Genomic DNA, 144179 nt, shown 5'->3' with positions numbered 1-144179 from the left:
TTGTTAATGTATTCATACATGTATTATAACGACAGGCACCCTGACAAAATTACCTGTCTTCTCCGTTTTGCAATTGCAAGTTGATGCTCAATAATTATGTTGGATACTCCCACTGATTATGCTGTAACCAATAAGATGTTTCCGCTGTTAATGCATGAGCACTTTAAATTCACGCAACTCTCTCAGTGCGTCATGTGACCAAGGCCTCTGTGTAGGCCGAAACGTTATGCTGGCGTGGTGTACTGAGAAATAAAAAAAAACTCACCTGCACTCTGGGTCTTCCGTGTTCTTTCTGGTCGATGGCTGAGGATTGAAGGTCTGTTGCAGCGAGGGTACAAGTGCGGAAATAGATATATATATATATAAATATAAATATATATATATATATATATATATATATATATATATATATATATATATATATATATATATATATATATATATATATATATATATATATATATATATATATATATATATATCAAACTGCACTCGCCCAGCACAAATCAGCAAACCCCAATGTCCCGGGGAACCGCCAATCCATACAAACGATAGCTGACCCAGGTCTTCAGGTGAAGAAAAGTTTTTTATTTAATTTAAGTGCATCGCCACCAGCATAACGTTTCGGCCTGCTCCGAGGCCTTGGTCACATGACGCTGGGGGTAGGACAGGCTGTATTTAAAGTGCAAGTGCAAGCTAGAGGGAAAACCTGATTGGTTGTGCACTATTGCGTTGTAATGAACATGGAAAACATATTTACAGTGACAACATGTTAAAAGCCAGAAAAATGTACAATAGTAAAAAAAAACATTTTGTTAATAAATTGATTTACATTTATACAACGGCCTAGCTGTAATTAATAAAACACATTTTTGTATATACAATAATGCCAACTGTAAAACTGCAAGGAACAGATGTTGGTAAAGTACATCCCCAATGGAGAAATAGCGACTAGTAAGAACGCAATAATATGCGCTTCCCCCATACATAATGTAATCGCCTATTTAGAACATCATTTCAACCTTGCAGCAATGTTCACAATATAACCCAAGTGGGTGATGGCCTCAACATATCATGTCAATAGCTGATTTAACCACGTAATATATTCTGTTGATGAACAGATATACCTAGTCACCATACCAACCAAGAAATATCTAATCTCAAAAGAAAAATATGTGAAAAAGAAGGTGTTGTAAAAGTGATTGGGAAAAATGAACAATTTTTTTTTTAAATGTTAAAAACACCTCCCTCGATTGAAAAAGGGAGTATGATCAAGAACTGGTCTTGAATCGAATATCAGTGCAGGGGTCTGTGGCAGCAATAACAGCAATTTGGACATACTGACCATACAAAATATGAACAACAATTTTACAGATATAATTTGTATGGATGCCCATTGTGAACCCGGTCTTAGATCTATAAATGGGTATAGAAGTCCACGCTGGTGTTTAACCCATGTGGTATCTTGGTATCAAGATCCAAGATATACTTGGTCTCCAGGGCCCTTAATTTAGCTTCACGATTGCCACCTCGACAAAGTGGAGGAACCGAATCAATAGCAAAGTATTTTAATAAGTGGCTCTGTTTACCATGGTGTTCCTTAAAGTGACGTGCCACTGGATAAGTGGGGTCCTCAGTGTTGATGGCCCTAATGTGCTGGAGTATCCTGTTGTGCACCTGTAACTTGGTGCTACCCACGTAGCGCAGGGCACACGGACACTCCAGCACATACACTGTGAACTCTGTTTTGCACTTTAACTGCTTGGTGATGAGCCGAGGAACATCAGAAAAAGGGGTTAAATACTCAGTCATGTTCATACCCTGCCTGCATGCCTTGCAGGACAAGCATTTCTTAAAACCTGTGATGGCCTTGAACCAGGGAGTTACTGTTACCACCTCGGGACTGGATTTGACCAATGCGTCGTTAAGGGAGAAAGCTTTCCTGTAGGAGATATCAGGTCTGACTAGCATTTTATGCCCAATCACTGGATCAGATTTAATGAGATTCCAGTTCCTTGAAAGGATTTTCCTTAATGCCTGAAATTGACGATTAAATGTTAGCACTAATCTAACAGGTTGATCACAATTAGTATATATATATATGTATATCAACAGGTTCAATTTCAGAGTAGGAACGAGGTGGCACACCAAGTAAGGTTTAGGGTAGATTTAATTTAAAAAAAGCAACAACGTGTTTCAGCCGTAAAACGGCCTTCATCAAGTTGATTACAATGCCTCACAGTTGCCATTTTGTACGCTTGATTCCGTAACAAACATAGAGAAAACACTCGCAATTGCGGATTTCTTCCAAACAAACCAAAACACATGTTGGTTCTATGTGTAAAATTATGTCTAACAGATCAAATCTATTCAAAATGAATAAGAGATAAATAATAGTGCTTACATTACACAATCGTAAATTCAAGAGTTCATTTTCATCACAATGTAAATCCAGAGTGAGAATAAGAAATAAAAACCACAAAATTAAAAAATTGTTTTAAAAAATTGTTTTGATATAATTGATATCTGCATCTACGATCTATTTTGCTCATAATTGGTACAAGCGAAGCTTCATGGAAAATACAGGTGAAAATAAGCCCTCCATTTCCACTTCTAGGTACCCTATGCCAAATCATAATTGTGCTGTGGCATTAGTGTGAGAAGAAAAGAAAAACATGTTGAATATTTCAATACTGTATCCCACATAAAATGAAATAAAAGATGCTAGAATAATTTTTGATTTCAGATCGCCAACAGTTGTTTCCAATAAATAAAATACATGAACGCAATCCATGCAAAGTGGCCCATAATGTTTTGTAAGCAATTACATAAATAAATGCATATTAAGGAATTATCGTGTCATGTTCACGGAAGAGGTTCCTCCAGTGGATATTATTGAATTATGTACTGAGGAGGCAAACTGTAAAAAGGAATGCGGATGTGTGATATAGATTCAATTTTCTAAATATAAGTGTGTATACATGATGCTTTCTAAGTGAAAATTGGTAAAGAAATGGTGAAAAATAGTGAAAAAATCGTTAAATAAATGGGGACATGTAAATGGACGAGAGACAGTAATAATATGTAATTAATAATGTAAGAAAAGATTATCCAGGTTAATTTCTCGAGATCATAACTATATTGTGTGATGCAGTATACATACACATAAACGGAAATGAATACATAAGGTCCGTTTGGAACAATTGGCATGTCGCATCATAATACTGTCCTCTAACAAAACAGAACCTCATTTTGTAATGTCCAATTGCAACTGTCCTGCATGAATAAGTGCCCCCTCAATTCATTGCTAAAAATCACAATAGAACAAGATGTACATGCTGCTAGTGGAGCAGTAAGAACACCTCGCACTAGTAAACCACCAGAAAGTGAAAACTCATTTAAACACTCTTATAAACCATAGAAATGTCCTTGTTATAGTTCGTTCAGCTAACTATAACTCGCACACCCGCAATGCTTCACTGAATATAGTGATGACGGCACTGAGCTCCTCCCCAAGCAGAATCAGCTCACCTGTTAGGGATCGTGGAAAATAAACGAACTCCAACTCCCAGCATGCATCATGATCATGCATCTGGGTCGGTGGTGTGGGGGGCAAAAACCTTGATGGTACCGGCTTCAGTGTCTGTATGCAGGCTGGGATGTCATGGCTCGTTATCACACACCACAAAAACAAAGCGCCTCCTCGGGTCCCTCGAATTGCTACAGCCGTGCAATGTGGTAGACTAATGTGCGGGGACAGCCATGCAGCACACAACGTCCAAACGGAGGTGGAATACCTCACTCCGCATGTGTCACCCAATCCTCGCAGCGGACACCGGAACTCCCGATTCCTCGAGCCTAACAAACACTGCAGAGCAGTGTGGTGCCAGTTAAATCCGGGTCACTTGTATAGCAGGGCCATCCGGACTGTGCTACTGGCTTGGCGCAACAAATATCCAAATAACTCCTTCCCTGAAGAGAAACAGCGGAGGCCAGAGGGGTTTCCTGAAAAGCACTTTATTTCAAGGATGTACAAGTAAGTGGCGGCGGATGCATTTTGGCTTTCTTTTTGCCTTCTTCAGCGCCCTGCTCTCACACAAGTCCAGCAATAAATCCCACAGTTGTGCTTCACTGAATATAGTGATGACGGCACTGAGCTCCTCCCCAAGCAGAGTCAGCTCAACTGTTAGGGATCGTGGAAAGTAAACAAACTCCAACTCCCAGCATGCATCATGATCATGCATCTGGGTCGGTGGTTTGGGGGGCAAAAACACTGATGGTACTGGCTTTAGTTCTGTATGCTGGCTGGGATTGCATGGCTCCTTATCACACACCATAAAAACAAAGCGCCTCCTCGGTTCCCCTCGAACTGCTACAGCCATGCAATGTGGTAGATTAATGTGCGGTCACCAGTAGGTAGTTATAGTTAGGACCTAGTTTCCATAGGAAATCCACAACATTCTATTTGGAATAACTTTGGCGCCGGTGGACGAATCTTCGCGGATTTCTCCAAGAAAATGGTCTGCTCCGCTCTACTCCTTCCCAGAAAGTTTGGGGGTGATTCGTCAAGTGGGGGCTGAGAAAAAAGGGGATCTCAAAACGTGTTTTCCCCATGCAATTTTCTATAGGGACCTTTAGCCAGGGCTACAGCCCGAATGGCTGAACGGAATTACACCAAATTTGGCAGAGTGGTAGAGTTCGGGTTGCAGATTGTGCTTTTTTGTGTAAATCTGTTCAGTAGTTCCTGAGAAAATCAAAAGTAAAATCATAGCGATATCTAGAGACGAAGTACAGCACATGTACCAAAATCCGGACAATTACGAGCACGAGCTGCTTGCTGATTGGATGTCAACTGTCTGTCAACACTCCAAACCAGGAAGTGATGACAGTCATCTTGTGGCTCGGTAGAACTGAGTCATGATCGCCACCCCCTCAGGGTTTTTTTAAAATAAAGTATGTTTTCAGCTCCCCCTCCCCCTGTACACGCCCCCGGGGACCGCTACCTTCCTGGGGCAGCAATATGTAAAATGACCTTTCAGTCCCAGGGACCTGTACCCCCAGGGCTTTTTAATGTTGGGAGGGGGTCGCGCGGCCCCTCCGGGAGCCCTTAATGGCCATGGGGATCAACGCCTCCCAGGGCCGGCTCCTGCAGTGTCTCGGGGTACCTACCCACTTGGACACTGCTGTTTGCTATGTTACGGCGTGAGTGTCACTGTTTCCACTTTACCACAGCAAACAGCTTTCCTATTTGAAATAGAGAGCATGTTAATCTGGTCTCTCTTTCAAATAGGAAAGCAGATTGATTTTCGATCGAGAGAGCAGCATGTAAGCTGCTCTCTCTGACAAAGCAGGCATTTGTCATGGGTACATGATGCTGTGTCTAAGAATTACATATGCACCCAATTATTAATAAGCTACATCACTGAATATTGTTTAATGGCCTTGTTGTTTAAACAAATGTATTTCATTATTTGGTTTTGGCTATGCTTGTTTCTTGACTTATGGGTTTGGAAGCGCTTGTTCAGTCACCTTGACTTTCCATCCACGTGAATAACGAATTTGGCCGTACACGTGAAGGGGGAAGAACACACACCCAGAGAGACTATAAAAGCCTCATCTCCATGTACAGAGAGGCTTCGCTTCAAGTTGTGGCGTCACAACGAGCCTTCCAGCCTTCCAGTGCCCAGCCTTCGTGATGAAGCTCCAGCCTTCCCTCCTTCCCATCTCCGGTAAAACCTCCCCAGCTTTCCTTAGCTTTCCCCTTCCCTCGTCCTCTCCCCAGTACCATACCTTCGATTTCCTCCGTCCGGCCCGGTTTGCTCACTCCGTGGCTTCTTGGTCTTCCTGTCTTCGCGACTTCCGCCGGAGACTTTCACTTGCCGGACTCATCAAGGGTGATTCCTGTGCTTCTCGTTCCAGGACTTCCGGTATCCTACAAACCGCAGAAAGCAAAGTAAGACTATTTAAGCTTTTAAAAAGACTTGCTCAGAAAATCAAAAAGCATTGTTAACTGTAAATGCAATTATAGAACTTCAGCGCTCAAGTTGAACAAATCGAACTTCAAAGGACATTGAATCTTCGTACCCGTACCCAGGATTATCGTGTAAAAGACTTTGTTTATTTTAAAACTACTTAGTATTGACTCAGTTTGTAATTTCAAGGAAAATTTGAATTATGTTAAGCAGTGAGTTTAACTGCAATCTTGATTCCTTGTTCAGTTACTACCTAGACTAAGTGATATAATATTGCTGCAGTGACTATAACTGTACATTTGGTTGATTCTGGTTAAAAGACATATAGCTAGAATGGTATGCTGTATTCATTCTTATATTTGTTTACTTTCAGAATCCATTAGCAGCATTTAAAGAATATTTGTAAGGTAAGACAAACTCTATGAATTGGTGATATGTTTTTGAGTTCTCTTTCACTAACACAATAACTAATCAGTTCTAGTTTCCTTCTACATCTTCCTTCATATTGAGATTTTGTATTTGTTTTTGTGAAGGCGCAACGACTGAATCTGCATTGCCTAACAAATATCGAAGTGTAGGAAGGGCTCTAAAAGTATATGGTATGTACAATTGAACTGAATAACGTATATGATAAGTAAATGGGAAAAGTTTAGTTATTTGAACATTATTGTCAAACTTCTAATTATACAGTGACAGTGTCAAAGTGTGTCACAACCTCGAGAAGCCCTGAACACTTCAAAGAGAAACCTTGACTGACATCTCAAGAAGAGATCCAGTGTTTTGTTTGTTTCTCTATCCACTTCCCCTTTCCCTTGGGACCTATTAAGATGCATCAAGTGCTTAAATCTTGGTTCACTGATTAGATTCCGGAGGAGTTGGGAGCAAGCATTGGGGCTAAAAAAACAGGGCCATATTATCAAGCCCGGGCCGTGTGTGTCAATCGCTGCTATACTTTTGTAATATATTATTAATCATATTGTCGAGGTGCCATACGTTCATTACATACTCCGTCTTCTGCCATTTTAGTAGTTTTCCTCCGTTTTTGTTTTTATACCTGTTACTTTCATTTTACCCTCCGCCTATCTTGTCTGTGATCGTTGAGATGTCCTGTGTTTGTCTTTGGCCTCCGATGTTATCAGACTTGGTGACACGTATACGTTAAAAGTAATTTGAAGCACGTAAGCCACAGCCATTACAACATGTGTCCATCACCAGAAAGCCATTATTATGCTTATGCCTTTTTCATGGGTGGTAAATGTATGTGGTTAACAACATACTCGTGCTCCCATCTTTATCATTGCAGGTTGTTCACCCGCTCAGTGCTTTGGGCACCACTAACTCAGTGACCAAAGAGGCCACGCATGTAGTAGTGGGCCCCCTTGTACAGTAGTTTGGGAACAACTCTAAAATGGTGTAGAACACGTGCGCCCTGTCTTTTTTATACATAGGGTCACGTGTGTAGTGACGGATGTGCTGGATAGGTGTGGTGTGGGTGTATACCAGCCATGAGAGTGTGTGTCGATCTGACAACTGGACCTGCAACTAAGAAATCACTACAATGGAAATCTGGGCTTTGTAGTGTTGTTGTGTTTTTCTGGTAGCGTAAGCACAGTAGGCTGTATTAACGTATTCAGTCTGGATTCATTTATCACCTCCCCGAGGGGCTTTTAAATGTTGGGAGAGGGGCAATAATTGTGTTGCCTTTGCTTCTTTAATATGCAGTGCTATATTGTCTTATAAAATGTATAAGTCTTCAAAATATCTTTACTCTTACGACGTACTTGCAAAATTTCCGTAATTGATTTTAAAAGTAATATACGCTTTTTTACAGTTTTAAAAAACAATTTTTATGAGTATCCCAGATAATGCCTTCTCTTAATATGTACATTAAATACATAAATATATGTTTTTGATTAATTAGAATCTTACGTGGAGTACGTGTACGGGGCGCCGTATATGACGGCACGCGGGATAAATTTTTTTATTATTCAAAAAACGCAGGGTACGCGTTTTGGGCAAAAAAGAAAAAAAACATGAAGCCCACTTTATTGTTACTTAGCCTCGGGGGGGGGGTCGAATCTCTGGGGCAATTTGTTCTTCATAATGGGGCGCCTAGAGGGTCACCCCTGAGCAGGGATTGCTACCCGCTGGGTCTTTAACTATATATATGTGGGGGGCTCATGGCCCCCCTGAGTTCCAGTGACCGCTTTCTCCTCCACTCGATCCCCCTCTCACCTCCGGAGCCTCTTTTTATTAAAAAAACTGTGCAAAGGGGTTGCAAATGTGGTATTTTGGTTTCGTTTCTGTCTTGTAGAGGATCCAAGGTAAATATACAGTTTTTTTGTACAGGCACTACTTTTCTGCCTGTTACCATAGTAACAGTTCATGGATCAGTTGCGTGAGGTTAGAAGTTCATTACAATATGTTGCTATTTGAAATACTTACTGTGCTGGAGATTTATATATTTTTTTATAGGAACCGTTAGTCGTAGAAGAAGTTTGTGGAAAAGTTTTATTAAGGATTCCTTCCTGTTCGAGGAGTATTAGGGTAACGTGTTCCAAGCGGGACTTTACGAAGTTTAATGTTCATTGGCTGTAAAGTATTAAAAGTAGAAGGCATTCCTTGCTTGTCTTTGGAACAAGATGGACATTTTATTGTCTAAAGTGTTCCGAACACAAGTTTGCTCCTTATTGGGTTGGAATGGTTAACTGTTGTCTGTGATATTGTGATGCATTTTCCAAAGGAGTATGGGGTATGAAAGTAGTAGAGGGTAGGTTAGGAAAACTATTAACTGTGTACAGTGCCCATAAGGTGGTGGAGAGGAATTATGAGGTAAACCAATTTTTATATATGTTTCAAGGGCCATTTATATAATTGCTGTGTGGTGTATAAATCACGGAGGAAAAATTACAGTGTTTTGCGCTGTTTTCTTTTATCAAGTTTGTAGGTGACATACTTCTTAGTACTACTATTTACTTATAATGTGGTGTGGTTGTGCAGCAACAAATTCAGTCTAGGTTTGAAACAGTTTTTATTAAGCAAATACAAATAAACTTTCTTCAGAAAATGTCGCAGTATATATGAAAGGGGTGACAATTAAAAATGGAATTTCATAAAATATCAGTTAAGCGTGGCTATATAGTTAATTTTTGTGCTACAGTTTGTAAAAGTGTTGCCCCACATTCTTGTTGATGTAAGAGGGCATCAGTTACTTTAAGATAAAGTAGAATAGAAGTGCTACAACAAACACTCCCGCACTACATTATCTCAGATCAAGAGAACAGAACAAGTAAAACAGTAAAATCTAAATTGTTTCATATTACATAGAAATGCATGCATTATTATTTTTAAAATTTGTATTCTGTGCAATTCAGAAAAGTGCTGTCATAGTGTTTACAAGTTGCAGACTGTTCCGCTAATTAATCACATACTCACCAAAGAATATATATAATGTTACTCTTATAATATACTAGCAGCCCGTCCCAACGTTGTCCGGGTATGAATTGCTGCTGGCCAGTAGTATATTGTTTTGTAGGATTTCGTTTTGATAGCATATCTTATCTGTGACAGGCCTGTGAAACGCTCCGATTCACAGTGCACTGCTGATGCACTTAAGAGTGCTCGTTCAGTAGTGTGTGAACTCGAGTTTCCCTATTTTTTTTTTCCTTGCAATATTATATAGCGCTAACTCGACAACATAGCATGAGCACAATTTACATTACAGAAGAACACATTCATTTGTGGTAGGCACTGGGAGACAAAGCGATTTGCCTGGAATCACAGGATGTTGAGCTGATGCCTAGATTCGAACGTAGCTCCCCAGCTCTAAAGTTCGCAATTCTAGAACTTGCGGTGGGAGGTGTGTCTAAAAGTGTATGTGGAGAAGTGTGGCTCACTTGTTAGAGCGGCAGACTCTGAAGCAGAGATCAGGCCCAGGACCAGGGTTCAACTCCCGACGCAGCAGGGTCTTAAGCTCAATGTCCGCGGACTCGATAATTCTCGCCTCGCCGCCTACTCTAATCATGGGTCCCATGCTGTAACTCTGGGCAATAGCTTGCTTAATCTCCACAACGGCCCCCACAACACTGGGATGCCTGGCTTCACCTTGGGGGTGCCCAGGAGGGGCTTCTCACAGGGAGAGCCAGGAAGGGTTCCACAGCGTTATACAGCGCCGGGACGCCCCGTTGGGGCAGCTGTGCGCTTTACAAAAAATACACTACATGTCGGTGCTGGCCATCAATGAGAGAGACCTGTGCATTTTTCAAATCGGTGGTGAAAAAATATGAGTATGTTGCTGGAGATGTGGGCCGCCGTGCCACCAATTCCGCAACTTTCTTTCTGCATACCATCACTCTGCATACTTTCATTACGAAAGTACTATGAATCCGCAATGCCATTATAACGCATGGCATTACATTTTATCTGCTTTTACCACGCATACATTCACAACGAAATTCGTTGTAAATGCATGAATGGTAAAAGCATTTTTTTTAAATGTTTGGATAAGGTAATTATGGGTATAGGGGTACATGTTTTGGGGTACTGAGGTATATGCTTTGGTGTGTTTGGGTATTTTAAGGGTTCAGATATAGTTTTGGGTTATGGGGTACAGGGGTAGTTTTAGGGTTTAGGGATAGGTATGGGTTTTGGGGTACAGGGGTATTTTTAGGGTTCAGGGCTTGGTTTGGGTATTGGGGTATAGGGGTATTTTTTGGGTTCAGGGGTAGGTTTGGGTTTTGGGGTACAGGGGTATTTTAAGGGTTCAGGTCTAGGTTTGGGCTTTGGGGTACAGGTGTATGTTTAGGGTTCAGGGCTAGGTTTGGGTTTTGGAGTGCAGGGGTATTTTAGGGTTCAGGGGTAGGTTTGGGTTTTGGGGTACCGGGTTATTTTTATGGTTCAGGGCCAGATTTGGGTTTTGGGGTACAGGGGTATTTTTAGGGTTCAGCGCTAGGTTTGGGTTTTGGGGTACAGGGGTACTTTAAGGGTTCAGGGCTAGGTTTGGGTTTTGGGGTACAGGGGTATTTTAGGGTTCAGGGGTAGGTTTGGGTTTTAGGGTACAGGGGTATTATTAGGGTTCAGGGCTAGGTTTGGGTTTTGGGGTACGGGGGTACTTTAAGGGTTCAGGGCTAGGTTTGGGTTTTGGGGTACAGGGGTATTTTAGGGTTCAGGGGTAGGTTTGGGTTTTAGGGTACAGGGGTATTTTTAGGGTTCAGGGCTAGGTTTGGGTTTTGGGGTACAGGGGTATTTTTAGGGTTCAGGGGTAGGTTTGGGTTTTGAGGTACAGGGGTATTTATAGGGTTGAGGGCTATGTTTGGGTTTTGGGGTACAGGGTTTTTTTTAGGGTTAAGGGATAGGTTTGGGTTTTGGGGTACAGGGTATATTTATAGGGTTAAGATGGGTTAGTGATTAAGGGTGTTGGGGTATTTTAAGGAGTAAGGGTGGGTTATGATTATGGGGTGCAGGGGTATTTAAAGGGAGCAGGGTGGACACATGGAGCTGGAATGTACAGAACCTGGGAAGAAAAACAATGAAATATTGGGCACAACGCTCACTTTTCTTTTCCGTAATCCCGCGCCCACACACGCCCACGCCCCAGCACACGCCCACAGCACAAGATATGAGACATGGCATGAAGAGCGGAACGTACCACACGCCCCCAGCGTTTGTCACGCCCCTCAGCACACGCCCACAGCACAACTCAGACACGCCCACAAGGGACTACTTTGCTGGCACGGTTCTTTTACCATTTAAATGTATATGGTGGGCGTCTGCATAGCCTATGTCCTTCTGCTGCAACTGCCCTTTCCAACGCTGTATTGGGTGTTGTGATTGGTGCTGTGGTTCCTGAGATTACCCGCCTCAAAGGTTTGGGCTCTCTCTTTATTATATTAGGATGGATAGTACAGGTCCTATATGTTCTTTAGGGAGAAGGTGAATAGGAATCGCAAATAAGAATAGAAATTAGAAAATAACATTCAGAAATGTAGGGTTTATTAAATATTTAAAGTAACAAAGTATGCACAATAGCTATATTTTAATACATATAAAAATATCTGATCAAGATTTTATAAATATTTGATAATTATATTACAGATGGAGCTGAAAAATCTCCCATTCCTGTTCTATTGCAATAGGACAATCTATTATAATATAACGATTGATACCATTATAACAGTAAAAAGAAAAGGAAAATAAAGTTATGTATTTAACAGAACATCCATAATGAAATAGTTTCGAGCGGTAATTATTTACTAAACTTCTTTTCTCCGGGAGGTGAAAAAATTAGATCTTCGTGGCGATGGGTCATAAACTCCTCTGAGATCATGACGTTGAGAATAATAATATGTATATATTCCCACAGCATATGATCACAAAGGGAAAATAGACTGAAAGCCGCAAGCCGGTAACGTTTCTTACTCATTGTTACTGTTTGTGACGACGGATTGTGAATTCCGCTAGGATCACTAAGACTGTTAATGTTGTAATATACATATTAACAGTATGTGATCTCTAGGGGAAAACATAATAACAAGTGTATCATTGTCATGTTGATTGCAAATGTTTAGGGTTTGCATCGACGGGTTAGCAACACCTCTCGAGCGAAGTACAGTATCAATATTATAATATAAAAAAGTCACTATATATAAGGTAAAAGGAGCAAGAAACTGAGTAATATTTGTTATAATAATATATCTGTTTCTAAGAACAAGCTGCTGACGTTACAGAGAAAAAGCGAAAAACATGCAATAACATTTTTTTCTACATATAAATGTTTAAATATTGATAAATAGTCACAATTTATAACTAAGTACTATGTCTATGCCATCTTGAAACAACTTACAACTCCGGAATATGTTTGTTGATGCAAAAAGAGAATCCGATGCTAGAGAACGCAACCTGCAACAGAGATTGGTGATGCAGAAATAACACGGGAAATGAAACTGATTGCACAGTAGGTTTGGTTTATATCGTTTTTTGTTGTTTAGTAGTCTATTGAAGGAAGATGTGGCTCCGCCTATGTAGATGACACGTTTTGCAGTTTACACGTGCTCACGTTTTAACTGTTTTTCGTCTGCACGTGTTCGGAAAAGTTTCAAACTGTGAAGCAGTAAAGGTTTCGATTTTGATCGTAACACGTATACGGTAATAAGAGTTTAAAACTGTGTTCTTTGCATTTTCATGATTAAAAGCATCTAAATGGAAGACTTATAAAAAAATATTGTTATCATAAGAAGAAAAAAAAGGTTTAATATTTGTTATTTTTATGGTTCTTAATTTAAAAAATGCTAGCATTTGTAAATCGTAATCCTACCCTCAAAAAGGTGTGCTGGCGCTTGGGGCTTAAATAATAAATGCCATTTTCTATGCACCTGTAGACTTGGCTTTTAAACTTTCAATTGCCTAGTCTGTATATTTACACTTCCTCCAAACATTTTGGTACTGCTATTTTAGTATTGCAGTGAGCCATTCAGCAGTATGTGCTTATGTATACACTGTTCTAAAAGTGAAGCTGCTGTACATTTTGCGAGACACTCTCCTTGCAGAATTGTAATAATTCAGCCAGTACCCAAGTAGTCATGGTGCAAAGTGGGCCTTAGGGCATGGACTGCTTCAAACTCCTATACACTATGCATGCAGGTTTCTATGCATGGGAAGCTTGTCTTTTATAGCTTTTATTATCCAGTCTGTATTCTTACACTTCGAGCAAACTGTTTGTGATTGCTGATTCAGTATTGTAGTGAAGTATTCAGCAGAATGCCCTTATGTATGCACTGTGCTAAAAATTAAGCTCTTCTAAATTCAGACAGATCCTCTCCTTGCAGAACTGTAATTATCCAGTCAGTACTCAAGTAATCATGGTGCAAAGTAGGCCTTAGGTCATGTACTGCTTTAAACCCTTATAGAGTATGCATGCACTCTATTATGTAGCTGTACATTTGTTTTTTATACATTCAATTGTCCAGTATGTATCATTAGACTTTCACAATCACTCTCACTCTACTGTTTCAATACTGTAGTGAGCCATTGAGCAGTATTTCCTTATATATATACTGTGGTAAAACTGAAGCTCTTATAAATTCAGTCATGCACTCTCTTTGCAGAACTGTAATCATGCAGTCAGTACCAAAGTAATTATGGAGCAAAGTAGGCCTGAGTATATGGACTGCTTCAAACTCCTATTTACTATGCATGTACTGTTCTATGCACCTGCAAATTTACCTTTTATATTTTGAATTCCCCAGTCTCTATCCTTACACTTCCAGCAAACACTCTGTCATTCCTGTTATAGTTTTGTAGTGACTCATTGATCAGTGTGTAGTAATCCATTCACTACATTGAAACAGTAATCAGCAGGTGTACAATAAGTGGTACATTCCCAGAGATATGGCAGTTATTGTGCACTGTGATATCAGCACAATGGATGCACCGTATTTACAATGTAGTGTATTATGGAGCAAAAACTGGACAGATGTGTGATGTATTTGTGTTGTGAAGGTGGTGCATTGCTTGACTTGTGTTCCAAGTGCGACGCAGCTCCAGCAATGCTCTTGGGTTTCTATGCACACAAAGCTGTGTCAATCCTTACACCTGTTTCAAGCAGGTGCCGGGTTTTGACGTAGCATAGGACTAAAAGTGACTGAATGAAATATTTTAGATTTTACTCAGTCACTTTTAGGAGGTGTTCCTATGCTAGAACACCTCCACTCCCTTCCCCCCCCCTCTCTGCGCAGGAAAGTCTCTTTCTGGCGCAGGGCTTTAGAATGTGATGCACCTAAATATTTTTTCCAGATTTTTTCCTTATAAAACAAGGAAAAGGGACTCTTGTTTTTGTTGAATACAAACCCATTTCCTTTTCCTAAAAAGGGTTCCTCCCAATACTTTTTGATCCCTTCCATATGCATCACATTGTAAATATCAGGTACTACGGTACATCTTTTGCAACACCGCTGCATCACAAAAGTGACGGAAAAAATGTGTAAAAGAGGTACAAGGGTGTTGTAAATTGCCTCCTAACACATACAAATTCACCCAAGCAGTTTCACTAGCAGTAGAAATTGAAGTATAGACTTCTAACATATTTATGTGGATGTGTTACATTGAAGTGCTTCAGAGGTACTACAGTATAGTGGGCAACGGTGCTCTACTTTGCTCTTCACAGTGAGGTGAATACACTGATCACCGTAACAAAGGAGTTCTCTGCAAAATTTACAATGAATTGTAAGATCTGCAAACTGAGGCACAATATTAGAACGTGGACTGCTCGGAGGAGGTGGTGGTGCAGTTAAGGTAGAAGGAACTGCAGGTCGAGGGTTTTCCTGGAACCTTTGATTTGCCATCCTTCCATAATTATTTGGATACAAATTTTTGACATGGAGAACTTTTTAGTGGGGTCAGGCCTGAAAAGTGTAACCTCAAAGATCTTGCTTGTTACTTGCTTGTACATTTACCTTTTTCTGTCTCTCCGGAAATGAAGAAAACTTCCAAATGAAAGCTTCTTTTCTCTTTTTTTGAGGTGGCTCATTCACAAAATCTTCCTTAGAGAAATGTACTGATGAAGTCTCTAAAAGAGCAACCATTGTAGAGTTTGGTTGTAAAAGACTACAGCTCCACAGAACAGATGTTTTTCCTGGGAAAGTCGAAGTAGGATGATCAAAATGAGAGGGGTCTTTCAACAGTTGGAATCGGAAGTATTATGAACCAATCAAAACTCTCCTTTGATGGACACACGACTTTGCGTACGCTTACAGTGCTCTTACGGTGCTCTTAAGATGCGAGTATGTACGAAGTACCTTTGCGATTCGCGTAATTGCTTTTAAAAGTAATAATTGCTTATTAAAAGTAAAAAAAAAACTATTTTCATGATAGTCCTAGATACTGTCTTCCCTTAATATGTATATTAAATACATAAATATATGTTTTTGAACAATTAGAAACTTTTGAGCCGTGCGCTTATGGGGCGCCAGATATGACGTCACGCATAAGCGTTGATGCGATGCACAAGGTCAAAGCGTATCCGTAACAAGTGCGCAGCTACGCGCAGAGGACCATTTGCCGTACAAAGTGTGGTGCGATCACAGTACGCGTACGGTGCGATTACCCAAAAAAATATGAAAAAGGAATTATACAGATTGTAATTGTAAAAAATTGTGAATTTTTCATTATAAAAATACATTTTGGATTTAGTTTTATTATTTTACATTAAGAATATGAAATATAATTTTAAAAATAAAATAAATATAAATATTTTTAATAAAAATTTAAGAAATTAGTATAAAAAGAAAGAAATGTAATAATTTATACGTTTAAAAATTATCATTTACTAAACCTTTGAAATTCACTTAAAAAACCATAGGTTTCAGCCACGTTATAGTTAGGAATTAGCATTTAAAAAACATTGCAAATTCACTGAAAAAACCATAGGTTTCACACATGTTATAGTTAGCTGGAGATTACACTCATACAAAACCATTGAAATTCCCCCGTTATAGTTAGTCAGCTAACTATAACTTGCGCGCCCGCAATGCACTGCTGATGACATCACATACTACATCTCTCATGACATGGTCAGTGACATCACTGATGACATCTCAAATGACATCACTGATTACATCATTCTTGTGAAAGAGTGGCAGACTTCCTCTTACCCTAGTATAACCTTTGATACACACATTCAAAAATAGAACGTAAATATTTTTAAAGAATGGAGATACCAATACCAGTTAGAACAACCTATTCAGTAATTCCTAAATATACATACACATCCACTCATTCACCAATAGTTCTATATAGTCTCTCATGCATGTACTCACTCATCATATGTACTCATGCACGTATACATCCTGTTACACACCAACACCTATACATAGAGTTATTCACACATATACTCACACATGGAAATAAACTATCAAACATCCATTTACTTCCATATACAGCTCTACACACACTACTACACTTCTTTCTACAGAAACGTACACAAACTTACTCTCTTAAACAATCAGTTATAGAAATACATACTTATTTATACAGGAACTCTTCCAATCTGTCACGGTCATATATCCTTACTTATATACATCAACACTCACATATACTAGTTTAAAACATACGTACTTAGTCATAAAGACACTATTGAGGCAGTCATTCACTCACTAACACACCCATACACACAATCATCCACCCATACAGTCCTGCACACATGTTGTCTTCAAAACACATACAAACAGTAAGTCAGTCATTCATGGATCTGTGCGGTAAGTAATACCCCCACCAAACCATACAGACACTCATTCTGATACTCAAAAATCCAACTAATAACCCATATAGACACTTATGTAGCAACTCACTAACCCATGCAGCCACTTATACACAAAGTGAGACACTGATACAGATATTTACATATTTAAACATTACTTGCTAATACATGTATTCACTAAGATATACTTAATAAATCAGTTATACAATCAATTTTACAAAAAAAAACATTTAGGCCATATGCATCAACACATTTTCCCATTGACACAGAATGGGAAAAAACCCTTTGATGCATCTGGCCCTTAGACACTTATTTCCCCATTTATTCTTCCATCAACCTTCAGACATACATATATAAAAAATATTTATTTTTCAGAAAGACAGATATTCACTGGATGAAGTCATCGGGCGCGCAAGTTATAGTTAGCTGAACTAACTATGAAGGGGAATTTCAATGGTTTTGTATGAGTGTAATCCCCAATAACATGTGTGAAACCTATGGTTTTTTTCAGTGAAGATATATATATATATATTCACAGAAAAAACCATAGGTTATAGACCATATATAGTTAGGAATTTGCATTTACAAAACCTTGAAAATTCACTGAAAAAACCATAGGTTATAGACCATATATAGTTAGGGATTAGCATTTACAAAACCTTATTTTATTTGCACAAAACCATTGAAATTCCATATATAGTTAGTTGCACTAACTATATATCGCGGACCCGCAATCCACTGCTAATGATGTCACATATTACATCATTCATGACATGGTCAGTGACATCACTGATGACATCACTGATGACATCTCAAATGACATCACTGATGACATCACTGATGACAACACCCAGTGACTGTATGTTTCTGTAAAGTTAAAATATGTCTTACATATTGAAGAATGAGTAGATGTATAAGTGTCTGGATGAAGGATTTAGTAGGTGCATGACTGACTGTATGAGTGAGTGATTAAATGTGTCTCACTGAGTGCATGGGTTAATGATTAAAGTGTCTTAATTTGGCAATCATTATATATGTTGTTCTGTAAAGTGCTGCATGTTTAAATCAGTAGCTATATCAGTAACTATATGGGTTATTGAATGGTTGCCCAAGTATTTGTATGGGAGACTGAGTATGTGTGTGGGTGGCTGGGAGGTGTATAACTCTGTGCATAGATGTGTGAGCAGTTGATTCCCTAGGTGTATGGGTTCAAAAGTGCATGTAGAAACAGCTGTATGGACAGTTGACTGTGTGCATGAGTGTATTGGTGAGTGAATGGATATCTCAGTGCTACATGTAAAAGTAAGTACATATGTAAAACACAGTCCATGTGAGAGTTGACATATATAAATAACTGAACATAAGAGCCAGTGAATGTGAGAGTGGCTGTATGAATCATTGTGAACTTGTATCACGGATTGTATAAGAGAGTAAATATGTGTTAGTATATGTTTGAATAAGTAAGGTGTGTATAACTGTATAGTTGAGGAAATGGAGATGTGATTAATTCTTTGCATGACTGACTAGGTGTGTGAGTAACTCCATGGATGTGTGACAGTCTGTGAGTGCCTGTTTACACTGAGTGTATCTAAGGTTATATTAGAGTCTGAAGATGTATTATCACATAAATTATATCATCAGTGATGTAATCAGTAATGTCAAATGAGATGTCAGTGATGTCATCAGTGATGTCATTTGAGATGTCATCAGTGATGTCATCAGTGATGTCATTTGAGATGTCATCAGTGATGTCATCAGTGATGTCACTGACCATGTCATGAATGATGTAATATGTGACATCATTAGCAGTGGATTGCGGGTCCGCGATATATAGTTAGTGCAACTAACTATATATGGAATTTCAATGGTTTTGTGCAAATAAAATAAGGTTTTGTAAATGCTAATCCCTAACTATATATGGTCTATAACCTATGGTTTTTTCAGTGAATTTTCAAGGTTTTGTAAATGCAAATTCCTAACTATATATGGTATATAACCTATGGTTTTTTCTGTGAATTTCATTGGTTTTTTAAAAGCTAATATCTATAGCTATAAAATATATTCTTTATTAAGTGACGTATCACGTAGCCCGTGAGACGCCTCATGATGCATCGCATAACCGTGACGTATCGTCTCTGCAGCGCAAACCAAACCCAAAACGTAAGCGCGCCAGAACACGCTTAAAGATATATATATATTTTTTTAACCTTAATTAGACAAAATCCACACGTGCACATATCACAAACGTTCAAAAAACACAATTTGTCGGACTCCCGTTACGCTGCCGGTTAGCTGCCCGGTTAACGTACCAGGAAGCCTCTTTACCGCGAAAAATCGCAATTTTTTTTTTCTTTTGCCCCGCAGGTAACTTTAATAGCCCCCTCATCAATCCTAGGGGTTCAGGAGGGGTCTGCCTTACCCCTTTCATTCATTTACACCTTTTTTTTTCCACCTCTTGTCTCTCGATCCCACAGAGAGACAAGATGGCGGCCGCTCCAGACTGTTTACAATGTTAACAGCCAATCAGCTTCTCCTCAGACTCCCGTTACACTGCCGGTTAGCTTCCCGGTTAGCTGCCCGGTTCGCGTACCAAGACGCGTCTCTACGGCGAAAAAATCGGATTTCTTTTTTTTATTTTTTTTTGGCCCCGTGTGGCTTTATAATATCCCCCTTATCAATCCTAGGGGGTCAGAAGGGGTCTACCTTGCCCTCTTTCCTTCATTTCCCCCTTTGTTTTGGCCTCCTCTTGTCTCTCGATCCTACCGAGAGACAAGATGGCGGCCGCTCCGGACTGTTTACAATGTTGACAGCCAATCAGCTACTCCTCAGACTCCCGTTACACTGCCGGTTAGCTTCCCGGTTAGCTGCCCGGTTAGCTGCCCGGTTCGCGTACCAAGACGCGTCTCTACGGCGAAAAAATAGGAATTTTTTTTTTTTTTTTTGGGCCCCGCGTGGCTCTATAATATCCCCCTCATCAATCCTAGGGGGTCAGAAGGGGTCTACCTTGCCCCCTTTCCTTCATTTCCCCCTTTGTTTTGGCCTCCTCTTGTCTCTCGATCCTACCGAGAGACAAGATGGCGGCCGTTCCGGACTGTTTAGAATGTTGACAGACACCGGAGAGCCAATCAGCTTCGCATCGCAAAGTTCCGTTACGCGAAAAGTACGCGAACCGGAGCGCTGCCCGGAGCGCTGTTACAGATATATATCTTGTTTTAAACGTTAATTTCTCAAAATCCACTGAAGCACATATATTGAGACCTAGCAAAGGCACATCGGGCTAACAGTCCCTACAATTTTGCCAAGTTTCGTGCAAATCCATTCAGCCGTTCGAGCTAAAAGTGAGGCCAACCGCCCTATGGAAAAATGAATGGGAAAAACGCGTTTTGGGACCCCCCTTTTTTCTCGGCCCCCCCTTGACGACCCCCCCCCCCAAATTTTCAGGGGCTGCTCAGAAACGAAATGTGCCATTTTCCTGAAAATTTCAGCCAATTCCGTCCACAAACGCCAAAGTTATTAGACATAGAATTTTCAAAAATCCCATAGAGAAAAAATCCTAACTATATATACCTACTGGCTATCGCCAGTAGGTAATATATATATATATATATATATATATATATATATATTCACTGAAAAAACCATAGGTTATAGACCATATATAGTTAGGAATTTGCATTTACAAAACCTTGAAAATTCACTAAAAAAACCATAGGTTATAGACCATATATAGTTAGGGATTAGCATTTACAAAACCTTATTTTATTCGCACAAAACCATTGAAATTCCATATATAGTTAGTTGCACTAACTATATATCGCGGACCCGCAATCCACTGCTAATGATGTCACATATTACATCATTCATGACATGGTCAGTGACATCACTGATGACATCACTGATGACATCTCAAATGACATCACTGATGACATCACTGATGACAACACCCAGTGACTGTATGTTTCTGTAAAGTTAAAATATGTCTTACATATTGAAGAATGAGTGGATGTATAAGTGTCTGGATGAAGGAATCAGTAGGTGCATGACTGACTGTATGAGAGAATGATTAAATGTGTCTCACTGAGTGCATGGTTTAGTGACTAAAGTGTCTTAATTTGGCAATCATTATATATGTTGTTCTGTAAACTGCTGCATGTTTAAATCAGTAGCTATATCAGTAACTATATTGGTTATTGAATGGTTGCCCAAGTATTTGTATGGGAGACTGAGTATGTGTGTGGGTGGCTCGGAGGTGTATGACTCTGTGCATAGATGTGTGAGCAGTTGATTCCCTAGGTGTATGGGTTCAAAAGTGCATGTAGAAACAGCTGTATGGACAGTTGACTGTGTGCATGAGTGTATTGGTGAGTGAATGGATATCTCAGTGCTACATGTCAAAGTAAGTACATATGTAAAACACAGTCCATGTGAGAGTTGACATATATAAATAACTGAACATAAGAGCCAGTGAATGTGAGAGTGGCTGTATGGATCATTGTGAACTTGTATCAGGGATTGTATACGAGAGTAAATATGTGTTAGTATATGTTTGAATAAGTAAGGTGTGTATAACTGTATAGTTGAGGAAATGGAGGTGTGATTGATTCTTTGCATGACTGACTAGGTGTGTGAGTAACTCCATGGATGTGTGATAGTCTGTGAGTGTCTGTTTACACTGAGTGTACCTAAGGTTATATTACAGTCTGAAGATGTTCATTGTATTATCACATAAATGATATCATCAGTGATGTGATCAATAATGTAAAATGAGATGTCAGTGATGTCATCAGTGATGTCATTTGAGATGTCATCAGTGATGTCATCAGTGATGTCATTTGAGATGTCATCAGTGATGTCATCAGTGATGTCACTGACCATGTCATGAATGATGTAATATGTGACATCATTAGCAGTGGATTGCGGGTCCTCGATATATAGTTAGTGCAACTAACTATATGTGGAATTTCAATGGTTTTGTGCGAATAAAATAAGGTTTTGTAAATGCTGATCCCTAACTATATATGGTCTATAACCTATGGTTTTTTTCAGTGAATTTTCATGGTTTTGTAAATGCAAATTCCTAACTATATATGGTCTATAACCTATGGTTTTTTCAGTGAATTTCATTGGTTTTTTAAAAGCTAATATCTATAGCTGTAAAATATATTCTTTATTACGTGACGTATCACGTAGCCCGTGAGACGCCTCATGATGCATCGCATAACCGTGACGTATCGTCTCTGCAGCGCAAACAAAACCGCAATCGCAATTTTTTTTCTTTTGCCCCGCGGGGAACTTTAATAGCCCCCTCATCAATCCTAGGGGTTCAGGAGGAGTCTACCTTACCCCTTTTCCTAACTATATATGGTCTATAACCTATGGTTTTTTCAGTGAATTTCATTGGTTTTTTAAAAGCTAATATCTATAGCTGTAAAATATATTCTTTATTACGTGACGTATCACGTAGCCCGTGAGACGCCTCATGATGCATCGCATAACCGTGACGTATCGTCTCTGCAGCGCAAACAAAACCGCAATCGCAATTTTTTTTTCTTTTGCCCCGCGGGGAACTTTAATAGCCCCCTCATCAATCCTAGGGGTTCAGGAGGAGTCTACCTTACCCCTTTCCTTCATTTACACTTTTTTTTTCCACCTCTTGTCTCTCGATCCCACAGAGAGACAAGATGGCGGCCGCTCCAGACTGTTTACAATGTTAACAGCCAATCAGCTTCACCTCAGACTCCCGTTACACTGCCGGTTAGCTTCCCGGTTAGCTGCCCGGTTAGCTGCCCGGTTCACGTACCAAGACGCGTCTCTACGGCGAAAAAATCGATTTTTTTTTTTTTTTTGGGCCCCGCATGGCTCTATAATATCCCCCTCATCAATCCTAGGGGGTCAGAAGGGGTCTACCTTGCCCCCTTTCCTTCATTTCCCCCTTTGTTTTGGCCTCCTCTTGTCTCTCGATCCTACCGAGAGACAAGATGGCGGCCGCTCCGGACTGTTTACAATGTTGACAGCCAATCAGCTACTCCTCAGACTCCCGTTACACTGCGGTTAGCTTCCCGGTTAGCTGCCCGGTTCGCGTACCAAGACGCGTCTCTACGGCGAAAAAATCGGATTTTTTTTTTTTTTTTGGGCCCCGCGTGGCTCTATAATATCCCCCTCATCAATCCTAGGGGGTCAGAAGGGGTCTACCTTGCCCCCTTTCATTCATTTCCCCATTTGTTTTGGCCTCCTCTTGTCTCTCGATCCTACCGAGAGACAAGATGGCGGCCGCTCCGGACTGTTTAGAATGTTGACAGACACCGGAGAGCCAATCAGCTTCGCATCGCAAAGTTCCGTTACGCGAAAAGTACGCAAACCGGAGCGCTGCCCGGAGCGCTGCTACAGATATATATCTTTTTTTGAACGTTAATTTCTCAAAATCCACTGAAGCACATATATTGAGACCTAGCAAAGGCACATCGGGCAAACAGTCCCTACAATTTTGCCAAGTTTCGTGCAAATCCATACAGCCGATCGAGCTAAAAGTAAGGCCAACCGCCCTATGGAAAAATGAATGGGAAAAACGCGTTTTGGGACCCCCCTTTTTTCTCGGCCCCCCCTTGACGACCCCCCCCCAAATTTTTAGGGGCTGCTCAGAAACAAAATGTGCCATTTCCCTGAAAATTTCAGCCAATTCCGTCCACAAACGCCAAAGTTATTAGACATAGAATTTTCAAAAGTTCCATAGAGAAAAAATCCTAACTATATATACCTACTGGCTATCGCCAATAGGTAATATATATATATATATATATATATATATATATATATATATATATATATATATATATATATATATATATATGTCTTTACAATTGCTCCCACGAAGACCCCGGAAAGCAGTAGGTGGCACACCCAAGCTGAAACTGTATCCTTTAATCAATGCAGCTACAGCACTCCCTTCATCTTCCCAACGTGTTTCGACAGTTCGTCTTGATCACGGGATTGACAAATACAGGAACTCCTCACTCCCACAGGTGATCTGAAAGAATGCAAAGAAAATGCGCTTCATCGCTGCAATGCATCCTGGGCAAGGTAGTTTGAATTGTCACAATCATAGGAGTCAATATGCTGCAATCAAATTTTCAAGTGTTCAGCTTGTTCCACCATGGGCCCACAATCATTATGGCCCAGTGCCAGTAGAAATGGGCGTCACCTCCAAAACTACGTCATATCGCCCGCAGATTCTCAGACGGGTGGTGTGAGTCACCGCGGAATGCCGCGTTTGAGGGTCTACCTGGGCCATCATGATTGTGGGCCCATGGTGGAACAAGCTGAACCCTAAAACACGCTTTCTGACATGGTTTTCATGTCAGCCAGGTCCATGCTGGAAACCGTGTATCATAACCCAAAGGGCGGAAAGGACCGCCCTTTGGGATTATGAGACGGTAAATGTAAATTGATACTTGTATAGCGCAATACTCACCCGCAAGGGTCTCAAGGCGCTTGTACGAATACCGCTGTGGAACCCATCCTGGCTTTCCCTGTGAGGCGTCCACTCCTGGGCACCCCCAAGGTGGAGGCCAGGCATCCTTAGCGTTGTGGGGTTTGTTGTGGAGATTAAGCAAGCTGTTGACCAGAGTTGCAGAGTGGGACTCCATGATTGGAATAGGCACCGAGGCGAGAATTATCAGGTCCGTGGAATTTTGAGCCCAAGACCCGCCAAGGCGGGAATTGAACCTTGGTCCCGGGCTAGACCTCTGCATCAGGGTCTGCCGCTCTAATCATTGAGCCACACTTCTCCACGGTTATGACTGTGCAACGGGCTCCTTGAGACAGTCGGAATCCAGCTGGAATGATCAGCCAGTTTCAATTCCAACTGGCTGAAACATGATCAGCCTGTCGGAATTGAAACCGATGATGGGAGTTTGAAAGCTTCCGACCATCGTAATCTGCCCCTTACTGTGAACCAGCACAGTGTGCACAAAGACACATCCAAATATTCTTCATACAACAATTTATTTGATATATGAAGCAATGTGAACGATATAAACCAATATGTGTCACAAATGTAATGGAACTTTGCTATGTTTATTTGCTCTGTAGAGATTGTACACTAAAATGATCAAAATTACCTCTCAGCAGAGCTTCTTTTTACTTGGAAAACAATTCACATTTTATCAATATTTCTGATCTCATAAAACCTACAGGATCAAAATATTTAAATATTTTTTTCTTATAGATGTTCAAAAGGCATGTTTTTTGTCCTCTTTTAGTGAATTGATGCAATTAGGAACTTACGTCTGCAGTCATGCTAAATTGTCATTGAGGTGTTGTAAATGAGACTGGAAAGCGCATGACTTGTATTTTACTGCAAGACATACTGCAATGTATCAGCCTCCTTTTCCCTTAATTGGAAAAGCGGGGCATGATAGATGTCTAGAAACAGACAGGAATATAATAAATGTGAACAAAAAGGCACATTCAATCAGGTATTTGTGTGACCAAAAAACTGGCATTTTAGTGGATAAATGAAAACAAGTGTGACAAGTGAAAATTAATGAATAATTCCCATGTGGGCAACGCACAGTCTTGATTAGCAGCAGACAGTTTTAGAACTTTTCCTTGTGCAGCTAGAATTAACTTATCATTTTCAAACCGTGCCTTGCAAGCTGTTAGTTTAAATTCAGAACACATCTGACTAGTAAGAAGTTTCAGAAGGCCTTTGGAAACATCTGGTATTGCTATATGTGAGTTTCTAGCTAATCTTCCATACATGATGAAGAGAAACTGCTTACGAAACTTTAGCGCACTATAAACATTGACTTTTAATGTTTTGTAAATGTTATTCATAAAGGCTTGAATTGTTGTTCTTCGATATAATAAGAGTTCTGGAGGCAGTGCAGTGGAGCTGAAGAACAAGTGGGAGCTATTCAGGATTCTGTGGGGGCTTGGTTAGCAAGCCAGCATGGCGGCCACGTGCTAAGTGAGCTCCATCCAACCCTATACATCATCATTCATTAATCCTGCTCCCCCGGCCGCAATACTCTTCGCTCAGCTGTCTTGGAGTTTTGGTGAATCAGTGCTGCTTACCTGGGCGATTGCGGACCCAAAGCATATCCTGTTGCTGGGAGGTGGCGATGATCGCCCCTGGGGCCTGGAGACAGTGCTGGGAATACGGCCTTGCGTACAGCCCTGTCGGTGGTCTCGGGTGGGAGTGGAGCTGCAGCGGCTGGTCTGCCCTTTCGAGTGGTGCTGTGTGGGACCTCCATTTCCCCACTGGAGCCTGTCATCTGCTGCGTGCCTGTCTCCCCACAGTGCAGATGCCCCCTGCTTGGCGGCCAGATCGGACAGCGGGGAGAGTGTGCGGGAGGCCTGGGAAAAGCTTGGTAAAGACACCGCCATTTTGAAACGCCCTGGCCACGGAGTTCTTGGCCTCACAGCGGCCCTGCCTGGGGGCGTTTGGAGCCCTAGAGGACTTGCACCATTGCTTACACAGGCGCATGCCCTGAGTGGAGTCTTGGAGCAGGCCTGCAGATGGTGAGAAGACCGCGACCCTGCGTGTGGCCCCCCTGGCGTGTCCCGGAGAGAGTGGAGCTGCAGCGATTGGTTTGCCTTTTGGTGAGTGCTGTGCGGTACCCTACATATCCATCGGAATTCATTCTTTGCCTCCTGCCTCTGGTGGCCTTGGTTCTGCTGGGCATTTGGGGCCTTTGGGGCCTGACACTTTGTGCAGACTGGCGCACGGTGTGGGTCTCCTTCTGTCACCCCCCTTTCCACAGGCCTGTGCGGGGGTTTGGCTGCATTTTCGGGCCACGTGGGAGGGTGCTGATTGGCGACAATAGTGCAACAAGTAGTCTGCTTCCCCTGGTGGCATTGGGGGCACTTCTGAGTGGGCCTGCAGTTATTGGGGAGAGCTCCCTGTGTCCCATTATCGATACCCACTGTGTGGAGCGGCCTGATAATATGGCCTCATATCCTGCTTCTTGACATTCCGGGGCCCCCATACCCTCCCACGTGGTTGGTCAAGGGGGTTCGCCTGCCTGGAGGACACTGCCTGAGGGTGTGACATTGAAATGTCTGGCACATTGGGGCCCAGACGGATGTGCGTGCCATCCTGCCCGTCTCTCCGCGGGGGCCGGTGGGTGTTCCCCTCCCCCATTGGAGGCCAGCCGGACCACAGGGGTTGCCTTTTAGGTGTGGACAGTGCCGCTTGCCTGTTTAATGGTAGCCCTGGTGTGTGCGTATTGAGCCCTGTCTTCACAGTGGTTGTTTCGGCAGCTGTATTGAGCCATGTGGGCCGCTGCCTGGCACGTCGCCACCTCTGCACCACCTGCATTGACCCACTGACGGGGGCGGGCACGCCAGTGTCTGACCACATGGTATTGGTGTTGTGAGAGGACACTTGGCCCACCATGCTGAGGGACCGGTGGGGGCTCATAAAAGCAGAGCACATTGGATACATTTGCTGGTTCTGGGGCCCCCGGGATGGCATTGGGAGGGGCCCAGGGCAATGTCCTGGATAATGCCGCCCTCCTGTCAGCCATTGCGCAGTCCAGGGATGCCCTTGATACCATGATTGGGACGCTTGGATCTGATGTTATGTTGCTGGGCCAGGACCTGCATAATTCTGTGGCACGTATCACTGAGACCAAAACAAGAATCTAGGGGTGGAAGACACTGTTGCCACCCTGCAACAATGAGTGACATCCTTGCAGGGCACCCAGCGGGGCCTTGCATCAAGGGTGGAGGATGCCAAAGGATGGGTGCGATGCAACAATCTGCTTCGTAGGTTTTCTGGAGGAGTGGAGATATGGAGCGGTTCCTTACCCAATCGCTGGAGAGTTAGCTAACCTCAGACTCCCTATCTAAATGCTTTGTTGTTGAGCATACCCACAGGGCCCTGATGCAGAAATCCGCCCGGGGGCTCGCCCAAGGTCAATGATTGCAAAACTGCTTAGCTATCATGACCGGCACACTATCCTGAAACAGGCCAGGGCCAAAGAACCCTTGCTGCACGACAATGCCCGCATCCTGATATTCCCTGACTATACTAAATTGTTCCAACAGCAGCGGCAATCATCCCTGGTGGCCAAGGTCTACCTTTACGAACTCAAGCTTCCTTATGCAGTGCTCTACCCTGCCCAGTTGCGGGTTGTTTATAGCTCTCATACTCACTTTTTGATTCCCCAGAGGAGGTGTTCCAGGGATGAATAAGACGGTGCGGTTGCGCCCTCCTTTGCCGCCCAGATGAGACTCTGACTCGTCCTCGAGTGGGGTGGCTCAGAATCGGCCAATTGTCAAAGGAAAGGGTTTTGACGATCCAGGTCCAGAAGGCGGTCCAAGTCCGGCGATGCCACGTCTCTTGTGGGTTCTGCCTCAAGACAAGCGGCACCAGCTGATTGATCAATATTTGTGTCCACACACTTAAAGTCCTCGGGAGCTTAGACTTGGCCGGAGGACAATGACGATGGCGAGTATCTCTGCTGGACATTCACAGACAGGGATAGGGGCCAGAGGACGATGAGTTGTAAGTCGGGGATCCATTGGTGGGTGAGGGTTGGTACCTCCTGTTGGGGTCAGCCTGCTCTGCCTGCTGTGACAGATACTTCACTGGTATTGAGGTATATGGTGGGGGGAGGGGGTTTGTTGGGATGTTCAGGAGAGATGTTATTCCTAATCGCACTGATCCATTACCTGCCAGAGCCTTGCTACGCTACCCTTCTTGGGCCTCCAGTGTTCTCCAATTTAATGAAGGCCTTCCATGGCTGCTCTGTTGGGTAGTCCACTAGACTGTTTGGAGTACCAGGGTATGGTGAGCTGGAATGTCAGAGGGCGTTGCATAAGATCAAGCAAGGAGCAATCTTTAAACAAGCAAAGCACGCCAGTGCTGATATTTTAATGTTGCAGGAGACACACCTCATGGGGACGAAGGCACTGTGTTTTCAAAGCTTTGGGTATATACAAGTGTTTTATTCAGGCTTTGCGTGGGGGTCCAGGGGAGTCGCAGTCCTGATACACCGACCGGTCCCTTACACTCATACTAAGACTTTGGGCGACATGCAGGGCAGGTGCCTTTTCCTCCAGGGAACGGTGGGAGGTGAGTCTGTGATATTGGGAAGTGTCTATGCCCCACCGCCACTATCCTGTGAGCTGGTAGAGAAACTTGTGACTGTATGGGCAGATATCCCAGGGGGTTTGGCGGGGACTGGATTGATGTGGTGGATGTAGTCTTGGACCGGTGGAGGCCGAGCGAGCCCCTGTGACTAGCCACCCCACCAAGCTGCACTCCCTGTTGCTGGCCCTGTATTGGGTTGACCCGTGGTGTAGGTTGCATGGTAAGACCTAGGGATACACTTATATCTCAGTGGTCCACAACTCCTTCTCCCGCATTGACTCCATTTTTGTTTCCTGGGGGGTTGACAACAGGGTGGTTGAGGTGGATATTCTCCTGTGGGCTCTGGGATCATTCGCCAGTGGCCATTACTTTGCGTGCAGGTTTGGCACATGGGCCCTTTCCAGTGGCGCCTCTCGACATGAAGTCTCCAGAATGAAGACTACAGGGAAAGTATGGAAGAGGCCATTGATCAATACCTATCATGTGATGTAGGGTCGGTGCCTGCGGCGGAATCTCTTTGGGAGGCAATGAAGCCCACTCTTTGCAGGGTGGACATCTCCTTCTGCGCTGTGGCCCGCAGGGTCGGTAGGGAGTCTCTCATTCCGGCTGAAGCTACTATTATTGATCTGGAGGGGCATATCAGGGACGAGGGGGGGTGGCTGGTCCACCGCAAACTACTGCTCGCGCAACAAGACTATTTATCTCGCTTGCTTGATGAAGCCCGCCAGCCTTGGTTGGCAACCCGGAGTAGGATATACCAGTGAAGAGACAAGTCAAGTAAGCTACTAGACAGATTGTGTCAAGGAGCGTCAGTCTCCTGGGCATTATCGAACTGGATGCGTTACCAATATTACACCTACGGCCATTTCAGAGAGCTTTGCAGCGTATTATGCAGACCTGTATACTCCTAGGGAATGTCTGACGGCAGAGGTGATAGGCCGTTTTTTGTATGATCTCCCGCCTAGGCCCTGTCAGATGAGGTCAGTGCGGAGCTGGACTGTCAACTCACAGAGGACGACCTGGGCACCACCCTCTGGGAACGCTGTTGCTTGTGGACATTGACCGTGCGTTTGATTCCTTGAGCTGGGAGTATCTATTTGCACTCCAGCGCAGGTTGAATTTGGGGCCTCGCTTCTTGTCTTATTTAACTCTACTCTATACAGACGTAACGGCGTCTGTACGCGAGGCAGGTTCTATCTCGTCGGTCTTTACTATTGGTAGAGGCATCAGGCAAGGATGCCCATTGTCTCCATATCAGCTCACCTTGGCCATGGAGACCCTGGCTTCCTGGTTGCGCAAGGAAGCACAACTCGCTGGTCTCGAATGGGCCAAAGGACTGCCAGATCGGATAGTCCATGCATGTTGTTTTTTCTTACCAAATGGAGAGGACTGTCCTGCAGCTGCTGCGCATCATGCAGCTGTTCGGTGAGACCTCCGGCCTCTATATGAATGAATGAAAGTCCACCCTTTGGGGCTTGGGTAGAGGGGATGATCTTGGTGAATGGGCCTCCACTGTACGAGTTGTGCACGGGGGTTGAAATATCTTGGTATGATCCTCTCCGATTCGCAGTCGACTGCATGGGACAGAAGCCTGGTGCCGGTGTGGAACATGGTGCACAAGGATATTAAGACTTGATCCCACATACCCTGTATATATATGGTCGCTCGGCCATCTTTATGATGGTCTCTCTTCCCCGCCTATTATATCAGCTACAAAATCATCCATATGCTATCCCTCCAAGATGGTTTTGCCAGGTCAATATGGTCTCGGGCTTTGGGAGTGGGGCAGCCAGGGTGGCTATCCGTACTTGTTTTCAGTCCACTTATTGTGGGGGCTTGTGCGACTTCCGACATTCTTTTGTATTATATTGTTGGTCCTTCTGTAATGGTGGTATGGGTATAGGTTGGATACGTCTTATGCCATCGAATGACGGTTTAAGGGAGATCATTTACTGCTCACGCTCCTATACTCTGCGCCTTTGCGGCATTCTTTGCCGGCTGCCGCACAGCTTGTTTTTTGGATCTGGAGGCAGGCATTGAGGGGGTTGGGTTCGTGGAACTTTTTGATCCGGGAGACCCAGCTGTGGCAAAATGGATGCCTGCCGCAGTTGCCGGCCTTGCCTGGGTTCCGTGACTGAGATGCGATTGGGGTTATGCGGGGACCCGTTTTGAGGTCATTTCAGGACTTGCAGAAAGAATTCCTTATGTCACGTACCCAATTTTTTTAACTATCTGCAATTTTGACATGCTATTTCCCCTAGTTTAGCCGGATTGGAGGCGCTGGACGACTTCAGTCCGGTGGAGGCAAACCTTTTCATGGGTGATTTGCAGGACCATAAGATCTCTAAAATCTATCAATCCCTGGTCACTCATAGTTCCCCTTCTCTACAGCGTCTCCATGAGGCCTGGGAGAGTGATATGGGCTCGCTAGAAGAAAAGGACTGGACGGGGGCCCTTGCCTCCCCTCGTGGGGCGGCCATTGTAATGAGCCTTCGGCTTATCTAGTTTAAATACCTTCATAGGGTGTATTTTATAAGCATGGGCGAATTTTGCGAATCTGGCATTCGCCAATTTGCGTATTTGCGAATTCGCAATCCGCAAAATCTGCGAACTCTTGCGAATTTGCGGAATTTTTTTTTGTGTTCGCAAGGGTTTCTGCCAGTTCGCGAGGGTTTTGTACCAGTTCGCAATTGCAAACTTACTTGTCGTCTCGCAACGGTCGCAACTTTGTTTGTTTCTACATCTGGTTCATCATCACAGGTTCACAGCACCCTCTGTTTCACCACTGCCATCCTCTGGTTCACCCATGCCACCCTCTGGTACATCACTGCCACCCTCTGATTCATCACTGTAGATTATGGGGGGAAAAGCAAGCACACCTGCCCTGCTTCAACTGACATGAATTAATTTCTGGTTCATCACTGTACATTATGGGGGGGGGGAAAGCAAGCACACCTGCCCTGCTTCAACTGACATAAATTCATTTGGGGTTGATTAATGTGTCACTGAATTTAAACTTCCTGTCTGGCACCTGCTTCCTTATCTGTAATTTGCTTTCTGTTGCAGTGCAATTTTTTTTCCCAGGACCTTTGTGGCCTACTTGTAGCTATTCTATGAGCCTGCTGTGAGGGTCAGAGCAGGGTCATATAATAGTTGCAAGTAGGCAACTGAACTCTGGAGGGGGCCCCTCAGGAAGCACTACAGGGAATGGTTACTAATGATGAGTTTGAACTTTTGCACCTGCTGAGTGCTTTCAGTTTTGCAAAACTTGTTTTTCTATGGGGCACTTTCTTCCCCCCCCAAAAAAAATGGACTCCTTGCAAAAAAAAGTGCAGGCAAATTTCAACCTGAGGAGTTATTCTGATAAAAATCATCATTTTCAGAAGGTTTATGCTGCTTGCTGGTGTATTTCTTGTGCAGAATTGCAAATTTTATAATTTCGTGAGTGCGAGATTGTTGCTGCCCGCCGCATCTAAAGGTTCGCAATTGCGAACTCTCGCGATGCGTCGCCAAACTCCCGCGGGAGTAAATTCGCAAGAGTTCGAAAATCCGCAATATCCGCGAGCGGAATGGATTTTCCGCCCATGCTTAGTATTTTACTAGAGTCAGGCTGTACAGGGCAGGCCGGCCCAGTTTTGGCAGGGAGTAATGACCTGCCTGTTGGAGGTTTTGGGTAGGGACCTCCTTCGTCTACCTAATCTGGTTCTCCTGCACGTCATGGATGATATCAGGGGCAACGTTTACAAACGTCACGTTATGCTCCTAGGTTTTGCCCTGGCCAAGCGCGACATCGCTAGAGCCTAAAAAGCGACAGTAGCGCTGACTGTATCTGTTTGGAAGACTGGTCTAGACTTCTGTATGTGCCTGGAGGATCTCATCTTTTTGGCGCGGAGGTGCCCTCGGAAACACTACAAAATCTGGAAGTGCTGGGCAGACTATTGGGGACTGGAATTGGAGCCTGTTCCAGTACAGGGCTCGGACCGCCTCTAATTTTCTCCCCTTCATTGGGGTGTGTTTATTTTTCTATTTTGTATACATCTGGTGGGATGGAGCCTCTTCACAAATGAACTGGAGTGAGCGTAGGATTGTTGCTCTGACTGTAAATACTGACCTTGCTTGGTTAACAGTGCGAGGGGGTGGGGGATGGGGGTATTTTATGTTCTCTGTGTTCTTTTGTTTTAAATTAACTGCAAGTCTTTATACTATTCTATCCCTAAATACGCAGAAGTGTCAAAGTCCTGATAATGTACTTTGATGCTATGGAAACCTCTGGGCTACAGAACTCCACTCTGTGTGATTTTGACAAATAAAATATGTTTAAAAAAAAAAGATTCTGCAACATGTATTGTTAGTCGGTGTAATTTCAAGGGAAATTAAATCCCTCAAACTGCTTTGGGGGTCTCACCTTGTCATTTGCCAATCTTTTCAGACTTCCTAAATTACCCACCTGGAAAGGAGAAGCATGTGGTGTTATGTCATGTAAAGTCCTGTCATGTTAGTCAGGACCTCGGATCCATAGAAACAGCATTATTTGGCTTGCCTATAACTTTGGCGCCGTTTGACAAATCTGCACAAAATGTCCCCAAAAAGTGGCCCAGTTACTCTAATTCTGCAAGGAAAGTTTTGGAGTTATCCGTCAAGTGGTGGGGGGGAGGAGGGGGAAGAAAAAGGGGAGGTCAAAAACTATGCATTTCCCAATCACTTTCCCATAGTGATTTTGAACACAACTACAGCCTGATCTGCTAGACATATTTGCGCCAAATTTGACAGAGAGATAGCTATTGGTCCAGAAAGATCCCTTTTTGTGATTTGGTGTAAATTTGTTCAATATTTACAGAGTTATTAAAGGAAAAACACATTTATATCTAGGGATGCAGACCCTCTACGGGGTCTTAAAATCTATCTGCAAAATTATTAACGTGGTCAGGGTCAAGCCACCCTGACACCATGGGTGTGTTAGAGGAGTGTTAGAGGGACCTATGTTGGGAGCAGAATCGATTTACATCATTTTTATTTCCACTTCAGGAACCTGCAGAGCCACCACAAGTCTCAGTGTGGCCCCCCTTGTAAATCCACAGCAGATTTCTGACTTCAAAAACAACACTTTCAGACCCACTTAGACACCCACACAGGTACTTTCACACCCATTTCAAGACTCACACAGGCAGTCACACACTCACTCACAGACCTACTCAGGCATTCACACTCCCACTCACAGATTCATGCAGGTACTCACAAACCCATTCACAGACCCACTGTAACGGCCGGATTCTCAAACCAGATAGAATCAGCTCCTCAGAGCACCACCAACCCAGCCGGAACGTAATCACCTCCCTCCTCAGGACTTATTTAAAACAGGTATCTATCTACAATATCACACTCTCACCAGTTAGTCTCGCGGCAGCTTAGGCCCAGACTAATCTACCCTAGGGCAGTTCTGATTAGCTACCATTACACACTGATCACAGTCAGTGCCCACCCAAGCCACGATCCTGTGGGTATTACAAGTCGCAATCCTGCGGGTATAGACACCAGTCTCCTCCCTGGTGTTCTCTTACTTACATCCCAAGCCGCAATCCTGCGGGTATAGACACCAGTCTCCTCCCTGGTGTTCTCTTACTTACATCCCAAGCCGCAATCTTGCGGGTATCGGCACCAGTTTCCCACCTGGTGTTCTCATTAACGCCGCTTACCAACGACGATCAATTTCCTATGAATACCATTGGAAGGAATCTTTCATTGGCTACTAGGGATATAATACTACAATATTATGGATCACACAACGGTTTACCGAATTAGATGATGTACAACCTATTCTCCACTTCAGGGGCCCCTCTCTCCCTCATTGCTCAGTCACTCCTTACCTGAACGGGAATCACATCCGTTCATGAAAACAATGTCTGACTAGAAGAACAGGTTACCCTGATTGAACAAGAATACAAGGCACATGCTTGTTGACTAAGAACTGGGGTACTTTATTACAATAATCATAATAACACAATACTATACTATAACATATATCCTGCAAAGGAAAGTGAAAGGTTAGAATGTGCACACTATGAGAAAAAAGACCGACGTAACCTGATTAATGTGCAGTCTGGATTCGGCAGTCATCTAGGTTCCCTTCTCGTCTGTGCCTTGGCTCGTCTTAAAGTCACACTTCTGCAGTCACGGGTACACGTCTGCACCGCTATGCTCTGTCTTCTCTGCTTCCCTCCAAGTCACTGGAACCTTCCTTTCATTAGCTGCTTTCTCTCTGGCTTTTCTGCGCTACTCCTCTCTCCTCTCAATCACGGACCATCTTCACTTCTCGGCTTCGATCTTATAACCCAGTTTCAGCCACGCTGGTATTCGTTCTCTTGACTAACTGCTTCACTCGGAATGCTCTGATCTTATAGGTCAAAGCTCGTCAGCTGCTCCAACTAAAATAACTTCAATCTGTCTAAGGGAGTATCAGCTTCTTGGTCTTTCTCGGACTTCAAAATGGTGACTGTCTGCCTGGAAATAATTAATTGAATAGAAACAGGACAACCCACTAGTCCCCAAGGAACTGGGTAACTTAAATTAAATAGAAGAAGGCTCCTTGAGGAATTATTGTTAATATCTCAATAATTTTCTATTAAGTCTTATATAAGTACTTTACTTAAGAAGAAAACATAAGAAGCATGGTATCTTTCAAATTTTTTTATACTGTTTAGAAAATGATCCCTTTATTTTTTACACAAGATTCTAGAAGTACAAGTAATAGGCAACATAAACAACACTACAATTTCCTATATATTTCCTGTAGTGTGGTACACCGTTGGTACAGTATGTAATATACAAATATATACATAGAGTGCTCCTGTACATGCAGTCAGCTAATCCATCAATAAACTATATACAAATCCTTGTTTGGACAGGTATGAACCAAACGGTGTATATGCATCGACGTTTCGGTCTCTATTGTATGTATTTCACCGAGACCATCCTCCGGACTAAACGTTGCACATGGAATCTACAAAAACATATACAATATATACACAGTCAGTATAACCGAACCAGCTACTTATGTCCAATATTTGATCGTCTGCTTACATTAAAATACCATCACCACACCCAAAGTGTCCAAAAACCTTACTAGATATATAAACATATATACAACCCTTCACTCCTTAGCACCTCATGTCAAGATTCTCTATACTCACTAGACAGGATGTCTTCCAGAGCCTCAATCCACTACTACTTCTTAGGGTAATTGAAACCACTCCTAGGTAAACATTGCACAGATTCAGTATATGGTCCTGACCCTAAAGCAATCGTATAGTGCAATAAACATGGTATAAAAACCGTTATGGAGCTTACCTCCACCGTGATTCCACTTGACACTCGATAGTAACTTTCTAATAATCACGTGCACCGGGACACACCTCGGCTTTACAACAGTCTGCCAACCATATAAACTGTGAGAGAAATAAACGTACAATCTCGAATCACTAAAACGATCCTCAACTGAGATGCCAACTATCTTGTCCGTGATTGTCTCTGGGCAGGGGACTTACTTGGAAAGCTCCACGGACGCGACCGTATCATTCCAGTCTCCGTCGGCGTCTGGAGGAATGGCTCATGAGCGTCAATACACACTCTCGCGTCTACGCGCATGCGCACAAGGTAGCGTTCAATACACTGAGCATGGCGGCCATCTTAACAGGGAGTGTAATGCATTAAAATACCCCGATTAGAAGGGATTTATTCATCCTATACTGTGCGATATGTTCAGTTACACACAAATAATGACCTCAGAAGCAGTAACAAAAATGAAAATAAAAATTAAAATTAATAACGGAAAAAAGTGACAAAAGTGAATATCAAGACCAGGACCAGTCTAAGAATACCCACAGCTCGCTAAAATCTCAATATTTCTGTAGTTTGCAAAGAATACGTTCAGATAATCAGACATCACATCCTTATAGGGTTGCCAAATTATGCCACTCTACACATTGGTTCAAACCATATTCCACTGTCTTTCCGGTCCAAATCCATCTGTTCTCTTTTAATGTAAGTAGACGATCCACATTGGTCCTCCTTTTAGAACCTTTGACCACCTCTATTACATACCATTGCATATCTTTCGGACCATGGGACTGTAGTGTGTAGTGTTCCACTAATGGGGCTGTTAATACTTTACACCTGATGCGAGACTGATGTTGGATTATTCTTTTCCTCACTTCTTGGGTAGTTTTGCCTATGTACAACAGTTTACATGGGCATTCTATGCAGTAGATGACATTCTTAGTGAGGCAATTGGAATGATGTTTAAATACAATTTGTTTTCCATTCAGTACACAGAGTTTTGTAGGTGTGGTAGTATCACATGCGGCACATTGTCCACATGGATAATGTCCTACAATAGGTGGAAGCCCCCATTGGTTATGTAGAGTGACAGGTTTAGGTTCCCTATAGGTCTTTACCAAATGGTCTCGAAGGTTTCTTGCTCGCTTGAACGCAAACCTGGGAGGATTTAGTTGGGGCTCAACTTTTTGTATCAGATGCCAATTTTTCGAAATAATTCTTTTGATCTGATTAGATTCCGTGCCAAAAGTAGTTATGCAGGTAATGGTGTTATCAGTTTCTTCCTTCCTCTTGTTTTCCTCTAGTAATGCAGTGCGGTCATAGTACCACGCACGTTTAAGTGCTCGTTTTACTAGCCTATATGGATATTGTCTCGCACTCAACTTCTGTTGGAGAATCTTAGCCTCCCTGAAATAATCCTCCCTCTTGGTGCAATTGCGCTTAATTCGCAAGAATTGTCCAAAAGGGAGGTTATCTCTTAGATTTCTCGGGTGATGGCTTGAGTATTTCAGCAAGGTGTTGCGTGCTGTGGGCTTCGTGTATAGATCCACTACCAAGGAACCATTGTCATGTTTGATATTTAGATCCAAAAAATTTATGGATTGATTACTGTACTCAATTGTGAAACGTAAGTTAGGATTTTGTTCATTGAGCCATGCATGGAAAGATAAAAGATGATCTTCTGGGCCTTCCCAAATTAAACAGACATCGTCTATATATCTCAGGTATTTTTTAACCTGTTTGTCAAAAGGGTTGTTATTAAAAATTACTTTCTCCTCAAAATCTGCTACGTATAGATTTGCTATATCAGGGGCGAAAATCGCCCCCATAGCCACCCCTTTACGTTGACCATAGAAGTCTTCATTGAATATAAAGTAGTTCCGTTCCAATGCTATCTTAGCACACTTGGTCACAAATTCCACCGGAACTTGCATGGGGCGAGCTTGATTCTGCAGTACTTTATCAATGATATGTAGGGCTTCGTTTTGTGGGATATTGGAGTATAAACTCTCAATATCCATTGTCACTAGGATGTTATTATTCGAGTCAAAAGCTTCTCCTTCCAACGCATTGATCACACTAATGCTATCCTTAGTATAAGATTTGGTCAGCGCCACAAAGGGTTTTATGAAATAGTCCACATACTCCGCAAGGGGTTGCAATATAGATCCACATCCCGCCACAATGGGTCTCCCCGGGGGTTGTTCTGCACTCTTATGGATCTTTGGGAGTGTATAAAATGCAGGGATAGTGAAGTCTTTTTTATTCAAATAGTCAAATTCTTTTTGGCTTAACCACATACCATCAAGACCCTCTTTAGTGATAGTCAATATTTCTGTTCTTATTCTTTCAGTGGGGTCACCCCTTAGTTTAGTATAGTATAGGGTATTATTCAATTGTGACAGGGCCTCTATGGCATAGTCAAGTTTATCCTGCACTATTATACTCCCTCCCTTATCGGCAGGTTTGATGTAAATATCGTCACGTTTGGCAAGGGCATCAAGTGTTAAATGTTGCTCTCTAGTGAAGTTATATTTCACATATTTTCTTTTCCCTTTGAATAACTGATCCAGTTCAATAAGAACTACATTTTCAAAGGTCAGTAGTTCTTTGGGCATAAGATTGTTGCTTGGATAAAATGTAGAGGGACATCGAAGACCTGTGACATTATAGGGCAGATTTTGTGTGGGGGTTTTGTTGAAATAGTGTCTAAGCCGAAGTGTCCTGAAAAATCTATGGATTTCCATTTGGGTGTTAAAATGATCATTACGGCTCGTAGGAACAAAGGACAATCCATAGCTTAGGAGTTCTAGTTCCTGTCTACTCAACTCATGTTTGGATAGATTGAAGATAGGGACTACTTCCAACGAGGGATTGTCGGCCATGGCACCAGGTAGAGTGTCTATTTCATCTACCATTCGTAATAATTGTTCCTCGTTTGTCGAAATCCTGGGGTGTATTGGTTTCTGTACCACCCCCTCCGGGCTGTGCGAGTTCGTCCCCGTGGTGGTGTTTGGCCTCTCGGTAAAAAATGACCACGTCCTTGACCTCTTCCAAACCCTTGGTTTTGATTGTGTCCTCGATTACTGCCCTCGTCAGAGCTAGACGATGCTGTATCAGAAAAAGTAATCTGCTTTGGTGCCCAGTGTGATTGTCCCTGGCCCTGCTGGAAAAAATCTTTTTTTAAATACGGATAAGTGCGTTCCTTAGAATAATACTTCAAATCCTTCTGTAGTTTGTCAGTTTTCTTTAATATGTTGGTTTTGAGGAAATCAGCTATTTGTGTTTCTAATTTTTTGAGATATTCTTCAGCATCAGTAGTAGTTTGATCTTCTCTGATCTGTTTCTCTAAATCTGATATCTCTTGTTTCAATTTCTCTATATGTTTTAAAGCCGTTTCTATCCCTAGAACCATCCAACTACGTGAACATTTATTGGATACGAAGCTAAATCCTATTTTAAAATCTTCGTCGTCTATGAATATAGCCGGAATGTTACGCACTTGTAGGCCAACGGGAATAATATTGTTGTTCAGACAATCTGTGAGGAATTTAGCATGTAGCTCTGTCCTAATTAGTTTTTTACGCAACCTCTCTAAATTGTTGCGAGCTGTTGTTTGCTGTACAGTGTGCGAGCTGTTATTGGCATTCTTTCCAAGTAAGTCCCCTGCCCAGAGACAATCACGGACAAGATAGTTGGCATCTCAGTTGAGGATCGTTTTAGTGATTCGAGATTGTACGTTTATTTCTCTCACAGTTTATATGGTTGGCAGACTGTTGTAAAGCCGAGGTGTGTCCCGGTGCACGTGATTATTAGAAAGTTACTATCGAGTGTCAAGTGGAATCACAGTGGAGGTAAGCTCCATAACGGTTTTTATACCATGTTTATTGCACTATACGATTGCTTTAGGGTCAGGACCATATACTGAATCTGTGCAATGTTTACCTAGGAGTGGTTTCAATTACCCTAAGAAGTAGTAGTGGATTGAGGCTCTGGAAGACATCCTGTCTAGTGAGTATAGAGAATCTTGACATGAGGTGCTAAGGAGTGAAGGGTTGTATATATGTTTATATATCTAGTAAGGTTTTTGGACACTTTGGGTGTGGTGATGGTATTTTAATGTAAGCAGACGATCAAATATTGGACATAAGTAGCTGGTTCGGTTATACTGACTGTGTATATATTGTATATGTTTTTGTAGATTCCATGTGCAACGTTTAGTCCTGAGGATGGTCTCGGTGAAATACATACAATAGAGACCGAAACGTCGACGCATATACACCGTTTGGTTCATACCTGTCCAAACAAGGATTTGTATATAGTTTATTGATGGATTAGCTGACTGCATGTACAGGAGCACTCTATGTATATATTTGTATATTACATACTGTACCAACGGTGTACCACACTACAGGAAATATATAGGAAATTGTAGTGTTGTTTATGTTGCCTATTACTTGTACTTCTAGAATCTTGTGTAAAAAATAAAGGGATCATTTTCTAAACAGTATAAAAAAATTTGAAAGATACCATGCTTCTTATGTTTTCTTCTTAAGTAAAGTACTTATATAAGACTTAATAGAAAATTATTGAGATATTAACAATAATTCCTCAAGGAGCCTTCTTCTATTTAATGGAAATAATTAACGGCACTGATGCTAACGGCTAGCTGCCGCCTACAGACTGACTCACTCACTGCCTCATGCTTTCACTAATATGGAAGCTTGTTCCTTCATGGAAAGTTACGGCCAGTAACCTGCCGCCCACCAAATTCTTGTACCTCCCCGTACCAAGGACACGTTCCAGCCGGCCGGCCTGATGTTGTGTCTTCGGAGTGGAGAAAAATACAGTCTTTCGATAAGGGCCAGCCTGGGCTGGTTCTCTCCAAGCGAACAAGACCTCGTAACTAAAACATTACATTTGACCTAAAAGCATCTCAAGCTGCCGGGGCAGAAAGAAAGATGGAGTCTCTCCCGTTTGAGGCCTACAAGGCCCAAAATAAGCATAACTCCATAGAAGGTATACTAACACTCTTGCAAAAGGACGGATTATCACTAGTACTAATGAATCTATCCCCTAACATAAGTTTATAAGCCCTGATCTAAGGAAAAGGGTACGGAAATATATTACTATGCCTTGTGAATAGGTCCTGTCGATGGTTCTAATCCTTGCACTAGAATGATAATAGACTGGAGTCACCTCCAATCATCTTCCCTTAAAGGAGGGCTGAAAAAGTCGGTCAGAACACCCACACAGGCACTCACAGACCCATTCACTGATCCACACATACATTTACACACCCACTCACAGACCCACTAAGACACTCACACACCCTCTCACAACCCATTAAAACACTCTCACACCCACTTAGATAACCACTAAGACACTCACACACCCACTGACAGACTAGGCCAGGGCAAAGTTTGCGTAGTTGCGCTAAATAATTTCGGTACACTACACGGAGTTCAACATTCGTGCAGAGTTCCCTTGTCACAACTGTCCATTTGATGTTTATAATATATGTCAATGGGAAGTGTGTTCTTGGTGGGAATCTTGAGCAAAGTGCACCAAGTGGTTCAAAGGGGTGTGGCCATTTTGTTTTTGACTCTATTTATTATGCCAAGGACTAATTTTCCATCCACTCATAATCTGTTTAATCCTTCCCCTATAAAACTTATGTTCCCCTATTTTTTTAAATTTTTGTGTGAGATTCGTACTTTTTTACATTACCTCTATATTTTTTACCTTCCTTCTTTTTCTGTATTTTTTTCTCTCTTTCCCCTAGTGCCAGGGCAGAAAAGGGCAGCAGCAGGCCACCCAAAAGCACCACCTGACGCCTTCCTTGTGGAAGGTAGCAATGTGAAGGTGTACAACCCCATGCCCTATTTTCAGAGGTGTAGGGGTAGGACTGTTATATTATGTCCAGCACTACCTCCCCTCAACCCTGGCAGCAGGCAGCAGTCCTGATAGAGGGTACAGACTCTAGAAGCATCAGCAGCATTGGGAGAGGGTGCGCCGGGCTGTGTGCTGCTGCTCTGGGGTCTGGTGCACCCAGCAATAGCTGATGCACTGATGGTCCGATGTCCTGGAACGAGTCTAGGACCTGCTGGACCTACTAGGTGTTGAGGTCACAGGGCTCAGTGGGTAATCATTATTGTTCTATGCTACTATTTCTTTCCCAAAAAGCAAGCGTGCATGCTGACATGCAGCTAAATTAATTTAACACATATTATGTGAGCGTTATTCTAGACAGGTGCTCGGTGCTACCTTATCAAACTTCTTGGCACTCGCTTGGGCAGATTGTTTTAGAAGTATTCTTGAGACTTCTGTGTCCTGTCACTAAGATAGTGGTAGTTAGTAATAGTGAGCTAGCATGTTCTCTCACTTCTTTGAGCCTTTATTTTGAGTAACTCGTATAGTTTTAAGCAACTGACCAAGTGCTGTGCAAGCCTGCATCCATCTATGCATTGAACAATGCAGACTTAGTAAATTGGCCAGTCAAAAGGTGTTTAGAGATTGCAAATGAGATAAGAAGAAAACCTCATTCATTGCAATTTATTATTAATTCTAAAATGTAGTTTAGGAAATGTGAAATATGGTTAGGTAGGTTTAGGAAATTTGGAATAGGACATTCTGCGTTACTACTAGTCGATCTGATTTCAAAAAGTTCAATATTATTGCAATCACACTTTCCTGCCTAAAAATATTTGGGGAGAGAATATTTACCACCAATCTCTTTTAATTTTATTTCTTTATGTCTTACATAAGCATCCAGGGGCATGAAGAGGGCTGATGTGATGAGTGAGGGGAATGGAGGTGCCTCCCAAAGTTACGCGTCCGATGGCTCTGCTGGCTTGTTGCTACCATCAATATTAATTTCTCTAACTTTTACCATTCCACATTTTTTCTGCCTGTCTCCTAATTCTTTTCTAAATACTCTTCAATCTTTCCTTTTCCTAAATTATTGTTTTATTTCCATTATCCAATTGACTTATTTGCTATATTTCGAGTTTCCGCACTTTACTTCAAACTGTCTTTGTAGTCTGTCTGTAGCTTCTTTACTTCTACTTTGTCAGTAAGCTTTCCCTCTCCCCTTATATATCTTGTGGACTGGTGGTGCTACTGTAAGACTCAGAGAACCCATTGGTCGTGTACTACTACTCTGCAGTGAAGATTGCATGCTCAGGTAAGGTAACCTATGTTTGTTTATTGAGATGAGAAGGCTTTCTTTTTCTTGCTCATGCTCAATCAGTAAAATGAGAGAGTGCCATGGTCATGCTTGCCCCCCCAATGTTGTGTATGTATTATCAAAGTATACCAGCAGTTGATAATGACCATGCACAATGGCTGGAAAGAAGTATGAGGAGGACGGCCCATTGCATTTGCCAACCAAGACTATACGTCCACTTCTTATTTATTTTCAAAAACTCAGATTCATCAATAGATCTGCCACTCCATCACAAAACATTATTGTTTGTCTTGACTACTGACTTTTCAAAAGTTTCCACCAACAAAATGCCCAACCCAATATTTTTGATAGAAGATACTGTAATCGAATTGTAGTGATGTATTGTGGTTGTATTTTCATTTACAAAAATTAATAGAAGAGGCGTAGCTGGGATCTAAAATCTGTGTAAAGTTTTTTCTAGCCACACCAACCAGTGGTGCCGGGGTCAGCTGTGATGATGCCAGCCAAGCAGGTGTGGTCCAAAGGGGTGAGGCAGTGGCAGTGGGGAGTGGTGGTAAATCATAGTGCTTGCTTATTTACAATTAATAATACACCCACTGCAAGGGTGAACTGTTGACTTATGAACACCCCACTTTTGCAGATATATCAGGAGGTGAGTATTTAATTACCGCTTCTATCTTTTTTTAGTTGAAGTTTTTATAGAGCCCGAACTAGACCTGTTAGGGTATCAGAGTGCTTTACAGGAATCAGCAATAATATACAACATACTTGAGGGGGGGGGCGGGGTACACAAGAGATAAAGGATAAACAATCAAGTTTATCTTTGCATTTTACGAGAAAATGTAGGTCCCTGGAATCATGGATGGATTCCCGGAAGTACGAGGTGGAGAGTGTCAGGGTTCTCCAGGGGGATGCATTAGAAGGAGTTGGGCAGGTTGTCTGGATGAGAAGGAGGCAAAGTTAGGTGAGGAATTTGTCCATTAGGAAGATTTTGGCACCTTTTTTGAAACAAACCAGAGAAGAGATTCTTCTAATGGCGGGCGGGAGTGAGTTACACATTCTCGGTGCAGCCCCAGAGAAGGCCTGATTGTAAGTTTTCTTTTTCCCAAAACGTGCAGGTTGAAGCAAAAGGTCTCTGGTGGATAGGATGTTTCTAGTTCCTCTGGATAACACATGTTTCTGGGCAATATATGTAGGGTAGTTTGAGTATAATGCCTGTGCATGATATATGTCAACTTGGGTTGGATTCTGGCCTGAAGAGGAAGCCAATTCAGAGCTTGCAGGTGAGGAGAAATATGGTTGCATTTCCTTGAGCCAGTTAGTAGTCTGGCGGCCCGTTTGAGGCTGGCTTTTAAAGTTGCCAGGCAGATCTTGGGTAGACCTGAGAGTGTAGAGCAGCCATATTCAAGTCTTGAGATGACTAGAGACTGTTCTGCCATTTTTAGGTCGGGATTATGAAGGAAGAGTTTCAGTTTCCTTAGGTAGCTCAGGTGGAACCTGGCTGATTTGACCATCGAATTGATGTGGTCCTGCATGCTCAAGTAGCAGTCCAGCGTTATTCCAAATGATTTGGCCGAGCCCACGATGGTTGGAGGGCAGTTTAAGGCTGTGATGACCTTAATCTAAACGTGAGTCTCGGGGTTTATATTAAGAGGGGAAATTAGAAGAAATTCTGTCTTCTTTGCGTTGAGTTTGAGTTGATTGGAGGAGAGCCATTGGACAGTCAGTTTCATGGCTTCATTCAGGGAAAGAATCTTCTTGAGGCAGGAGATTTTGATATAGATCTGGGTGTCGTCAGCGTTCATATGGTAGGAGACATTTGCGGTTGACAATACTTTGGCAAGAGGTTCGAGTTAAAGGTTGAAGAGGGTAGGCGACAGGGTTGATCCATGGGGGACTTCAACCATAACCAGAGAAGGAGCAGACGGGTTACCGTTAATTAGGAATCTTCGAGATCAGTAATGGAGGAAGGATCTATAACAGAGCCATCCATTCCCATCCTGAGTTTGAGATGTTCGAGTTGTTTTTCATGGTTGACCGTGTCGCAGGCTGAGGATAGATCTAGGAAGATTAGGAGACAGGTCTTGCCTTGGTCAATGGCTTGAAGGACATCATCCACAATGGGGAGAATGGTGGTTTCCTTGCTGTGCCCAGGCCTTAAACCGGATTGGAAGTCATCTAGAAGGTGGAAGTTGGTGATGTGTTGGCTCAGCTGCTGTTGCACACACTTCTCCAGAATTTTGGCTAAGAGTGAGATATTAGAAATAGGTCTAAAATTGTCAGGGGAGGCAGGGTCAAGCACCGTTTTTTTAAGACTGGTAGGACTTGGCTAGCTTTAAGAGAGTCAGGTATCGATCTTTGAAGCAGGGAGGCTTTAATTATTGCAGTCCAGCTAGGGATGATGGATTGAGTGGTGGCATCTAGGCAGTTGGAGGGGAGTGGGTCATTAAAGTGGTTGTTTGGGTTTAAGGCGGATAGGATTTTCGTGATGGCGTGTTTGTCATAGATTTTGAAGGCAGTCCAGTGCGTTTGGTGTTTAGGAAGAGGCCTGAGGTGGTGGCTCGGAGGGAGAAGGCAGATCTGGAAGGGGTTGAGAGTAGTTGGTGGATCTAAGCTCATTGCTGTGATTTTGTCAGAGAAAACGGAGGAGAATTCCTCAGATGATATTAGTGACTTGGGGGTTTCTTTTGATGTTTTGGCCAGTTTGTTAGATTGGTGTTTGACCAGTTCGAATTGTTTGCAGGGTCTGTTCTTGGCGTTCCCCAGCTCAGACCTGAAGATTTTTTTTTGAGTTGAGGATGTTCCTGTTGTAGGCATTTCTGGCCTGGGGGAGAAGTTTTAAATGCGCGGCTGAGGGGTGCTGTCTCCAGATTCTTTCTGACTGTTGGAGGGACTTCCTCTCGCTGTTGAGGGACCCATTGAACCAGGGGTTTCTGGCTTCGATTTGGGTTCTGTTTAGTTTTAGCGGGGCAAGGTCTTCAAGAATGTTAGTAATAGTTGCAGAGTAATGATCATTGAGGTCACTGACCGTTGTGATATGAGGGAGAGGGTAGATTTGCAATGGGCTGCCAGTTTCCTGGGATCAAGACTCTTGGTGTTTCCAACCCAGCGATTAGGGATCGCCTGTTGTGGTGCCCTAGTCTTGTGGGTACCAGGTAATAGGAACATGTTAGTGTGGTGGTCCGACCAGTCACAAGGGTCTGTAGCGATAAGCTTGACTGTTGATTCCTTAGCGATGATCCAGTCTAGAGTGGTGCCTTTTGAGTGCGTAGGAAGTGAGCAGGCTTGGGTTAGGGCTTGGTTGGCCAGCAAATCTTTGATGGCGTTGACATGAGGATCTTTGGGGTCATTCCAATGTAGGTTAAAGTCACCAAGGAAATTGTCTTTAGAGTTGGAGGAAACCTTTCCATGAGGTGGTCGGTGAAGGCATCATTCGTGCCTGGGGGGTGGTAAAAGATGTGCACAGTTGGGTGTTGTTGCTGCATATGGAAATTGCGAGGTATTCACAGGAGTGTGTAGAATCTGCCAGGAGTTCCGCGACGAGGAGGTTAGAGCGGTAAGTGCATGCGATGTGTCCCCCTTTTTTGCAAGATAGGCTGTCCATCCTTGCAATGCTGTAGTTGGGAGGGACTAGGAATTCTAGGCATGGAGATGAGGATTCATTGAGCCACGATTCAGTCAGGACTGCTAAGTCAATGTTTTGGCTCATTATGAGATCTGCGATATCGGCTGCGTGCTTAACTGCTGAGCGGTAGTTGATTAGGAGGCCAAACAGAGGATGGTTGGAGAGGGTGTCATGCGAAGGGGTGGGCAGGAGTACTGTCACTAGGTTGCTGTCAACCACACATATATTGCAGAGGGTGGCTGATCTTTTGGGGTTGATTGCGACCATGCGGATGGCATGTTTGACATTCCTGTCTAGTGGAAGGGAGGATGGCTAAAATGTCCTCTTCTGTAAGGTCTAGCGGATTAGGGGTGACAAGGGTAGAGCTGTAGGAGAGGAGGAGAGTTACAATTTCCTCCTACGAGAGGTGGCATGGTTGCTTGCGAGTGCGAAGGTATCTCAAAGATAGCGGTAATGGGTGATTGGGGGCTCTGTGATAGGGAGGGGTGGTAATCCACAGTGGCTTGAACTTAGATGTTCAGTGAGGTGAAGGAGATTTAATATCAATATAAGAGGGAGGCACTTGCGGACAGGGAGACAGTGGTTTGATAGCAGTTCTATTGGCATGCGATGGGGGTAGGGTACTGCAACTCAGCAGACAAAGTTTCATAATGAACTTTAAATATGATGGGGTGATGGAAATGGTAAGGAAGGAGAAAGGATGGGTGAAATGAAATGTGAATGAAAGAGGAGGATGCGTAGGCGAAAGGATGCATATATGTGCGAGATAGGATGCATGGGTGGGTGAATGATTGAATGATGGATTAAAGCATATATGGGGAAGTCTGCCTGGGTTGCTAAAAGGTTATTAGTGAAATTATGCCTGCCTCTGTGAGTGAATGGAATCCTTGGGTGGTTTGGATGGGTGAAAGGCTAAAAGGATGCTTCGGTGGGTAGATTTATGTTGGCAAAAGATGTGTTGAGACTGAGAGGCTTGTTTGGATGCATGGATATATGGATGGATGGTTTTCAATGGTGAAGACTGAGAGAAGGTAAAACTTAAACAGTGAGTAGCAAAGCCAAGGGTGAGGATTAAGAATACAAGAAGAATAATGCAATGATGACAGGATTAATGCTTGGCATGAAGAAGAAACAAGGGACTAGAGAGCTCCTCTGGAGGGGTGTTATTCTCACCTACTTTACTTGCTCATAATAGTTTAATCAAAGCTTCAATTCAACGGGTTGAGGTCGTATTTGTAACTACTCCCTTGACTCACTGTAGTTTTCAAGTTAGACATATATTATGTATCCTACCCACCGATCCTCAATCATCACCTCCCTCCATCCCTACCCATGGCATTTCGCCAGTGACACCCATGGTGACCAAATGGATGCATTATTTTTTGGTGGCACTGCGTCGTTGCCTGTGCAATGTGTGTCTGCTTCAGTTAATGTGCCATTTACAAAGTTCATGGCAATGCGAAAACAAGGTGTGCTTCCCTTCCCTCCCCAGTGCCCACTTAGTCACTTCCTAGTACATACCTCCATTATTCTTTCCGAAGTTCTGCTCCAGGCTTCCAAAATATTTGAAAAAGAACATTTGTTGCGTGCACCACATTTATTTTTCTGGCCTAGTGATTATTTTATTATGGCTGCGCTCTAACGGTTTACGGCCGTTCAAAATTGTAGCTTTTAACATTTACCACCCACAGTGACTCACTATTAGCCAAAGCTTAGGTACATGATGATGATCTGTAAAACATATACTTTCCCGGCCAAATCCCTCTAACCTTCCTTGTAGAAGAGTAAATTAAAAATACCTTTCCTTACTGCCAAGAAAATGCATTTTGTTACAATGGTATCCTCGGGGGAGAGAGCGCACAGCGATTCTCCCCCCGGGGATTTTCGCCCATTTGGTTCAGCCCAGAACCAAGGAGCGAGGGCAGGCAGGGAAGCTTCGTGACGCACATTGTGAAGTGCGCACCGAGGCAGACATTCTTCGAGAGGGGCTGCGCTTTGAGAGGCAGCCAGCAAGAAATTCTTTTGGGAGGGGCTGTGCTCCGAGAGGCAGCCAGCTAGAAATTCCTTTGGGAGGGGCTGTGTTCCGAGGCAGCCAGGCAAGTTTTTCTAACGGGAGGGGCTGCGCTTGGTGAGGGGTTTTTGAGAGGAGATTCAGAGCCCAGCTGTTTATCCCATTTTTCAACATGGTGACACAAAAGGAGCTTAGAGAAGCGCTCCGGGTGCTGGCAGCGGCCAGCAGTGAGGACATTGAGGCTGCTGGAGGTATTTTCCCGGTGGTGCCCTCTGCCTGGCCACCAAGACGAATTGCTGCACGGGGAGTCCAGAGGGCAGTTGAAGCCTGCAGAGCCCTATCGGCTGGGGCAAGAGGACCACGCAGAGCTCGCCAGTCAAGAGGCAAGAGGGTGACGCCGGTGAGAGGAACCCAGAGGGCAGCCTCAGGATGCCGCCTTTCGCGCTCCCTCTCCCCAGCAGTTCTGTGTGGGACTGGAGTTCATGCCAGCAGGCAGGGTGAGTCCAGGGCGCAGTTGGGTAGGATGCCAGGGTTAGGGAGGGGCAGTTTACAGGTGTCCTCAGTAACATCAGGGGCGCAGTCAGGTGGCAAACCAGGCATTGCACAAGAAAGGTTTGCCAGGCCCAGGCCAATAGCATTATTTAGCGTTCCTGGAGTCCAGGCTACGGGGCAGCTTGTAGAGCCTCTGCATAGCTTGGAGCACCTTGAGCGGGTTGAAAGGCCGCAAGTCAAAGGCAAAAAAGGTTATCCTTCGTGGGCCAGATAGCAGTCTACAGGGCAGCGGAAAGGCGGCCGCTGTACATAGTGGTTTAAACGTCGAATATTCAGCGGATTCTTCACAGGCGGACAGGTTGTTAGAGCGGGAACCTGTTTTAAATTGGAGAGAACATGACGGTGGTGTGGGAGACTGTGAATGTCCTGGAGGCAGTCATCAAATTCTTTACCCCCAGAGTACTTGGGCCAAGGATATGGATTGTGAAGGGGACGGTGGGGAAGGGTCTGGTAGTTTAAGGTCGGGGAGTAAGCGTAAGGTGGTGGGAGGGGGGAGGGGGAGTGGGTCAACAAAGTCTTTTAAATCTTTTCAGGTTGAGCCGCAGGGCGAAGTACCCACGGATCTGCGAGAGCATCACGAGCGGATACCTCAAGCGGATTTGAAGAAAAGGGCAGAGCAACTTCCAAAGGGTAAGCCGGAGTGGTGGGGGGCATGGGGGGTGGGGAGGTCAAGGGAAGGGGGGGTGGTGCAGTTGGTGGACAAAGAAATGGTGAGTCCGACACAGCAAGACGTGTCCTTAGGAGAAGTAGTAGCTAAGGATAATACAGGTAAGGCGCAGGAATTGGTGAAAGATATTTCTGCTGTGCACAAAAGATTGCCTTATATGGGTTTGGCTATGCCATTGGGCTCTCATTTGTCTTTAAAGACGAAACAGAAAATATGGCAACATGATTATGTAGATGTGTTTTGCTTGCTGCATAGGGAACTACAGGCTAAGGAGGGGTCCAAGGAGGAGGAGATAGAAATTGCAAGACGCCCCAGAGTCCCGCGTAGCATAGATAACTGGACATCTGCATTCCTCATATTTGCCAGTATTTACTGTGAAAGATATCCGGAGAGAGCAGTCTCCCTATTCAAGTATATGGACATTGTGCGTAAAGCGCATATGCATTTTGGTGGTTTCTCATGGTTGAATTACGATGAGGAATTTAGAGCCAGGATGGGTTTAGATGGGGATAGACCTTGGGGAGATATAGATGCGGAATTGTGGCTACAGTGGATGTCCTCATCACACCCGCCAGCGACGACTCATACAGCAAGTGGACTGCCGGTGGCATATCAGCCCTTTCAAGGGCGCGCCGCCCAGGGAGGGGCGGGATCCATGGTTGGAGGACAAGCCAGTGGTCTGGGAGCCTGTTGGAATTACAACAGGGGCTACTGTAGTTGGCCGTATTGCAGATTTACACACGAGTGCTCCCAGTGCGGTGGTAGGCACACACTGTCACAATGTTTATCCACAGCGCCACCTGCTATGGGACACAAATCGCCAGAGCAGATGGCAGCCCCAAGGGGGAGGGGACAGCCTTTTCCACCATTACCAAAAGCCTTTTATCCCAATTAAGTGGGAGTTGTTTATTCCATGGTTTGATTGCTATCACGATAGGCAAGCGGCTGCGAAGTTATATTGGGGTTTCAGAGAAGGTTTTCGTCTCAGCTCTCAAGGTCCTAGGGTTAAGAGGTGGGCGGAGAATTTAAAATCTGTATAGGATTTCCCTGAGGTAGTCAGAGCCAAACTGAATGAGGAAGTAAAGTTAGGTCGTGTGGCTGGCCCATTTACGCAGCTGCCTTTTGATAATTTGATAATTTCTCCCTTGGGAGTTATTCCAAAAAAAAAATAAAATGCAAGGCGAATACCGCATGATACAGCATCTTTCCTGGCCGGAAGGTATGTCAGTAAATGACTTTATAGCACATGACGATTCTTCAGTTTCGTACACTACGGTGGACGAAGCTTTGGGTATGGTGAAGGACTTGGGAAAAAATACTGAGCTGCCAAAGTGTGACATACAATCTGCATTTAGGCTCATCCCCATACACCCAGCTGATTTCGAAATAATGGGCATGCTCATTCATTCAGGATTGGTGCTGCATCAGAGGCCGCTAGATTGGGTCTGGGTTGGGGGGCAATTAAGCAGATAGGTAGATGGCGCTCAGCCTGCTTGATGCGTTATGTGCGGAAATAAAATAAAAAATAACAAATTTAACAAAAAGCTTACAACAGGCAAGGGCGAAGAACTGTTTTTGTTGTACCTTGGGTTCCTGTTTGTAATGCTGTTTTCTTTTGTATAGGTGAAGTACTGGTTTTGAGCACAAATAAGCAGCAGATATGGATTATAGGCCACTCTTTTGTGAAATGGGCTGCGATCTTTGCGGAGCATCAGATCTATGGAAGGAACCTCGGCATACCCAGCGCGGGACACAAACTTTACTGGTGCGGTAAAGGTGGGCTGAGGTGGGATGCTTTGTTCCCTCTGCTGACAAAGATCAGATACGATAGAGGTGGACCTCATCTGTTGCTCTTACACCTGGGAGAAAATGACTTAGTTGCACTATCTGGTCTATCACTAATAAAAAAGATGCAGCTGGATCTAACTGTGATAAAGAACAATTGGTTGGGTACAAAAATTGTATGGTCCGAATTTGTTTTCAGAAAGCACTGGAGAAATGCGAGATGCCAGGCGGCCATGGAAAAGGCTAGGAAGAATTAAACAGGGCCATGAAAATGTTCGGTGTGGCATCGGGTATTTTATATATATCACACGGCAACATCACGGGTAGGGAGAGCCATTTGATCAGGGAGGATGGTGTACATATTACACAATTGGGGATGGCTTATTGTATCTTGGAAATACGAGATATGCTGTCCAAAGAACTGCAGGTGGATTTATGGGTATCTGCAAGAAGGGACGAGGAATGAAGTAATTCTGGGTTTTGGGACAAGGTGGTAAGAGGGTGCAAGTAGGGGTGGGGTCAGGAAAAATCCTTGGTTTTTCCTGAGTGGCGGATTGGGGGGGGGGTCAATGCCTAGAGCGGGCTTGACCGTCCTTCATGGGAGAGGGTGGGGGGAAGGAGTAGGTTGGGGGAAAAAGGAAGGAAAACAAGGAAATTGAATATCTTAATTCATGGGGGTGATTTTCATGAAATGACTTTTATGGTTTTTGGAAAATAAATGTGACAAGAAATAAAGTTGCGAAAAGATATATATGGTTTTGGCCTGAAGTTCTAAATTGCACGGTTTGGATGACAATATTTTACAAACATAGAGTTAATTAATTAATTATTATAAAATTGCCTGATCTTATGAATAAAGTGGCCTTTTATGCTACAAGTGATGTTGTTGGTGATAATTTGAGTTGTGGACTGAGCTATATTGGGCGATGGTATCCTCGGGGGAGAGAGCGCACAGCGATTCTCCCCCCGGGGATTTTCGCCCATTTGGGAACCAAGGAGCGAGGGCAGGCAGGGAAGCTTCGTGACGCACATTGTGAAGTGCGCACCGAGGCAGACATTCTTCGAGAGGGGCTGCGCTTTGAGAGGCCCACCCACCCAACCCTTTAAAAAAAAAAAAAAAAAAAAAAAAATATAAGGTTTTACATAGTTACAAATAGCGTAATAATTAGCCTTTCTGCTGTTTTGAGCAGCTCATTAGCCACAAATAGGACAGGCAATTTGCTCTATGTGTCACTGCAAAGGCGGATTGGGGGGGGGTCAATGCCTAGAGCGGGCTTGACCGTCCTTCATGGGAGAGGGTGGGGGGAAGGAGTAGGTTGGGGGAAAAAGGAAGGAAAACAAGGAAATTGAATATCTTAATTCATGGGGGTGATTTTCATGAAATGACTTTTATGGTTTTTGGAAAATAAATGTGACAAGAAATAAAGTTGCGAAAAGATATATATGGTTTTGGCCTGAAGTTCTAAATTGCACGGTTTGGATGACAATATTTTACAAACATAGAGTTAATTAATTAATTATTATAAAATTGCCTGATCTTATGAATAAAGTGGCCTTTTATGCTACAAGTGATGTTGTTGGTGATAATTTGAGTTGTGAACTGAGCTATATTGGGCGAAAAACTAATTTCAAAGTGTGGAGACAGAGGGTGAATCCAGGGATTAAAGTGGGACTAAGAGTAAGTGCCTTGGCTTTTGTGCAATGGATATGCTGTGACAAACATGCCGAATACAATATCCTATTGCTTAATCCTTTCCCTGTACTGTGGCGCATCACTTTTCCCACCATCTACTTACGGCAGACAGAAGGATATCTGCTTGGTTATTTTTATAGTATATCATGTGACGTATATCATTCATAGTATTCATCTGCCTTTTAATCAGGGTAAAATTGAAATGCATTGTTGTCAGTGAATGGCCATAGGAATAAGAAAAGTGTCTATTACAGATGTTGTTGGAGGGATTCTGCTCATACACAGAACTGTGCACAGAGACCCAGGACCTCAGTGAATTGTGGTGGACCAATAAACTCACCTCAGTACCTAGAACGCCTAACCGACTAGCATCAGTGTCACATTAGCTTTTCGTCCCATAGCAAAGGAACCAATGATTAGACAATCCAGAACATGCAATTTAGGTTACTCTCAGGAATGGTAGGAATCAAGAACACTCTTTTGTTTGTTATTCTTATACCAGTCCACAACTTGAGTAGAAAGTTACACGGTAATGTTTAAAATGTTTATTTTAATGAAGTGCTCTAAGATGCAGTATTCTTGCTAACATAAGCAGGCATATGATTAAAAATAATACGAGCAGCATTGTTACAAGAATAGGGGACCCCATACCTCTAGGATCAGCAGAAGTGGATCACATTGGGATCTGCAAAAGCTCTCTCTCTCTCTCTGGAAACGGATTTTCTCCAAGTGCCTAGAATCATGCATGCAGTGTAATATTAAAGGCACCAGAATTTCAGTTAGCTGCAGCTGCATGTATGTTGTGTCTAAGCGTGAGCCGATCAACCCGGATAACAGCTAACATTGTTATGATAACCTTGGAGCCTTTAGCACTTACTGTGCAGACTAAGATCGCAGTGTAAGTCTAGGGATGTTCAAAACAAGCCATTCTCATGTGAAGATATTCATGCAGTTAGTCTTACATCAACAGCTACAAGCAGTGTCATTTGCAAAAGCAGAAAAAGAGCAAAATGGCCTCTAAATTTCTAAAACGTATATGCTAACTTAGCAATGTGTGCAAGCAGGGGCCTGCCTTTACTACACCCTACCTTGATCGGAAAACGCACAAGAAGGGGGGCAATTTTGGAACGCAGAGTTCAAGTTCGAGTGACACAGAACCAAGTTAAAAATGTTGCAAACTGGATAATTGGGAGTAAAATTCAGAATTAGTAACCAAAAAATTATTCAAAAACCCAGTAAGGGTGGAACAGCGTCCAATACATATAATGTGGAGAAAGAAAAAATGAGTCCAGTACGTTTCTATGAAGGAGAAAAAATGTCACCTCAATCCAACAGTGTATAGGCACAGTACGTTGCAACTGCCTCCAATAGGAAGTCATTGTTATCATCAGAGAACATTTCAGCCATCCAATCCAATAATGGAAAAGAACATACATGTTATTCGACAGCCGGAGCCTCTAGCACCATCAGAGGACAACTCGGGTGTTTACTTTGAGATAACTGCACGCCAGAAAGTCATGGGCTGCAGTCCATATGTTCCAATTACCTAGGACTCCATGTGCAGGCCATTATTCCAGCATCAGCACAGTCTAACTCATGAACAACTAAGGGACTCATTAGTAGATCATAATCCGGGTTACGAGACACCGTATTGCAGAGACACAAATCCAGAGCCCATTCAAAACTGCAATCCAGGCAATGGAAGACAGGTTGTATGCACGTAAAGTACCAACACCAAAATGATAATCCATACGCCACTCTCAATGTAGCCAGAGGTAACGATCCATAGTATTCAAGCATTCAGTTACGAAGTTGAAGCAGCCGGGGCTGGTTGTCATGTGACACAGAATGTGCAACCATTTTTGAGCAAGCAAATTAACAGCAATGCACCGGCAGCCAAGGCAAGGATTAATGGTAAACCGCCAAAGAGGCTGGAAAAAATAGAATGAAAAAATGCCGGTATCACACCAAATATAGTTTGGAAAGATGTCACAAGGCCAGAACATACTATCTTAAAAAATTGCGCCAAGCCTGTGGTTGACGAGGCATTAAATATAGTGTGAATCAAGCCCCGCAATGCAGGGGGAGAGCAGTATTCAAAATGGCATGCATCTCGGTACGAGTGTTTTCCACGTGAAGGACAAATGTTTCACACAAAGAAGTTAGGGCGACTTCTTTTTGGGACAATAGAGCCCTCTGATTTCAAGGTTCGAATGGAAGGACAGATGGTTATATCGAGCTTCCCATGAGGAGGAGGGAATAGCACATTTTTGCAACAGACTACACATTGTGAAACATTGACAATGTACGGAATCCCTGCCAGCATACCACAGCAATCTTCATTATTTAGAAGCAAATAACTACTGTTTGCTAGCAACATGAAAGTCGGAGTTATAGCCGGGACAGGATTCCCTTTCAAAATGCAGGCTAAATTTGGTGCATCAGATTGCTTTTCCTGGCTGCTGTTTTCCTGGATGTGGCACTCTGACGCCGTTGAAACCGGTCTGCGTCTCCTGAACCATCTTGCCGCTCTCAGCACTTTAAACCGCAGCTCCTTGCCGGACCCGCTTCACGGGTCCCGCTACGCGGTGCCGTGCTGTTTGTGGGTGTTGAAGCAGAACCGAGGGTTTCTTAAGGACAGGCCTGCGAGCGCACTGGTAGCAGGACTACATTTCTCAAGAGTCACTGCTATTCACCTTACTGCAAACACCTGGTGACGCTCTCCCTGTTGGACACGCCCCCTTCCTCTTAGGCATATAATAACGATTGTACCCCCGCAGCGCGGGAGCGCGTGGAAAGGGGCGACCATTCGGTCCCCCCGAACGTATGGCGGAGTACCACGAGCCCCCCGGGAAGCCATTTTGGGCGGGAGGCGAGCCTCGGCTGGGATGCCCGAAGCGGCGTAGTCGGGGCGCGCTTTTTCCCGCCCTGAAGTGGGCTGGCCTAGACACTGACGCGGCCAGCCACGCCCTAGGGGCAGGCAGGGGCGGGTTTACGCCCACCCTGAAGACGGATAAAAGGAGCAACAAGCCAAGAACGCATCCTCTTGTTCCTGTGCTCGGAAGCTGCACCTCTCGCTACACGTGGGCTCGAGACGGAACGAAGAGCCAATTTTGAGTGTGGTAATCTTTCTTGTTTGTCTTACAGATACTCTGTTGGAGAATGCCTAAGAAAGTTGGAAAGCGAATGACTACCGACCAGATGCTGCGTGTCCTTATGAAAGAGGTGACCGACCTAATAAAGCGAATGGCGGATAAAGACGGGGAAGATGGACCGAAACGTCCTTTGGCTGGAGCAGCTCCGGGAGGAAAAGATAAGAGGCCCAGAAGGGGGCCAGCTGGGGGAAGCATCCCGGCTCCATGTACCCCGCTCGAGGAGCCAACTCCGGTGCCGGCAGAGGGGAATCCGATTCCCGTAGTCGTCACCCCCGTGTCCGGGGAGGATATGCCGCCTGAGCTGGCAGCTCAATTAGCAGCGTGGTTGGGTAAAGATAGCGAGGGCACCACGGCTGACGACGCACGGGTGTTGATGAGGCAACTGCGTGAAACAAGGGAGGCGGCGAAGGCAACATCGCCCGTTATCACGCCGGCTGCGGCTGTAGAAAAACCACCTGGGACAGGCTCAGCGGCAGATACAGCTTCCGGTTCAGGTAAGCGGCCATTGCCGATTGCGAGGGATGAGTCTGCACCTTCACGAAGGGAAAAGTTGGGTCAACATGTCCCTCTGGCTATTAAGGAGAAGATATGGGCAGAGGAGTATGTAAACATCTTCTCGTTGCTTACCGATCATTATGAGATGGAGCATGCTAAGACCCAAAAGGACCTCATGCATCCGAGTGTTTGGCGCGCTAAGATGGCCGCCTTTAAGGTAAATGAAAACATTGGCAACTGGGGCAAGGCGTGGGGGATTTTTACGTCCATCCTGGGCGAACGTAGGCCCGAGTTGCTGTCCGAATTGCCGATTTATCAGTCACGGATCATGGGGTATTCTGTGTCATATGGGGGCAATCAGTGGTTCTGTTACGATAATATTTTTAGAAAAGCAAAAGAACATGATAAAAATTTAACTTGGGATTGTTACGATTCTGTGTCATGGTCAAAAATGGAGGATACTGGTATGTTGAATTTGCCATTGGTAGGGAGTAGTGTGGGGGAATCCTCCCGCCAATATGCTGGGACGCCCTTTCGATCAGGTACGAGTAACGACTACCACTCGAGGCCGAACGCCACCACAGGTAAAAGGGGGATTTGTTGGAACTTTAACAGGGGTAAGTGTACGAGACCCCATGGGTCCTGCAAATTTAGGCACGAATGTGGTGGGTGTGGGCAAACATCCCATCCTGAGTCCATGTGCAGAGCCAAAACGGGTGAAAACGGGGGTAGAGGAGGCGCCAAACAGGTCTGAAATGGTCCGAGGGGCGCCTTTACCTACTCCAATTGATACCATGGCAATGATCCCTTGGCTCAGCGAATACCCGGATCACGCTTCCGCTGGGGTGTTGCGGAACGGTTTTTCGTATGGTTTCCGCATCCCAGTGGGGGAGTTTCAGGGTGTAGCGAAATGTAAAAACCAGATATCAGTCTTGCAACATACGACCGTGGTACAGGAGAAGATTGGGAAAGAGGTGGCTCGTGGTCGAGTCGCCGGTCCGTTTAACGTGCCACCGGTTGCTAACTTTGTTTGTTCCCCTTTAGGGGTGGTCCCCAAGAAGGACCCGGGTGAGTTTCGGCTGATACATAATTTGTCAGCCCCACGTGGTCTTTCCGTAAACGAAGCGATAGACCCGGAAGTGTGTTCAGTGTGGTACGCATCCTTCGATGAGGCCGTAGCCATTTTGAATCGCCTAGGGCCCGGTGCGCTGATGGCGAAGTCTGATATCGAGTCAGCGTTCCGGTTGCTCCCGGTACATCCAGACGATCAGCGTCTTCTTGGTTTCATGTTTCAGGGTCACTATTACATGGATAGATGTATGCCAATGGGGTGCTCTATATCTTGTGCCTACTTTGAGCAGTTCAGTTGTTTCCTGCAATGGGCCTTCACGAGGAAGACGGGGTTTCAACATGTTATGCATTATCTCGATGACTTTTTATTTCTGGGGGCAGCCGGGGATCCGGAATGTGGTCAGGCTTTGAATGACTTTTGTGTTTTGATGAATCATTTTGGTGTGCCATTGGCACCAGGTAAGACTGTGGGTCCTTCGACTTGCCTCGAGTTTCTGGGGATTGAGCTCGACTCGGAGGAAGGTTGTTTTCGTTTACCAGGAGACAAAGTGCTAAGGTTCAGGGCATCCCTGAAAACGTGTATTAGTCAGTCTAAAGTTAAGTTACATCAGTTACAACAATTGGTGGGACAGTTGAATTTTGCACTAAGAGTAATACCGATGGCCCGCCCCTTTTCCCGCTCGATCGCTCAGGCCATGGTCGGCCTGAAGGAGGGTCATCACCGCACGAGGCTCTCGGCAGAGGTTCGCCAGGACCTGCGCATTTGGTTGGCATTTCTGGCGGATTTCAATGGTCGAATTGTCTGGAACAAATCGGCGGTGTCCTCCGAGGAGCTGGGACTGTGGACAGATTCGGCAGGGAGTATTGGTTTTGGTGCCATATTCGGCACACAATGGTCGGCTCAAAAATGGCCGTCATGGTGGCATGAGGGCGGGCTGACAAGTAACATTGCTTTTCTTGAACTTTTTCCCATTCTGGTGGCCCTGAAAACTTGGCCCGAGGGGTTTAGAGATCACTCTGTGGTGTTCTGGTCTGATAACATGACCGTGGTTGAGTGTATCAATAGCCAGTCAGCACGATGCAAATGGATTTTGAGACTGCTCAAAGAAATTGTGTTATTATGTATGCAATTGAATGTGCTATTTAGGGCGAGACATGTGCCGGGGGTAATGAACCAAGCGGCTGATGCCCTTTCTCGTTTTCGTATGCAGGCCTTCTGGGGTTTTCTGCCCACAGCGGACCCGGTGGCGGCACCCTTTCCCGCAGCTCTCTGGTCTCTCGGTGCCCCGAACTACGAAACCTCGTGGGAGAGAGTTTAGCACCCAGGACGAGGAAGGCATATGAAGGGGCGTTCCGTTCCTATTGGGCCTTTTTGGGGGCTGCTAGGGGGGAGCTTTGGGGCCAGGAGGAGTTGGTAGTAAAATTTCTGCTGTCTTTACGTCAGGCAGGCAAGTCAGTGGCCACGGCCCAGAGGCATTGGGCCGCCATTTCCTTTGTGGCAAGGGCTCATGGGATCCAGGACCCAACAGCGTCTTTCGTTGTGCAAAAAGCGTTACGTGGGTGGCAACGCCTTGAGGGTCGCAGAGTAGATGAAAGGCGCCCGATAGGTCTGGATAGGTTGGCCCTGTTATTATCTGTACTTCCTGTAACATGTTCATCCCGGTATGAAACTGTGTTATTCCGAGCCGCTTTTGCGCTGGCATTCCATGGGGCTATGCGGGTGAGCGAACTAGTGGCGAAGAACAAGCAGGATGCGATGGGGGGACTCTGCCGAGAGCACGTTCAGTTCAGAGGGGAGACAATGACTGTCTCGTTTGTCAGGTCCAAGACCGATCAGGGTGCGATGGGGGACTGCATAATCATACAAAGGATTCCCGGGTCCTCCATGTGCCCGGTGAGTTGCGTGGAGGAATATTTAGCGCAAAGGGTGGCATCATGGGGGGGGACCTTGTTGAGACACGCTGACGCCACCCCACTGACGAGGTTTCAGTTTCAGCGGGTGCTTGCGATGTCGATTTCCGCCGCGGGCTTGAACCCCGGCGAGTTTGGGACCCATTCCTTTCGGATAGGGGCTGCTACAGAGGCTACAGCCAGGGGTCTGAATGTCGAACAAGTTAAACGTGTGGGGCGTTGGTCCTCGAACTGTTAAAAGGTATGTGCGGTTGCACATGTTGTGAAGCTGTAATGATATACTCACGCTTCTTGTTTTTGTTTGGTTTTCAGTTGCGCAAGCCTGCGAGGCGGGGCGGACTGTGCAGTCGACCCAACAGCGGGCCAGCGGTCAGACATCACCGGCTGTGAAAAAGGAGGTGTGGGTCGTGGGCCACTCATACGTGAGGCGTGCCGCGGACGTATTCAAAGCAGGTGACATGATTCACGTGGCTGGGGAATACGGGTACGGTGTGTCCTTCTACGGAAAGGGCGGGCTCTGTATTGACCAGTTTCAATCATTTTTTGAGGATTTGTTAGGGCGGACGAGGTCACCGCCGTCTGTAGTCATAGTACATCTTGGGGGCAACGATTTGGTGACCACTGGTAGACGACTTCTTCTTGAGGCGATGCTTTCCACGGTAAGTTGGTTAGCGAGAAGAGTTCCAGGGTGCACAATCGCATGGTCCCATATGATCCCACGAGAAGTGTGGCGGGGGGCTCTTTCAGTTTCTGCTCTGAATCATTCAGTAAGGAAAATTAATAATAAAGTGAGTAGATTGTTCCGTTCAAGTACACTGCATTCTATTTCGCATGGTTGTATTAAAGGGGACAGTATGTATTTGGGTGATGGGGTTCATTTGTCCCGGGTGGGGAATGAGTTACTCATAGGAGACCTGATAGCTTGGCTGAGGACGTTGTGACATGTCCTTTAGGTAGGAGTGTGTGGGGGGTCCGGATAGCCGGTCAACTATCCGGCCTGTGGCGGTAAGGTCATGATCGGTGAGCACTAATTGGTAGTTGTGTGGGGTTTGGGAGGGGGTCTACGCTACCTTCTAGATACCTCACACGAGTCCTCGGACGACCTTTAAGTGGCGTCGAGTTTATTGGGGCCCCCGTCAAGTCAAGGGAAATTGGTAGTTGCACTTGAGGTACACCTCTGTGCGGTCGCCCCTCACAAGTGAGGGGGATATTTCTGGTTTAGGGATCTTGACACCGGTTACGACCTTGCCGTTGGCCCTTAAACGTTAGGTACAATTTCAAATTTTCAAGTTAATGTTTTGTAGGATGTTAGTTCGGCTAGGAGAACCTTTGTATTAGAGAATATGTTAAGGTTAGCCAAACATCGCAATGTGGTAATGAAATTGTACATAATATGAAACTGTTATTTTAATGTTTTAATTTTGTTTCATATTTTAATAAATACGGCCGGGAGGGTCACTCCCTCCCGTCTTCCAAAAGTTCAGAACTGTTTCCGGTTTCCCATCCTTGGGGAGTGTGTTGAGAGGGGGTGGCGGGTATCTCAGCCATATGGAAAGGGGCGACCATTCGGTCCCCCCGAACGTATGGCGGAGTACCACGAGCCCCCCGGGAAGCCATTTTGGGTGGGAGGCGAGCCTCGGCTGGTATGCCCGAAGCGGCGTAGTCGGGGCGCGCTTTTTCCCGCCCTGAAGTGGGCTGGCCTAGACACTGACGCGGCCAGCCACGCCCTAGGGGCAGGCAGGGGCGGGTTTACGCCCACCCTGAAGACAGATAAAAGGAGCAACAAGCCAAGAACGCATCCTCTTGTTCCTGTGCTCGGAAGCTGCACCTCTCGCTACACGTGGGCTCGAGACGGAACGAAGAGCCAATTTTGACCCGCCCACCAGCCCCTGAGGACAGCAAATGGTTTTGAATAAAGTTTGATGTACTAACGCTATTTCTTGCAGGTTGTGATGATAATCGTGGTAATTCTGAGTATGCAATAAAGAATGGTCATTTCGTAGTATTTTCTCAAATAAAGTAATCCTGCACTAGTGTTGATCCATGATCTTGCGTGTCGTTAAGCTGTAATTGTGTACTGTTTGTTAGGAATTTAGTCATGTTAGTAATTTAGCATTTTAGTAATTTAGATAATATCGTCGTATTTATTTTGGTCGGGCGGTAAGGTCATGATCGGTGAGCACTAATTGGTAGATCCCTATGAGTGGGCGTCACCCATTACGGATGGGAGCGCACGAGGGAGGTGGCCATCGGCCCCTCAACGGGTAGGCGGTCCCTTCTAAGGATGGGCCGCCGAAAGGAAAGGAAAGGCGGTCAAGGCCCCTTCCTGGGTAGGAGGGGCTACAGCCCCCTCCTGGGGAATTTCCCGGGGCCAGGATATCTGCGACGGCAGATGTGGTAAGTTGTGTGGGGTTTGGGAGGGGGTCTATGCTACCTTCTAGATACCTCACACGAGTCCTCGGACGACCTTTAAGTGGCGTCGAGTTTATTGGGGCCCCCGTCAAGTCAAGGGAAATTGGTAGTTGCACTTGAGGTACACCTCTGTGCGGTCGCCCCTCACAAGTGAGGGGGATATTTCTGGTTTAGGGATCTTGACACCGGTTACGACCTTGCCGTTGGCCCTTAAACGTTAGGTACAATTTCAAATTTCAAGTTAATGTTTTGTAGGATGTTAGTTCGGCTAGGAGAACCTTTGTATTAGAGAATATGTTAAGGTTAGCCAAACATCGCAATGTGGTAATGAAATTGTACATAATATGAAACTGTTATTTTAATGTTTTAATTTTGTTTCATATTTTAATAAATACGGCCGGGAGGGTCACTCCCTCCCGTCTTCCAAAAGTTCAGAACTGTTTCCGGTTTCCCATCCTTGGGGAGTGTGTTGAGAGGGGGTGGCGGGTATCTCAGCCATACGGGAGCGCGCCGGGAAAAGCCGGGACAAGGGCGGGACCGACTGCGACCGACAGAGACCGATTGAGGCCTGGCTGGGCCACCCCCCTTTAGTTTGCATGTTGCTTAGACTAATAGAGTGTTTTATTTGTATTGCTAAGTAGCGGTATATATTGTGTTATCTTTTATTATTAAATATTTCCTCTAATTTTAGGCTACATCGTATATTGTTTCCCTAATTAACATGACTACTAAGAAATTGAGATCAGGAAGAGTTTTAGTTGGTAGAGCTTGTTCCAAAACTAAATCTAATCCCCTGCGAAATAAAGCTGGCTCAGCTCTCCAACTAAAAAGTAAATATCAACTATACTCTTTATGGGATAAGGGTAAGGATAAAGTAGACAGAGAGGGGCCCCTCACTGAAACTATTAAAATCAATTGTAAAGAAAATGAGCGAGTCCCCCCTGCTACTAAAAATGAAGGTACCCATTCAGGCATTAGTGTTCTATCCCCTTTAGATGTTATATCCAATAAAACCCAAGAGAGAGACTCTGACAATCTTTTTGAAACCCAAGAAAAAGCTATAAATGTTGCAGATCGGGGTAGCATTTCTGTTATCCCTGTCGCGGCTCTAGTACATAACCCTCCTTCTTCTCCTACAGTAGATCAAAGAATTCATTCTGGTACTTCTCTATCCCTGCATATTCCCCCTGAAGATATTCTCCCAGAGGATTTCACGCTTCCTGATATAAACCTAGAGTCTCAGAAAGGATTAATTAAAGCGCAGAACTTTATTATCACACAGGATCTTATAACTACTCCTAGATTACATCTTTATAGTAGTACCCCTTCAAAAAACTCTGAGTTTTCCATCCCTGAAATGAACCTATTCTCTAATTCTACTAACATTCAAAACAAAGATCCCCTAAATTCCTACATATGTGAAGATAATGTAATATCTAATTCCCTAGCTTCTCTAGAACGTCTCATTTCATCTATTCTACAATTACTGGAAAGATTAGTTAATGGATCTGATAATGTATCTGATACAGTAACTCTGATTTTAAAGGCACTGCTGAATAATAAAACAGGATCAGAAGACGTTACTCATCAAAAAATTATCACTCCACCCATCCTAGATGTAGAAGGAACCAGGGAAGTAAAAATAAAAACATCTCCTGAGGTCCCTTTACCGTTAGATCCCCTGGTTAAAACTAATACTTATACTGCAGTTACTTCTGAATCTACCGCATATAGGAATGAGATTCCAATTAATGGTAACTGCGTAGCTTTCATTAACCAGGAAATTGAGACCCTACCACCAAAGGAGAATAATTTGACTAATACTCCACCCTCTATCTTCCCCATTTTCATTCCACAATTTACTAAACTAACTTCAACCCTCCCTGTTGTTTCGGATAAAATCTCTCCATTAAAGGAGAAAAAAACGGAAATAACACCATCTAAAAAACAACGATGTAAAAAAAGAAAACCAAATCGTAGATTTTATAAAAAAAGGCAAAGGAAAATAATTTTTAATTGTGAACAAGAACCTTCGTCGGATATTTCTAATCCTGTTGATTTCGACTCTAACCTGACCCATGAGCCAGTGGGAACTATAAAGATGATCTCTACAGACATACAACAAGATCCTATACCTCATATAATTCAACAGCATCTAGATGAGCAGATAAAATTGGTGAAGGACCAAAAATCTACATTAATTATAGATCCTAAACCAAAATCAACCCTTAACCCCCTGGTTAGTTCTTTTTCAGACGTAGTTGCAACTGATTACGCAGCTAAGACAGTGCCTAAGACTAGGAAAAATGTGGATACCCTCTTCCTTGATTTTATACCTATTTTTGACCCAGACCTCATGTTAAATAGATCTGCTTTAGTTAATTGCTTTCATGAAATAGAGAGCTTAAAATTGATTCAATCTGCAGATCTAGATATAATAACATTAATAAATTTAGAAAATGGGATGAAATCACGGGTAAAATTTCACTCAAAACTGGTAACAAATCACGTCCTACAATGGGCGGAAGAACTTCAAATAAGAGGAATCGATGTTGATCCTTTTATTCCGGTCAAAATAGAAAGTTATAAATTCAAAAAAAATTTACCTTATCAGGGTAAAAAATCTGGTCCTCTAGATGGTTCCTCTACAGTGACCGAAGAGTTAAAAATACGGATATCAAAAAATGAGCGACAGGTGATAGTAAATAATCTGCTACCCATTAAACAAACTAGGGTAAAGGATGCCGATCTGGAGTGGAGCTGGTTGCCCGCTGTTTTATCAGATAAATCTGGTTTTGTACCTAAAATGAATTCAGAATTTTAGCGATAACTTAAAAATAATATCGTGGAACACTGCTGGTCTAAACCAGAGCACAGAAAAGTTGTCATACTTGCACTCTCTAAATGCTGACATTATTTGTTTGCAAGAAACGTGGTTGGTAGGGAATTTCCCGGCTGTAAAAGATTATTATTTATTAGAGAGTAATGCTACTCCCTCTACGAGGGGTCGAGCAAAGGGAGGGTTAGCCTGTCTTTTGACAAACAAAGTTAAATGGAATTATGCCCACTATATTGATTCAAATAAATTATTTCAGGCAATAACCTTAATAAATTTTGCTAAAGATGTTCCTCAGAAATCACTGGTAATAATTAATGCTTACTTACCTCCAGATATAAACTATAATCCGGGTATTAAGATGATTTGTTCTTTTATTTCAAATCTTCAGGAATCTATTTCCCCCCCTCATATTTTATTATTAGGTGATCTAAATGGTAAAATATCTAATAGTGCCATGGAATTATTTAGGGATAAGGTAAAAGTGGAGACATTCACGATACCTAAAGCCATATTTCCGGAGAATATTAAAACAAATAAAAGGGGAAATTAATCTTGGAGAGTCTAGCAGAAGCAGACTGTATCATAATCAATGGAAGGCTTCCTTCGGATAGTCCCGCTCATTTTACTCATAAGTTAGGGAAGGATGGTTCAATCCTAGACTACATGATAGTTGATAGTTTCTTTTTTTGGCTTTTTAGAGGATTTTTCTGTACTTGTCACTGATCTTAGTGATCATAATGTTCTTCTCGCAAAATTAAATGCAATCTCACCACAAAGAGATCTATGGAATATTGGAGATGACTTATTGAACCTTAATAATAAAAAAAGGAAATGTTATTGGAATTCAGGGTCTATTAGAAGTCTGTCCAATATATTAGAACACACAGCAAAGAACTTAATCCATTGGGAAGGTAGAGAACTACTCTGTTTTGCATCCCTTTTACATACTTTAAAATCTAAAGTTCAAAAGCCTCCACTTGGAAAGATAATTCCTAAAATCCCTTTTGATCTACGTCGCTTAAATACAGAAAAAAATAAACTAGTTACGGCCCAGTATCTTTCCTTTATACCTGAACGTAGTCGAAGAATATCCCTTTTGAAAAGAAGGAGAAAAAGGATAAAGGCGAGATTAAAACAGGAGAAAGAAGATGCCCTCTGGATCAAACTTCGCGAGGCATCTAAATGTGGCAGGCCAAGACCTTTTGGTCATTAATTGGAGAAGGATGTGGGGTAAGATCTAGACCCTCTCCGATATCTATTAATGAGCAGACATGGGTTGATTTTATACAGCAACTATATAGCAGTAATGGTGAGAGGTTTGGCCCTGGTAAGCTGCAGGAGGATTCATTTCCATACGATCCTCCGTCTGAACTGGAAATAGTTGCTGCAATAAAAGCTTTACGCACTTCTGGTGCATTAGGCCCAGATGAAATTCCGATTTCAGTGTTAAAATCATATAGTATGCTGTGGGGGAAAATTTTATACCCAGTCTTCAAAACTTGCTTTATTAATGGCACTGTCCCGTATTCCTGGAAGGGGAGTTTATTAATCCCTCTCTATAAAAAGGGGGCTAGAGACTTACCCCAAAACTATAGACAAATAGCCCTCTTAGATGCCATAGGCAAAGTTTTTGCTAAATGTTTATTGAACTCTTTAAATGACTGGGTATCAGCGTCTGCAATACTTCCGCTAGAACAGACTGGCTTTAGGAAACAACATGGTACCCTGGACAATCTTACTGCCCTTCAAATCCTAGTGGAAAAATATGTTACAGTTCGTAGAGGGGGTGTATATGGGGCCTTTATTGACTTCTCTACGGCTTTTGTTAAGGTAGATAGATCCTTGCTGTGGAGTAAGTTAACTAAACTAGAGATGCCCCCTAGTCTATTGAAGTTAGTCATTGCACTACACACAGACAAATGGTGTAGAGTTTTAATGGGCGGTGAGAGAGGACTGTCCCGGGTTATACCCACAAATAATGGACTAAAACAGGGCTGCCTATTTGCTCCCCTGTTGTTCTCCCTATATATTGCTGACCTCCCTAAGGCTATATTATCATCTAGTAACGGAATTGCACCTATTTTGGGGAGAACTCCAATAGCGTGCTTAATGTACGCAGATGACATTTTAATGCTGGACCTCACCCCAAAAGGTTTGAATGACCGTTTACAAGCTCTGTCCTCCTATGCTGAGGCTCACTTCTTGAAAATAAATATTTCAAAGAGTAAAATTATGTGCTTCCATGGAAGGAGAAAACCCAAATATGAAAATTATTATTGGTCCATAGGGGGTGAAAGGTTAGAAGTAGTGAAATCATATCCCTTTCTTGGAAAGATTGTCATGAGCAATTTAAGCGAAAAAACCCACACTGAGAACAATAGCAGAAAAGCCCTTGTTCAAGGGAAGAGCCTTATTTCCTTGTACAAATCAACAGGTAGAAGGCATTTTTCCACACTGCTCGAGGTCTACCGAGCAAAAATCCCCGCATCCCTAATCTATGGACTAGAAATAGTGGATATGGTATGTTGGACATTTTTGGATTCTACCGAAGGAAAAATATTACGTAACTTAGCTTCTGTAAATACTGCAAATTCTACGTCTTCGTTAAGACGAGAATTTGGTCTGCACAGCTCTCGGGCCCAGGCAGCTGCTAGTGTGGTACGTTGGGTTTTCAATATTGCTGGAGGAACGCCTGGCACCTTGAGATATTTAATAAGAAGTGAGCTGTTGGGTTCCTTTAATGCTTATTCCTCTATTGTAAGGAATTTCCGACAGGCTGTTACCTTACTACAGCTAGATGAACAAAACCTATTTTTACAAACTGCTGCCCAACTAAGGTTATCCTTAAAATCTGCCTCTTGGGAGTTGAGCTTTAGAGTTGATAGTGTGTCAAGTAAAACTGCAAGCAGAATGTTCCCCATTGGTAAATTCTGTGAAATAAAAACCCCCCAACCATACATATGTTGGAACCTCCCCCATGGAGTTAGGCGATTTATCCTTTTGTTAAGGTATAACTTACTTCCTTTGAACTGTCTTCTGTCCAAATGGCATTGTGGTTCAGATATTTGTAATTTCTGTAATTGTAATTCCCAGGATTTGTACCATGTCGTCTTTGTTTGTCCGGCTCTTATGGCATTTAGACGCAAATGGTTGAGACCTATGTGCCTTTAATTGGGTATTTCTACTGCTTATGATTTTATTGAAGCAATGCTTAATCCTCCAAACGAAATGTTTTGTTTTAAATTGTTTAACTTTTTAAAATGTTTTTTAACATTATATTGATAACTGAATATTCTGTAAAACTTCTTTCTTGTATTCTCATGAAATTTGTTGTTTATTCTTTATTGAATTTTTATGTGGACCTCAATTGAGTTCCGTTATCATAAATAAACACATTTGATTGTAATTTGATTGGTGCATCAGAATTACAAGAGCTGTGAAATTGGATGTTCCTGCCAACTAATGAGTGATCAGGTGTTGAAGTGCAATCTTCATCCTTCAAATAAACTTCTTTACCCTCCCTCAGGCATCTATAGGTGAATGGCAGAGACCAAACTTCCCAAAGGTTCATATCTACATATGGCATAATACTTTATACATGAATCAAATTTAAATAAGGGAAAAGGCAACGTTATTAACCCATGAAGAGCCATACAGCTGAATTATATTTGGCCACAGAAAATGGTAAAGGTTCCAGTTTTTCAATAAGCAAAAGTGAATATGTAGCATCCTTCATAGTCATAAATTGTCATAAGAGGTATTCATGTAGTCCCATGGATCTTTACCAGACATTTGTAATGTCCAAGCAAATTGCATGATTGAATGTAATTGATTTTGACCATGGTACAAAACAGACACTTCATCCTGTATGATATCAACAACAGATAAAACAATATTATCCAATGTGTAAATTCGGGAAGAATGGGTGTTAATACTGTTATCAAAAATTGCAAGCACTGTTTCCAAATTAGCTTGGTCGATAGCCCAGAATCTAGATGCAGCTTCTATTTGAGACAGGTTCCAAACTTCATTATAAACAGCATATAACCCATAAATAAATCTTTTTGACCTGACACCTGCAGGGCTTTTAACAAAATCATTTAGATCGTCATCCTCAGTCAATTTGGACAAATGGAGTTTAACTGACGCTAAAGTGGAATGTTTGAGCCAACTTTGACATAATTTGCCTACCTAATAGGCAGTAACAGTGTGGTCACTTTCAAAACGATGATCCACCCTAACGTGTATTTGTCGATAAATGACTTTGAATACAATAATTTAGTGTGGGTAAGCCTAACTTTGGAAGAAGACATAGCAGTCATCTCAAAATAAAATGCCTCCGCAGTGGACTGATTAAAATCAGTAAAATAAGTAAACCTCCTTAAAAGAGTTTTCAAGCTGCCTTCCCATTGTGTGTGATTAACCACATTTCTAAACGTGTTAGTTTTATGTAGAAAATGATTGCCATAATTTTGGTAGCAAAATAAGTCTGCATAATTGTCTGAATCTAGATACAAATCTTCCGCTTCAAAAGCAGCATAATATTTCAAATCAGAAAACTAATGTTCTACGGCATGGACATCCCAATCACCTGAGCGTATGTTTTGTTTCACCACATCCCCCATTGAAATACGTAATACATTGGGAACATTTATAACCTCGGTGGGGGCCATGGATCTGAAATTTCACAGCATCCCACACAATCCCAGCCAAGACAGGCCAAGCAGTGATATTCACTAAAGTCTAGTCCCTTTTCATTGTACATGAAGAGGAGTGGGGTGCCAAAGTTCTATCAATAAGTCTAATTGTAGATCTTTCTTTAACATAATGACCTTTCACAAAGCAGAAAAAATACACCAAAAATTCAATGGACTTGAATAGAAATATTGAGAAAAGCACCAGCCAAATGTAAGTCCAAGGGGGTTTCAAAAATGTTTTTTAAACCAAACAGCAAAAATAGAAATCGTTGAGGGTGACTTAGACATGGTAGAGTCAGTGTCAAATGGAAAGCATGAAAGGTTAACTGCACTTGTTTGCAAATCAGGCATTGACAAATCTGTGGGGTAAATATACTCAGTATCATCAAGGGGATCACCAGCCAGTGCATTCAATAAAGGATTTGTAACTGCGGGCATCTCAATGGGAACACAAGGTCCGGAGTCATTTGACGGAGCAAAAACAGAATTTCTCAGCATCGTTGGTTAAGAGACCGTAGGTGTTATACTAAGAAGATTCGGCCACTTGCTGTAATTTTGACATTGCCAATGAAGATGTACCTATTTTCTTTGTGACCAGGAAGTGGAGGTAAAATGACTATTCTTGTGCCCTGCACGCCAAGTACAGGAACTGGTGCTCGATATGAGGGGCCAAACTCCTTCTTGTTCTCCACCTTCTCATGGACCGGGTCACCAACTCGGGGTAGCCAGACAACTACTGAATCTGAAGAGCAGCATATGATGTGGAGGGCAAATGTTCCTTTGCAAGACTGTCTTTGGTGTTTTGTAAGTTCTGTAAAACATCATAATGTTCATCTACGTCAAAGGATGCGGCAAACGCTGCCATTTCTAGACCTTGAAGGTACGGAACAAACATTTTAATGCCAAAGAGCATTTCATATGGGGTCCACCCACCATGAGACCTTCTTGGGAGATTATTAAGTGCACGTTGAACGCTTTAGAGATGGGCTACCCAGTACCGGCCTGTACCTAAAACCTTAGCTGTCAAGGATTGATTTAAGTCACGGTTCATCCACTCCACAACACCATTGCCCTCAAGCCTGTATGGAGACGAAAATTTGACATGGACCCCCAATGAAGCCATGGCATCCTTGTACGCCTTAGAGGCCAACGCTGGACCCTGATCGGAATGAAAGGTACCACATGCAAAAATTCCCACAAAGACACGCAAATCCCTCATGACAGTGCTGGAATCAGCATTCCTTTGTGGCCACACCCAAACAAAGCGTCTGCACGTATCTACTGCAACTAAGATGTACTTATATGCAGTATCTGAGGAGAAAGGACCGCAGGGATTCAAATAAACACACCTAAGTGGTTTATTAGATATGTACAACTGTATCTGGGGTGGGAATGCAGCAGTTGAAGGTTTAATCCGCTGGCATATATCACATTGAAGAACATAATCATGCCTCTGTTAGTAAAATCCACTCCACCAGTAATGCTGTTGTAGGGGAGATACAGAAGCTGACATGCCAGCAAGTCGGCCTGCGGTCTGCATTGGGAATCAACCTGTCACCAAAGTTGTTAATTCTCACATAGTGAACTTTATCAGGACCTAAATGATAAGAGTATTTAGAAGGGAAACCTCTAAGGTAATTACCTCCCTTCTCTGTTGTGGCAATAGCTGCCAGGATGTCATTATTAATCTTACTTTTGGAACGCGTAACTGCTGCTACTACATCTATTGCAACTGCTGTCTTCGCTGCTTCCTCAGCAAGACCATTACAAACAGCATGCACCCCCACGCTTTGGAGACCAAGAGTATGAATTACAAACAAGAGCGGCAGCCGATCTTTAAGCTCGGCCACTCAACCCATAGCAATTTGAGTTTAATCGTGCTACCTTTGGAATCACTATAGTCTTTCTGAATCCAAATGAACAAGTTGTCTTTGTAAGACTGTACACAGTAGTAAGAGTCACTTACAAAAAGAGTAGTCACACTAGGGTTAGCATACTCCAGTGCAAGCACCAGAGCAGGGAGCTCTGCCAATTGGGCGGTACAGTCCCCTAATGTCTGTGTATGCACGACATCGGACTTGAACTCTCCATTCACCATAGTACCAACCACTACTGTGCAGGCCACTGAATAGGCATGCTTAGCCCCTGTTGCAGGTTGCTCCGATCCTTCTGTGTATATGATACAATGGAAATCCTCCAGCGGGTGCATGGTCAGAGGAGCAGGATGAACAAATTCATACTGCAAGTACTCTTGAGTCTGCAAAGAGGAATCAAAAATAAAAGTGACATCAGGAGTTGTCAAAGATGTGGCCCATTGTATCCACTGAGGGTGCAAAGCTTTTTAATTAGGTACACTGGCTTTCGTTACTGCCTCTAAGGCAGGATACGGTGTAACAACTAACATGCGTTTCCCCTGCGACAGCGCTTGTTTCTTCAGAATCGCCATCTCCACTGCAGTGAGAACTTTTCCACAGAGGAAAATCGCATTTCAGCCGAAATGTACAAGTGTGACTTGTGAGCGATAGGGACCGTGTCACCCTCATTAAAAGTCAGGTACGTGAAACCCACAGCTCCAAGAACAATTCTTATTACCAGGTTGGTGTGAATGTCACAAGTTAGTAAGAATCTAGATTCAAGAGATCAGACTGCAAAGATTGCAAAATTGCAGAATGTTCAGGCAGCCAGCAAGATTTGGAGTAAGTAGGTTGTACCAAAGCATAAAGAGGCTTGATAAGCTGGGCATAATCGGGAATGTAAGTACACCAGGTTCAAAATCCCAGTGTAGTCTTTTTCAGAGTTGTAGGAGCGCGCAATTGTGCACATTTCTCCAGGAAGTGAGGTGCCAAACCGCGACCTTCATTGTTGAGCTCATAGCCCAAGAACAAAACTGTAAACTCTGCAATGTGTGATTTCACAAAGCTAAATTTGTAACCGAAGTCCGCAAACATACAGATGCGTCCATAATTCGTCGTCTGTGAGATAAAGGTCATCCACATACGAGCACGCATCAGGGTCGAACCTCTCCAAAAGAGAGACTTAGCGTGCGGCAAAGACGCCTGGACTGTTCTTATAGCCCATAGCTAATCTTCGGAACTGTTTTTGTTTGCCGCCACAGGTGAAAGCTGTCAATTGACTTCTAATAGAGGGCAGGTTATGGCTAAAAAGGCCATTGGACATGTCCACTGTGGTCTTAAACCTTTTACACATGAGACTATCCACAAGGGCAGAACTGTGAGTATTCTGTACCTCGCTGGTCCGACAATGAGAGTTTAAGTGCCGATAATTCAATACCAAGCGTTACGAGCCATCAGGCTTGGTCACAGTAAAAAGAGGATTATTGATCGGGGACACACATGTTTCAATCACACCTTGATATTCCAATTTATCAAGGATTTTTGCAATGGGAGCTTTGGCTTCAGTCGCATGGGGTATTGGGGTTGAGGCTGTGGCATAGACCGTAATGGAATCGCATGTTTGGGAGAAAATGTGTCCCATCCACATTGAGTACGGTGCACTGCACGTGCAAGCATCTTAGCCCACTCTTCTGCAAAACGCAGGGCCTGCTCCTTTGGCACAGTATGCGCAAAAGCAGGGAGTATCACCTCCTCCCCTTGCGGAGTGGCTAGAACGAAAGGAGGTGGCCAATCCACTTCCGCTAACAAAATGTCATAGGTAGTCGTTAGATTTTCCCAAAATACCCCTTTTAGAGTATGTTGTATGTTCCCTTCCATTACAATCACTATTTCAGTCAGTCAAGTTTGGCTTTATTTCGATATACAATATATCTTAAAAAGCAGTACATACATATTACAATAATGATAAAAGAGTAAAAAGCATAGCCATACAATACATTTAAGCAGAATACAAATAAGATACAATTAAGATGGTGGCAATAAAATATTTAAAAACGATAAAACAAGATGATCTGACTTAAACAATGTACAAAAGCCTTTTTGACCTAATTAACCATGCCGAGCCTAAAACCTTCGCTATACCAATGACAAACAGGGGCCGCATGTCAGACTTTAAAATTTGCATGGCCACACTGTATTATCTGGTACCCAACTCTTTACACAAAGTTTTTAACCATCTGTTTCGAGGCTTTTTATAAGTGGGGCATTCGAACAGGAAATGGGACAGTGACTCAATCCTGGAATGGCAGAAACGACAAAAAGGAACATTTTGAGCCGGAATCTTCCAGCGTGCTGTAAATTCTCCCACAGGAAGCACACCTACTCTGAATTTAAAATATAAAGCCTATCTCTAGATTTTAAAATAATGTCGAGATAGGGTCCCCGAAGGGCTACGTCCTTTACCAATAAAAAATCACTAGAGGATTTACATAGGTTAGGGTCAATATCACTCTTATTCATTACCCAGTCCCAGTACACTCTTTTCAAGACCACCTTAGGAGGTGCAGACCTAGAGTGTCAAGCCTCTGTGAGGCCCAGCTCTTCTAGCAAGTTTTTAACGTCCACTAACCACCTTATTTTTGGCCAACCGGACATGAATAATATTTCCTTCAGCCCCTCTGCATAACTACCAAGTTCGGGTACCCTCCATATGCGAGCCCAAAGGAGAAGGGGTCTTAGTCGGGCCAAGTCTTTGATGGGGCGACAACCCATGTCCAAGAGCAATTTAAGGGTGGGAGTGCTACTGGGGAGGGACATCGAGTCTTTCAGGAATTTATTTTCAGGGCAGGATAGGTGGTCTACATTCTGGGCTCCCCATAGCTCGGCCCGTATAGCGCCGCACTAACGCCTCTTGCCATATAAATATCTAGCACCGGGGCAATAGGTCTAAAGTTAAATAGCCTCTGTTCCTTGAGGAGAGCCCCCACCACCCTTTTATGGCTTAGTTGTATTTTATGGAGGTGACTATTCCATCTCATAGTATCGCAAAAGCGGATACCGAGGTAGTCGAACTCCTTGACTCTATCCACGGATACCATATTTAATGAAGGTGGCCGACCAAGTTTTTTGGGAGGATTCAAGACCAAATATTTAGTTTTTTCTGGGTTGATCTTTAGCCCCCTAGACTCACAGAAAGATTGGAAATTGTCAAGCAGGATCACTATTTCATAAAGTCTCTCAGGGGGAGCCTATCTAGTGTCAGCTGTCTCAACAGCAACAAACGTGTCAGTTGCTGTCACCATCAGAAATGGACGCAATGCTTCCCGCACAACTGTAATTTCCGCTGCGCTGTCTTACAGCGTCAGCGCCCATGTCAGGTTCCGAAGCTGTGTTCTCACTATCTGTGGTATATCTCGCTGTTAAAGCGGCAACCTTCTTCTTCCGAAAATGGGGTTTATGACGCTGAAAGTCATCTTGCTTGCCTATACCTTCAGTCTTGTGGGGCTGTTCACAGCTTTGTTGGGCACCCCGATCTTTGCCGCTGTCTACTCCACGGGTTGGTGAGACCGATGTATCCTGCAAAGAGCGAGGAGAACGTTGATGAGGAACCTGAAAACGATCAGGTGACTCAATAATAGCTCGGCTGCGCAAATCATAAGTGCGCTCAGAAGACACAGGTATTGGCGAAGAAGGATGAGACCCCTGTTTCTGTTGCTTTTTCCCCTGTTTCTTTTTCCTATTCCAGGTCTGCTTTGGAAAATAGGGGCGATCGTCTTTATTAGAATCCTGCTCCTTAGTTTGCTTCTGTGCTGCTTTAGCAAAAGGCTTAACACCCAAACTATTGTGGCAAATAGTCCTATAAGCCTCCGCAATGATTTTCAGAAACTGTCGGGACTTATCGGCATTGGGAACACCGTGCAGAGCATTAGATACCTGGAAGTTTACTGCATCACCCTTGACATTAGCAAGGACAAGATCGGAAACCACCTCAAACACCCCGCGAGTCTCATTCCTAACTCAACAACCGCCTCCACTCCATGTTCAAACTGTACACGCTTAATGACGGCGGGCAGTATGCCATAGACGGAGTGCCAAAGCACTTAGTGTAGACTGTCACAAAAATCTTACCCCAGGTTTCTCAATCAGGAACCTCTGGTATTAAGTCTTTCTGCAAACTTATTGTTAGAATCCTGTGTTTCTCAACAGGAGTCGAATGTCAAGAATTCCCGTCGGAAAAGGAATCCGGCATCTGGAAGATACGGACTACAAGTCCCAGGGGGCTTAGCAGGTAATGTTATGTAAACAAAAGTCCCGTTACATAACTTCCAGTGAACACGCCCTATAAAAGGAGGAACTCAACAGAAGAACACTGTCGGATATTGTGTTTACACCGACGTCCCTGCTTCGTGGAGAGCAGCGTCCCGAAGAGGTGATCCCGTCAGGCTTGATCGGAGGTAGGTTGAGTCGTTACTCCCTGGCCGAGTCTTGCCTGGTTTACCCTGTTCTTGTCCAGGAAGTTCTACCGGATACCATTGAGCATAGCCCTGACTCGGCTGAGTCTAGGTGTCTTGATCTGTGTGTTGGTTGGAGCCGTTGCTCCCAGCACGAACCGTAATCCAGGACTACTACCTGTAACGCACACCAGGAGGTGTTTTCCGCGTTACGGTAGAGATAGTCCAGAGGATCGATCGAGCGGCTGCTCTCGATCCCGGTGCATACGAGGAAGAGGTCGAGCGGCTGCTCCCTTCAGGTAGAGACCCCGGCTGGGTGTTTCCCTGTCTCCTCTGCACTACATCCCTCTGCTTACCCCTCACAGCATTCCGATTGGCATTTTCGGCCAATTCGTCTCTGCCCTCTGTTGGCTTACGCCAGGACCGGCGTAATTGCAGAGGACGGTTAGTAACAACTGAGCTGTGGGTTGGAAAAGCTGAGAAAGACTGGAGGATTCCAGTAAAACTAACTTTCGTTTCCTTATTTGTATTATTTTACCTTTATTAAATAACTAAAACGTACACAAGTGGCTGCGTCCTCATTTCGTGTCTGTTTACGATCCTGAGACGATCAGGACGTTACATAGAATTAGGAAATACTGCTTCCAGCTGGTCAAATTTCTCAGCAAGCCAAAAAGGCATATCATCCTAATCTTGGGGCCTCTTGCCCATAACCGAATTAACCATAACAGGATTAATTTTTATCCCGGCCGGTCCCGCTGGTTGCGCCGCAGCACCAGGTGGCCCCACCTGGACTTTGTTTGTTATGTATTTTACTAGACCCTGGTGCACCCCAACCAACGAGGCATAGAGCACCCGCAGCTCATCTATAGTGACAGTAAGATAACGTGGATGCGCTGTGTAACTGGCCAAAACCGGCCACGTGGACCCGGGAATAGACAAAGGGCCCAACTGAACCGCCGTTACCAATTGGGGAAGGGCGCTAGTAAACCAAACTCGATGCTGCCAAGCCGAAATAGGAATCTCCAGCGTCCTATACAGGGTGAAGTTCAGAGGCACGGCTGTGGGAATATAAATGTGAAAACAGAATCCGCATTAACCGCAGGAAAGGTAACCCATGCGTAGAAAAGCTCAAATGGATATGCTGCTTCCGCACTCACCACAAAAACTAGCGCCATGCCCTCCACAGTGACGCCATACATCTGCAAAGGATTGCGGACGGCCCCCCTTCCATGATTTGGGATCTCAACGTCAGCCATAAGGACAGAGTAGAGAAAAAGTATAAAGAAAATGTAGCGTAGCACTAATGGGTAGTTACTCAAAGTACAAGCCTTTTTAAATGATCAAGCTTGAAAAAACCTACGTCACTATAGGTAGGTTATTCCATCACCACTGTCAACCAGAAACAATAGTGAGGGTGTTATGGACTGATATAAGCATTACTCAAGAGTCTCAAAATACATTAGGGGCGCACTGTTGCAGGGATTCTACTCATACACAGAACTGTACACAGAGACCCATGACCTCGGTGAATTGTGGTGGAACAAAAAACTCACCTCAGTACCTAGAACGCCTAACCGACTAGCATCAGTGTTACATTAGCTCTTCGTCCTATAGCAAAGAACCCAATGATTAGACAACCCAGAACATGCGACTTAGGTTACTCTTAGGAATGGTGGGAATCAAGAACACTCTTTCGTTTGCTATTCTTATACCAGTCCACAACATGGGTAAAAAGAGACACAGTAAAGTTTAAAATGTTAATTTTAACAACATGCTCTGGGGTGCAGTATTTTTGCTAACATAAGCAGGCATATGATTAAAAATAATACGAACTGCATTTTTACAATTCCATAAATCACAAAAGGAAAATCATAATATAATGATAGTGGAAACAGGTCCTATAGTGCCTTGTATGCCACCCTCCCTAGCTAGGAACTATGTTTTATAAATCATGGAAGGTCTCTTAGGCTTGAATAGGGGACCCCATCCCTCTAAGATCAGCAGAAGTAGATCACATCTGGATCTGCAAAATCTCTCTATCTCTCTGGAAACGGATGTTCTCCAAGTGCCTAGAATCATGCATGCTGTGTAATATTAAAGTCGCCAGAATTTCAGTTAGCTGCAGCTGCGTGTTTGTTGTGTCTAAACGTGAGCCGATCAGCAATAATAATAGCTAACATTGTTATGATAACCTTGGATGCTTTAGCCCTTACTGTGCAGACTAAGGTCGCGTTGTAAGTCTTTAGATGTTGAAAACAAGCCATTCTCATGTGAAGATATTGACGCAGTTAAACTTACAACAACACCTACATGCATTGCCATGTGCAAAAGAAGCAAAAGGGCAAAATACTGGTTAAACTTCTAATAAGCTTATGCCTACTTAGCAATGTATCACCTGCTGGCTAGGCCTCGGTATAAAACTCTGCTCAGCTTATGGAGTTTGCAGATTTTGTCAACTCCTCATTCCACGTAGAAGGCAGAGTTACTCATAAACTCTGTACTCCACAGTTTGGAAGAGATTTTTTTTTGTTAGCACGCTCACAATGTCCTTTAGCGCATGGGGAAGTGATGTGATGGGCACTTGCGATGGCCAATGAGATGTCAGAGCCATTTGAGAGCACCACAAGATTTGCTTGCTGGCAGCAAGCTCCTGCGATATAGTGTGGTCTTAAACACATCTTTCTGGAACGCCAGAAACTTCTGTTTTGTGACACATGCAATCCAGAATGCGCAGGATCAACCATGGAGAAGTGTGGCTCAGGGGTTAGAGGCGGCAGACCTGGAGCTTGAGTTCGGCCCGGGACCAGGGTTCAATTCCCCGCCTCGGCGGGTCTTGGGCTCAAAAATTCCACGGACTCGTTAATTCTCGCTCCGGTGCCTTCTCGACTCACGGGTTCACACTCTGCGACTCTGGGCAATAGCTTGCTTAATCTCCACAACGGCCCCTCGCGGTGGGATGCCTGGCTTTCACCTTGTGGATACCCTGCCAGGGTTATCTCACAGGGGAATACCAGGACGGGTTCCCTAAGCAAGCGCTGAGATGCCCCAGGGTAAGTCGTGCGCTATATAAGTTTCATTCATTTCATTTCATTTCATCAGTGGGAGATTCTATCCTCAAGAAGAAATCTTCCTGAAAAGACAATTTAGAGTCAAAAACCTTTTCAAATAGATGGCTGGGAGTGGTTTGTTGTGCAAGGATTGTTTTAAAAAAAACTTTTTTCCAGCAAGAAGGAAGAGCCCCAGAGTCCCCAATGTCCTGTCCAGCAGGCTCCTCCCACTCCATTTTCCTACTCCTAGTCACTTTTTACTGGGATATGAAGCTGGAAGGATCACTCTCCTTGTCTTCAGCATATATACCATTGGATTTAAGGACTTTGTATTTGAGAATTAGCAAATAAGTTGAAAAAGTGGTGTATAATGGTGCTGTTTGTTTGATTTTATACTTGATTGTGGTGGGTGGTCTGCAGTTTAAGTAGGGGTCTAGTTTTTCTTTGCTTCTTTTATAAAAGAAAGATGTTGCACAGTTCACTACATTTTCTCCAATACTGCTTTAATTCCCTGTGTGGCCTAGTCTAGTCTGCCAATGGGCCTTCCGGCCAGTAGGCCCAGTTCTTGACATAGGTGAATGAAGCAACTGATCCTGTGGTGTCTGTTGAATTGAAACATCATTTAGGCCATGGATGGCATTGGATTGTAATACAAAATGCGTTTTTTGTGGTAGTTCACCTTTTATTTTTCTGAAAACACTGTATAGGTGGGGTAATGCCTTCGGGGGATGTGTGTTGTTGTAATTTTTTTAGCCCTGTTAATTTTCTTTTTTGGCATTGCTGAATTTATGCTGTGTTCTCTGTGTTACCATGCCTCCTTTTTCTCGCCAGTACGTGTGTGTGTTTGCCATAGGTCACCATTTGCCTTTGTTCCCCATGCCGTATGGCCATAGGCTTTTTTGTATAGTCTGTGTCCATAGATATGCATGTGTTCTTTTGTTTTCCAGGCCTCCTGATTCTTGTTGTGACCATGTAGTTTGTGACCATTTTGCACAGGCAGCCAGTTTGCTTTTGCCATAGGCCTGCATGTCTTTTTTGTTGTGGCCATGCCTTTTTGCTGGTTGTTGTGACCATGTGGTCAATTGCCATTTTGTGAAGGCAACCAATGTCTTTTGCCATAGGCCTGAATGTCTTCTCTTTGTTCCCAATGCGTTGTTGCTCAGTGTTGTTGTCAGAAGTTTAATACATTATATAGGCTTGAGAATAATTTTGTGTATTTAATATCTAAAACTGTTTTTATTGTATATTTTTCAATGTTAATTTTTAACCCAATGTATTTTCCATTTTTTTTTCTTTAAAACAAATTTAATATTCATGTTTTAAAATTATGATTTTTAAAATGTTTAAAACCACTTTCATAACATCTGGCATCAATTAATCAACCCTATGTATGCTATAGATGCACAGCTGCATTCGTTGTCTAGGGATTATTCAATTGTCAGTATTTGCCAGCTGCACATTCCTGAGCCCCACATTCCATATTTCACATGATGAACATAAAGCATAGAATTAAATCTGTATGATGTTTTTGTCGCTCGTTCTTACCCATCCTCAGTGTGAATACATTGAAACTTTATATAGGTGTGGTTTTATGAATTGATAGTGGATACACTGTTTCAATAATTATTTATAATAACTTAAGTAACCAGTGACCACACTAAATAACATTCTTGTATTGTACTACTAATTGAACTGCAACACTGCCGGGTTTCACTGATTTTCTTCTTGCTTATTTGCTTTTAGTTGCACAAGAGACAACATCATCCACAGTACTGCCAGACCGAAGGTCTTTGCACAATGTGATGTGTGACAAATCATCACTGATATCTCTTCAACTAGTGAAGCTAAGTGCCACTGTCAACGGACAGCTTCAAGATGCCCCCAAAGAAAGGTGTTACCAAGAAAGTGGCATGATAGGAAGAAGGAGCTTACCATCACTGGTATGTTGACTCAGACCTTTTTGGGGAAAAAAATGTGCCTACCACCTAGGTCTCTGGGAAGAAAGCTGGGAGCAGCATCCCCACATCAGTGGACCCATTCTAACGTAGGCCCAAGCCCATGTCTGTCTCAGAGGCAGCCAGTCTAATCACAGCAACACCGATGAGCAGTGACATTGACATTGACCTATCTCTATTGCAAAGTAGTAGCCAATCATTGCAAGAAAAATGGGCAACAACAGCCCCAGATAGCAATAGTAGTTCCCGCTGAAAGTGAGCAGTTCAGGAGATTGAGCTTCATGCTGAGGAGGTAGAGGAAGCCACTCTTTCAGAAGATCCATTGTCTTCCAGATCTCGACCAAGAAAAAGGAGGGGAACTCTATCATCTTTGTCTCCAAGCCCCCTTTCTGATGATCTAGACACCACTTAGATCACACCTCAGTCTGAGAGTTAGACATGCCATGGTAGGCTAGGGAAAAGGAAGGGTCCTGAAAGCCTTAGACTTATGGATGTAGAGAAGGAGGATGACGATGAGCCAGACATCAAGGATGTTAGCTCAGCCCCAGCGGAGACCGACGTTACCCCATCTCAACCTGCTGTGAGGGATGTGGCACCACATATACCACCTCCAGCTGCCATATTAGCAAAGTCCCATCAGCGTCCTACATCCACAACACCTCAGTAGAAGTAGGTAATGCAGAGAAGCAAATGTCAAAACACCCACCTACCGCCAGTTCATACGACATTGGCAATGTGACTAGCATCAGAAAGTGGACCTCTCCAGTATGGCATTTCTTTGTGGTTAGCAAGATGGAGGTGAACATTAACATAGGCTCCATTTTGCGGGACAAGTCTTAGTCAGGGTAAGCTTGGTACAAACTATGGTACTGCAGGCCAAAACAACCCATTTGAGAAAACACCACATGATCCAGTGGGAGGTGCACCTTAGCGGCCAAAAACTGCAAATGTTATTGGTGAAAGGGGGAACGGCTGAGCAGGAAATCCGATCTGATCATGGTGGAAGGTAAAGAAGAGGGAGACATTTTCATTACGCAAAGCAGCCCAGTCCCCAGCAGTGCAGTAGTATCGCCCACATCAGCAACATCTCAAAGGCACAAGACTCAGGTTGAGATACCAAGGCAAGAGAGTGTAGTGAGTGCCCCGCTGAAATACACATTGAGCCTACCACTGTATGTTCTCAAGGACTCACCTGCATCAGTGGCATCAGAAAAGAAAAAGACTGAGACTACTATTCCAGGCATGTTTAGGCAGGAGAGTCAGTATGAGTGCAACCACCCAATGGCATGTTTGTACAATGTGAAGCTAGCTAAAACGTTAGCACTGGACCTACTCTTTTGTGGAAGAGGTGAGTTTTCTATAAATTATGGCAGACAACTGCCCAAAATGGAAGGTTCCCTGCCGGTCCTATATGACGAGAGTTGCTGTTCTAACGCTACACCAGGTTGTGCTGGGATTGCTTGGACAAGCTGTGCAGCAGAGTACTCTTCACACTATCCACATGGCGACAGACATGTTGACCAGTTGCCAAGTACTGATTACACGTGCACCACTGCACACTGAATCTCTTTTGTGGGGTTAGATAAAAGATATCTGCAGGTGTTGACCCTGCTGAGAATTGTAAAGGTGCTCAAAAATATGTGACAGTAGCCATGTTTGCAATAGAGAAATTGCATACTGCTGCAAACATTTTGGAAGACTTTAACAGCAAGGTCTTTGAATGGCTGCGACCAAGAGGGCTTAACATTTGATTTGTTGCAATAAACAATGGCACGTATATAGTTAGAAACATCCCTTTGAAGAGGAAAGCGTTGTATGGAGGGAGCTGCGATAAAATTAAGATGTTGCGGTGCCGAATTGTTGGTGGCATGATGTCACTGTAGTCCACAAGCTCGGTTGTGAATTGCTAATTCACAAAACGACCTTTGTTTAAATGTGCAGCGGAGAGGACTTATATTCTGGATGTGAGCCGCCTTCTGAAATTACAAAACTACAAGGTTGAAGGATACCGTCTGGACAACATTTGAGTGTGTTGGGCGCTCAAAGAAACGTTTTAGCTCTTTTCCACTGGTCCTGAGTAGAACCCCTTTAATTATTTGTAGGGTTTGAAACACATCAACCTGTTTGCGTTTGACAAATGTAAGTATTACTAATAAAAAGGTGTCAGGTTAATTTAAAAGAATACATAATCAAAAGGATTTTAGTGTATAAACCTGAAGCTTATGCTATTTGGCCATCATTTGCTATATCTATCCCCCTCATATTTTTCTTTCTTGAAAAATCGTTTTCATTTTCGTCTTTTTGATTATTTTCTACTATAATCTGTTTTTGATTTTTTGTGGGAAAGTGGGCTTTCTGGGTTATATTTAATTTTGACTGCTTGGATAAATGTATATGGATGTAAATATGTGTATAATGTAAGTATTATTGTCTGGTCCTTTTTGAAAATTGTTCTATTGTGTATCTAAAAATACAAAGATTCCAAAGAGTAGATTTAAAATATAAAATAAAAAGAAATCTATTTAAAATAATTTGTAAAATTATTTCCAATCACTATGAGTGTTATGAGTGATTGGTAGATTTGGTTGTACTTGTGGTATCAGCATTGGCTCTTTTGTGTTTGGATTATTAGGTATATCGTTAAGGACATGGCAGATGGCGGCTATTTCAGGGTCCTGTATTTGGAGCACTGCATCAACATCATTGTACAGGACTTTCTCCAAATAGTAGACCGAGTAAGCAGCTTACCATCCACCTGCAAAATAATCTGCACTCATTTCAGCGATTAATTTCAAGCCTGGAAGCAACTGAGGTTTATTCAGCGTGATAATAGATTGGCAGTTAAAGCATTCATACAGTAGGTACTATCATGTTGGCACTCAACGGATTACATGTTGCAAAGTTTATTTGAGCAGTACAAACTGATCAATGAATATGTCATTCAAAGAAGAGATGAAAGGCATGATTATTGAGCTAGACCAATGGGGCCTAGTCAAATGCCTGCCAGAGATGCTGCTTCCTTTTTATGTGTTCACGGGAGAAGTCAGCAACAAGGGCAGTATCACTGGCCAAGTTATCCTGTTGTTGCACCTACTACAGGAACAGCTAAAGGAGTTCAAATGTAGGCAGGTGTAGAGAAAAGATGTGTAAGTGTTGGTGGAGAGCTTAATCCTTCGCTCCTCTGTTAATACAAGGGTGAAAAGAGATATTGTGTCATCCAGACATGACATCTGTGCAACAATTCATTCTCCACAGTACAAACAATTACTGGCCACTCCACCAGGGCACAAGTTCTGCAGTGCATCTTTCAACTTCAGAGCCGGAAGGCAGTGATGTGTGTTCCAACCAGCCATAACCAACGAGAACACCAGCAACAACAGGAACCGGAATATCAGCCCCAAAATCAGCATTTCCTTGGTTTCCAAAGGCAGGGTTTAAGTCCAGAGCAGAGGCAAAGGCAAAAGAGATCTAGCAATGTGGAGCATTAATGGCTATTGAGAGGATGGTCCAGGCCTATCTGTATGACCCAACAGAGGTCTAACTTGGTCAAAACCCATTGGTGTATTGGTATTGAAAGAGGCACCAATGGCCAGCTCTCAGAAGGCTGGCAATAAACTATATGGCTTGCCCACTAGCCAGTGCCTCTGCTGAGTGTGTTTTCAGTGCAGCTGCGGCCACAGTCACAGTGAGAAGGGCAGTCTCTTGACCCAAAACGTGGAAAGATTAACCATGATTAAAATGAATCAGCTCTTTATACCAACGAATTATTCCATACCTGAAGTACGACAGGAGGAAGATGAGATTGATTGGTCAGACTCAGGTCAAAGAAGCAGTGTGTTAGTTGACGTACTTCTGGGCGAAAAGCCTGAGTTTCAGGAGGAACTCTACTTCCTTGACTATTAGTCCTGGACCACCAACCATATAACTTTCTCTCTTTATTGCTGATCTACTTTGATGCCCAAAAAAAGATACAGCTAGGGGAACATTGTCTTATTTTATTTGTTTGTGTCTGGCTGACTAATGCAGCCGCAACATTAGACACATTTTATTGCCAGATTGGAATTGTACTAGTGTGCAGCAAAGAAGCCCCTCCAACCCATTTCCCTCAAGGACATTGTGTCATGGGGATTTACACTCTGTTAAGTTAGCATGAGCTTATTAGAAGTTTAAACACCATGTTTCCTTTCTGCTGCCTTTGCACACCACGGCACACATTATTACAAATGTTTAGAGTCTAGCACACTGTTTTGCTTCACACGAAAATGATATGTTTTCCAATAGTAGCAGCTTTGCTTGGTAAGCTTTGTCTGAACAGTGAGTGACGAGGCCTTCAAGGTTATTTCTACACATTGGTTGTTGTTCGGTCTGATCAGTGCACGTTCTAGACATAACATATATGCAGCTGTGGCCACCTCTGATTTTGGCACGTTTAATAATGCACTGCACAGGCATTCAAACACACTTTGAAGAACATTTGCATGCAGAGAACTGGGGTAGAAAATGAAGTGATCCATTTCTACTAGGATCAGAGGTATGGGGCCGCCCTTGTAAACCCAAGAGACCTTCTGTAGATATAAAATAACCTACTAGCAAGGGAGGGTGAAATCTAGGTGTAATCTAGCCTATTTCCATTGATCATTTTAACATGCTTTCTCCTTTTGTATTTTATACATATAGTAACTATGCAGATAATCTTGTTGCTTATAATATGTCTGCTTGTATTAGCTAAGATTCTGCGCCTGAGAACATGGCATTAGAAATAAATATTTCAAACTTGCACATGTCTTCATTTACTCCCCGTTTTGGACTGGTATGAGAGTATAACGAATGAGTGTTCATGTGTTCCACATTGCCTGAGGTATTCTAAGTTCCATGTTCTGGGTTGTCTAATCATCGGGGGTATGGAAAAACCAATGAGACCCTGATTGCTAGTCTGGTAGGGGATTTTGGCTACTAAGGTGAGTTTTGGTACACCCTAATTCACTGAGGTTCCAAGTCTCTATGCACAGTTCTGTGTATGAGCAGAATCCCTGCTACATGGCACCCAACGCTGGTGGTCTTATTACATGACACTTGAGTAGTACTTCATTCAGTCCTTAACCCCATCGCTATTGTTTCCGGATAATAGTAGCGTCGGACAAACCTATCTGTAGTTTCATAGGTCTTTTCAAGCTTGAATCTTTTCAAACAGTTTCCTTTCGAATATCTACCCAGTTGTGCTACTAAGTTTTACATTGGAGCTTTTTCTTCTCTCTGTGACTATGGCTGACATTGTTATACTGCAACATAGTCGCATTACGGTTCGCAATCATTTGCAAGCATACAATGTTGGTTTGGAGGGAATGGCAGTGATTTTGATCGTAAGTGCTGAGGTTGCTTACCCGTTTGAGATATTCTACTCTTGGGTGGCGTTTCCTGCTATAGAAGCGGCTATGAAGGTTTTTCACACTTACACTCACACAGCCGTGCCCAGGGAGTACGGCCCCTATAGGACACAGGGGATTCCGATTTCTGCATGGAAGCACCGTGTTTGGTTTGATGTCGCCCTTCCCCACAGTGTAACGGCGGCTAGATTGGGTCCTTTGTCCTATCCAGGTGCTTCCTGGCCGGTTTTGGCTAGATTCACCCCGCATCCTCGTGTGGGGCAAGTCCCTGTTGCTGAGTTACGGACCCTATATGACTCTTCTATTAGTGTTATTAGGGCCCTAGTTCAATATATTACCCGCAATTTCCAGGTGTTGCGGCCCTTCCAGCTTGACCGAGCGGAATGAAGCTTTGTCCTGTGATAGTCAATACAGTAATGGGCAAGCGTCCCCAAGATAAGGATGCCTTTTTGGCTTGCCAAGAAATTTGACCAGCTGGAGGCAGTTTTTCCTAATTCGAGTCCCGTAGAAAAACACAGGATTCTTACAATTAGTTTACCCAAGGATTTGGTACCAGAAGCTGGTGAATGTGAGTCATGGGGTAGGATTTTTGCGGCATTGTACACGAGGTGCTTCGGCACTCCTTCAATGGCTGTCCTTCTAACGGTCATTAAGCGTGTTCATGACGAACATGGACCTGAGACTGTGGTTGAATTGGGAATGAGACTCGTTGGCACGTTTGATATGGTAGCCGATCTCGTCCTTTCTAATGTAAAGGGAGATGCGGTGAACTTTCAAGTGGCTAATTATTACGGCTGCGTAGAAAACCATTAGCCGCATTAGTTTAGGTGTCAAGCCCTTTACTGCTAAAGATAAAAAGCAAACCCAGGGTGCGAAGTTTGAAATGGACGTTCAAACCACAGCTCCAAAGAAAAATTGGAACAGAAATAAAAAACAGGGGTAACAACAACAGAAACAGGAGTCCCGTCCCCCTTCACCAGTGCCTGCGTCTACTGAGAGCGATTATGATTTGCGCGACCACACTACGATTACGTCGCCTGATAGATTTCAGGTTCCTGATCAACGCTCCACTCGTTCTTTACAGGACACATCAGCCTCATCGTCCGGTGGTGGAGGCGGCGGCAGAGGTCGGGGTGGCCAGCAGCGTTGCGATCAGCTCCGCCCGAAAGACGGAAAAGGCAAGCAGAACGATTCTTCACAGAAAAGACACCAGTTTCAGAAAAAGAAAATTGCCGCTTTAACAGCAAGATATGCCACAGATGGTGAGAACGCAGCTTTGGAATAAGACATGGGCGCTGACGTTGTTGGACAGCGTAGCGGAGATTACCATAGTGTGAGAGGCCCTGCGTCCACTACTGAAGGTGACAGCGACAGACCGATACATTGTTGTAGAGACAGCTGATACCAGAGTAGCTCCCCCTGATAGACTTTATGAAATTGAAGGTACCATAAAGGGGATATTTTGGGAAAATCTTACAACTACCTATGACATTTTGTTAGCGGAGGCTGACTGGCCCCCACCTTTTGTTCTCGCAGCTCCGAGGGGGGAGGAGGTGATCCTCCCTAGTTTCGCGCACACGGTCTCGAAGGAGCATGCGCTGAATTTTGCAGACGAGTGGGATAAAGCCCTTGCGCCGGCTCTGTACCGTTCGCACTGTGGTTGGGATACATTTTCCCCACACCACAAGATTCCCTTGCGGTCTATGCCACAGCCTTCACATCAATATCCCATCCGACGTGAAGCTAAGGCTTCCGTTGCAGAAATCCTTGAACAATTGGAATATCAAGGTGTAATTGAAACTTGCATGTCACCGATGAATAACCCACTTTTTACTGTAACCAAGCCTGATGGTTCGTACTGTTTGGTATTGGATTACCACAAGCTGGTTACATGAACAATGTAGTGGTGACGAGTGCATTGTGTGAAGGCAGTGCACAGCCTATTCAGTTGCAAGGAAGGATGTGCCCAACTCCGCCCCCCATCCTGCTGGGATGGCCCATCTAGGCACACCTAATCCCTATATTGTTTGGCTGTCTGGGAGGAATAAACAAAGTCCAACTGCCAACTACACCTGGTCATGTGACCCAGAAACAGGCTACTAGATCCAGATAGCTAAAGCAAGAAAATGATAACTTTCTAAAAGTGGTATTTTCAAAACGGTACCATAAAATCCAACTTTATCATTAAAGAGGGTTTTAAATTACAATGTCTCCAACACCAAATATAATATTAAATGTAATAAGGCAACCCAATGTTATCTGATGGGAGAGGTAGGCCTCACAGTAATAAAAAAAGAATGTAGGTGTTTTTCATTGCCAGGGCAAGTAAAGCTTTAAATTACATGTCCAACCTTCTCATTACAATGCACCCTACCATGTGGTCGACCTAAGGGCTGCCATAGGGGTGACTTACATGTAAAAAAAGGCGAGTTTAGGCCTATGTTTTAACCAGTGAGCAGAAGCTAAAATGCATTTGCTCATTCCCTAAAACATAATCTTAAACTTTTTAGCAGTGGTAAAGTGCACCACGTCCTAATGTCAGCAAAACAATTTCACAAAAATAGGATGGTAAAACCAAAAGGTTTGGTGGACGAACACCCTAAGCCTGACAGGTCTAACAGATATTTAGGTAAGTTGAGAGCTAAGCAATGGGTTACCTTTAGGAAATTGTGGAGTTTGACAGTCTCTGTCTTATCATGAAAAGAAAGCTGAGAAAACATACTCCATAGGGAAAGTTTAATGTAAGGAAGCATAAATCTTACTATGTAGTAAAAGCAAAGCAAACTATATGAATTGAAAGGAATAAAGATCTAACTGGGAAGAAATGTTTGCCTCAAAGAATATGAGCAAGTTTCAACGATAATTGTATCAATTAATTTAACACGCACAGCTGCTCCTGATGATTTATCTGCTATAATAATTCAAAACAACAAAGAATGGAGGACAAAAGTATTTGAGATTGATTTTAAATGCTTCATAAAAATAGGAGTCTTTCTGGAAACCTGGAAATGAGCAATCATCAGGCCCATATTAAAGAACAATAATATGACTAACCCAAAATACTACGGAGTGATCAGCTTGATATATGTTGGGGGAAAACTTTATGCAAAAATATTGCTCCAATACATGAAGGACTGGATTGACTTAAAACATCAATGATTGATCACTGCTTTAGACTCTGGCAATGGCCCAAAAGGAATAGAATCAGGGTAAATTGTTACTTTTGTTTTGTTTATTTTTGCTCTGTGTTTGATTTAGTAAATTGACCAAACTTGTGACATAAGTATCAAGGCAAGTCGTTACAACGACTTGCGTTGGGGGGTGCTGGATAGTGAATAATTTAATTTACTATTCCAACTCCAGTCCCCTTGGATAGTAGGGAAGGTGTTGGATAGTAAATTAAACTATTACCTAGCCTACAGCGCCCCCCAGCGCAATTTGTTGTAATGACTTGTGTTGAAAAACCTGCGTTGTAAAGGCACTGCGTGGTAAAAGTTACATCATAAAGGATGTTTCCCATTAAATAGAGATAGTTCACTGACATCTATTTCTATTTCGATTTTCTGGAATTAAGATTACCCAACATTCTTCCCAGCACTGGTAGTGACCACCTCTCTGGTTAAAGAATGTCTATAAGACACTAAGCTAGATGAGTTTTCAATAGCTTTCTAAAAGTAATTTCTGATTTCTCCTGTCTAATGTGAAAAGGATACTCATCCCAGAGCTTGGGAGCAAGAAATGTAAAGGAACTTCTGCCACCTCTTACTTTCTCTATGCTGAGAACAAGAAGAAGATTCAAACCCTCGGAACACACAGTTCATTTAGGGACAGGGGGAGTTGTAAGACATTGAAAATCGACTGGGGACCTTTAATTAGTACAGCTCAATGAACTAGGCAGACACACTTAAACTATATTATCTTCTGGGTGGTCAGCCAATGAAGTGCTGTCCAATCAAGAGCAGCTTAGACTGAAGTGCGCTTAGGGATTTTAAGAAGCATACATGCTGCTGTGTTCTGTATAACTTACAGTCGGTTGGTAACATAATTGGGACTGCCTAGGTAGAAGGAGTTCCTGCAGTCTAAATGAGAGTAGATAAGACCCTGGACCACTATGCTGCACAGCTGGATTGGAAGCCAACTCAAGAACTTTCTTGAGGTGCGAAGAAGTCCGAAACAATATGCTGCCAACTTTTTTGCCTGGACTTCCAGAGATAGCCTTTAATAGATCCAGAATCACAATCTCTTGACTGATGGTGCATGTGCAGGAAGAACTCTTAACTCACCAGCCAATTGAGTTCATTCCAGAGAAAAGGGTTGTTTCCCTTCAACCAATACCTCTGTTTTATCTCCATTCAGTTTTAGATTACCGTCCGACATCCAGTTTGTTACATGCTTAAGGCATGAATTCAGCTGCTGTGAAGTGTTCTTGATGTCTGTAGAAAGTGAGAGAACACTCTGGGTATCGTCTGCATAAGTAACAAGAGCAAACCCATAAGTTTGTACAATTTCTAAAATCGAACATTAACAGTTCCAATTAGTAATGGCTTCTGGGAAGGAAGCATTTTAACCCCAACGCTCTTTACCCTTTACCTTGCAGATCTCCCCATGACACTACAGTAGGCTACAATTTTTCTCCATTGGCATGACATAAGTAGGCCTTCAAATGAAACTAAAAGCATTTAGTGAACAATGCCACAAACATCCAGAAAGAAACCTTCCAAATACTGAAAAAGTTAAGCAAGAAGGAGGAAAAGGCAGATACATTGATTGATTGTGACACTTTTCAAGGATACTTTCTTGAAAAAGTAGCAACTATACTGTCAGATATCAAGAAAGACAATTTAAATATACACACCACACCATTGCCCCCATTAAACCCCTCAACCCCTATCATCACTAGATTTACTGAAATTGACTCCACCACCCTTAGACAACTAGTAGCATCTATCAAGTCAGGTTCCCCCGCCGACCCCTGCCCGCCCGATATTTTTCGACTAGCAATTCCGATTCTAGAGGACCAGATTCTAGACCTCCTAAACAATTCTTTAGCTACTGGATCACTACCAACCACCTTCAAAGAGGCACGCGTCAGACCCCTGATAAAAAAACCTGGGGCAGATCCAACTAGCCTGAAGAACTACAGGCCAATTTCCCAGCTGCCATTTATATCAAAAGTACTAGAACAGCATGTGTTAAAATCATTGTCATCCCTTCTGGAATCTCACCATCTTCTCCAGGAGCGGCAAGCTGGGTTTTGTGCCCACCATAGCACGGAACTAGTAATGCTGTCAGTACTGGATGACCTCAGATGCATGGCTGACAGTAAAAAACCAAGCGCCCTGATAATATTAGACCTTTCAGCGGCGTTTGATACTGTCAGCCATGCACTTCTCCTGGACTGACTAGCCAGGTCCGGGATAAGAGAACAAGCTCTCCAATGGCTAACGGCCTTTCTATCAGGGAGGACGCAGAGGATCCCGCTAGCAGACCAAGTCTCCGAAGTGGGGGCCTTAGTTTGTGGAGTTCCGCAAGGGTCCGCGCTCTCTCCACTTTTATTTAATCTATACCTAATGCCACTGATAGAATCCTTGGTAAACATGGGCTGTAAAGTTTTTAACTATGCCGATGATACTCAGCTGCTGCTGAGTATCGACAACACAACATCGGCTCAGTCCATGGCCCAAAATATACTACGGTTCACAGTAAATTGGATGTCGTCCAACCTATTAAAAATCAATCCAGACAAAACGGAAGTCCTTGTAGTCTCAACCTCTACTTCCCCCTGGAACGATTTGTTCTGGCCACAAGAACTTGGACCTACCCCAAAACCGTGCCCTAGTGTAAAGAGCCTCGGTATGAAAATCGATCAGGAACTCTCGATGACCAACCAAGTGTCCGCTGTGGTTAGCTCCTGTACCAACCTGATCAGGCAGCTACGTAAGCTTGTCCCCCTACTCTCAATGAACATGCTTCGAACCATTGTTTCAGCCACAATAGTGTCCAGAATCGACTACGGTAACGCGTTATACCTAGGTCTCCCAAAAAATTCCATCAATCGTCTTCAGGTCATCTTGAATGACGCAGCCCGTCTGATATTCGGAGTACCCAGGCGGACCCACGCCTCCCCCTTGCTTTATAGACTACATTGGCTCCCTATGAAGCAAAGAGTCGAATTTAAGAGCATGTGCATCTGCCATAGAGCAATTCATGGACAGGCGCCAGCCTATATAAAAGACAGGCTTGAAATGTATGAACCTAAGCGCGCCCTGCGATCTTCCGACTCCTTCCTGCTATCCTGCCCACGATTTAAACTGGCAACTAAAGGAGGCAGATCTTTTTCAGTCCAAGCTCCCACCATCTGAAACAAGCTACCGGAGGTGCTTCGTAGAGAATCCAATCTTCTCCGCTTTAGGAAATCCCTGAAAACCTTACTTTTCAAGGACGCGTTCATATCCCCGTAAGATAGGTCGATATTTCCACTCTCTTCCATCTTGTTTCTTGTTGCTGTACTTGGTCAGAAGCGCTTTGAGAACTGTCGGTGAGTTGGCGCGATACAAAACCCAGATACAAATACAAAAAATACAAAAATACAAATCTGCCCCGAAGTCTTTTGAATCTTGTTTTTAAATGTTGATACTCATGCTTGTGAATCAATGTTATTTATTTTTAGCTGATGTATGTGTAAAGGAATATGGTCCAACTAAACTAATTTGTATCAGTCTGTCTTCTCCATATCAAATCTGTCCTTGAAGTCATACTTCCATAAATATATTCTTCCTTTTAATTTCAGGAGTGCAAACAGTGCAGTGGCGTGATCCACACTACAGAAAGGGCAGCATAATTTGTTTACAGGTGTATTTATACGTGGTTCCCCAAGGAGTACTAAAACAGGCGCAAATGCCTATTGTGCCCACAGGCACTGATATAATAAGGCCACAGAATGTGAAATGCAAAGCCCTACCACACACAGGAACAATGGGATGAATTCTAACATGTTGCTGTATTTTTTTCAATTTGATGAGCCCAGAAAGTATTTTCTTGGAGTCTCGGAATAAGACATCTCTGCTAGTAAAAGAAACAGACATTAACCTGAAATATGATCTACCAGTGGAGGACAGTGTGGACCACTGGTAATGGGTACAGTAAATTTAATGAGGCTAAGCAACCTAGTAGCCCAGTCTACACAATGTTCTCAGTAACATTTAAAATACATTTAACTTGAAGTTCTGCTATGTCTATTTGATTGAATGCACAACAGTTCCCAATTCAAACAAGGGCCCGGTAATCAACATACACACAGCCCTGTGCTGCATGGAAATTGGAACACAGCATTTCACCAATGGAATTACAATTATGCAGTGCCAAATTCAGAAAAGGTTATGTGGAGATTCTGTCATTGGCAGTGCTAAAAAAGCCATGTAAGTGCAAGGCTAGGTGTTGTGCTAAGGTGCCAAGGTGACACTGGGTTGCTTCCTGTGAGATATTAGGCCACATGTATGAAACTCACATTTAACGATTATCCTATTAGCAAATTTATCGACTAGCAAATAGGTAATCGCTAAATGTGATGTAAGACATAAGAAGCAAAATATTAGCGATTAGCAAAAAAAATCACAATTGCAATTAGCGATTACCTAGTTGCGAAAATTGCTATATAGACAATCACAATTAGGTAATTGCTAATTGCAGATATCACTCTTAGGAGCATCATGACGATCTCACAATCAGTAAACGAGCTTTGCCATGCTGCTGCAGAGGATCTGAGGCTGGGTAGGAGTCAGAGAGCAGGAACTGAACACCCACAATGAAAAGGCAGGTGCAGCTGACCAGCATGGCATCCCAGAAGAACACAGAGAAGGCTAGAGGACGGAAAAGAACATTACATTTTAGTCAAAAAGAATTGGAGGTCCTAATAGAGGAAGTGGTTAAGAGCCACAGTAAGTTGTTTGGAAAGAACTCCCTCCATGTTCCACATTCGGAGAAACGGAAAACCTGGCTACACATCCAAGAAAAAAATGAGCACAGTGGGGGTCACATTGCTCTCCATTGACATTGAAGAAATACGCAAACGCTGATATGACTTGCAGATAAGGGAAAAGGAGAAGTTGGCAAGCAGGCTTGCTGAGGCAAAGAAGACCGGTGGAGAACCATCAACCCAGCCTGTGTCAACACCCTTGAGGACTTAGTGGAGTCCACCCTTGAGTCTGAATCTATCATTGGTGTCATGGACATCAACACCTCAGCCGCCCCCAACACCAGCCATAGTAAGATGCATGCTAAAGTACACTTGCCCCCTATAAGTGACAACATTCACTCTTAGTAAGATTTGTTAAACTGCCAATACAGTCCACTTCTTAGCTGCCACCCAGCAATGCATGATGGGAGTTGTAGTCAGGAACACAAGAAGCAAAAATAGCAGACAAATTTCATCAGCATAGGAGCATTTTTATTTACTACATGGAAGTAACAAATAGATACACTGTGTTTTGCTAAATCAACTCAATTTCTATTTAAGTGCAAAATGTTACAAAGCTGTACACACATCATGGTGAAGTAGTTCTGTAACCTTCAGAGATACCTCAGTGCCACAAGCTGACGACACAGCAGCACATGAGTCAGCACAGACCTAGGCACAGACAGGGGAAGATGAGACAGTTACCACAATGACACCAATACCTGCACCAACAACACGCAGGTACACTGTGTCATGACTACTGGAGTTTGAGGTAGAAGTCAATGACACCCACGAAAAGCTGCATTCGACGCCACTTAAGCTGGCAAACACTGAAAGTCACCAGTCCCACTTGCAGCGCCGCAACACCTATAGCAGAAGATGCAGAGCAAGAACACACAGTGCATCTGAGGTAGGAGACGGCTCCTCTATCTTCTCCAGCCTGAAAGGCACCATGGTGAAGGTGCAGTGCCTGCAATTAAGACACATGCAGTCAATGCAATCGAGCTGATGTCTCTGAAGAACAACATGGTAGACATTAAGGACAGTATCAGAGAGTAGACCAACACTGTGGCGGAGGGCCATATGGCAAATACAGATAACCTCAGGAACATACAAATGCCATAAGAGACCTCTGTAACACCATGCAGTGGGAGCATACCTCACATGGCAAACAAAACCACCACCTGTTGGGTGGTTAAACCAGGGTAATCACCCATCTGAGCAATGTCACAGCTCTCCTGTCCAGATGCACTGTGGCCATGCAGGTGGACATGGCGCACTGCTGCTCTGACGTTGCCAGGAGATTGGTGCAGGTCTCCAATGCTATTGAACAATTACAGACAGCTAAAATAGCTGGGATGGATGTCTTGGGTGCAGGGGACAGTGAGGAACCCTCTGGCCTTAGAAGAATCACTTCCCCACTCACTGAGACAAGGCGACAGAGTGTGAGGCAAGGCAAGGTGTCTGTGGCCTCCTCAAGGGAGGACAGTGTACACACTGACCATTCCAGTGCTATGCGTGGCTATAAAAAGTAAATAGGAATTGGACCCCGGCATGTCAATTGGTGAGATAACCTATTTCATGTGGTACTCAGTGTTGATTGATGTGCATCTTGTATTTGAAAATCCAGTTATGTACTACATAATCTTATACGTGTATCATGTTAACGGTTGTGTTCATACAGTTTACCTGAGATTAAGGTAAACAAAACACTGTAGCATTTAAGTCATGAAGTGCATTGTCTCATCATTACTCACCCTCAAAATAAATTTGTGTTATTTACACATGACGTCTGCACTCTGCTGCCCTTGATCCATCTCCAGGTTGCAGTGCCTTACATGCCCATCCTCCTCTTCTGTGTCTGGATTAGATAGGTCCAGTGGTGTGCCTCTGGAAGTTGCAACGTTGTGCAATATGGCACAAGTGGCCACAATTTTACTGCATATCCCAGGCCTGTACCACAGTGCACCTCCACTTATACGTAGGAAGCGGAATCTACTCTTAAGTAATCCCAAGGTCCTCTTTATCATGTTGCATGTATTTGTGTCCTCAGAATTGTACCACTGCTCACTTGCAGTAGTTGTATTTAGATATGGGGTGAGAATGAAGGAGGCACAGCATATGCCGGTCACCTACAGGGGAAAAGCCAATAGATTACTCACTGTAGTGAGTCACCATATCCAGAGTTTCCAGGACTGTGTCACATGCATTAACCTAGCAGGTATCCTTCTCCAAATTCACCACTTGTGAGATATGTATAAATACCATTGTGTCTAAAGATGAACTAATTATGCCTACTCCCAGGATATCTTGCCACTAAGTCTGTGATTACGTGTGAGGCATTGCATATGACTTGGATGTTCAATGAATGATAGGATTTCCTATTCCTGTAAACGTACTCTTTGACTGAGGGGGGACATGTAGCTACATGCGTTCCATCAATGTGCCCAATTACATGGGGAAATTGGGCTAAATGGTAAAAATGCTTTAGTTGTCTGAAATTCCTGTGGTGTTGCGAGAAATCTGCTGCACTGCTATATCTTCTGCAACATAGTGTCCAGGAACACATTGGGAAAAGTGTGACAGAGCACTTTGGGAGACCCCTTCAGCAGCTGCTGTTACCCGCTTGTAGCTCCTGAAGCTAGAAGGTGCAGTCAACATATTATTATTATTATTATTATTGGGACATTTATTGAGCGCTGCGCTTACGCACACCGGCGTGTCCACGCGCTGAAAGTGGGAGTAGGCAGATGACAGGGAGCACAAAAACAGCACGGGCCATTATTTGCTATAAAGATAAGTTTTTAATTTTGCCCGGAATCTGGCCTCATCTAGTTCCAAACGCATAAAAATTATTCACAGGCAACACTTAGATAATCGCAAAAACAGTGATTCCTTAATTTGCGAGTCCAAATTGTGAATCGCAAATTGTGATTTGCAATTATGTAATCAAAATATACAAGTATGAACCATTCACAATTTGTGGATGAGCCTGAAAATGCAAATTTCTTCGTGCAAAATACCACCAATTCAAATCAGGTGTTAACCCGGTACAAACTATTTTAACAAGCCCAGAAGGCCTCAGTACCTGTATGAGAGTGACTGCACAGAGGATCTGCCATGCAGCAACAGTTACCAGGAGGCAGCGGACTGTGATGTGATGCACATATTTGTGGTGGAGGCTGGCAAAGCACTTTAGGCCCACTTCTAATAGTCCAGAACTGGGTTGGAATCACCTGGCAGGGTAGACTCACAGATGGCAGAGTCCAGGTGTTAGATTTGAGGGGTTTTGAGCCTTCTGTCCCTGAGAATCAAGTCAGGAGGTCAGCCTTGGAGTTTCTCTGGGATCCTGGATTCAACAGATGAAGGGTCAAGTCTTTCTCACGCAGGCAGGAGGTCAGCAGGCAGCAGGTCAGCAGTCCTTCAGAGAAGCAGTCCAGCAGAGTAGCAGTCCTTTAAGCCGTACAGCAGTCCTTCTTCTTGGCAAAGTATCCACAGGTCCAGAAGTGGACTGAGGAGTTGGCATTTGAGGTCCAATATTTATACCCAGTTCTGCCTTTAAAGAAGGAGACACTTCTAGCGGCATGCCTTTGAAGTGTCCTGTCTGCCTAGCCCATGCTCAAGACTAAACACAGAGGGTATACAGCCCTTTGTGTGGTGTAAGAACACAGTCTATTAAAGTGTAAGTGGGTTGAACCCAAATCCTCCCTTTCATCCACTCAGTGATGGTCCATCAAGTCACATCTAAACTCCCTGTTGTGCGTGGCTGTCTAAGAGTAATACACAAAGCCCAACTGTCAACTACAGACAGTCATGTGACCCAGAGACAGGCTGCAGGCACCAAATGGCTAAAGAAGAAAAATGACAACTTTCTCAAAGTGCCATTTTCAAAATTGTACTTTAAAATCTAACTTCACCATTGTTATTACAATTCCAAAGACGCCACCCATGAATGAGTTATCTCATCCCATTTGGAAGTTACAGCTTATTAAATATAATAAGGTAACTCCAATGTGCTCATATTGGAGAGGTAGGCCTTGCAGTAGTGAAACATTAATTGAAGAGTTTTTCACTACCAGGACATGGTAAACTTAATAATGCATGTCCAACTTTTCAAGCACACTGCACCCTGCCCTGTGGGCTGTCCAGGCCCCACCTGGGGTGACATTTGTATTAAACAGGAAGCTTTGGTCCTCGCAAAAGGTTTATTTAGCCACATCAAAATGGTAGTTCAAAACTACAGACACAGGTAGCAATTGTAGGCTAGAGACATAAAGTGTTACTTAAGTGGGGGTCACAATCTGTACTGACGTCCAACTTGTAGCATTTAATTTACTGGTCTTGGGCACAGGTATTTGCAGGTACATAAAGTATGTAAATTGGGCATAAGTCAATCTAAGCATGTTTTAAGGAGAGAGCAGAAGCACTTTTGCACTAGTTAGCCGTTGTAAAGTGATCAGAGTACTAAGGCCAGCAAAAACAAAGTCATCAAAACAGGAGGTCTGAATGAAAAAAGGTTGGGGTAAATCCACTGCAAGGATACTAGGTCTATCAGTCTCCTTGCTCCTTGTTTGTGCATTGATTCTTTAAGGAGTTAGGAACTGACATAAGTCCAGGTCATGCTATTTTCAGTTGACGTGGATTTGAGTAGCTGTGTGTGAAAACTTGTGGGTAATTACGATGGGGTCGCACTGAACCCCCTTGCATAGATTACAGGGAAGGTTGACTGTTCACGACAAGAGCCTACTTAAGCAAAGCACTTGAGACAATTTTCCATGCAAAATATACTGTGCATGCAAATGTGGAGCTGCGCTGCAGTTTGCACAGCTTTTCACAGAAAAGCACCACCATGTGTTGCACAAGTGCTGGTGCAAACATATAGTAAATCTGAGCCATTGTTCACTGTATACTATGTTTTGTTTGAGAGAGGAAATGTGCAAACATGGAATATATGAAACTATATCCATAGCAGACTCCAGGAGCTGGCAGTAAAGTCATGTAGCACACTATTTATTGATGACAATTGCTATTATAGGAAGCACAGTCTCCAGGGAGATCTGTAGGAAGACACTGTCAGTTTTAACACTGTTGAATGTGAAGAAGGTCTTTACGCAGAGGGCGCGTGGGACTGACCGGCTTCGTCATACCTCCCACACCAATTAGAGGCTGCCTTTTTACGGTGGTCAATAAGACTTGGCAATTAACAAACCACCGGATGTGATCCATGGGCGATAGAAACAAACAGCAACATTGACGCTCTGCAGTATATAATTGCATGCACAGCTCCTTAGGATCAGGGGCATCATTAGCACTTTTTCCCAAGGGTCAGTTGGGGTCACCCGCTCAGCCCCAATTAGCTTTCCACGTCTCCCAAACTCATTATCAGTTGTTGGTGGCCATCTTTGCATTGCGATGTCGCTAACTGACTGCCAAAGGTAAAGTAAACTTGTAAGCGCAATAAGGACTATCTAGGCCTTGAATATCTGCTCTGCAGGTCGCATATTCATTCATGACACAGAACCTCAGTCCATGAGATGACTGTCTGCTTATCCTAATGTCTGCAGCCTGTGCAAGCATAGACCAAGCTGTCACACTGTGGCAGTTACACCTAGTGAATGGCTACTACCTGCCCTTAACAAGAGCTACAGTTATATAAATGCTGTGCAGTTGCAGAAGTAGTCACAAAGCTGTTATGCATTCCCTTGCAAAATTAATCGGGGAGCAACTCAACTTTGATGCCTCCTTGTAGTCCGTAAGGGGTCCCATCGCTTGCACTGTGATTTCTAATATGTTTCATGAATCACACGGCACTTTTGAAAGCAGCCGTTCTGAGTGTGCAGTTGTACGCATTTATTGTATTTCTATTTCAGAGAACAAATGAATAATGTGTGGTTAATTAAACTCATGCTTGACTCTAGTCCTTTTCCACGGTGGTGATGCAGGCCACACAAGGGGCCTCATTTATGAAAAGTGACGCATCGCTGCGTGAGAACTGCGATGCGTCACTTTTCACTGCGCACTCCTTGCGACACCAATGATGCGTCATATTTAATGTATGACGCATCATGTCGCAAGGACTTACAGATACGTCAGTATTTCTGACGCATCTGTAAGCGCAAAAGTGACGCATTGCTGGAGTGTGTCTCAAAAGTGACGCAACTCCAGCAATGCGTCCTTTCACATGGGAAAAGCCCCATGTGAAAGGGCTTGCGTCAGTCTTGCACCTGCTGTGGGGCAGGCGCAAGATTTTAACGCAACCGCATCCTAAAAGTGACGCAGTGAAATCTCATAGATTTCACTGCGTCACTATTACGAGGCTTTTTGCGGGGGAACGCCCCCTTTGCATACATTATACCTGACGCAGGCATAATGTGGCGCAGGGGTTTAAAAAGTGACGCATCTACCTAGATGCGTCACTTTTTAAATATGGCGCAACAAGGCGCATGTTTTACGCTGCCGATGCGTCACAAAAAGTGACGCATCCGCAGCGCAAAACTGACGCAAGGCCTCATAAATGAGGCCCAAGGATCCATAAGGGCCTCTGTACAGGTGAGCAAATCGCTTTCAACCAATTGAATTTAACGAAAGTGAATTGTGGGTGTGCTTACAAACGATGGGTTTGCTTTGTTTATCAAAACGTGATGTCATTTTAAACATTCCAGCTCCAAAGAGTTAGTTAAAATTTCCATTTAATAATTGTAGTTCCTTTGAACGTTCTGTACACAGAACATAGTTAAAGCAAAACACAACATTTAGTAATAGATGTCTGTACAGGTGCTCTCGGTGCAGCTCAGTGACACACGTTAGGAATGCCAGTGTAACAATTTTCTGCTACAAATGTAGACGGATGAACTCCCTTTCTGCCCAATAAAATGGAAAAGATAGTTTCCTAGAAAGACTTGCAATAACCCCGCCGTCTTTAGCAGATCCTTAAATCAGGTGATGCATAAATTGGTTTCCTAATAGTGACAATTCAATTTCGTTGGGATAATTAATGTACTGTTCTGTTTTTGGCCAGCGACTACAGTGGGGTTGACGGCAACATTCACAAATATTTAATTTTGAGAAGTTGACCAACAAGGACATGTGTAAATATTTCAGCTAGAATTAATGTCGCCCGTTTGCAATTACCCTGAGCCACAATCCAGTCCAGTGCTTATTTATTGTGCGACATCAGAGAGGGTGCAACCACATTCAATTAATGTTTGTCATTTCCAATAGATACAGTCCATCCTGAATTGCCATCTCACGTCTCTTGAGCAGTACTGGTGCTGCCTCGGTTCCCTTTTAGAGGGGCCCGGCCGGCAGGCTAGGCTGGACTATTACAAATAGACCAGTATGAGGGTCATGTTCTTGTGGTTGCCACTGATCTGGAGTGGCAGTAGTCAAACGATAAAGGATTGGAATGGGTTCCAGATCACTTATCAATGGCAGAGAATAAATAAATAAAATATAATCATCACTTTTTTTGTTTTCTCAATCTGGAGCCTTAAGTTTAATTTATTAACCCAGATTTGACTTGTGCAGCATAACTGTTAGTCCTTAAATCCTCAGCATGGTCTCCCCTGACTTTTTGCCTTCTGACTTTCTGTTTTTGACTTCATTTTTGCTGGCTTTGGGAATCTGGGCACTTTACCACAGTGAACCACTGCGAAAGAGCATGTGCTTTTTGCCTAAAACATGTTAACATTGGTTTATCAACAATTGATATATTTGTTTTACTTATAAGTCCCTAGTAAAGTGCACTACATTTGCCCAGGGCCTGTAAATCAAATTCTACTAGTGGGTTTGCAGCACTAATAGTGCCATCCACTTAAGTAGCCCTTTAAACATGTCTGAGGCCTGCCTCTGCAGAGCTTTCGTGTGCAGTTTTAACCTACCATGTCGACCTGGCTAGCTAACCTACTAGCCATGCCTAAACCTTCCTTTTTATTACATATACGCTACCCCTAAGGTAGGCCCTGGACAGTCCATGGGCAGGGTGCAGAGTACTTAAATGTACTTTTAAGTTATACATGTCCTGGTAGTGAAATACTCTTACATTTGTTTTTTACTACTACAAGGCCTATTTCTCCCACAGGATTACATTGAGATTGCCTTATTGCATTTTATAAGTGTAATTTCCAATTGGGAAAAGATGGAATCTCCAGATTTGGGGTCTCTAGAATCACAATTAAAAAAAACACAACTCATAGTGAAAATGGTTTTTAAATTGCAATTCTGAAAATGCCACTTTTAGAGAGTTGGCATTTTCTTACTGTAATCGTTTGATGCCTTCTGCCTGTCTCTGGAATACATTTCTGGGGTGGGTGAGAGCTGGCTTCCTGCATTCCCGATAGACAGTCACACACAAACGAAGGGTAGCTGTGACTGAGTGGTCATCTGCATGCTGATGGGTCATCCTGAGCAGGATGACAAGAAGCAGCTGACACAATAGAAAGGGCTGTCCCATGTCACCACACAAAGGGTTGCATAGCCCCCGTAGTGAGCCTTAAACCAGGACAGGAAGGAAAGGGACTCTGTGCCCATCCAAACATCTCTTTGAAGTCCCCCCATCAAAGGACCCACTGAGTATAAGTACTGAACCTCTGACAATACCAACACCAACACAGGCTCTGCAATGGCAGACCTAAGACATATTTGTAGGGCTACTGAAGTGTGTGGCACAACACTACAGCAGGCCCACTAGTAGCATGTAAGTTACAGGCCGTTGGGCACATGTGGTGCATTTTGCTAGGGGCTTAGAAGTAAATTAAATATGCCAATTGTGGATAAGCCAATGTTACCCTGTTTAAAGTAGACAGCACATGCACTTTAGCACTGGTTAGCAATGGTAAACTGCCCAGAGTCTAAAAGCCAGCAAAAATACATTCAGCAAAAAGGGGAGGATGAAGGCAAAGCTTCTGGGAGTGGCCTTGCAGAAAGGACCAGGTTCAACACATTGTTTTCCAGTGAGCCTGTGTTGTTGCCTGGTTGTCTCCCTGCATCATTCATGATAAAATATTTGTCTGCTATGGAACTCAATGTGGCAAGTGAAGGCCCTTTCTCAGTGATCGCCCATGCTGTTCTGGCTTGTTTCTCTTCTGATGACAACCAATTGTTCTTGTATGGCTTTGTAAATGGGCTACGTAGCCAAGCACTCAAGATGTAGGACTTAGTAGTCTGCCCTTCCATCAGTCCCTCCCTTGGATCCTCCTTATTTTTGCTTCTGGCTAGAATAGAAGGGATATTAATTGACTGTGCTATTATATCCTCTTCTCCTGGATCCTAGTTAAAACCCTCCTAGGGAGTTGTTATCACTGAACAGCCAAGGGCTAGCCAGTGTATGTGTGTGTGTGTGTGTGTGTATTTTTTTGAGCTGTGGACAATTTGAGAAATACTTGATTTTCTTTCTTCCCAAAGCTTGCAAAGCATTTCTTTGCCTTTTCCTAAATAATCTTTAATTCCACACTACTTGATAATGTCACTGGATAGGAACATGATTTTCACTTTTATTATACAAAGCGAAAGTGGGAAATACATGCTACCTCTTTCTCAGTGAGTTTAACTAATACTAAACCTTTCTCTCAAAAGAGCATGGCCCGATTCACAGAACTAACTTAAGACAAAATCCTAAACTTACTACCATTCTGGTATTCACAGAAGGCACTTACTCATGCTGGTATTCACAGAAGGCACTTACTCATGCTGGTATTCACAGAAGGCACCTACTCATTTCAGTATTCACAGCAGTTAGGAGTCCTAACTGTAGTAATCCTAAATGCCTTCTGTGAATACCGAAAGTCTTAAAGTTAGGATTTTTCTCAGTAAGGAGTCCTAAAGTTAGGAGTCCTCTTAATGCTTACTGTCATTGGTAGCATGGCTGGGGCAATGTGTAGTGCAAGCTGTGGTGGCCTCCTAACCAGAGCTCTGGCACATATTTTTTTTCTCCAAATTGAGCACTGGTGCAACCGAGTATTTTCAATTAATGACATCATTCATAAAGAATGTCTTCAACAGGTTCTACATGAATATTCTGTAGGTGCGAGGAACCCTGATTACTTTTTTTCCGTTGTAGCACACCTAATTCATGCGAAAACTACATTTTTGTGGGCTATGCAAGGGAGGCTATTGGCATGAAAACAATGACTTTCAAAGTACTTTTCATTGCAGCGCCTGCATTTTCATCATTAGTTAACGAGAACAAAGTATACTGTATGCCTTCCTTTCGAGACTGTGCATTGTCATAAGTCTCATGTGTTCGAACCAAATGTGCACCTTGAGGGAAAGCTGTAGAGTTGGAGTAAGCTTAGAAACAAGAAACTACGTGGGCGGGTGGCAGCCCAAAAACAGGATCGGTGCAAGATTATGCTCGAATAATTAAAAAAATTACACTGGAGTCTACTACACAATCCCTCATATTCACAGGGGTTCAATAAAGCACATAATAGGAGGCCAGAAGTACCAGTGCTTCCTGCTGCACGGAACAGCAATGGGGGATACCACTTATTACCATACTGTACTTGTCCAATTCAAGAAGTCAAACACTCTTTCACTGTAATGCTCACTTCATAAATAAAACATCTGAAAGCCTCTTTGACTTTCCTCTCACTTCCAAATCTCAGCCTCGTGCTGCCAGCGCGCTGCCAATTAATTTCTTCTGTTATACACCACATCTTGACCCGAGAGTCATTTATTAGTGGTCTTGTTAATGCTCAATTATGCCATCCGGGGTGACCTTCTTCTGAAACCTCCACACAGAGTTGCATCCTATTAAATCAGTACAGTGTTAAGCAGAGACACTGGAAACAATTTACTGCCTAAATAATGTATTTGCATTTAATACTGAAAGACTTTGAAAATATCCCTTACCTAATAAAGGACATTGATTTTTCAAGTCAAAGTCAATATGAGGTTACACAGATTTTACACTCAGCCTTGTAAGGCTCCGGGTTGTAGTCTTGTATTTCAGAGCACAACAACATTTTGATGTCCCTCCACGTTAGGTGAATTAAAACATATTTGTTTGCAGGATTTCTGCATAATGTACAGACACCCAAATCCAAGATATTATTTTCTACCTAATATTGGTATGCAACACACTCAGAGCAACACAGTCATTATAGGTCAGTTGTATATCCATGTACACATCATTGCTAACCACAAACTTTAAGGGCTCAAACAGGGCAACGTATGAAAATATGTGTTATTGCAATGCACGCAATAATAACACTAACTTATCAGGGTGACCCCCAGAGTAACTAAGGGGCCCATTAGGATAGCTGGTGGATCGCCCCCGCCGGGCCGGCGGTAGCCACCGCCAGCCCAGCGGGGGCGATCTGCCCACCATCCATCTATGATTCACCCCCACCACATTATGATGGCTGGGTGGACGGGAATAAAACTGCAACAATATGGTGGTGATGGTGACGATGAGGGTGGAGATGAGCCTTTCCATGGTGGAATTCCGGCCATGGAAAGGCATGTGGCCTTCACTGTTGGGGGCCCCTAGCAGGCCCCCAGGATGTTGAGGGGGTGAGGGGTGCACATGGGGGTGCCTATGGAACCCCCCTGCATTACCATGGACAAGGTAGCAGGCACCGCGCAGTGCCTGTCACCTTGTGCATGCCAATGCACAATGTGCATGCCCAGCAATGCTGGGACTGGAGCATGCCACCGACACAGTGGTGGTGGCATCTTAATTGCAAGTGCAGGACCGCACAGTCTCACATTCCGTTACGGTGGCGGGTGGACAATAGACCCCTAAGTTATCCTGTGCTTAACCCCCTGGTAGCTATGGCACAGAGTGAACAGGCTTAACTAAGGGCAACATGCAAAGTATTTATGCAGTACCAAAAGAGTAATAAAGGAAAACATCAAACAATAAAAATCCCAAAACAAATTAGACATTTTGAATAAAACATAATAAACAAAATGACACCCAAACAATAAAAATCCAATAAGGGAAACAATAGATATCAGTTTTAAAAAAATTAAGTGGAAAACAGCACTATAGGTGGCTAGGTGCCAATAATTGATTACGAGGTTGGACATATAAAGGGGGTTTGCTGGTTAGGTATTTTACAGTCAAACGTAGTTTGCAAATTGAAGTCCAAATTCTCAGTGGCACAAGGCAGCAGACTACATCTGGGAAGGCCTCATCATTGTCAGATAGGCATAGAGTGAGGTCCTACTGACGCCGTTGGTTTTGAAAAGAAAAGATCGGAGCAGGAAAACATCAAATTTCAGGCCCAGGAAGTTCAGCTTGTCAACATGATATTTTGCACACCTTTGCCCTTTATATGTTCAGACTTAGTCTCTTTTTCATAGCTCAGAATCTTCCAGAGGAGACAGAGTGCATACTGTATATGATTATGTTTTCCACAAGGCTGGATACATCCTATCTATTGGCCCTCTCCATTTTGCAGAGAAGCTCCAAGTCGGATGACTCTGATTCTTACATCCTGTGAGGTCGGGCCTTTGCCAGGTTGAAACCAATGGTGTGGAAGTCCAAACATTTTCTAAGTGCCAACTTTTCAGAGTTGGTAGGAGAAAGACAGTTAGACGAAGCTAAGGATCCCTAAACCTCACTTAGGGGTCAGGATTCACTCCTGTAGTGACTACCAGTATGGTTCAGTCCAGATCCAGTTGTTACTTTTAGCTAGGCATTTTATGAAAAAGGCCTCTTGCAGCTTGTTGTGTCCCTCTACTCACACATTTGATCAGCTAACTAGCACTTCCAGTGCACTTCTTTATCCTGGGTACAAGAGAGAGCAGGCCTAGCCCTTCAGACCTCCTTGCAGGTCACAGACCTGTGATCACTCTTACCCAGCGCCGGGGTGCACTGTTTGGATAATTACGCATGCTACAAAACTGCAATAGATTGATAGATAAGAGGGCAAATCAACTGATGTGAAATTTTATGTGGCTAAAAACATGTTGAGTTTAGCTTTGGCGCAATATGTTTTCCAGAGTTCAAAGCACCTTTTTGCGTACCACTGATACTGATGATGTCAGGGTGGGGGAAGAAGGACTGGATTTTGGGAATGATGGTTCCTTTCCCCCAATGCATTGAATCAAAAACCTTTGTGAGTGTGCGATTTCCACACCCCACATATTGGCTCCACACAACAGGAAAGGGCCATAAGAAATGTGTGTATTTGCTCTGATGTCTATTTTGAGTCTTTGGACTGTTCTGATATGATTTCTTTCTGCTACAGGCTTTGTTTTCACACTTCTTTCTTTATTTATCCTCAAAGTATAACTCCTACTTATAGCATTCATAACTTTCGTTTTTTATTTATTTGATTCAGTCTTTAAAGAAATTAAACCAGCAAATGAACTTAAATCATATTAAGTAAGAGCTTTTTTCATATATAAATATTTTTCCAATTATCTTTCTTGTTCTCTCTTACATTCTTGTCCACAATTTCCTTAGGGCTAACAACCTTGTTCTTTAGGTGCTTGAGAGAAAGTGAATTATTAGTTGGTGTTGATGGCAGTCCACCACAAGTAGGAATGAACTACGTATGTTAGGCTCATTAAAGGTTTCAGTTATTTAGATCTGAGCTCAACTGCTGGTAACTGTGGCACAAGGCAGACAGGTCTAACATAAGAAAATGTATAAAACATTTGGAAATACTTAAAATAGTAAAAAAAAAATTAAAAAACAGCAAAATAAAAATCCTACTCCAATTAATAAAAATAAAGAACATTGTAATGAGAAAAATCACCTGAAAATGACAAAAATCCAATAAGGGAACCAGAGATATAAATGTTTAATGTCTTAAATGTTAAAATAATAATAATAAAAAATGGACCGAAAAGCAAAAAGCGTCAACAGCGGGCAAAGTTTTAAGATGACCATGATTGAATGGAATTCAAATATGAAGCACAAGCTGATCCTGGTCAAAGAGTTACCTTCTAACTTTTTGAGAAGGTAGAAATCCAGCAAGACAAAATGTGACAGGCAGGATTAGAATACAGGGTTGTTGATGGCAGTTGCTGAAGGACGAGCAATTATGGGTAAGAACTCACTCTCCAAAATCCACCAGCAGGGTCCAGTTCAGGGACAACTGCAGCTGGTCAGCTGGGATCCTTGAGGAAAGAGGTCCCCCTGCAGCTGTTGTGTGCCTATGGCCTAACAGGAAAATCAGCCAACTGGCTCTTTGAGTCCCCTTCTCAGTCAAGGGTGCTAGTGGATTATGTCACTCTCCTAGGGCTCTCCTGAAAGGTCACAACAGCCAGTGCAGTCCTTCTTTTCCACAGTGTTCTGAAAAAGGTGCCCATGGGTGACACGTTACACCTACCACTAGACTATGGGTGTGGGTTACCACTGGCATCTCTCTAAGCAATAGGAGAAAAGTTCCAACAGGTAACCCTACCCACGTTTTCAACAATGCCTGTGTGCCCTACTCCAGACAAACCCACAGTGCTCCTCACTAACTAAATCTACCTTGGCAGAAACTTTCCTCTCTTGTGCAAATCTCCTGTACCCACCCAAGCAGTGTGGCCTGCGAAATGAGCAAGTCTTCCTGTGTTGCCATTAATACCTGGTTCTGGAGGTAGCACCCCCCTCTGGGATTGGTGCCTAACTGTCTAGGTAGATACAAGGGGGGCATACCCAGGTGTGAGCTACATCTATTAGTGACAAGGTATGCATCGTGTGAAGATATGTAAGGGGTTGGCCACAGCTCTTAGACCATCCTGTCAGGGGAAGGTCAACTTCTTCCCACACCCAAGGTCTTTGTCTCCATCGGAGAACCACTTCACACCTATTTGAGAGTTATTCAGCTCCTGAATGAGAGATGGAAACTCATCAAAGGGGCTTGTAGAGGCTTTAAGCAGGCTAAAAGTATGTTCTTTTTTTTAGATTAAAGAGCTTTATTGAATCGAATAAGAGCAAGGGTACAACATTAGATCAGCAATTATTAAAAATTATGACAAATATCATATAATATAAATGAGCATGGTAGAATGAAAAACCTCATGCAACTATTAATGGCAAAAAATAAAACCAAAAGTTAGAAGAAGTAATAAAGAACTATGTACCATAACGGATAAGCAGTTTATATTTTATAGATGCAGAAAGAAAAGATAGAGAAAAAGAGAGAAAACAACAAGAGGTCAACATCCTTACCAGATATATTAAATAAGAACTTCCGGTACAAGTACTAAAAAACTTCCAAGTAACAAAATGATAATAATATATTATCTTAGTATGAACAATATAAGAAGATACTGTAAAATACTCAAGGTGGCTGGAAAACAAAAGTACTATCTTTGTTTTATAGCAGAAGAGGAAAGGTAGTGAGTGGAGACCAAAAGGCATCTTTTCAAAAGAGTTCTTGAGAAGTAGTGACAGAGCTCTATCCAGACTGTGATGATAGCAAAGAAGATTCTACCAGTTAGAAAAGGTGAACTTAGTAGACTCCTTCCAATTAAAGGTCATAACCTGAAAGGCAATAGCAAGCAACAAATCCGCAAATATAACCAAATAACAAAATTACTGCCCAGGAATATAGAATAAATAACAAAAGGAAAATTGATAGAGCAGATGGAGGTGATTGCTTTTCATATCCTTGTCCAGAAAGAGGAAAAACTAGGACAAAGAAAAAAGGAATGTGCCCAGGGGTATTTGGGCAAGATGAACAATTAGGGGATAATTCGGAGCTGTATTTGGAGCTCGACAATGGGGTCAAGTATAACCTCTGATAAAAGTAATAAAGGGTTCAGTGGTGCTGGCATTACAGGAGGTCTTTTGTGTTTTCTTTTCCAGATAAACAGCCTGATTCATCAAGCCGAAATCGGCTCGCAAAGGGCCAGATTCTGAGAATCTGGCCCTTTGCGAGCGCTATTTTTGCATTTGGGATTCATCATCCCAAATGCAAAAATCGGTAATAGCGATTTCGCAATTTTGCGAGTAATTACATTTAAGGAATATCTATTTGAGATTCCTTAAATGCATTTCATCATCCATTTAAAAATTGCGAATTCGCAATTTCGGCCCGCTATTTACCGCGAGGTCAAACCTCGTGGTAAATAGCGAAAACTTAGAAAAATGCTTTTAAAAGCATTTTTCTAAGTTGCATGTTGCACACACACATGTCCTTTGGACATGTGTGTGTGCAACACCTGTTTCAATTAGCATTTAAGGGGTGCTACAGGGTGTCCTTTGGACACCCCTGGCACCCTTTAAATCTCTATCTTATTTGCGATTAGCAAATTGCTAATCGCAAATAAGGAATACTCCCCATTCATTCCTATGGAATTTTCGGCCCATATGAATGAATGGGGAGTTTTTCCTTATTTGCGATTAGCAATTTGCAAATTGCAAATAAGGAATATGTGGGAATCGCATTTTTTTTGCGATTCCTACATGAATCCCGTTTTGCGAGCCTCTAATAGCGATTCCTTATGAATCGCTATTATAGACTCGCAAAACGGGTCGTTGATGAATCAGGCCAAAAGTTCCATGTGTGAAAAGAGAGAGTATGCTGCAAATCTGATTCCCATAAAAGTTCAGTTTTACATTTGGGGCAATTGGGAAGCAGAAAATGAAGGTATTTATAAATATGAGATGACCGAACATAAGATGTGGTAGATAAAGGCTCTAAAAGGGGGTCCATTATAGAGGAAGGAGAACTAGAGAAAAGAGAAAACTGTTGTGTTAAGAGCTTTCTTAAAGAATAGTATTTAAGAAGGGAGGTAGAGGACAAGCAATTTTTAGATTGAACTTCCTGAAGAGATCAGAAATGCCAATCTGGGAGTAAATGTTTGACTCGGATGATGCCTTTGGCCACCCAGTCTTTACAAAAAATAGTACGATTGGAGAGTTTAATGGACTTATTGTGCCCTATCGAGTAATCAAGGAACACTTGCAAAGGTGAAAGAGTCTTGTTAAGGATCGGATTAAAAGTTGATATGAATTGTGAAATGGGGGATTTAAATGAGTGAGGAGGATGGGAGAAATAGGCTAGTGAGGAAATGGGAAAGGGATTAATCAGGGAATCTTCTAATCTATGTCTGACTGACAAGAGGGGTGTTTTGGAAGAGGATAAATATGATAGAACCTGACAGATTAGAATGGAGGAAATTGACACCACCCCGATCTTTAGGTGCAGACAAAGGAGATAGAGAAATGCGGGCTTTCCGGTCATTCCAAAGAAATGTATTTATGGTAGCATAGACAGGTAGAAATTGATAATGGGCAGCATCATCATTTTGATTGTGTCCAATCTACCCCACCAAGATAAATAAAAGGGAGACCATTGCTCAGCCATACGAATCACCTTTAATAAAAGATCTTATAAATTAAGTTGAACAGTATTAGCAATGGAAGAAGTGTATTTGACCCCAAAACACATAATGCAATTAGTGTTCCATTTGAGACCCGCTCCTTCGAACACAATATTGAAGCAGTATTTATTTAGGGGAAGCACTTCAAATGTAACTTATATCCCGACAAGACGGCATAGGAAGAAAGGATGCCTGTAAAGGCGGGTAGAGAGTTAATAGGGTCTGAGATATATAACAAAATATCATCTGCATAAGTAGTGAACTTAACTTCAGTGGATTTGTGAGTAAAGCCCCGAAATAAAGAGGAATGACGTAGAGAGTGAAGAAAAGGTTCAAGAGGCCGTGTAAAGAGCAAAGTCAAGAGAGGACGGACTTGGCGAGCGCCCCTTTGAAGGCCAAAATAAGGAGATTGAGAACCATTAAAAAAAGGGGTCGGGGATGAGTATAGGAGACTTATATAGGATAAGATAGTGGGACCGAAACTATGCCATTTTAGTGCCCGCAACATAAAAATCCAGTGAACTCAATCAAAGGCTTTCTCAGCATCTAAGGTAATAGCTGTGACAGGTGAAGGGCTCTTGGAAGCAAGATGAATTATGTTTAAAAAAGTTCTTGCATTGTCTGCCACTGTTCTTCTTTTGACAAAACCTGTTTGTTCAGGGCTGACCAAATCCGGAATTACCTGATTAATACGAAGGGCTAAAACCTTAGCAAAAAGTTTGCAATCTAAACTTATTAAAGAAATAGGGCGATAGTTAGCACAAGAAGAGAGATCTTTATCCTTCTTTGGAATCAAACAGATTATGGCCTCTAAAAACTAGCCATGAGCCTTGTTATGAGAGATAAAGTACCGAAAATGGGATAAAAGATAAGGGAGAAAAGTCTGGGAGTGGGAATAAAACTCAGCGGTAAAGCCATCGGGACCAGGGGCCTTATCTTTAGGTAACTGGGCTAAGGCTAGCTTGATCTCGGAAAGGGACAAGTCTTTATCCAAAAAGAAACAGTTGGGCTGAGGGGAGGAACGAGGAGGCAGCAAATTGAAAAACGAGTCCAAAGCAGTATCAGAAGGAGAACATTCAGGAGTGTATAGGTTTTTATAAAAATCTGTAAAGCAATTTAATATCTTCTCATCTTTGAGGTGATTAACACTGTTATCATCAATAATATTGGCAATTTTAGATTTTTGGGATTTGACTTTCAGATTGTTCGCTAGCAGTTTACCAGCTCTATTGTGTTCCCCATAGAATTTGGAATTGATTTTTAATAATGCCCCAGAAGCTCCCTCCATTGATTTTCTATTCAAATTTAGTTTAGCTTGAACTAATTGTTTAAGAATAGCGTCATTGGTAGAGGAGAAGTAAGCATGCTCAAGCTTTTTAATAGAGGATAATCAGAAAATTGATAACTTAAGAGGTTTTTTCTTCTTGGTAGCCACATAGTCTATGATAAAACCGCTTGCTGTTGCTTTAAAAGCATCCCTGTAGTACGAAAAAGGTAAGTCTGGATTGGTATTAATGAGAAAGCATTCTGATTGGAAATCTTTGATGCGCCCAGTAAAAGTAGGGTCTTTAAGTAAATAATCATTAAAGTGCCATCTACATGGTTTGGAAAGTTCAGAGGGAAGGTCTAAATTGATAAAGACAGGAGCGTGTTCAGGAATGAGTATGGAACCAATTTCTGCATGAGTTAAGTTAGTAAGAAGATGAGGTCTCAAAAAAGATGTATTGAGTGCTAGATTTGAGGTATGTGTAGGGGACTAAAAAGTCAGTTCCAATTTATCAGGATTGTATATACTCCAGGCATCCAACAGACCTCGTGAGTGAATATTGTTCATAAAGGTTTTTTCCATTTTGTTGGAGATATATCTAGAAGTGGATTTTCTGTCAATGAAGGGGTCCGTAACCTGATTGCAATCCCCACCCACCAGGAGGTTGGAATTAGGGCAGGAGTGTAGGACATGCGACATGGACTGCCAGAACTGTGAATCAATACCAGTGGGACCATAAATGTGAAGGAGAGAAATAGATGAACCATTTATAAACAAGTCTATAAGAAGCCATCTGCCATCAATATCCCTCTCCTCCTTTTCTATATTGAGGGAAAGAGATTTATGAAATAATGTCACCACTCCATTTTTCCTATCTCTAGCTGGGGAGTAATAAACATGACCCACCCAGTGCTTTTTGAGAAAATTAATATCAATGTCAGTAAGATAAATTTCTTGTAACATTGCAATTTTGTAATGTATTCTAGATAAAAGAGTAAGTACCCTTTGTTTCATGATAGGATTTCTAAGACCCTTCACATTCCATGAAACAATACACACATTTGCAGTCATAATGAGAAGGGAGAAACAGTAAGCACAACCATGAGCCTTCTAAAATTGATAAAGTTGTAAATTCAGCAAGCAGAAATTTAAAGCCGATTGGTAATAAAGTATGCAATGGGGATAATTTGAAAAAATTGATGTAAAATGGATAAAGAACAAGATTGGAAAAATAGACAGAAATAAAATGAGATATTAATATAGAGAGAAAAAGGAAAAACCATAGCACAGAAAAGGGAAAAAAGAGTAAGGAATAAGAAATAGGAATAGAGTAGAAAAGTTAAAAGAAAAGAAAGGACGGTATGAATAATAAGTAAAGGGAAGTTGACAAGAAGCCAAAAGACTTCAGTCAAGATAAGCGAAGTACAGTACCAGACTGAAAGGAACAGATGAGGACCAGACTTAAAAGAACAGATGAGGAGTGAGGAGCCGCGAGGGAAAGACAGGTGACAGAGTCAAAGAAGTTAAAGAGAAACAAAAGAGACTGCTAAAAAGGTTAATGAAAAGCGATGAAGTAAGGAGGAACAGCTAGAAAGGTATTGAGGACAGAATTAACTTGGTGAGATAAAGTTGACACAGAAACAAATATATTGTTGCAAACGATCATAAAGTGCAAGCAAACTTGGAAAAGGAAGCAACACTTACCAACATGTAGGGAAGCAATATAAACACTAGGAATTAGACAGGAGGCACAGGAAAGGAAAAAACATCAAGGAGGGGTGTCCATGCTAGACAATAGACATCTGTAAAAAGAAAAAAAAACATGTATTTAATAAGGAATTGCCCCATAAAGAGAATAGATAGAGATACAACGGCACAAGCTAAATAAACAGACAGGGGCGGAAAATGAAAAGGCATGAACCTATATGTTGGGAGAAGTTAAGCAAAGATTAGTAAAGAAAAAAAACTCAGTGTTCATTTTTTCCCAAAGTTCATACTTCTCCTTTGTGGTGAAAAATAAATTGACTTAAGTCCTCTAGGCAGTCAAATAAGTGTGTCTTCACCTTGTAGGTAACTTAAAAAAAAACAGAGATATACAAGGCCGTATCTGCCATTCACGGAACAAAGAGCAGGGCGATAGGAAAGGAGCTCCTTATGACGGCAGCAGTGGCACGAGCCACATCCTATGAAAAAAACATTTTTTGACCAGACCATAATATTTGCTTCCTCTGCTAAACAGCTGACAGAACCATTAACAGATCATTATAATCCAAAAAAAGGACAATTATCCCTCTGGGGTGACTGACTGACAATGCAGATGAAGGAGACCCGCATTTCTTTGGACATAGCTTCAACTGTAGGGATCATATCCTGGGCGTCACTGATCCTCTGCTCCACCATCAATAGCCATGACTCCAAGTTGGACCATTTCTCCTTGAGTCTCTGAAGAGTAGCATTAGTGTCGATAAGAAAGGGTTTCAGAAGTTTTATTTCCTCAATGAGATCATCCAGCGTTATGGGCAATGGAGATTTTTAAGGAGAATCAGGGTCTTTTTTATGGCTTTTAGAAGCAACAGAAGCAAAATCTTTTCGGAGGGAAGTCATGGTTGAAGAGGCGACCTTTTAAGGAGAAAGGTGATTCCATGTATAGGCAAAGTACTATATAACACTGATGCAACGTGGCCTCAAAAGACACTAGATAGCACTTGGTCAATAATGTAAAAAATCCAAGATTTATAAAAGATTGCTGAGGGTCAAAAATAAGATATTGGCTTGGTTCTCTTCCCTACTTCCTCTCTCTTCCCTAGACAAACAAGAGAGAGGCAGTGGAGAACATACAGAAGCCACGGGGAAGGTCATTAGTAACCCAGTTGGTAGTAGGCTTTGAAGCAGTAAAATAGCCAGCGCTCTTCCAATAAGCAGTTAAACTCTACTATACATAGGATTAAAACTGTTGCCAGCAGTGGAGAGTTTTTAAAAAAATCTACCATGCATTGGCGCTTATTGCCGCCTCTTGCAGTATTCAAAATGGCGGCTAGGTCCCTGAGGAGAGCCCGACATAGGGAAACAGGGAAAAAAACAGCTAGAAAAGGTACAAAATATATATATTTACTGTAAAGTTAAATTCAACATGTTTTAGGGTTCAGAGCATGCACACTGGCTATCAGAGTGTCAGTGCACAAAGTCAAAACAAACCAGCAGCATCATTCACTTCTCTTGTAGACTAATTATTAGCACTTCATCACAAGAATGAGTTTAAATGCCATCTTTTATGTAGCTTTTAATCACTTCTCGCAAACTTCAACAATGTTTTTTACTGTCAATGTTCTTTTTGGTAAAACAGGGCTCTACAACTTCCAACCACTTTGATACTATGGATGCACATTATTATTCATAACTCTAGCCTCGCAGCCTCTGCTTTTCTATCTCACAGGTTCCACAATTCAGTCTTACCTTTAAATCGAGGACCAGGGAGTCCTGTATATGGCTGAGATACCCGCCACCCCCTCTCAACACGATCCCAAAAGGAGGGAAACCGGAAACAGTTCTTTAAAGTTTTTGGATGTGGGAGGGAGTGACCCTCCCGCGGCCGTATTTATTAAAACAAAAAATTAAACATTAAACGTTTCATGTTATGTACAATTTCATTATCACATTGCGATGTTTGGCTAACCTTAACATATTCTCTAATACAGAGGTTCTCCTAGCCGAACTAGCATCCTACAAAAAACATTCTCTATAAACACTGAAATTGTACATCCTAACGTTTAAGGGCCAACGGCAAGGTCATAACCGGTGTCAAGATCCCTAACCAGACTTACCCCTCCCACTTGGGAGGGGCGACAGCACAGAGGCTTACCTCGAGTGCAACTACTAACAATTTCCCTTGACTTGACGGGGGCACTTAAGACTCGACGCCATTTAAAGGTCGTTCGAATACTTGTGTGTGGTATCTAGAAGGTATCGTGGACCTCCCCCCACCCCACACAACTTACCGCATCTGCCGTCGCAGATGACACTGGCCCCGGGAAATTCCCCAGGAGGGGGCTGTAACCCCTCCTACACAGGAAGGGGCCTTGACCGCCTTTCCTTAACTTCCGGCGACCCGCCCTTAGACGGGACCGCCTCCCCATTGAGGGGCCAATGGCCACCTCTCCCGAGCGCTCCCATCCGTGTTGGGTGACGCCCACTCATAGGGATCTACCAATTAGTGCTCACCGATCATGACCTTACCGCCTACCAAAAATAAATACGACAATTCTTACTCGAACCTATGAAAACATTGGTCGCTACGACCGAAAGAGCATGCTTAAAAATGCAACACTACATCAAGTCATTTTAATCGTAACAACCTAAACGATATTCACCATACTTTATTATGATCAACAACAAACTGATACTTTCACAACCTGTAAACAAAACAGAAAACATATTTATAAAATTCACTTTATTGCACAACAACTTGCTGTCCTCAGGGGCTGGTGGGTGGGTCAAAATTGGCTCTTCGTTCTGTCCCGAGCTCACGTGTAGCGAGGAGGTGCAGCTTCGGAGCACAAGAACAAGAGGACGTCTTCTGGTCTTGCGTCTCTTTTTATCCGTCTTCAGGGCGGGCGTAAAACCCGCCCCTGCCCGTCCCGGGGGCGGGGCTGGCTACGTCGGTGTCTAGGCCAGCCCACTCTAGGGCGGGAAAAAGCGCGCCCCGGCTACGCCGCTTCGGGCATACCAGCCGAGACGCGCCTCCCGCCCAAAAATGGCTTCCCGGGGGGATCGAGGCACTCCGCCATACGTTCGGGGGGACCGAGTGGTCGCCCCTTTCCATATGGCTGAGATACCCGCCACCCCCTCTCAACACGATCCCAAAAGGAGGGAAACCGGAAACAGTTCTTTAAAGTTTTTGGATGTGGGAGGGAGTGACCCTCCCGCGGCCGTATTTATTAAAACAAAAAATTAAACATTAAACGTTTCATGTTATGTACAATTTCATTATCACATTGCGATGTTTGGCTAACCTTAACATATTCTCTAATACAGAGGTTCTCCTAGCCGAACTAGCATCCTACAAAAAACATTCTCTATAAACACTGAAATTGTACATCCTAACGTTTAAGGGCCAACGGCAAGGTCATAACCGGTGTCAAGATCCCTAACCAGACTTACCCCTCCCACTTGGGAGGGGCGACAGCACAGAGGCTTACCTCGAGTGCAACTACTAACAATTTCCCTTGACTTGACGGGGGCACTTAAGACTCGACGCCATTTAAAGGTCGTTCGAATACTTGTGTGTGGTATCTAGAAGGTATCGTGGACCTCCCCCCACCCCACACAACTTACCGCATCTGCCGTCGCAGATGACACTGGCCCCGGGAAATTCCCCAGGAGGGGGCTGTAACCCCTCCTACACAGGAAGGGGCCTTGACCGCCTTTCCTTAACTTCCGGCGACCCGCCCTTAGACGGGACCGCCTCCCCATTGAGGGGCCAATGGCCACCTCTCCCGAGCGCTCCCATCCGTGTTGGGTGACGCCCACTCATAGGGATCTACCAATTAGTGCTCACCGATCATGACCTTACCGCCACAGGTCCGGATAGTTGACCGGCTATCCGGACCCCCCACAAAACTCCTACCTAAAGGTCATGTTTTAACGATTTTGACCAAGCTAAGAAGTCTCCTATGAGTAACTCATTCCCCACCCTCGACAAATGCACACCATCCCCCAAATACATACTGTCATCATTAATACAATTATGCGAGATCGAATGCAAAGTCTTGGAACGGAACAACCCACTCACTTTGTTATTCAGCTTCCTAACAGAATGATTCAAAGCAGGGATCGAGATAGCCCCCCGCCACACTTTTCGTGGGATCATATGAGACCACGCAATTATGCACCCCGGAACTCTCCTCGCTAACCAACTTACCGTGGAAAGCATAGCCTCCAGGAGAAGTCGTCTACCGGTGGTGACCAAATCATTGCCTCCCAAATGTACTATGACTAAGGACGGCGGTGACCTCATCCGCCCTAACAAACCCTCAAAGAATGCTTGAAACTGGTCAATACAGAGACCGCCTCTTCCGTAGAAGGACACTCTGTACCCGTATTCCCCAGGTATGTGAATCATGTCACCTGCTTTGAATACGTCTGCGGCCCGTCTCACGTATGAGTGGCCCACGACCCACACCTCCTTTCTCACAGCCGGTGATGTGCGACCGCTGGCCTGGTGTTGGGTCGACTGCACAGTCCGCCCTGCCGCGTAGGCTTGCGCAACTGAAAACAAACAAAAGACAAGAAGCGTGAGTACATGATTACAGCTTCACAACATGTGCAATCGCACGTACCTCTTATAACAATTGGAGGACCAACGCCCCACTCGTTTCACTTGTTCTACATTAAGACCCCTGGCTGTAGCTTCAGTAGCAGCCCCTATTCGAAAGGAATGGGTCCCAAATTCGCCCGGGTCCAAGCCCGCTGCGGCAATGGCCATTGCAAGCACCCGCTGAAACTGAAACCTCGTCAGTGGGGTGGCGTCTGCATGCCTCAACAATGTCCCCCCCCATGATGCCGCCCTCCGTGCTAGGTAATCTTCTAAACACTGTACCGGACACATGGAGGACCCAGGGGTCCTGCGAATGATCGTGCAGTCCCCCCTCCCATCTTGATCGGTCTTGGACCTGAGAAAGGAGACAATCATCGCATCGCCCCTGATCTGAACATGTTCCTTGCACAAGCCCCCCGCCACATCCTGTTTGTTCCTTGCAACCAGCTCACTTATTCTCATAGCCCCGTGAAATGCCAGCGTAAATGCAGTCCGGAACAAACAGGTCTCGAAAGGAGACGAGCATGTGTTAGGGAGTGTGGCCAGTAACTGGGACAACCTATCCAGACCTATCGGTCGTCTTACGTCTACTCTGCGACCCTCTAAGCGTTGCCACCCACGCAGCGCCTTTTGCACTGAAAAAGACGCTGTCGGGTCCTGGATCCCATGGGCCCTGGCAACAAAGGAAATGGCGGCACGATGCCTTTGGGCCGTAGCCGCCGATTTCCCAGCCCTACGTAAGGACATCAGAAAATGTACTACCCACTCTTCCTGACCCCAAAGTCCCCCTCTCTCAGCCCCCAAAAAGGCTAAATAGGCCTGAAACGCCCCTTCATATGCCTTCCTTGTCCTGGGTGCTAGACTCTCTCCCACGAGGTGACGAAGTTCGGGGCACCGAGAGACCAGAGAGCTTCGGGGAAGGGTGCCGGCTCTGGGTCCGCTGAAGGAAGGAAACCCGAGAAAGCCTGCATGTGAAAACGAGACAGTGCATCAGCAGCCTGATTCATCACCCCCGGGACATGTTTTGCTCTGAAAACCACGTTCAGTTGCATACACAGTAAGACAATTTCTTTGAGCAGCCTCAAAATCAATTTACAACGGGCTGCCTGACTATTGATGCATTCTACGACGGTCATATTGTCGGACCAGAACACGACAGAATGATCTCTGAACCCTTCAGGCCAGGTTCTCAGGGCCACCAGAATGGGAAATAGTTCAAGGAAAGCAATATTACTCGACAGCCCCTTCTCGTGCCACCACTGGGGCCACCTTTGTGCAGACCACTTTGTGCCGAAAATGGCGCCAAAGCCTATGCTTCCTGCTGAATCTGTCCATAGCCCAAGCTCTTCGGAGGACACAGCTGGCTTGTTCCAGACTACTCGACCATTGAAGTCCGCCAAAAATGCTAACCAAATTCGCATGTCCTGGCGGACCTCGGCCGATAACCTCGTACGATGATGACCCTCCTTTAGGCCGACCATCGCTTGGGCAATTGAGCGGGAAAAGGGGCGGGCCATTGGGATCACCCTCAAGGCAAAGTTCAACTTTCCCACCAATTGTTGCAACTGATGCAGTGTAACCTTAGATGCATTTAAACATACTTGGAGGGCTGTCCTGAATTTCAACACTTTGATAGCTGGCAAACGGAAACACCCCTCCCTTGAGTCCAACTCGATCCCCAAAAACTCGAGGCAAGTCGTGGGACCCATAGTTTTACCCGGTGCCAATGGCACGCCAAAATGACCCATCAACACACAGAATTCAGCTAAGGCCTGGGCACATTCGGAATTTCCGGCGGGACCAAGGAACAGAAAGTCGTCAAGGTAGTGCATTACATTTCGGAAACCCGTTTTCTTAGTGAACACCCATTGCAGGAAAGTACTGAATTTTTCAAAATAAGCACATGATATAGAGCATCCCATTGGCATACACCTATCCATGTAAAATGACCCCTGAAACCCGAATCCCAGAAGACGCTGGTCGTCTGGGTGTACCGGGAGCAACCGGAACGCTGACTCGATATCTGATTTCGCCATCAACGTCCCGGGCCCCAGGCGATTCAAGATGGCTACTGCCTCATCAAACGATGCGTATCGCACCGAACAAACTTCCGGATCGATTGCATCGTTCACCGAAAGACCATGCGGAGCAGACAAATTATGGATCAAACGAAACTCACCTGGGTCCCTCTTGGGGACTACCCCTAACGGAGAACAGACAAAATCCGGTACCGGGGGTACACTAAACGGGCCGGCGACCCGTCCCCGGCTAACCTCTTTCTGAATTTTCTCTTGCACTACAGATGTATGTTGTAAAACGGACAGTTGATTTTTGCACGTCCCTACACCCTGAAAGTCCCCCACCGGGATGCGGAAACCATGTGTAAAACCGTTCCGCAGCACCCCGGCAGAAGTACGATCCGGGTATTCACTGAGCCAGGGAATCATTGCCAAAGTATCAATCGGGGTTGGTAGAGGCGCCCCTCGGACTATCTTAGACCTGTTTGGCGCCACCCTTCCCCCCATTCTCACTCGTTCTGGCTCTGCACGATGACTCAGGATGGGACGACCCACAAGTACTACATTCGTGTTTGAATTTACAAGTTCCCGGAGGCCTGGTACATTTCCCTTTGTTGAAATTAAAACAGAAACCCTTTTTCCCTGAACTGCCTGCGGGTCTCGAATAATCGTCGGTGCTCGTACTTGGTCGAAAGGGCGTCCCCACATTTTGGCGGGAGTAATCCACAACATTGCTCCCAACCAATGGCATTTTTAACATTCCAGATTCCTTCATTTTATCCCATGTCACAGAATCGTAACAATCCCAAGTCAAACTCTTGTTATGCTCCTTTTCTTTCCTGAACAGATTGTCATAACAGAACCAATGGTTACCCTGATACGCTGTCGAGTAACCCATAATTCGTGATTGATAAATGGGAAATTCGGGAAGCAACTCGGGCCTACGTTCCCCTAAAATCGATGTAAAAATACCCCATGCATTGCCCCAGTTGCCAATATTCTCATTTACCTTAAAGGCGGCCATTTTTGCGCGCCAAACACTTGGATGCATTAAGTCCTTCTGACTCTTGACATGCTCTACCTCATAATGATCGACAAGCAGGGAGAATATATTCACGTATTCCCCCGCCCAAATCTTTTCTTTTATTGCTAAAGGAACATGCTGCCCCAATCTTTCTCTACGAGAGGGTGCTGACTCGTCCCTTGCGATCGGCAATGGCCGCTTACCTGAACCGGATGCTGTTTCTGCCACTTGCGGCTTTTCTATCACTGCTACCGGTGCGGTCACCTTGGCTGCTTCTTTCTCCTTACGCAGCTTGTTTATCAGCGCCTGCGCCTCGGCAGTCGTGGCGCCCCCAGTACTATCACCCAACCATGCTGCTAGCTGTGCTGCCAGCTCGGGGGGCATATCCTCGTTGGTTGTCGGGGTGATGACAACGGGGATTGGGTTCCCCTCCATCGGTAGCGGGGTCGGCACCTCGAGCGGGGCAGAGGGAGCCGGGACATCGCCCCCGGCTGGAACCCTTCTCGGCCTCTTAGGTCTCCCTCCAGCCGGTGGTTGGCCCGATCCCTCCGCATCTCTCCGACGAAGTATCTAGAAGACAAAGAAAAAGATCAAAACGCTCAAAATTGGCTCTTCGTTCTGTCCCGAGCTCACGTGTAGCGAGGAGGTGCAGCTTCGGAGCACAAGAACAAGAGGACGTCTTCTGGTCTTGCGTCTCTTTTTATCCGTCTTCAGGGCGGGCGTAAAACCCGCCCCTGCCCGTCCCGGGGGCGGGGCTGGCTACGTCGGTGTCTAGGCCAGCCCACTCTAGGGCGGGAAAAAGCGCGCCCCGGCTACGCCGCTTCGGGCATACCAGCCGAGACGCGCCTCCCGCCCAAAAATGGCTTCCCGGGGGGATCGAGGCACTCCGCCATACGTTCGGGGGGACCGAGTGGTCGCCCCTTTCCATTTGCCCTGAAGGCAGAGACTTGCTTACTGATGAGTCATGAGAGTAACTGTAGGCTAGAATATAGAATAACATTATCCAAAAACATGGTCACTATGCTGTCAAACAGCAAATTAGGAGTGGCAACGTAGTTTCTAGATGACTCACCAGAAAACTGGAGCATGATTCAGAAAAAAGGTGTGCAAAAGCAATGTTATTGTATGGTTAATCACAACCTTGACAATATAAAACATTAAAAGAAATATTATGCAAAATACATTTGTATCATTGAAGTATCATTAGATATAGTCGGACGTATAATATCAGAAGAAAAACACATGATTTAAAACTGCTATAGTTAACTTAGAGGCAATATAAATCTTCAAAAGTCAGTAACAGGTAAGTCAAAGTGAGAAATGCGTAAAAATAAGTAGATCATTGTGGAGCCATCTGACATAGACAGACTTGTGGTATCCAAAGATAAGACTCATGGTTTAAAATCTACAATGGATAACTTAGAGGCGTAACGATTCTTTAAACTCAGTAGCAAGAAAGCTGAACTGTAAAGTGCATTTTGTTCATAAAGCAAAAGGGCTGTCAGTCAGCTGTCATCTCTGGGCTTTGTTGGATTTGTATAAGAAGGTCCTGCACTTCTTTAAAGTATTTGCCTATTATTGCCAGTTTGGATGGGACGATGGTGCTGAAAATCCAGTTCATGTCATCGATGCATGTCCTTATGCGATGAGTTAAAAAATGTGTGGCTTATTAGTGACCGCCTAATGTGGGGCAGCGTCGGGCAGCAACATAAGTGTGTTTATTTTGAGATTTGTCATCCCACAGCCTGCACCTAATATTATTAGAGAGGAGCGGCCAGTTTTAATTGAAGTCTTTAATTTATAATGCCATCATCCTCGCAGCCAAAATTTGAGTTAGGCTTTCCCGATTGTGCAATTAAGATATGGCTGTGAATGCAGGCCAACAGGGCATTCAATGGTGAAGACGACTTGATTTTTTCCATGTCCGGGTTCTCCAAGAGGAGTTTATCTGTTTTTACAGTATGCTTTTCACTACTGTGTGTGTGAGCGATGAAGCGTTTAGTGTGGTTAGTTATATTCGGAAGGTGGCTGCTACCGCCATTAAATAAGTGGACCAAGGACTTTTTTTAGTTTTAAATATGTTCTGAAGAACAAATTTTAAGGTGCAGGGCATGGCTAAATGCATCTATGATAATATTTTAGAAAGGCCACCATGCTGGCCCACCTAAGGCCCTCCAGTCCAAATTCAAGTTTCACCAGAGATCCCCTGATGTAATGTGGCAGCCTGAACACTCTTTTGTAGCCTTTTGGATGTCATTTTTCCATGATTTTAATAAGCTGTCCCTGGAAGGCCTCACTGCCATTAGTGATTGTGGTTCGTAATAAAGCCCTTAGCACTTATCGATTGGGGCTGAAGTGTGGCTTTCGAGACAATTTGCCGAAAGCCATGTGCCCAGATAGTTGTAAGATTTTGCAGCATGCAGAACACATAGAAAGAGGAGGAAACAATTATCAATAGAGATATTTCTCCTCTTTATGCCTCCCCATAGAAGAGATTTTGGCGCATGCCCAGGTTTACAAGTTCTTATAAATCTGGGAATACATCAAAATCCGAGGGAGTTGTATGGGAACACCCATGCAACACCATGGCATGCCTTCCCAATGCATAGTAACGCAATGCAGCGATTAGCACTCTGTTGGGTTACTCCATATTTTTTAAGCCACTCAGAGCCACACAAAATGGCTTTCTGTAGCTTCAAATTCTGACTTAGAGGTTTGTGTCATGCATGTACCATGTTGCATGGTACAAAGTGATGCAACCCTCTCATAAATAAGCCCCTGGTTTCTAGATTCTGTCTAGATTCTGTTTACACAAATAATATGTTACTTCTTCTAAAATGTGATAATCAGTCCTCTGATGTGACCCTGTCCTTCAAGGACTACTTGTTGGAAATTGGGGGCCTCATTAATGAAAAGTGTTGCATCGCTGTGGGAAAACAGCAATGCAACACTTTCCATAATGCCATCCTTGCAACTCCATGGATGAGCTGTATTTACTGTACGGCACTCCATGTTGCAAGGATTTACAGATACATCAGTAGACGCAAAATTGGGTCACTGCTGGAGTGTGTCTGAGAACAGATTCAACTCCCGCAATGTGTCATTTCACATGGGGCATGCCCCATGTGAAAGGCACTGCATAACCCCTTATTACTGCTTCAAGCAGGAGTAAGGATTTGATGCACTGATGCTGTAGACGTGTCGCAGTGAAATCTCATGATTTCAATGCATCACTATTTCCTTTGACGGAACACCCACCCTGCATACAATATACCTAATGCATGTATAATTTCGAATTTACAAAGTGACGCATCTGCCTAGATGTGTCACTTTGTAAATATGGTGCAGGGTCACAAAAAGTAATGCAATGGCGGCTTACGGGCCTCATAAATAAGGCCCTTTGTCTCTAGTTGGCAGAGGTATGCACCCAATCCAAGAAGGGACTGCAATCCTAGTCAGGGGAAGCTAGGTACACAACAAAAGATAACCTGTGCTCACCCTGTAGTAGTCTGGCACAGTGTATTCAAGTTTATTTAAAGAGCCCTTCCGACACTGGAACATCACTTTTTTGATATTCCGATGGCGCAATGTGCCCTGGCATATTAACAAGGTCACGCAAAGCCACTTTACGTTGCTTTTCATTGCCTTGTAAAAATGTGTCCCTTTAATGCAGAACACAGCAAAGCATAAAAGAGTTCCTTCAGAGCAGTAGTCAGGCAAAGTGGCAATCCCTGTGGCACATTAGTGTTTACTATTCGCAAAGTTCTTCACAGGTTCAGTAGTGCACTGTCTTGGTAGAGTCAGAGTCTCAGTACTTATACAAAAATGTGTCTTTGAAGTGGGGTTAACTTCAAAGCTTGCACTTGAAGTGCACAGGTCCCCCTTTCATCCCAGCCCTGTCTGCAAGGGGGTTATAAGCCCTTTGCATTGGACAGAGAACACTGACTTTTCAGGTGTACATGTCAGCTCCACCTCCCTCTTTGTGCCCAGGAAGAGCTATCAGAATGTAGGTGAATGCAGATAACGTCTTTGTCACACACACCCTTCCTGTTTTTCTGGCAGTCTAGAGGGAATGCACAAAGTGTAGGTGTCACAAATCCCAGACGTGTATTGGAGACAGGCTGCAAACACACAGAGCAGTAAGAACAAAGAAATGTTCACTTTCCTAAAGTGGCATTTCTTAAACAGTTATGTTAAATCCAACTTCACCACCAAAGAGGATTTATAATTTCTATTCCAACAATATCAAACATGATGCAATAACTTCTTTCTAATGAGGAATTACAGCTTTAAAGTGTTTTCAGTAATTCCCAATGTTAGCCTATGAGAGGAGTAGGGCTCATAGTAGTGAAAAATCATTTTAGCTGTTTGTCACTACCGGGACATGTAAAACGTAATAGTACATGTCCGACCTTTTACTTACACAGCACCCTGCCCTTTGGGCTACCTAGAGCCTACCTTAGGGATGATGTATATGTAATAAAAGGATAGTTTAATGCTTGGCAAGTGGCAGTAAACTGCACTCTCCAGCATTGCAATGGCAGGCCTGAAACAGGTTTGAAAGGCTACTTGTGTGGGTGGCACAACCAGTGCTGCAGGGAAAATGGTAGATTTTAGATTACAGGCCCTATTTATATGGTATATGATTTTACAAGGGACTTATAAGTAAACTAAAGAAGATCACCATGTTTAGGAGAGAAGCACATGCACTTTAGCACTGGCCAGCAGTGATAAGGTGCTCAGAGTCCTAAGGACAACAAAAACATAAAGCAAAAAGTGGAGGTGAGCAGGTAAAATGCTTGGGGGAAGACCACCCTAAGGATGACAGGCCAAACACTACTTATTTGCAGTTCAGGGCTGGATAGCTTTTAATCTCCTGAAATGTAATCAGAGCTTTGATTACTGATAGTGCTCACTTGGCCTGGCGTAATGCACTGTTTCCTGAATGTCTGGGACATCTCCCATGCCCAGCTGCCAATTGTAAGAACCTTGGGGTGTGGTTTGACAGGAGTTATCCTTTGAATACCGGTTCCACAAGTTGTGTTCCTCTTGTGTTTAACATTGAAGCGTTCTGAAAAAGGTTTTAGATAGTCTTCCTAAAGAGAAGCATGATAAAGTGATGGGCTTCCCGATTTTGTCATTTCTGGATTATAGCAATTTGTTTTATCTCTGGCTTTTTGAGGAGCAAATTAGTTACAGAAGATGCAGAATATGTTGATGCCGCTGGAAGTCGGACTTTACAAATTTGACCCTATTTCTTCTGCTTGGGGTGTACTTTACTGGCTCCTGCAGCAAGCTAACTATCATACTGGACCGAAAGCGTTCTTTCATTTACAGGTTCTATATTTCTGCTTAAGATCCCCCAAAACAAGGAAAGGTGCAGAAGACCTTTAAGGATGCCCAGCCCCACACTTTGAAATGCACTTTTTGTAGCCCTGCAACCGACTTCTAATTGTATTGCCTTTTGTAAAAAGCTGAAAAATGACTTGTTGTGCTTATGTGCCTTAGATGTTCTGTTTGTTTTTCATTCCCTTTTCTTTCCTCTTCCTCTCTCATGTGATCGTCCTAGCTCTGTGCCTTGAAAATATACAGATAATAAAATATCAACAGCATCAGACCTAGGAACATTTTGGTGAAATCTAGAGAGGGAATACCACATACAAAGATATAAAAGTGAGATAAAATTACAATGGAAATTATGAGTGCATTCATGTTATATTTTGGTATAAAGTGTGATTGTGGTAGATGTGAGTGGGTATAGTTTGGGTGCAATTTTGCCTTAAAGGTTGTGATTTGGATACAATGAATTTTCTGTGTTTTTTGTAATGGAAATGCGGTACTCTATAACTGAGCATTATGTGCGTTTTATAGATCTTTCGGGTCCCTAGCAGGATGAGCTTTTGGTGCGGCACATTGCTGTGCACCTTTTTTTTATGCCTCCCGACTGTAAAGAGAATTATTTACCGAGTCTGTGATTTACCAGTAAGATACTACAACTCGGAAACAGTGAGAAATGTTTGTTTCTTTCTGTTTCAATCTGTACTGTGACTGAAAGTAAAACACTAACTCAGTGAAATATCTGTTTGCATTCACTGTACACCCTTCAGGTGCATAAAACAGTCATTCAGCTCTGCGCTGCACCTGAAAAGTACATCATGACACAGCCAATGTATTGTTTGTGCGGTGCTTATTTATAGTATAATTGATCACAAGTATCTTTAACACATTTTATCAGATGGAAAGACAAATAAGCTTCAAGGAGAGCATGCCTTAACTTGAAAGTGCAAGACCATTAGTTGAGTGTAGAGTATGCTGAACGTTATATAAATGGTGCAGAAAACTGTTTGTCATGTGTACAAGTGGTTAAAAAAAATGAAGGTTAAAAAAAGTTTTTATGTGGGTTGGTAGAACATGAAGCAGGCGGAAGACCTTGTAAACCTAGGAATGCAGCAAAAAGAAACGCCTCAACAGGAGAGGCGTAATGAGGAGAAATATACTATGGGGCAGATTTATGAAGGACTTGTGCCGCCGGTGCGTCACTTTTTCCCATGTTAAAAATGACGCACCGGCGGCGCAAGTCCTTCATAAATCTGCCCCATAGGGGCAGATTTATGAAGGACTTGCGCCGCCGGTGCGTCACTTTTTCCCATGTTAAAAAGTGACGCCCCTATGGGGCAGATTTATGAAGGCCTTGCACCGCCGGTGCGTCACTTTTTCCCATGTTAAAAATGACGCACCGGCGGCGCAAGGCCTTCATAAATCTGCCCCATATTTTTTTCTCTCCCGTTACTCCCTCTTTCTATGTGTGCCTCTCAGGATTATTTTTTTGCAGGAAGGTGTCCCTTCCTGCTCAAAAACAATCCTGCATGCAACACAGGCACCCTTGCAACATGGTTCAAGGGTGCCTGCAATGGTGCTAGGATGCCAAAAGGGCGACAGCGCAGGGGGAGAAGTCAGGAATGCACCATACACCTTAACTATGTCATGCTCCTGCGCTGCGCTGCACTGCGCCACTGCTCCATGAATATGCCCCAGTTTCGAAGTGGCTGCCAATTCTTTTAACAGTATTTTTCTCTTTACATAGGTTACAGATATGTTACAAACCGGAGTCAGAAATAAGTTAGTGATCATGGTATTATGTCTAGTACTAAAATTCTGATAAGAAAGAGTTTTTATTTGTGTCTAAGTGGAGATGATCAAATTAAATGAATGGAAAGGGGCGACCGAATCGGTCCCCCCGAACGTATGGCCGAGTGCCTCGATCCCCCCGGGAAGCCATTTTGGGCGGGAGGCGCGTCTCAGCTGGTATGCCCGAAGCGGCGTAGCTGGGGCGCGCTCGTTCCCGCCCTAGAGTGGGCTGGCCTAGACACCGACGCAGCCAGCCACGCCCTCAGGGGCAGGCAGGGGCGGGTATACGCCCGCCCTGAAGACGGATAAAAAGGGACGCAAGACCAGAAGACATCCTCTTGTTCTTGTGCTCTGAAGCTGCACCTCCTCGCTGCACGTGAGCTCGGGACAGAACGAAGAGCCAATTTTGAGCGTTTTAATCTTTCTTTTGTCTTCTAGATACTTCGTCTGAAAGATGCCCAAGAAAGGCGCGAAGAGAATGTCGACTGACCAGTTGGTTCGGGCCCTCATGAAGGACATGTCCGAAATTAAGAAGCGGTTGGCGGAGCGAGACGGCGAGGAGGGATCGGGGCGTCCACCGGCCGGAGGGAAGCCAAAGAGGCCGAGAAGGGGGCCGGTCGGGGGAGACGTCCCGGTTCCCTGTTCCCCGCTCGAGGCGCCAGCCCCGGTACCGGCCCCGGTACCGGATGAGGGGAGTCCGATTCCCGTGGTAGTCACCCCGACGTCTGCCGAAGATATGCCTCCCGAGTTGGCGGCACAGTTAGCAGCATGGTTGGGGGACGGTAATGGGGGCGCCATGGCTACCGAAGCGCAAGCACTCATAAAGCAGTTGCGCGAGAAACGTGATACAGCCAAGGTGCCCGCGCCGGATGCGGCGATAGACAAGCCACGAGGGACGGAAGCAGCGTCCGGTGCAGGTAAGCGGCCATTGCCGATTGCAAGGGATGAGTCAACACCCTCTCGTAGAGAAAAATTGGGGCAACATGTTCCTTTGCCAATAAAGGAAAAGATTTGGGCGGGGTAATACGTTAACATTTTCTCCCTGCTCGTTGATCACTATGAGGTCGAAACTGTTAAGGGTCAAAAGGATCTGATGCATCCGAGTGTTTGGCGCGCAAAAATGGCCGCCTTTAAAGTGAATGAAAATATTGGTAACTGGGGTAATGCTTGGGGAATTTTTACGGCAATTTTGGGGGAACGTAGGCCTGATTTGCTCCCTGAATTTCCAGTATATCAGTCACGAATTATGGGGTACTCGACATCACACCAAGGTAACCAATGGTTCTGTTATGACAACCTTTTCAGGAAAGCGATGGAGCATAACAAAAGTTTAACCTGGGACTGTTACGATTCTTTAACATGGAATAAGATGAAAGAGTCGGGGATGTTGAAAGTGCCGTTGGTGGGGAGTGCTGTTAGTGAGTCCTCCCGCCAAAATGGGGGGACACCCTTTCGGTCGGGTACGGGTACAGACGATTACCCGAGACCCGCCGGCAATACAGGGAAGAGGGGGTTCTGTTTCAATTTCAACAGAAGCAAATGTACTAGGCCCCCGGGATCTTGTAAGTTCAAACACGAATGTAGTGGTTGTGGGGCACCCCATCCTGAGTCCTCGTGCAGAGCCAAATCGGGTGAAAATGGGGGTAGAGGAGGCGCTAAACAGGTCTAATATAGTCCGAGGGGCGCCTTTACCAACCCCGATTGATACCCTGGCGATGATTCCCTGGCTCAGCGAATACCCAGATCGTACTTCTGCTGGGGTGCTACAAAACGGTTTTTCATATGGTTTCCGCATCCCGGTGGGTAACTTTCAGGGTGTCGGGACGTGCAAAAATCAACTTTCCGTCTTGCAGCATACTACTGTAGTACAGGATAAGATCCGGAAAGAGGTTACCCGAGGTCGGGTTGCCGGCCCGTTTCCTGTCCCCCCGGTGCCGAACTTTGTTTGTTCTCCTTTAGGGGTGGTCCCCAAGAAGGACCCGGGTGAGTTTCGATTGATTCACAATTTATCAGCCCCTCATGGCCTTTCTGTAAACGATGCAATTAATCCAGAAATGTGTTCGGTGCGGTACGCATCATTCGATGAGGCCGTAACCATTTTGAATCGCCTGGGGCCCGGGACGCTGATGGCGAAATCAGATATCGAGTCAGCGTTCCGTTTGCTCCCGGTATACCCGGAAGACCAACGTTTGTTGGGATTCATGTTTCAAGGTTTGTATTACATGGACAGGTGTATGCCGATGGGGTGCTCGATATCTTGTGCTTATTTCGAGAAATTCAGTAGTTTTCTACAATGGGTTTACACGAAGAAAACAGGTTTTCGGAATGTGATGCATTACCTCGATGACTTTCTGTTCCTTGGGGCCGCTGGGGATGATGAATGTGCCCGGGCCTTGACTGAATTTTGTGTTTTAATGAATCAATTTGGCGTGCCGTTGGCACCAGGTAAAACTGTGGGTCCCACGACTTGCCTCGAGTTCCTCGGGATCGAGTTGGACTCTAGTGAGGGTTGTTTTCGTTTACCAGCTTCCAAAGTATCGAAATTCAAGACAGCCCTGCAAATGTGTATCACTGCATCTAAAGTTACGCTGCATCAATTGCAGCAATTGGTGGGGAAGTTGAATTTTGCCTTAAGGGTGATCCCGATGGCCCGCCCCTTCTCCCGTTCGATTGCACAGGCGATGGTCGGCCTAAAGGAGGGTCACCATCGCACGAGGTTATCGGCCGAGGTCCGCCAAGACATGCGTATTTGGTTAGCATTTTTGGCGGATTTCAATGGTCGAGTCGTCTGGAACAAACCGGCCTTGTCCTCTGAAGAGCTTGGTCTATGGACGGATTCAGCGGGAAGCATGGGTTTCGGCGCCATCTTCGGCACAAAATGGTCGGCACAAAAGTGGCCAACATGGTGGCACGAAGAGGGGCTGACGAGTAATATTGCTTTCCTTGAGCTGTTTCCCATTTTGGTGGCCCTCAGATCCTGGCCCGATGGATTCAAAAATCATTCTGTCATATTTTGGTCTGACAATATGACCGTTGTAGAATGCATCAATAGTCAGGCAGCACGTTGTAAAATGATTTTGAGGCTGCTTAAAGAAATTGTCTTACTGTGTATGCAACTGAACGTGGTATTCAGAGCAAAACATGTCCCGGGGGTGATGAATCAGGCTGCTGATGCACTGTCTCGTTTTCAAATGCAGGCTTTCTCGGGTTTCCTTCCCTCAGCGGACCCCGAGCCAGCACCCTTTCCCGAAGCTCTCTGGTCTCTCGGTGCCCCGAACTTCGTTACCTCGTGGGAGAGAGTCTAGCACCAAGGACGAGGAAGGCATACGAAGGGGCGTTTCGGGCTTATTTGGCCTTTTTGGGGACTGAGAGAGGGGGACTTTGGGGGCATGAGGATTGGGTAGTACATTTTCTGATGTCCTTGCGTAAGGCTGGGAAGTCGGTGGCTACAGCCCAGAGGCATCGTGCTGCCATCTCCTTTGTTGCCAGGGCTCATAATATCCAGGACCCGACAGCGTCTTTTGCTGTACAGAAAGCGCTGCGTGGGTGGCAACGCCTTGAGGGTCGCAGAGTAGATGAGAGGCGCCCGATAGGTCTGGATAGGTTGTCCCGGTTGCTGGCCACACTCCCCGACATATGCTCGTCTCAGTTCGAGGCCTGTTTGTTCCGAGCCGCTTTTACGCTTGCATTTCACGGGGCTATGAGGATAAGTGAGCTGGTGGCAAGGAGCAAGCGGGATGTGGCGGGGGGTTTGTGCCGGGAACACGTTCAGATCAGGGGTGAGACTATGACGGTATCCTTTGTCAAGTCAAAAACCGATCAAAGTGGGGTGGGAGACTGCATAGTCATTCGCAGGATTCCAGGGTCTTCCATGTGTCCGGTGAAGTGTTTAGAGGATTACCTAGCACGAAGGGTGGCATCATGGGGGGGGACAATGTTGAGACACGCGGACGCCACCCCACTGACGAAGTTTCAGTTTCAGCGGGTGCTCGCGATGTCAATTACCGCAGCGGGCTTGGACCCGGGTGAGTTTGGGACCCATTCCTTTCGGATAGGGGCTGCCACTGAAGCTGCAGCCAGGGGTCTTAATGTGGAACAAGTAAAACGAGTGGGGCGTTGGTCCTCCAATTGTTATAAGAGGTATGTGCGGTTGCACATGTTGTGAAGCTGTAATGATGTACTCACGCTTCTTGTCTTTTGTTTGGTTTTCAGTTACGCAAGCCTTCGAGGCGGGGCGGACTATGCAGTCGACCCAACACCGGGCCAGCGGTCAGACATCACCGGCTGTGAGAAAGGAGGTGTGGGTCGTGGGCCACTCATACGTGAGGCGTGCCGCAGACGTATTCGAAGCAGGTGACATGATTCACGTAGCTGGGGAATACGGGTACAGGATGTCCTTCTACGGAAGGGGCGGTCTCTGTATTGACCAGTTTCAGGCTTACTTTGAGGGTTTGTTAGGGCGGATGAGGTCACCGCCGTCTATAGTCATAGTACATTTAGGGGGCAATGATTTGGTCACCACCGGTAGACGACTTCTCCTGGAGGCAATGCTTTCCACTGTAAGTTGGTTGGCGAGGAAAGTTCCGGGGTGCATAATTGCGTGGTCTCATATGATCCCACGAAAAGTGTGGCGGGGGGCTATTTCGATCCCTGCTTTGAACCATTCTGTTAGGAAACTTAATAACAAAATGAGTAGGTTGTTCCGTTCCAGGACATTGCATTCTATCTCGCACGGTTGTATTAATGATGACAGTATGTATCTGAGGGATGGTGTGCATTTGTCTCGGGTGGGAAATGAGTTACTCATAGGAGACTTCTTAGCATGGTTAAAAACGTTGGAACATGACCTTTAGCTAGGAGTTTTGTGGGGGGCCCGGATAGCCGGTCAACTATCCGGGCCTGTGGCGGTAAGGTCATGATCGGTGAGCACTAATTAGTAGATCCCTATGAGTGGGCGTCACCCAACACGGATGGGAGCGCTCGGGAGAGGTGGCCATTGGCCCCTCAATGGGGAGGCGGTCCCTTCTAAGGATGGGTCGCCGGAAGTAAAGGAAAGGCGGTCAAGGCCCCTTCCTTTGTAGGAGGGGTTACAGCCCCCTCCTGGGGAATTTCCCGGGGCCAGTGACATCTGCGACGGCAGATGCGGTAAGTTGTGTGGGGTTGGGATAAGGGCCACGATACCTTCTAGATACCTCACACGAGTATTCGAACGACCTTTAACTGGCGTCGAGTTTTAGGTGCCCCCGTCAAGTCAAGGGAAATTGGTAGTAGTTGCACTTGAGGTACGCCTCCGTGCTGTCGCCCATCCCAAGTGGGAGGGGTAAGTCTGGTTAGGGATCTTGACACCGGTTATGACCTTGCCGTTGGCCCTTAAACGTTAGGTTGTACAATTTCAATATGTCAAGAAATGTTTTGTAGGTTGCTAGTTCGGCTAGGAGAACCTCTGTATTAGAGAATCTGTTAAGGTTAGCCAAACATCGCAATATGGTAATGAAATTGTACATAACATGAAACGTTTAATGTTTTAATTTTGTTTTAATAAATACGGCCGGGATGGTCACTCCATCCCACTTCCAAAAAGTTCAAGAACTGTTTCCGGTTTCACTCCTTTTGGGGATTGTGTTGAGAGGGGGTGGCGGGTATCTCGGCCATATGGAAAGGGGCGACCGAATCGGTCCCCCCGAACGTATGGCCGAGTGCCTCGATCCCCCCGGGAAGCCATTTTGGGCGGGAGGCGCGTCTCAGCTGGTATGCCCGAAGCGGCGTAGCTGGGGCGCGCTCGTTCCCGCCCTAGAGTGGGCTGGCCTAGACACCGACGCAGCCAGCCACGCCCTCAGGGGCAGGCAGGGGCGGGTATACGCCCGCCCTGAAGACGGATAAAAAGGGACGCAAGACCAGAAGACATCCTCTTGTTCTTGTGCTCTGAAGCTGCACCTCCTCGCTGCACGTGAGCTCGGGACAGAACGAAGAGCCAATTTTGACCCACCCACCAGCCCCTGAAGACAGCCAGTTGTGTATAATAAAGTTGATTAATTTTGTTTTGTTTTCGTTTACAGGTTGTAGTGCCATGTTGATTTTGAGTTAATAAAGAATGGTCGTTTTTTGAGTACGTTTGTCATTAAAGATATTCAGTTTAGTGTTGAATTTTGATGTATGCACTTTCGGTCATAGTGGCCAAGGTATTCTTAGGTTAATTTGCACTGTCGTATTTATTTTGGTAGGCGGTAAGGTCATGATCGGTGAGCACTAATTAGTAGATCCCTATGAGTGGGCGTCACCCAACACGGATGGGAGCGCTCGGGAGAGGTGGCCATTGGCCCCTCAATGGGGAGGCGGTCCCTTCTAAGGATGGGTCGCCGGAAGTAAAGGAAAGGCGGTCAAGGCCCCTTCCTTTGTAGGAGGGGTTACAGCCCCCTCCTGGGGAATTTCCCGGGGCCAGTGACATCTGCGACGGCAGATGCGGTAAGTTGTGTGGGGTTGGGATAAGGGCCACGATACCTTCTAGATACCTCACACGAGTATTCGAACGACCTTTAACTGGCGTCGAGTTTTAGGTGCCCCCGTCAAGTCAAGGGAAATTGGTAGTAGTTGCACTTGAGGTACGCCTCCGTGCTGTCGCCCATCCCAAGTGGGAGGGGTAAGTCTGGTTAGGGATCTTGACACCGGTTATGACCTTGCCGTTGGCCCTTAAACGTTAGGTTGTACAATTTCAATATGTCAAGAAATGTTTTGTAGGTTGCTAGTTCGGCTAGGAGAACCTCTGTATTAGAGAATCTGTTAAGGTTAGCCAAACATCGCAATATGGTAATGAAATTGTACATAACATGAAACGTTTAATGTTTTAATTTTGTTTTAATAAATACGGCCGGGATGGTCACTCCATCCCACTTCCAAAAAGTTCAAGAACTGTTTCCGGTTTCACTCCTTTTGGGGATTGTGTTGAGAGGGGGTGGCGGGTATCTCGGCCATATGGGTATGGACTGCAATAAGTACAGAAGGGATGATTGTGGAATGAGGACAAGTACTGAAATCGTGGTGATAGAGGAATTGCCAGATAGTCGAAAGTAGAGCTGTCTATTTCATGGTTGCCATGAGGATTAGGTATGTATTAGTATGTTTCAGTTTTAATCAATGTGATTTGTGGATGCCTTTTTGAGACATTGAGCTTATAAACAATGGGATAGAAAAGTGTCTGCTGCGGTCAGTTGATATTTCAAGTACTATTGGAAGCATCATACCCCACCTTTCTATAATCTTCAAAGGAACAGACAAGTGGGCATTGTTCCCTCAAACAGAGGAAGCAGGGATTAGAGTCTCTGACTTGATGGATGATGGCCATTAGGTTCAAGACAGACTCACAGGTACAGGTGTGAAGAATGACATGGAGGGAAGGATGAGTTGCTGGATGAAGATAGAGAGTTAGAATGTGAAAAAGAGCTGTTCGGTGGCAGAAAAAGTGAAGTCTGATTTGTAGGAACTCGTAGCTCATTATGGCTTTATGGATTTTGTTATGCTAGTGATGTGTAGTTTTTGTGCACATGTATGTGACAGTGGTTTCATATTAGATTGCCTCTCAGGTATGACACCAGAATTTCATAACCAAAGTCTGACAGAAAAATAGTGTTGAAAATATTGTTTAACAAAATATCGCCCCATAGACAGAAAAAAGCTCCAACATGTCAATGGGATGTTGGGCCTAGGGAATTTTGAACATGTCTTGATTTTTTAGACGTAACAGTTTATTATTGCATATGTTTAAGTAAATGATGTTGGGCAAAAAAACTAGAATAAAAATGGGGACATTTGAAAAAGGATGCAAATGTGATCAGATAAAATATCCAGAGCTCATTAAAAGCAACTACAAATATGTTTTTTTAAAAAGGGTATTCCCTCAACAAAATCCGCTGCATTTTAAACCCAAATAGCTATTGACCTAAATCTGACTTCTTTACTGTAAAATGTATTCACCATCTTTTGGCTGTTGCGAATAGTAGACGATCATAACGGTTATTTACATTTTGGCGGCAGGGTCCTCCATCACAAAGAGCGCGGACTATACTGCCAAATTGACAGTTCGCCAGCATGCTTTAGAATTTGGTGTAACATCACATTTCTGATTGCGAATTGCCTGCTGGCTCCGTTTGCTGAAACCCGGCACTACTGAACATCCGGCTATAGGTGTAAGTACCTCAGACTTTTCCTCCTAGTCAGGGTGGATGATCTGATGCATTTTTTTGTCTGTTCGGGATCACCAGGAAAAGACTGGCAGTCCTGAAAGAAAATAATACTGCCACACCTTAGGAGGAAACCCCAGGGCGAAAGGGTCATTTGATTTTTGTTTTTCAGAAACAAACACCAGGTGTGGGAGTTTGCTGTTGAAAAACAGAAATAATTGCAATTATCTGTATGAAGCATGTCGCCCTCTCAGCAAACCCTCAGCGCCCTCCGAAGCTCTGCTGTGGTGGTTGTAAGGAGCTTCTCCAGTCTGGCGGATAGCTCTCATTATGGTGGGTGGTAATCTACTGGGAGGCAAAGGTTTTGACCTCCTCGCTTCTGGCAGACAGCAACCCACCAGGATGTGGTCCGTCGGCTAAACTGCCGACTTTGGTCCTGAAAACCAGGGTTCGATCCTCGAGGTCAAGTCCACATCCTGTGATTCTGGGCAAATCAGTGACTTAACCTCCCTGTGCCTGAATGTGTAATGTAAATACGGTGCTCATGTAAAGCCTCCAATACCTTCGGGTCGAGTTCGGGCTATATAAAATATGCAAAAAATAAAATATATAACACAACACTTGTAAAGTGCTCTTATCACCCATGGGTCTCAAGGTACTGAATAGCAGATGTTTATTGTTACCCAACGGTACACATTTTAAGAACCTCAAATGAATGTAAGGTGGAGTGGACCCACCAGGATTTGACCATGAGGTCAAACACAGGCCCCTGGAGTGGATGCATTAGTCCACTAGGGGGCCGATGTAGGAACCCTAATACCGTTCGGAAACAGCCGAATTCGGCCGTTTCTTACCGGTATTACGGTTTTCTTATGTAGGGGGCTACATAAGTACAGATTCAGTTTTTTTACAGATTCTGTACATTTACCGATTCGGTAAAATACTGATTCGGTAAATGTACAGAATCGGTAAATAGAGATGTAGGTGGCACTGGCCTTCAAGAGTCGGTATTTTACCACCCAATCCAATTGGGTGGTAAAATACCGAATCCAGGTGTGCATGCACATCTGTGCATGCACACCTGTGCCATGTGACACACAGACATGCCCTTACGGCATGTATGTGTGCCACATGGCAAGCAAGCCTGTAATTGGGGTGCTAGAGGGTGTCAAAGTGACACCCCCTGCACCCTTGCAACAATAGATAGTTACCGAATCGGTAAATACCGAATCGGTATTCCACATTGATTCCTATGGGCTTCAAGGCCCATAGGAATCAAAAGGGGATACCGATTTGGTATTTACACTATCGGTAAATACCGAATCTTACAGATTTGGTATTTACCGAATCAGAATTACCTACATTTCCCCCCCCTCTAATTTACCACTTCTTAAATACCGAATCAGTATGATTCGGTATTTTAGAAGTGGTAAATTAGATTTCCCTACATCGGGCCCTAAGCCACCAGCCCAGCTAATATATACCAAAATAAACATGTATATGCTGAAACAGGTTGCCTGACAAAAATATAGAGGACAAAGATATAGCGGAAGCAAAATTTCAAGGCCAAAATACCAGAAGACCAAAATAGAGAGAAGATAACTGACTTTAGGTAAGTATAGATTTGCTATTCCTACAGCCTAATTCATGAAGCTGAATTCGGCTCGCAAAGGGCCAGATTCTGAGAATCTGGCCCTTTGCGAGTGAGATTTTTGCATTTGGGATTCATCATCCCAAATGCAAAAATCGGTTATTGCGTTTTCGCAAATTTGCGATGGATTACATTTAAGGAATCTCTATTTGAGATTCCTTAAATGCAATTCATCATCCATTTAAAAATTGCAAAATCGCACTTTCGGGCCGCTATTTACCGCGAGGTCAAACCTCGTGGTAAATAGCGATAACTCAGAAAAATGCTTTTAAAAGCATTTTTCTGAGTTGCATGTTGCACACACACATGTCCTTTGGACATTTGTGTGCGTAACCCCTGTTCATATTAGCATTTAAGGGGTGCTACAGGGTGTCCTTTGGACACCCCTGGCACCCTTTCAATCGCTATCTTATTTGCGATTAGCTAATTGCTAATCGCAAATAAGGAATACTCCCCATTCATCATAGGAATTAATGGGGAGTTATTCCTTATTTGCGATTAAGTAAGGAATTAGTAGGAATCACATTTTTTTACATATTCCTACATGAATCCCGTTTTGCGAGTCCTTAATAGCGATTCGCTATGAATCGCTATTAGGGGCTCGCAAAACGGGAGTATGATGAATCAGGCTGTTAACTACACATCTAGGTGTCTTGAAGATGCATATATAAATATACTCAAGGTACATACATAGTAAACCTATGCTTATCTATATGAACTTACCTTCAGGATATTTTAGTCCTCAATATTTTTGCTATGATATTTTCGGCCACAATAGCATGTAGTTTATATACTGGTGGAATACTGCTGGAGCATGACTGGAAAAATAAAAACAATCCATCCTCTATTGCCTTGACCTGGCAGTAAGATGACCACTAATACCGCCGAGCACCTGCACTTCCAGATCCACATCAACCCCAAGACCACCCTTAGAGGCACCCTCATCTACAGACCCCCGGGACCACGCACACAATTCAGCAAGGACATCGTCGACTTCGTCAGCCTGAATGCCCTCCCCTCCGCTGACTACATCCTCCTCGGGGACCTCAACTTCCACCTGGAAAACAACAACGACCGCAACACCACCACCCTGCTGGACAACCTCGCTAACCTCAGACTCAAGCAACTGGTGACCACCCCCACCCACTATGCCGGACACACACTCGACCCAGTCTTCTCATCCAGCAAGGACATCGCCTTCAGCCACTCCACCGGACTCCATGAACGGACCACAGCTGCGTCCACTTCAGCTTCAAAAGGACCACGATCCACCACCAACAGCAACAGGTTCCACGCAGAAGCTGGAACAAGATCACAGCCGACCAGCTCGCAACTTCCCTGAGCAAGAACCCACCCACCAGCGCAACGAACCCCAGCCAAGCGGCCACCAACCTCACCAAGTGGATCAGCGACTGCGCAGATGACTTCGCCCCTCTGAGGACCCGCCTAGCAGACCCAGCAGCAAGAAAGCCCCATGGTTCACCGACGAACTCAAGAGCTCCTAGAAGGACTGCAGAGCCCTGGAGAAAGCCTGGCGCAGAGACCCAACACTGGACAACATGACTGCCCTCAAGATCGCCCCCGAAAACACCACCAACTGATCTGCACCACCAAGAAAACTGCATTTAAGGAACGACTGGACAACAACGCACACAACAGCAAGGAACTCTTCAACATCGTTAAAGAGCTCTCCAACCCCAACGCCATAAACAACGACATCACCCCTTCGCAAGACCTCTGCAACTCCCTCGCCTCCTACTTCCACAACAAGATTGCGGACATACACAACAGCTTCAGCACTCAACCGACGCACGCCACAATGGAACCACCGCCCCCCACCACCACCCTCCCTGCCTGGACTCCGATCAGCACCGAAGACACCATCCGGACGATGAACTCCATCCACTCTGGATCTCCGACCGACCCTTGCCCTCACCACGTCTTCAGCAAGGCCGACGCTGTCATCTCACCCCACCTTCGGGACATCATCAACACCTCCTTCAACACCGCTACCTTCCCGGAGAGCTGGAAGCACGCCGAACTCAGCACCCTACTAAAGAAGCCATCAGCCGACCCCACCGACCTCAAGAACTACCGACCCATCTTGCTGCTCCCGTTCCCCGCAAAAGTCATCGAGAAGACTGTCAACAAGCAGCTGGCCACCTTCCTCGAGACGAACGGATCCCTCGACCTCTCGCAATCTGGCTTCCGGGCCAACCATAGCACCAAGACCGCCCTGATCGCAGCAACAGATGACATCCGAGCCCTGCTCGACAACGGAGAAACAGCGACCCTCATCCTCCTAGACCTCTCCGCAGCCTTCGACACTGTCTGCCACTGTACCCTAGTACAGCGCCTCAGCAACGTCGGAATCCAGGAGAAGGCACTGGAGTGGATCACCTCCTTCCTCGCCGGAAGGACACAGAGAGTCCGCCTTCCCCAGTTCAGATCAGAAGCCACCGAAGTCATCTGCGGCTTTCCTCAACGCTCCTCGCTCAGCCCAACCCTCTTCAACGTTTACATGAGTCCCCTCGCAGCCATCGCACGCCAGCACAACCTCAACATCATCTCCTATGCCGACGACACCCAGCTGATCCTCTCCCTCACCAACTACCCCGTCACCGCCAGAGCCAACCTACACAAAGGGATGAAAGAGGTAGCCAAATGGATGAAGAACAGCCGCCTGAAACTGAACTTGGACAAGACGGAAGTCCTCATCCTGGGATCCTCACCCTCTGCCTGGGACGACTCCTGGTGGCCCCCCGCCCTAGGCAGAGCACCCAAACCAACAGACCACGCACGCAACCTGGGCTTCATCCTGGACTCCTCCCCCTCCATGACCAGACAAGTCAACGCCGTCTCCTCGTCGTGCTTCAACATCTTACGCATGCTACGCAAGATCTTCCGGTGGATCCCCACCGAGACCAGGAAGACGGTCACCCAGGGCCTCGTCACCAGCCGACTGGACTACGGCAACTCCCTCTACGCCGGAACCACCGCCAAACTCCAGAAGAGACTCCAGCGGATCCAAAACGCCTCAGCACGACTCATCCTGGACATCCCCCGTCGCAACCACATCTCCGGACACCTGAGAGACATGCACTGGCTCCCGGTGAACAAGAGAATCACCTTCCGTCTCCTCACCCACGCACACAAAGCACTGCACAACCAAGGCCCAGGATACCTCTACAGCCGCCTCAACTTCTACGCTCCCAAACGCCTTCTTCGATTGACCGGCCACGCCCTCGCCGCCGTCCCCCGCATCCGAAGAGCCACCACAGGGGGAAGGTCCTTCTCCTACCTCGCCGCCAAGACTTGGAACTCCCTCCCGACCCACCTCCGCCTGACCCAGGACCACCTCGCCTTCAGGAAGCAGCTCAAGACCTGGCTGTTCGAGCAGTAGCGGACCCCCCCTCCCCTAAGCGCCTTGAGACCCTCCGGGTGAGTAGTGCGCTATACAAATGCTTTGATTGATTGATTGATTGAATACCGACTTTAAAATGCTGAACAAGGGGCTGAACAACTGGCAACATTGTTTGAATTGTATTCAGATGTTCTTTCATACAGAATTGATCCTTTATTCCAAATATTATTCATTCAGGGGCATATGTACAAGGGTATTGCACCACCGCAATGTCACTCTTACTGACATCCCGATGATGCAATGCCCTGCTCAATATTTGTGGCTTAATGCCACTTTGAAATTATGGTACCCTTTCAAGCAGGTATCTGCGTGAAAGGGGCCTGCAATGCGTGTTGCTGGGGGGTGTTCTGTCGCAACACCCATTACTTTTTGACGCTGCCCCAGATTTACAAGGGTCTGTATATCTGAGGCAGAGCGTAAAACTAACGCCATGCAAAAGCGGGCATTAGATTTGCACAACAAGTAGAAATACTTTTAATTTCTCTTTGCTTTTTCTATA

This window comes from Lissotriton vulgaris, chromosome 5 (genome assembly GCF_964263255.1).
Source record: "Lissotriton vulgaris chromosome 5, aLisVul1.2, whole genome shotgun sequence".
Taxonomy (NCBI): Eukaryota; Metazoa; Chordata; class Amphibia; order Caudata; family Salamandridae; genus Lissotriton; species Lissotriton vulgaris.
The sequence above is the reverse complement of the archived record's forward strand: the minus strand, read 5'-3'. Positions refer to the sequence as shown.